Source organism: Neolamprologus brichardi, chromosome 22 (genome assembly GCF_056152115.1).
Source record: "Neolamprologus brichardi isolate AB-2024 chromosome 22, ASM5615211v1, whole genome shotgun sequence".
Lineage (NCBI taxonomy): Eukaryota > Metazoa > Chordata > Actinopteri > Cichliformes > Cichlidae > Neolamprologus > Neolamprologus brichardi.
The window spans coordinates 15,052,986-15,197,164 of record NC_142124.1 but is presented as its reverse complement, the minus strand read 5'-3'; the positions used below and the strand labels follow the sequence as shown (position 1 = coordinate 15,197,164).

Genomic DNA, 144,179 nt, shown 5'->3' with positions numbered 1-144,179 from the left:
AGTCTGTTTTTCACATGTTATCTGCTAATCCTCAGAAATCTGTTTTATCTGTCATGCTGATAGGGTCAGTTGCTTCTCTCTATCAAAGACCTGCAGTGTCAGAAAGCTGCAGCAGAGATTCCCATGACTTTTCTCACCTAGCCAAAGACCTGGTTGAGACAGCATCCCTCGGGCAGAAACTACATGTTCTTAACCACTACCACAAAAAATGTTACCTAAAGAAAAGTTATCTTCTCTTTAAAAGCTTCCTCCAGCTTCCTGCAGCCTATTTTCAGTTTTTATGTGGCAACCAATCACCAATATTTCTTCATTGTCCATTTTCCATGTGTCATCTTGTAGTCACAGTAATTAGACAAGAAATTTAAATGCTATTTTTTCTCTACTCTAGTTCCTTTCTCATCAACAGGGCATAAGGCACTTCTTTGAACATTAGAAACGCTCTGTAAATATCTTTACTTTTGGTCCATTTCCCACTGTAAATCATATCATGGACCACTTCACTGACTATTGATTCTCTTGTCTACAGTATCCATATAGCAAAGATAATACTACTGTGTTAACAGCGTCTCGATGATCTTAATCAAATGCACTTGATTAACTATTCAGCAGCAAGTGTATGCACCTCTATAAAAGCAGAGGTCTGTAAGCTGCTTTGGAGCATTCAGGTGTGTGTTAACACCATACCAAAAAGGAAAAGACATCAGCAGTGATCTTCTGGAAGCAATTGTTGCTGCCCACCAATCTTGGAAGGGTTATAAGGCCATTTTCAACCAATCTGAAGTCCATCATTCTACAGTGAGAAAGATAATTCAAAAGTAGAAAGCATTCAAGACAGCTCGCAGTCTTCCCAGGAATCAATACCCCAGCAAATTCACCCCAAGATCAGAAAAACTGCAAAAAGAGCTACATCTCAGATTCTACAAGTCTCACTTTAAGGTATTAAATATTAAAGTACATGACAGCACAATTAGAAAAACACTGAACAAGAATGGCAGTATGGCTTATTTGGAAGGGGTGCCAGGAGAAAGTCTCCTCTTTAAAATGAACATGGCAACACAGCTCGGGATTGCAAACAACAAGAATTTTGATGATTATGGCTTGTTTTGTAGCTATCTGGCACCTTGCAGTCACTAAGTTGGCCATGAACTCCTCTGTATACCAAAGCATTCTGGAGTCAAATGTGAGGCTGGGTCATGCAACGGGACATGATCCCAAACATCACAGCATCAAATTTTCACATTTTGACTGAAAAAGAATCAAGGTATTGTAATATCCCAGTCAAAGCCCAGAACTCAACCCAAATGAAATGCTGTAATGGGACCTTAAAGGCACCAGTATACCCTCTGCATTGGTCACTTCAGCTCTGCAGCAACAACAGACAATCACTTCTACTTATGCCCAAGAAGCAGCTGCAGCATTTTCCTGAATATAGGTGTTGCTACTCAGATGATACTGTCACATACGTGCTGATATAGTATGAAAATAAGTCCAAATCAGAACCAAAGACTTTGCCAAGTGTTTTTTTACGAAGTGTTTCTTCTACAAAGTATTCAAATAGTTTTCAACATCTTCCTCTAAATATCTGTATATCTCTGACCCTATGTACTGGAATGTCATTAAAATGGCAGTAAGAACCGACACGATCACACATTTGATTGTACATAGAATTCAATCAAATTAAAATTATTTCTGCTAAAGGTAGTTAAATGAGCAGTTGAGTCCACAACCAATAATGATTTTGTTATATGTCAGTACAGATGAACAATGCATCTCTTTTTCAATAGGGGACTCGACTCTAAAAGGTAGTCAAATTGTTATGTTCTGATTATATCTCTTTTTTTTTTCAGGAATTCCTGTTTCATTTCCATGAGGTTCTGCCTGGACTCTGAATGTAAGTTAATGTAAATTCTGTGTAGGTAGATGACAAGAAATTTGAGATTTTTAGCAGTTTATCAACTTAAATGTCATATTATCACAAACAGTTTTCATGTAATTGCCAACCTGACCCCATTCAATTGCAAACTGATAGCAGACTGACTCCATTTTATTGCCATTTTATCGCTGTCTGTCGTTGGTCTTGATGTACCAGACTCACTTTGAGGGTGCAAGCTGATTACAAGGTATAGTGTCCATCTTTGAAGCAACCATTTCAAAGGCAACGAGATTGCAAGTTTATTACACACGACTGCAATCACTTTGGTCATGCTGTGTTATCCCAACACTGTTTTCCCTAGTATGACTGTGGAATAAAGCAATGTTATGTCATACTCCCAGAATTATCACACCTGGATTGACCACCACAGAATTTGGATCTTAACCCCACTGAGAATCTCTGGAGATTTGCTGGAGATTATTTAGTGGTCCAGCTCTCCCATTACCAATCCAAAGCCTGCTGAGAAATACAGGCAGGTTTAGATAGCAATACATGTTATGCATAAGCTTATATGTCATCACATTAAAGTTGAATTGTGCTGCCTGGTATATGTATTCTCAGTGTGTTTTTGCTTTTGCGACCCTATGGAAAGCAAATCCATACAGTCCAGTTACAGGACCATTAAAGAACAGAAAGTCACTGATTTGTTACATAAATGTTACTCAAATAAATTAAAATCACATTTCAGTTACTGAAAATCAATTAAAAAATGATACAATAAAACATATTTTAGTCTTATTAAGCTTCATACCAAAACAAATTTTGCAGCACACCACATTCAGTTTTTACTAAAGATTCTTTACTTTTTTTGACAACATAAAGTCAACGCATTAGTGATTCATTCCTCCAGCATATGTCAAAAAACATGGGTGTCATTACAGTGCATTTCAGCATGTGTTTTGCTTTTGAAGCTGTGTAAGCCATAATCTATCTGTCTACACTTAGTAAAGCTGATACCTTCAGTCTTCTTATTTCACGCCCATTTGGATGAGAAGTGTCACAATTCACTTTAAACACTCGGGGGTAAAAGGAACCAGTAAGACATCAAGAGAGCTTAGAGCTGTTAAACAATTGTAAATAATAACTGATACAGAGCCCATGCAGACAGATGACATGATGAGCAACGACGTACACACAGGACAAACAACAGCAAAGTGAGCAGCATGTGTGCATGAGAGAACATGATAAATGCAGGAAAGGAGGAATAAGAGCCACCACAACTTCCTGAGCTATTTGAGCTATTTGCAATGAATAATGACAATATAAGTTATTCAGAGTAACCGACCAGCAAAGACTGCATCGTGTGTAGAGCCGAGGCAGGAATTAAACATCATACCAGGATCACAGAACATTGTAAAGAAGAAAAGAGAAAGGATGGCGGACCATAACAGAGGACTGAGGTGAACACAGAGGCGAGCTGAGGAGAAAGTGACTCATCCATCCATCTGTCTGTGTTTCTATTCCATATGTGTATCTTTTCTTCATTGTTCAGTCCAGTCTCTTTGTCTCCATCTTCCTCTTCTCACCTTCTGCCTTTCACCGGTTCACTAGTTGTCTCTTTATTTATGTCTGTGGAACTGCTTGGGTGATATTCAAATATGGAGTTCCTAAAACTGCCAAACACACACAAACACACACACTCACACATGCCAAACCCAGCACTGCAGACATTGAGGACAGCTACCATTCCTTGCAACTCCCACAGGCAAATGGGAACCACAATGAGGCCACTAGGAAAGCCGCAACCACCAAATACATGCAGAGATTAAGGCAAGTCCTCAGGAGTCCACTGAATGGAAACAAGAAGATTCAGGCAATTAACACCTACACCCTGCTGGTGATCAGATATCTTGCTGTAGCTGATGGCATCAAGACAAAGGAGCTCTTTACCATGCATGGAGGTTTTCACCCCAAATCCAGCACCTTGAGACTGCACGCTAAGCAGAATGATGGAGGTCAAGGACTTGTGAGTGTCAAAACCATTGTGCAGGATGACACAATGAACATCAGGAAGATGGCCCCAACCGACCGTGTGCTTAGTGAATACCTCAGGCACCAGAAACCCAAGAAAGAAGAGGAACCAAGAACCATCATGGATGTACCACCAGCAGATAGAGGAAGTGGCTGACATCCAGAAGTCCTACCAGTGGCTGGACAAAGCTGGACTGGATGACAGCACAGAAGCACTAAACATGGCAGCTCAGGAACAAGCTCTAAGCACAAGATCCATAGAGACTGGGGTCTACCACAGCAGGCTGTGTAAAGATGCCCCTGGATTGTCTCAGGGGCATCTTTACACAGATACCAGATACAGATGGACAAACTGGTGATGGCTAACCAACTGGACATAGTAGTGGTGTACAAGGAGAGAAAGACGGCTGTAGTGATAGATGTAGCGACACCGAATGACAGCAACATCAGGAAGAAGGAACATGAGAGGCTTGAGAAGTACCAACGGCTGAGAGACGAACTCGAGAAGATGTGCAGAGTTAAGGAAACAATGGTCGTAGTGGTAATTGGAGCATTCAGTGCAGTGACGCCCAAGGTAGGCGAGCAGCAGATCCCAGGAACAACATCCGCACACAGTTACCCATTTGTTCACCAAACACACATACCCTTGAGCACATGCACATACAGGTTTTCACAGTTTGAGTCACCTGCAGGAGGGACTAATTGTCTCATCATGGCCAAACTTCTCCTCTTTTTTCATCCTCTTTTTTTTTCTCCACTTCTGTACTATCAAATTTCCCCTCTTGTAGTCCTCTTTCACAATGTTCTTTTTGTTTTTCCTCCATCTTTCTTCTGGTCTTTCCTCTTCTCCTTCTATTTGTATTTTTCCTCACCTACGTCTGTATGACATTTTCCTGCATGTCCACATTCTCCTTTGCCTGGCATGGCTGGAGAAATTTTACACACACACAAACAAATACACATAGACACCTTAGGGATGAGAACAGTACGTGTTAGCCAGCAAACTCAGTGTAATAATTTTTTAATGAGAGATCACAGTTAAATTGGACACTGTTGAAACAGACTGCAAAGCAGCAGGAGCTGATATGGTCGGTTTTACTTTTCCAAGTTTCAGCCATGCTGTCAAAACCAGATGTAACAACAATGTGAAACTTATGATTTCAAGTTTTGGAAAAATTTCAAACAAATTTGACAGATTGTGTGCTCTGTGTTCTTTTCTCAGGTTTATCTAACACTGCAAAGGTTAAGAGCCAACAAAATGCTGCTCCTCACAGTGTGCTTGTTTCAGTGCTATCAACAACCCTATGAAACACTCAAATCTTTCAAACACAGCACTTCTGCAGAAAACCAGTTAGTGAGCTTGCCAGGTTTCCTGAACTACAAAAGAAAGAAATTATTTGAAATGTGGCTGTAATTATTGAGGACATTAAGGTTAACGTTACTTATTAATTTTTTTAATCATATCTCTTTTGAAGGTTGATGGAACAATGAAAATGCGGAGAGGGAGTTATTAACATACAGACCATACGGGGTCTTAATATGAGCGGGACGTCCATAATTAGTTGGGTAAGGAGAGGTGGTAGGCAAATTTACCTTCTTCAATTGTCAGAAGGTATCCAGAGTGATTGCATCAAACTGAGAGAGTATACTTGTGGACTGGAGGGCAACAGAGCTTCAGCAGGCAACAAAACAATAACCTCCTTTGTGATATGGTCACTAGTGATTAAAGACCTTTGACACCTTGCAGAGGCTTCAGCAGTGAATACAGATCAGCTGACAGAACCAGCAATAGCTTCTGAATCGGCTACTGCAAACATGATACATTATTAACATACAGACAAGCAAGTTACATTAGAAACAGAGCTCAGAGTCACACTGAGGGCACTGCTCGCTCTCTGTTGTGCACAAAAGTAGTATCTGGTGGTGTTGTAAGTTATGTGAAACTTCTACCAAAGTGCAGTGTAGTACAGTCACAAGAAAAAATATTTGGAAGGCGATCAGAGGATTGAAATAACCACATTATTCCTTGCCAAGAATATACAAGTTGTTTGACCAAGAATATTGTTCTTCAAAATCCTGGAACTAGAAATCCTGCACAGATTTCTGAACTACATTCACACTAATTGCTTGCAGCAGATGAAATGAAAATCTCTGAGTTAAGCTGGACAAAAAAAAATAGCTGGTTGACATCAAAGCATGCAGCAACATTTAGTACTACATTGATGTTGGTGTGCGTGTGTGTGTGTGTGTCTGGACCCCACATGTTGAAAGAACTTTTTCTGGCTCAAAACGAGGTTTTAGTGTCAGGTTTACAATTAGGTTATGATTATCGGTTTAGGCTAAGGGTTAGGATTAAGATATAAAAGGCAAGTGTGTGTGTGTATGTGTCAGCTCCTGATTTATTGAACTCCAACAAATCTTCCAGCAAACAGAAAAGGGGCTGCAAACATACCTTTTCAAATGATTTTTCATTGGTTTCTCTCAAATATTAAACAGCTCTTCTTGATTGGCAGCTTGTGATAAAATGTTCAAAATTGCCATCTCCTTCATAATAATTGGGGCGTCTTTTTGTGCCAGCTGCAGGAAAACTGCTACAAATCTGAGAAGACGTGTTGTATTTTCCTGTTATTTTTACCTGAAGCCATGATGCATTTCACATTACCTGATACAGTATGGGTCATATAGCCTATCGTTGTGCAATAATTTTAAAACAAGGTGATTACTCCTATTCGATTTGACTATTCCATTCATTCACACTGGAGGAAAGCCTCCCTGCTTGCCTTTTTGATAATCACACTAGAAGTTGATTGTGTTGTTAGCTAGTACTGTGATGGATGGTGTAGATGTCTAGTGTTCTGTTTTTGGTAGAAAGACAGGAAATGAAACAAAATAGAGAATAAAAACTAGGAAAACGACAATGTCATGTCAGGTAAACCTATTCAGAAAACTGTGGGAAGGCACCTCTGAGGCTTCCTGCTGAGGAGCTCAAGACAGGAAAGTGACATTTTAAAAGAAATTTGGTAATTAATTAATCACACATATGCACACATGCTCTCTTGCTGCCTAATTCTCATTTAGATAACACTGCACTGTACTTAATGCTTTGCTTAATACTACCGAGTACTAGCATCATAGTTATTACTACTATTTTCTTATATATTATATTGACCATTACTTGAGGTAGGACTATTGGTAAATATTCAACCAGCTATGATTAAACAGTTACTGATCTCTCAGTTCTGAATTTTATTTACAAAGTGCTAAAATCACAGCAACAGTTGCCTCGGGGTGCTTAATACTTTGAAGTTTATCAGAATCAGCACACTTTATTAATCCCTAAGGAAACTATGAGGGTTACAGTTGCTCCAGTACAGTAACAGTAACAGAAACAGACTAGACTGTTTAACGATACATTAAAATTGGAGGTCCAAAAGTGACTCACAAAAGATGCCACTTTGCACAGGTGGGTGTATCTCATGTCTTTATAAGAATGCTATAAATTTTAGTGTTAAAGTGTGTAATGAATTCTTTGTAAATGAAATACATTGTCTTGTCGTTGGCATCTTGAAACATGAAAGGTCAGATCTTCAGATTCCATTTATTGCAGTATGTTCAATGTAAAATCAATAAATGATATTAGACACAGTGCTCAGTTCTGGTCAGATGTGTAGGTTGCCGTTTGCAACAGTGCCATCTCGGGTCTTGGTTAACTTAATTTGTGTTTTATTTTCAACAGCAGGGATAAAGCACTGAGCAAAAAAAAAGGTTTGTAATGTTAATGAAGTAGTCATATTCTATATTTTATGTTGCCAATGCTTTGTTCAGTTTTAAACAAATGGACCCACATTGTTCGCTGCTATTATGCAACAAGAGCTCATTTAAACACTGAAAAAAATATTCTAAGTGTCTCATCTGTTGATCTGATATTCTTCTCTTCCTCGCCTCTCCAGGAACTGTTTTATGTACCATCTCTGTTTCTCACACTTGTTATTTCTTTTGCTCTGTCTTGTCTAGCTCACGGAAAGGAGGCAATTGGCAAATTTTTTGGATGTGATGATTAATTTATAAACCCAGTTTATTTATCCATTTAGTTTATAGATACAAAAACCTCTCCACTTACTGGTACACAACATATGTTCCTTTGAAATTACTAAATTATTATTGCTATTTATTTTTTGTTTATTCTGCTATAATTAACATATTCCTTGCAATTAGTTGTTTCCAGCAATGCTGTGCATCATGACAAAATATATTTGAAGACAACAAGTAAAGAGACTAGTGCTTGTAGATGAAGCAGTCAGCGGCTAATGTTGAGCGTTTTTGCATGCAGGAAAAATATTTTCTGTTTTCAAAAGTTTTTATGAAAAACTGGCAAAATGGGCCTTAAGCAGTGCACATGTTGTATTTGTGTTCACTTAATCTCAGTTACTAACAGCAGAGCAACTGCTATGTTAGCTACAGTTGTACAAATACAGTCCAAACATAGCTTCATACTATACATATGCAAACGTGTCATGTGTGTTGTGCTGCTTATGCCAACAAGGCTTGCAGAGCTAATATTCCATTGGCTAATGACTTTGTCACTCAGCCCAGGAACCAGTCGGTGATCACCTGCAAGCAACTTTGCAGCCATTCGATGAATGCTCATTGTCCACCAACCAGTCTCTAAGACTGTGTAACTGGACCCTAAAGAATAAACTTTATTCTTATATAGAACAAACTGGGTCAAAATTAAAGAACCTTCTAAATAGAAACATGGTAATGTATATAAAATAATATATTAATGAGTGTTTGTCTTTCCATAAGCTTATTAACCTGCTATGCACAACTTGTAAACATGTAATAGAGTAGAGTTGTGGTAGAGTAGGAATAGCTCCCATGATGAAAGAAGGACTAAAGACAACAAAAGGAAAGCAAGTGATAGACAGTGTAAGGCAGAAAAAGGGAAGCTCTTGAATGACATCATGACAGTGAGTGATAAAGTATGAGAAAATGAGAAAGGAAGTGGGACGAGGCAAGAAAGACCTCCACCTTTCTATCTCTGTTGCCATCTTGTACTCACCATTCATTTCCCTCTGTTTCCTCTTTCTCTGACACTCCCCTCATCCGTCACTCTCCCTATCTCCGCCAATTGCTCCTTCCTAATACTCTCCCCCTTAACTCCTCAAGGATCATTATCATTCCCTGCTTTCTCTTCCTGCTTCATTTATTCACTCTTTAACTCCCTCCGATGCATTTGTTTCCCATTTCTCTCGCCCTGACACCCTTCCCCTCCCTCTCACACCACCTCTCTTTGATTCATTTATTCATTCTCCCATCCTCTCCTTGTTCACCACTTGGCCTCTCTCTCTCTCTCTCTCCCTCTCTCCCACTCACTGAAGACATTGAGTAGTTTATTCATATCACTTGGTGGGAGCTTTCATTTTCTTTACAATTCATGTTCTTCCCTCTTTGTCATGCAAGATTTTCTTTTCATTTAATAATTTATGCTCCTCTTTCATTGTCAGCCTCATCTCACCTCTGGACTTTCTTTGCTTTCCACTTTTTGATGTTGAATCTCCTTTTCTTCTTGCTCTCTCTTGCTTTTTTTTTTTCATGTTAACTCCTCCTTAATTGGCCATTCACTCCATAACTGGAGTCCATTGAATGTTATCTCACCTTACACTACCTTTATAACACTCTAAGTGTTGTTATTCAAGGCCTTGAACTGTAACAGCATTCTGATTCTCCGTCCCAGAGAGATTATCTAATCATCCATCTGCTGAGTTGAGTTTTTTAAATTCTTTTTCTCCTGATGCCAATACTCTTTCAAGTGTGTTTAGAATTATTTATTGCATGATCTGAAAGTCTTTTCACAGAAGAAAAATATCAAATGGGAATTTATGATGTTGTTTCACGTTTTGCTATGTACTCTCTTTTTAAATTTTCCTTTTTATTTAGAGCCACTTTGTTGTATTCCAGTTGCTTTTATTGCCATTTGTTTTGTTTTACATCCGTTTTGAATACCCATTGTGTTCAATCATGCAGTCAGTTCAGGTAGTTTATTTGCCACACTGTTACTCTCTGGAGCCAAGCATTCAAGTCTGTTTGTTTGTGTTGTCAAGTTTCTCATTAGATTCCGTGTGTGTGATTTTTACTTTGACTTTTAGCTTGATCGTGTGATTTTGTGTTTTTGAACTATTTCTCTTTTGCTTTGTTTTGGTTTTGGTTTTTTTTTTTTTTTTTGTGGGGGGTTGCCTTTCAGCTTGCCTGACTGTCAACTTGTGTTTGGCCCTTACTGTTTCACCTTGGCTTTAATTGACCCTCATGTCCTGTATATCAGTACATCTCCTCTTTTAACCTCATGTATACTGAAAAAACCTCATGGTTACCTGAATGTAAAGTTTGGCACTGCAGTAACTGAAGTATTTACAATTACTTGCAAACTCTCATAGTGATTGACTCCAAGCTTCTTTTTTCATTTGCCAATGTCCACAGTTATGCAGTCCTGTGTCACTCACCTTTGACAGATATCTAAAATCCACTCATTCCTGTCTTGGCCCAATTTAGAAAAGGTCAGTCCTGCTTTTATTTCCTCCACACTTGACCACTACATCGCACTTTACTCCAGCATCAGTCATCATAACATGCACAGGCCACAATTAATTCTAAATGCTGCTGCCAGGCTTTTAACACATAGCAAAAGGAGCAGCCGCATTACACCGGTCCTTGCAGCTGTTCACTGGCTGGTTAGTTTTAGAATTGAATTTCAGATTTTATTCTTTCTTTTTAAAGCCCTGCACTGTCAGGCTCCTGCCTACAACTCCAAACTGTGAATTCTCTATACGCTTGGACATTATCTCAGACCATCTAACATAGCCTTTTTAGTGGTCCCAAAGACTTGTCTGGTCACTAAAAGTGTTTGAGCTTTTGTAGTTCGGGCCCCACAACTCTCAGCAAATCACAGTCAGGCTAACTCTGAATCTTATTTTAAATCTCTTTTTAAACCCTGTTTTTTTTATCATTTGGCTTTTTCAATTCATTAATGCTTACTTATGCTTTGTGTTTAATTATTTCCATTGCTTTAGGTGAATTTGGAACAGCTTTTAATTATTTTATTTTATTTATTTTTTTAAGTTAGCTAGGTTTTTTTTAAAGTTTTTATTCTTAAGTTTTTATTCTTTTGCACTTGAACAGAACAGGTTTTAGATAAATACAAAAATATAAATGGCCTGTATTTGTATAGCGCTTTACCCCAAAGGACCCCAAAGCGCTTTACACATCCAGTCATCCACCCATTCACACATTGTAGCCACAGCCACCCTGGGGCGCACTGACAGAGGCGAGGCTGTCGGACACTGGCGCCACCGGGCCCTCTGACCACCACCAGTAGGCAACAGGTGAAGTGTTTCGCCCAAGGACACAACGACCGAGACTGTCCAAGCCGGGGCTCGAACCGGCAACCTTCCGATTACAAGACGAACTCCCAACTCTTGAGCCACGAAATAAAAGTAAATATGGTATGCATATGTGTGACATCTGCAAATATCTAAAATCTTAGCAACACATTCATGTAGAACAGCAGAGAAAAATGGACCAAAACTTAGTTGGAGATAGAGCTTCACAGACCTGCAGTGCTGCATTCCTAGGCCTAAGTTACTTGATTAACAGTAGTACAGTTAGTCTGAACCCATCTGCTGATATAATTTATAAGGCCTCCCTATCAATATTGTTGTGCTCCCTTGAATGAATAAATTAGTTGAATAATCCTCAGAGGGAATAATAAATGAATGAATAAACAAATTGAAAAATTAAAACATGGAAATGGAAAGTAAATGAGGGGAAATAATACAATGATAAATCAATACAGAAGAAAATTGACATCAGATTTAACAAACCAATGTCATTTTTAAAAATATTTTTATGCAATTTATTTCATATCCAGTTGTTTACTTTCCATTTACTTTTGTTTGAGTTTGTTAGTTTGCATCACAGACCATGGATGGGGTCAAGGTGAGGTGAAATGCTGACATCACATATTCTCCATCACCTTGATTTCTTTAGGTACTGTAGACCGATTCAGCTCAATCTTGTATGGTAACTTTGCTTTAGTATGCAGAAGATAAAAGATGGAAGAAGGCTGCACAAATCTTTCAGAAAGGAAAATATAGGTACACACATACAGGCTGACTCCATACTTAAATAAAGAAAAATTAAAGTGGCCATTGTTGAATAAAATCTGACACTTTCTGTTCATATGTCTTTTTAAATTTCTTGCTGGTGCCAGCAAGTGATAAAGAACTTTTATTTGATGAAAAAGTAATTAATTGGTTAGTTTATTAAATTAAAAACCATTTAAAATGCTTACATCTGCGTGCATATGCCTATAATCAACCCTCCTCAATCAAAAAAAAAAAGGGGAAAAGAAGAAAAAAAGAATTCATAAAAGTTTGACATTTCACAGTAAGGTCTCTCATCCCAGAGGTCATTTCTGGTGAATATGAAAGGGTGACAGTCAGAGAGATGGAGAAAGGAAAGCTACAGAGCAGGGAGCTGGAGTGGAAGCTGCTGAATATGAGGAGGAGATGGGAAAGATGTCAAGAAGACACTGAGAGTTTGACCTGAAGGTATACTGAATAATGTATGGATGAGGTGTTGGGGAGAGGTAGGAGTTGGCATCACTTCATCCCCACTCTTGTGCTTTTCTTTGTCTCTGCTCATTTACTTTTTGTCCCCCTCTTATTTTTTTCTTTTCTCTTTTTCGCCTCATCAATACCACAAAGCACTATTATTAACAGTTTTTAAAGTATATTCTTATTAAAATTATCAATCTTCTGATACCTGCCATAACTAACATACATTTTTATGCATATAATATTGATGAGATTTTACCACAGGAAATAGTTCTTTTGAATGAAATAAACATTAACTGAACTAATCAAAACATTGCCTGCAGCTAATAACTTCACTGAAATATTGCTAAACATACACAGCACTGTGGTAAAGTCTTGCACCACCTCTCATTTCTTTATGTATCTCTAAGAAAAGTGGAGATAGATTCAGCGATTTATCGAAATGCACAAACAGACTTTGAAGTACAGCATATAAGGCAAAAACAGAGTTTCTATAAATCAATATTTCCATAATTCAATATTTGACCTTCTTTCTTCTTCGAAACAGCCTGGAATCTCTTCGGAAAACTTTCTTTAAATATTTTAAAGTAGTCTTTAGGAATAGTTCTCCAGGCGTCTTGAAGTCTCAAAGCTCTTCTTTGGGTGTTGCCTGCTTGTTGTTCTGTTCTCTGTTAAGATGATGCCGCACTGCTTCGATAATGTTGAGGTTTAGGCACCTTAGATATTGCTTTACAAAGAAAACTGGGTGCTGGTGGGAACAAGTTTTGTCTGTGTCCCACTGTTTAGTGTGTTTCTAAAAGCAGGAATTTTGGGTAAAGGACTGTTACTCAAAAGCATATTGAATAACATGCTACATAACCTTGATAAAACAATGTGTCTTTTAAGGTAAGTGAAAATGATGAAATGATTTATGGGGCAAGAAACCCACCACCAACCTTTTTTTTATTTTTCTTTCTTTTTTTTGGAAATCTTCTCTTATCGTTGTTGTCGGCCTGTAAATCATTAAATAATTATAGCTCATCAGGCCTGTCAAAAATACTTCATTACAACATTGTGTGAAGGGAAAATTAGGCTGATTTGGGCACAGCTTGTTAGCATGTAGATTCAACCTTTGATGAGAAGCCACAGGTAGAACTATCTTCATTTTAAGAGGTCAAATATAATCATTTATTCTGATTAAAATAACAGATTTTGAAGCCTCAAACAGGCTTAATCTCTGTTTTCTTGTCCAAATTCCGTTTTTATAACGTTTTTATTGGCAATTGATGTAAATCATTTACCAGCTAACTAACTGTAAAGAGTAATAATGCTGATTTTCAAGGTAACTTTGGTAGAACTTCTACCAATGTTACCTCAGTTGTGTTTTTACTCAAATTTCAGTACAGCTTTGGTGATGCATAGGGATGAACCTTTGCCTGGAGCAGGCTGCCCCATTCACATCATTACTTCCCTTTTGGTTTATGTTATGTTATCAGTAAGTAGATCTCCCTATTTTTCCTCTAACCTAACTTGAATACGTTTGAAATATTTGCTGTATTATTAGTTGTGGATGTGAAATGTCAATAGCACGAATCTAAGTTAAGATGAATTATCATAGAGGAAGTTAGTGAGTCATGAAGTGAAATTGCCCTCGGTTAAAATTTTTAAACCAGCAATTTTTTCTGTCAGTGCAGTTAGAAGTCTGATAAGCATGAATAGCAGATTAAATAACCCAATAAGTCACTCATTACAGTATTTTGTGGGCTATAGCGGTGCTGTGGAAGGTGCACAAGCTCCAATTGTGCTGTTAGAGGAAAGGTTTTACTTACCATATTAATGAACACCCAGGGAGAAACACAAACAAGAGAAAAAATTTAAGCTAATCTGACTGAATTTCTTCACTAAACTATCATAAGGTTATGTCTTAGACTTCATAATCATAAATAAATAACAGCAACCGACTGTTGAGCCATAAAAATGAGTACTTGGTGTGTAAAGATTTGTATTCGTGTTTTATATGTTATTTGTAATTGGCCCAGAAGACATTTTACGTGGCCTTACTTGAGTCTTAAAGCAGTTCTCTGTTAATGCTACAGTTAGGTCCATAATTTCTTAACTAAATAAAATTTTAGTAGTTTTGCTTCTGCACACCACCACAGTGGGTTTTAAATCAAACAATCAAAATGTGATTGAAGTGCAGACTTTCAGCTTTAATTCGAGGGGTTTAACAAAAGTTTTTTTGCCTTTAGCTGTTTAATGATTGAATTGTGGTGTTTTTATACACAGTCCCACATTGTCAGAAGCTCAAACTAATTGGACAATTATTTGAATTTTATCCAATTGAATTGTTTTTAGTGGATGAAAATATTTTGCAATCAATGACTGCCTGAAGTGTAGGATCCACAGACATCACCAGATGTAATGTTTCCTCCCTGCAGATGCTATGCCAGGCCTTTTCTGCAGCCACTTCAGTTCCCGTGTCCCTCTGCCTTCAGTTTTATCTTCAAAAACCGAAAGCATGCTGTCATGGATTAAGACGGACTGGGCCATTGAAGAATCTTTGCTTTGAGATATTCTTGGTTTGCTTTGGCAGAACTTTTGGGTCATTATCCATTTGGACTGTGAGGGACTGACAAATCAGGTTGGCTGTGTTTGACTAACACTGAGCAGAATGGTACTACTTCTATCAGTATTAACATCATCAATAAACGCTCGTGGCTTGGTTCCACTGGCAGTCAAACATAACCATATCGTAACATTGCCTCCAATTTCTTTGACAGACGATGTGATTATGGTTTAGATCATGCCCGGTTTCTCTCCTTGTCCACACATTTATCTTCCCATCATTCTGGTACCAGTCTCTTTGGCTCTTTTAGATATTTTCTGAGAAAGTCTAATCTGGCTTCTATTTTCTTGAGTTTAACCAGTAGTTTGCACCTCATCCTTGAGAGGTGATATCATTTGATTGGATGTTGTAAAGTTGACTTGGTTATGGTTGTGTAGTTGTTTTTCTTAACAATGGAAATAATTTTGTCATTGTGCTCTTCAGTGTCCTCCTGTGGTCTGGCAGGCCTTTAGGCACTGCTGAGCTTTGACCACTCCAAAAGTTTTTGCTATCTCTCTTGTGGTTTTATTTTAGACTAATGATGGCTTCCTTCACTTGAACCCTATAGGCCTGATATGTCAAATTTACATTGAAAGGCTATTAAAAAAATACAATTAATCACTTTAAGATGCTATGCCTATTTAATTTGGCATGAAATCACAGAGTTATGGGGCTTATCTGACCAGGAAACTGCCTAAATCCATCTTTATCGCTCTGAATTGGTTAGCTATAACCTTTAGTTATGGTAATACAAGATTTTACTTGTTACTTACTGTAAACACAGCCTGAATAGGCAGAGTAACATTTTTTATGCATTTTCTTTTAGAACATTTTGAATGTATCCTTCCACCTTGACTTTAGCTTCAACTTTCAAATTTCAAAAACAAGTTATTCCTTCTAAAAGTGCACTATGACTACTAATAAAAATCGACAATGCACAGTATTGAAAGGGCAAGAAGTGCATGAAGCATCCTGTTTGGAAATGTGTCTTAAGAATAGTTTAGGCAATTGCTTCTCTTTTAGGGTTGCTAGAAACCAGTGGTAAGATACATTCATCTCACAAATTGAATCAAGGTCCAATTATTTGGGAGACATTGCACAATGAGCACATGGATGATTGGAAAGAAAGAGATTGCAGGAGGCAATAAAGTAGAAGGGAGGAGAAGTGTACTCACTGTGTGAGTGTACATCAGAGGTTTCTGCACTGAGAACAAAGGATAATGTGCTAACTGTGACTTAAGAAGATGCAAGACAGGTCTAACTTTAAGTGTAATAACAATAATGATAATAGTAATTGTACCTATGGGTGCGCTACACTTAAAGGGTAGAAAACACCTGGTTCAGACTGTGAGTTTCCCTCCAGCTTAATTCTGTTTCTCTTGATAGATAAAGAGAAAGAAATATTATTAATGTTTAAACATCACACACAGACTGTGCACACACTGAGTTTTTCTTTGATAAAACGCATACACGCACAACACAGATAAACATTCCCATACACACCAAGAACCCCATTAAAGTTTAATATACAATGCAGAGTCATAAGAAGAAACTTTACAGGCTGAAAATATAATCAGAATAACTCAATGAAAAAAGAATAAAGATACCGATAAATACAGACAGAATTACAGCAAACGAAAATCTACCCGACAAAACAGAGAGAAGCTTTTCTTGTGAATTGTTCCGACTGCTTGTCCTGATGTCCTCTCATGTGCTCGGGAGAAAATTAAAATGCTTTCCATTAGAAAAGTGGGGGGGGGAAGGTTATACGGTGGGGGTGTTGTGGGCTGCAGGTAAGGCTACAGAGCAAAAATCTTATCTGACTTATTCACAGAAATAGAAATAGTCTTTTGAGGACACAAAAGCACACACTCACAGCTGCATACCATTATCATTGTTATTGTGCTGAGATATTATTAAGGGAATTATTATTAAAGAACTCCAGAGCCTTTATGTGAAGGACGGGGCAAGGAAAAGCTGTGTGTTTATGATGCAATGTGTGAATAATTGTGAGTGTGTGTGTGTGTGTGTGTAGATGCATAGTTCTATACATCTCCCCTAAAGATTACTTCTACAGAAAAACAGTGTATTTGCATCCTCTATATATACATGTATGTACAGCCAGGTTTTGGTGATAGGTGTAGGTGTTTTGTCCTCATGAAGTCTACTTTGTTCATGTGGGATATAAAAAAGAAGTGGAGGATACCTTTTAGTCTTTTCAGCTCTGACAGTAAGCTTTGAAGAGGAAAGGGCAAATGAAAGTCAAAACCAAGAGTTCTCTGTCAAACCTCACTCAGTATTTCAGTAAGGAAAGAGCCTTCTGGCCTAATCACTCACGGAACCTCCATAACCGCTACATCTGTCAAGTCCAGACCAGTCATCTGACCATCTATATATATATATATATTCTGGATGCCCCATATCAGGTATTCTCAGTGTCTTCTTGCATGAAGATCTCCTGAAATTCTCAGTTGCCCTAAAGCTAGCTTAGCCATTTAACTATATACTGACTGGGCCATGGAGATAATCACTGAACTTTGAATATCTCCTGTTAGGATTTGCTTTTGCTAATTCTAGCAGGATAAAAATCACTTATGTCATGTTGGGGCCATTCTTTCTATCAATTCTATCACCATCAAGCTAGAACATCAAAGCAACTGTAGTGTCAATATTAAAAGCCGCCCTTTATCTCTCTGACACATCGGCAAAGCTAGACTCAGGTAGCTCTTACTCACTGAATATGATGGAAAACCCACAGTTGCCATTTCAAGGAAACTTCTAGATACTGAGTGGGAGCTTGGAATCCAAACGATGCAAAGGGACTGTTCAATGGAAATCCCACTGTGCAACCCTCAGGACCCAAAGGATAAAGATATCCCTGCACCAGACTTTACAGAACATCCCCAGAGGTCTGTGCTGTACAGGTCAGAGCTATTTAGGTGGCACAAGGGTGTCCTTTACATTATTAATGTAGAGGGTGGGTATTTGCCATATTTTTGTGAGTATATCTACAAAGTAGGAGGGGTATACATAAACCAGCAGGTGGGTAAATTCTCTGTGACTTTACACATGCTGACCTATAGCCTTATTATGTGGAGCAGTAAGCGCCTGTCATTATACACAGTGCACCTAAGCTGAGGTGCATTTGTCTAAGGGGAAGCCACTGTTCAACGAGTAAAGATGTATCTCCAAAGTATTTCACCAGCTGTGGGAAAAGAAAGCCTCTACACATTTTGTTTATGATGGCTAGTGCTGTGTTTGAGAGATGTTATGCACACAGGAACACCATTTCTTTTAAGTGCTCTGTTCTGGTTCTTGCAGAATTTGCTAGAGAGTGGTAAGATATTTTCCACTATCAAGGCATGCATGGCTGTCATTTGGGCCTGTTGTGTATGCTTTGGTAATATGCCAATAGGTTAGGAATTCATAATAAAGAGGCTTATTAAGGGAGATCATCAGTTGCACCCCACATTTGAGCTTTCTTGGGGCTGTCTTTCAAGCCCTTAGAGTGAGCTTACTTCAAGTTATTCACTGAAAAATAAGTGAATAACATATTTAATCTGTGCGTGTGTCCTTTCTGCAGTTTTGCCCAGAATACAGGAATGTGAAGTTGCATCCTGATCCTAACACAGTGAGTCTTCTAACAGCTACTCTGTGCTGGAGTAGAGTGCACATTTATTTTGTTCGGTACAGGTTTCATCCATCTATTTTCACAGTACTATGACTTTTAGAAATGGTTACCAGTAGTTTTTCTATTAAACTCTTTCTCATAGTTGCTCCACCAGCATCTATAAAGGGTCTCTGTGTAGTTTATGAGCATATTTTCCCAATTTAATTAGGTTTGACGACTGGACATGACCTCTATCAAGAGCTAGAGGTTTAAAGAGAACATTTGGTTATAGGGATAACCCTGGTTCTCTGAAAATAGACAAACAAATAGGCAATAGAGTTAGGGAGAGAAAGAAGAAGAAAGATGAGAAATCCTTTTCTCAGATAGACTGCGCTGCTAGTGACATTTGCTAGACTAGAAAGTGCAATTAAATTAATTACATTTTATTTATATAGCACTAAATCACAACAGTCACCTCAACCCAGTTTATATTGTAAGGTATAGAGCGTACAACATTACAGAGAAAGAAAAAATCTAATGACCCCTTTTAATCAAGCACTTGGTGACAGTGGGAAGGAAAAACTTCCTTTTAGAAAAACAAAACCTTTGGCAGACGCAGGTTCAGGGAGCGGCCATCTGCTGCAAGCAGTTAGGAGTGATGGGAGTTTAAAGATTACAATTATAAAAAAGATGTTGGATATGTAGTGCATGAGGTGTTGCCCAAGTTATCTGTGTATTATATATACTGTAAACAAATTGAAGGATAATAATACCGTGTTAATCAAAGTTTATAGATGTTGAACTGGTCCAGGGCAGAAAGTGGTATCCTTGGCCATTACTAGGTCAGGTAGCAGCAGATAAACACTTTTCTGAATTGAAAACTATGAGAGAATTATGTAACAGTGAAGTGTAACTTCTATTATTTGTACGCAAAGTCAGCAAACCTTTAGACAAATTTGATTATATTTGACTTACTGTTGACTTAATATATGTCCTGATGACCACTAATATTGAAGTTAATTTAGACAATGTTTGACAATAACAAAAAGGTGCTTAGATATGTTTCAATATGGCTGCTGAGTAACAGGACTTGTTTCAGTAAGGTCTCATCAATCTGAATTTAAGGTCATGAAAGAACACTTATCAACTTGCGCCACTTTACTAACTTTATAATGGCTAAGGGATACCATGGGTTCATATTAGAGCTGCTAACGCGGAACGGGGCGATCCGCGCTAACTCGCCAACGGAGATTTGCCGCGTTAATGCGGTTATGGCATTAACGTCGTTTTAACGAGATTAACGCTGAGAGTACCAGTTCATAAGCAATATTATAAAATGAAGCTAAATGGCAAAATACACAAAGACCCTCAGAATCACCGGCAGGAAAACTCCGCATATCACAGCCTGGAAAAATCTACTGGAAATCACAACAAAATTTTATGGGACTTATTTCTAAGTAAGAAATTTTCCCCGACTGCCCCACCATACTGGTTCCCTCACCTGCCACATGACACTTTAACCTGCTTACAATGATCTTCTTACAACATACATTTGGGTATAGTGTCAGTTTTTCACCAGATATAGAAGAGAAGAGAAGAGAAGAGAAGAGAAGAGAAGAGAAGAGAAGAGAAGAGAAGGTGTGCAGATAGTGTAGCTTTTAGACTAGTTAAGAGAAGATTACACAGTAAAACCCTGTGAAGCTGATGATATACAGACGACATACTGAGATGATGCAAAGCAGTAATTATGACTTCACTGAGGACTGGTTAGTTTTTGCTCTTATTGGAGCTGCTCAGATGAGTGGTTTAAGGAATTTCTACCTCTTTTGTATCTGTCCATCCATCCCAGCATAAAATCTAATCTCTCATAAAATGTCAGGTATCAGGTAACATCTCAATCAATGCTTATGACAACATGACATGAATAACAAAAATGCAGGATGATACATAGGCACCTGTACATCAACACACACACACACACACACACACACACACACACATGCAATAGTCTGTTGCAGCCAAGGCTTCTCTCAGTGGTGTAGGTTACTCATACATAAACATGAATTACAATAAACAGAAATGATGTTTGCAAGATGTTTAAACAGGGAGACAGCAAGCTGACAGACAGACCTGCAGGGGCAGACGTTGCATACAGAGAAGATATGCAAGCATGGTGCTGAAAAATAGAAAATTTGAGTGGGTACAGGCATAAATCTTTCATTTGATGCATCTGTCCTCATACTACAGGCAGGTGACGAATGAAAGAAAAACCTCGAACCTGAAAAGAGAGGAATAATAAGAGGAAATAATGATGAGATCTCAGAATTTTACAGGCTTTTTTGTCTTGTTTACTGTGAGGGTGTGTTGTTAGAAGGGACGGTTTCTGCAAATCAGCGCAAAATTGTTCAACTTTTTTTTGTCTTTTGTTGAATCCTCTACTATGAAAATAACATGACTCATACTATGGTCTCTTATCAGATCTCAGCCCAGTTCAGACTAACATACTGTAGAGTAAGAGTGTAAAATAACACTGCTTTGTCAAAGCTGCCTCAGTTTGTGAAGATGGAGAAGTCATTCCCCACTCACTCCATGTATTTTAATTCAAACAGCAATGGTGATGGCCAGGCTGACAGTTGAGGGCCCGGAGGAGTCTCCATGGGACATGAAGTTTGCAGACAACATAATGATCTGGAGGTATGCTGTGGAGAGAAGAAGAAAGAAACACAGTAGAAGCAAGACGGAATACGGGTGTGTGAATGGGAGAGAGGAAAATAGTCAAGATGCAAGGACTAGAGGTAGTGAAGGTGGATTTAAATTCCTGGGGTCAACCATCCGAAGCAACAGACTGAACAAAAGAGGTAAAGAAGAGAGTCCAGGCAGGCTGGAGTGGATGGGGATGAGTGTCCGGGGTGATTTGTTACAGAAGGAAAGCAACAAGAGTGAAAAAGGTTTACAAGATTGTAGGTAAACCTGCTGTGATGTATGGTTTGGAAATGGCAGCAATGACAAAAATACAGGAGACCAAGCTGGATGTGACAGAATTGAAGATAATAAGATTTCCAATGGAAAACACAGTGGACCAGAAAACACAGAATAAGAAATGAGTACATCAGAGGGACAGCTCAGGCCTGTCCCCATAAGCAGATGAGGATGGATGGAGGAATGAGTGGATGGATGGATGAATGGAAGGGTGGATGGATGGAGAGGCAATGTTTAAGTGGTTCCAAAATTTGCAGTGGAAATACAGTGGATATATTGGGGAAAAGATTCTGAATATGGAGCTGTCGGCAGGAGGAAAAGAGGAAGTCCTCAGAGAAGATTCACGGATGTAGTGAGGGAGTGCATGCAGAGGGTTAGTGCGACAAAAAAAGGATGCTAGAGATAGGGTGTGATGAAGGTAGATCATCCACTGTGGCGACCTCAAAAGGGAGCAGCCAAAAGAAGAAGAGTGAGAAGAAATAAAATTACATGTAATTCCCGTAGTTTTAAGTGGCTAAACCAAACCAGTGAGTGAAAATGAAAGTAAAAAGCAAGCGAAAAAAACCCAACGTGCATAACACAAAGGGCCAAATGTAGCGCAAACTGAGGTCTCCTGGCTGGAAAAAAAGTGACTAATCCAGCTTCTTAATCTAGATTTGATAGCTTACCAAAAATAATCAGTTATCTCTCTTGCTCATGCGTCAAAGCAACGTCAACTGACACCTAGTGTGTAGGGTATGGGAAGATGTAGGCAGTATCTGACAAAGCTGCATTATGCGATGCCCCGGGATCAGAACACATTCGTTACACAGCGCTCTCCGCCGCCATCATCAAAGGACTGCATAGGGGAATATCTTTTGGAAGTAGAATGACTGGAGTTCAAGAGACACGGAGAACTGATGCCAAGGCACATCGAAGCCCGACATCTCGTAACACAATTCGTGTCAGTTTTTTCCTTTCATCGGTAGGTAAATATGTCTGTAAGTTGTTACATTTCTTCTGTTTTACTGTTTATGTGCTTATTGCATCTGTTTTTCCTTAAAAAGCTTTATAATTATTTCGTGTTGAGTGTGTCCGTGTCTTGACCTATTCGGTAAACATTGTGATGTTTAGCATTCTAGTCTGATACAGACTTTTTGTGGCCAATCAGCTCACACTTGTACACACACGCACACGCACACACACGCACACACACACACACACACACACACACACACACACACACACACACACACACATTTAAATGGTGCCCCACTGCTACATAATTTCACTGCAGGCTCAAAGGCAGAGTTAATCAGCTCTTATCAATGTTCTCATTATAAACAGAAAGATAAATTGATAATGCTGAACATTATAGACCAAAGATTAGAAGCCTTTGTCTTCTGACAGATTGCACTACTACACTGATTAAAGCTGTCAAACTTTGTGACCCAAGGGAGGGTTGTGAAAAGATTAAAAAAAGGTTCTAAAATAATATTAGTGTGGCGCATGTAGGTGAGAAATAAGCCTCTGGCTTTGTTGCGAATCAGTCTCTTTGATCTTTACAGTGAAATAACAGTAAATTAATTGTTAGTGTCACAAGAACAAAAGATGCAGTGTTCATTATACAAATAATTTTCCTCTAAAATCAGTTAAATCTTTACAGTAGTACATGCCATGCCCACGGGGGACATGTTTGTTTGAAAAAGAGACGATACGAGACACGAGACCATATGTTCCTTATTAGTGTCTTTACCATCACTTATTGGGCCTATTGAAGTGGTAATGAAAATGTAAGAGAAGTTGGTTGCAGTTAAAAGAAGTTGACCAAATCACAACAACAGTTGCCTCAAGGCACTTTATATTGTAAGGTAAAGACCCTACAATAATACATAAAAAACAGAGAAAACCCCAACAATCAGATGTCCCCCTACAAGCATGCGCTTTGGCGACAGTGGGAAGGAAAAACTCCCTTGTAATAGGACGAAACCTCCAGCAGAACCAGGCTCAGGGGTAAGCAGTCATGGTCGGTCAGGGAGGGAAGATAGGACACAGACACAATGTGGAAGAGCACCAGAGACTAATAGTAAGTCATGATTAGAGGTGTATAGACACATCGTGAGTGAGAAAGGTCCCTGAAGAAGAAACACTCATACACTGCACACTGCATCATGGGAATCCACCAGCAGCCAAGACCTATTGTAGTGTAACTCAGGGAGGATTCAGGGTCACCTGATCCAGCCCTAACTATATGCTTTATTAAAAAGGAAAGTTTTAAGCTTAATCTTAAAAGGAGAGAGAATGTCTGTGTCCCGAATCCAAAGCTGGTTCCACTGAAGAGGGGCCTCTTCCAACCCAAGCTATGCTGACTAATAAACTGAACCCATCCATTAACCTACTGTCCCCTCTGCTGATCCAATCTAGCAACGACCACTTATGTAGATTTTTCTGTTTTTAACTTGCACACTGACACTATAGGGCTCCCCAGTGTGTTAAAATGTGATGGCTCAGGATCAATATAGCCATTAATATTACAATTTTATATTTCAGATCTGGTAATAAAATCTTCACTTTTATGAGGAGCTTGTCAGTGGGCTTCAAACCAGTAAAAAATGTATCCTTTTAGGATCATTCACAGCAAATTTTATTAAAGACTTCAGCCATTAGGCTTCAGCATGCTGACCTGTTCAATGTCCAAATCATTAATCCAGCAGAAATCTTGTCATTTGTGTAGCAGAAAATTAAATTATTGGGAATCGACCTTTGGAGAACAGAGTCTTGCGCTGTGATGAAATCTTCACTAGCGTATGTTGTGGAAAAGAAAACAGTAAAGTAAGTCTGACACTTAACGGAAAATGGAAAACAAGTTTGGAAAACAGAGGAAGACTGCATGAAGAGCAGATCAGGAGAGAAATATGGATGATACGAGGCTCCTGGCCACAGTCTTGAGTGCGCAGCAGGAGGTAGGTTTGCAGGTTTTATTTTTACCTTCCCCGAAACAAATTCGCCTGACTGGGTATGAAAGCTTTATGTTTAAAAAAAAATCATATCTCAATATCTGTACCCTCCACAGCTGCTCCTTAAGTCCCCAGCTTGTGTAGGATAAGAACGCATTCATCTAAAACATAATGACAGGCATTTACAACCTGCAGGAAGGCCACAGATAGGCTGTTTTCTCGAGGGAGGATTTATACACAATATAGGTTTCCTCTTCTTCACTGTTTATTAAATAAAAACCCAAATGTCCATTTTGAGTACTGTTTGTTATTACTTTTATTAATTATTATCATCATTATCAACATTATTCTTCAAGTTTAGCTGTGTAACAAACTTTTCTTGGCTGTCAAAATATGTTGTTGAAATATGATTTTGCATGAAATAAAACCTAAAAACAATAACGTACAGAAAGGTAGCAGAATAAAATACAACATGAGAGAGAACATAACCTAAAAAAAAAAAAAATCCCATTTCTTTTCTATAAAAAGCCATTCAACTGAACAGAGACAAAAATCTACTAAAATATACTGATTAAATGTACATACTTGCTGTGTGTATGCATGCATGTGTGTGTGTGTGTGTGTCTGTGTGTGTGGCCAAAAATAAACTGGCCTATGTTAACACTGTACACCCCAAAATGTACACTCGATCCGTACCGCTGTTTGTGTGTTTCTTATGTGTGTGTGTGTGTTGTCCCTTCCTTGGCAATAAGAACATAATAAATGGAGTGCAAGCAACAGCGTCATTTGTTTCTATAACAAATTCTGACAAAGGCAAAAACATGAAAGCACTTGTTAAGGCCTCCCATTGTAAACGCTGATTTGAAATGCCATCAAACCTAAAACATAAAGTCATTGCTGAAGTAACCCAAGGCCATGTCATGTGTGTCCCGCTTCGATTGATCGGGTTAAAAGTTCCCCCGAGATTCCTCTCACCCCAACATGAACATCTATTTATAATTTAGTTATAAATGTTAAACTCTCAAATGAACAACAGAACAGATATCTGCGGCATACTTAGAGTACGGACAGTGTGAATGAACAAATTTCATTAAAGGTTTCTTTATTTCAACTTAAAAAGAACCAAAGGATTTCACTTCAAAGGAATTAGTGAAACATTATGGCATCTGAAAATACATTTGTCTCCAGTCTACTGAGAAATCCTTTTGAGTCAGATGATGTGTAAAGAGAGGTAAGTGAGGAATCCCATGACAATGTTGAGAACCTTTACCAAAGATTTTCTGATTTTCTCAAAAAGTATTTAAACATTTTCTTTTAACCAACCAGAGGCTGATTTAATTTAAAGAAGCTTAACCTAAATAAAGTCAAAATAAACATGTAGATCAGCCTTTCAATGTGTGGGGTAACTGAGTTTAGCTCAGCTTTTGGGGTGTAACATTACGTAATACAAACGCCTGTTTAAAACCTCCGTATTCTGTTTGTCTACTGAGAACATCTTTGTACATTCATCAAATGATGGGATGCAGGAAAAAATGGAGGAGATGCTAGAGTTGTAGCAGGTGAACAAAGTAAAACAAAGGTGGGATGGAGAGTTACAGTGAATAATACATTAAAAAATAATAGATGAGAAGGAAAGAAATAAAGTTGAAGGGAGGTAAAGAGACAATACAGAGGGGATGAATCATCCACTTTAGCCTCATTTGAACTCATCCTCCCTTTATTCATCCACTTCTCTCCACATATTCTTCAAAGGCACCCATCCATCCCTCCCAGCAGGCATCCATCCCTCCTTTTCTTGTGTCTTTTAAGAATGGTGAAGCGTCCTTTCTATTTTTTTCTCTCTTTTTTTGCTACATTTATTAATGTAAACTTTTTTTCATTATTTTTTTTATCAGCAGCCGATAAAAAAAGTAACCAAAGAATTCATTCTAAAAAGTATTAAAAAGCACAAAAATAGTTCTGAAAATAAAAACAATTAGAACAATCTTTCTGAAAACAAAACAAAACAAAAATAAAACAAAAACAATAAACCCCCAGATTTTTCAACCATTACCTTTTTGAACTGACCCAACTGGCACGTACAGTAATATGTTAAGACCTGGTCACCTAATGAAAGGCAAGAGACGAGAGAGCCATTAGACTTTGTAACTCAGGGAGTTAAGATGTTTTCACTTGACACGTGTGATTGGAGAAGTTAAGCAAACCCTTCTTATGCATTATCGTACAGATGATCCACTGACAGTTTGACTGTGTAAAATGCAGCATACAGTGCATAACAAATTTAGAGAAAAAAAGACCTTACACTACCTAATGTAAAGTTAATGCCACAGCTGTCCTATATTAACAGTGCTGATAATTACCAATGGTTAACCACCGGTACGTGAAAGCTCTTTAATAAAAATATTTTAATGCTAAAATATAATTATTGTTTTTAATCTATAATTTTCAAATGTCCTGCTTTAAAAAAAGCAGAAAAAATAATAAAACACATTATTGTTGCAATGCAAAATTACAGTTATTTACCTGCTTTCTTAAAAAGAAAAAAGGTTTTGTGGTTGAATGATTTGCTTAATTAATTTCTGATCACTAAGAAGAAGTCTATTATTCCTGCTTAATAAAAACACAAATTCCTTTTATTTACCAGAAAATTTATATCATTCTTAACTTTAAACAAGTTTTTGAAAGATTTCCAAAATATTTCCGTTTCTTGTTTGAAAGGTGGTCTGATAAATTTGTTAAGTGCTGTACGCAATTTTTTAAATGTACGTGCAAGTTAAAATACTGCTTCAAAATAAATTACTGAAGTATTAAAATTAGCCAAAAGTTCAGCTATTTCTTTTTGAGTTTTAAATAGAGAAGAGAATGAATTTTACTTTATAATTCTAAGCCTTACTTTTGGTTTAATTGGATGAGCAATGCTTAGGCTGTTAGCATCCTAGAAACCTATTAGCAGTATACTATCTCTGAAAACTTCAAAATAAAAATAAGCGAACAATTGGCCGCTGACTTGTAATTCCAAATCAGTGATGGGAATTTTCTGAGGCAATCGACTTGGTAAAAAGAGCTACAACAAGCTACTGACAATGGTTGCAAATGCTCCGATATTCACATCCAAATAAAATCCAACCTTAATAGCAATCCAATGTAATTTTACAGGGCGAACTATACGTGGTTCTTATCTAGTTTTACTTGGCAATGGACTGTTACCAATGCAGTAGAATAAAAAAAGCTAATTTAAACTGTTTATCTGGCATAAATGCAAAGTTAGCTGTAATGCTAACCGTCTTAGAATAATGTGTGAATAATCAACATTGCATCCACCATGATATGGGACCTGGTGACATGGCCGTGTCTCTGTTTCAATCTCCAAATTAGGTCCTTTTCTTGGCATTGTGTCTCTCATACAAGTAACTGAGGCATATGGCTCAACATTCTACAAAGTAGTGTAAATATATGCACAAAAATGAAAGTTTAGCACAGCAAGCAAACATGAAAAGTTTGAACAAACACCCGACCAATCTGTCAAGCAGAAATCGTAATCGATGACTCAGATGACTTGGTGGTGTGAGTGCATGGAAAGGAATATAGCAGTTTGCTTTCCCACCTTCTGTTCTACCCGACTCATTGCTTACATAACATTTTTAATGCAGACAACAAAACATATCGATTTGAAAAGTGGTACAAGTTACCAGGCACTAGGTGGAATATTCGTCATTCATGTCTTTTTGGATAAGCATAGAAAAATAGCTTTTTTCCCCCCCTCACATTCTTTAGCTCGTTCCTTCCTGTCTTTTATTTTTATATTGACATATTATGTCCTTCAACAGAGTCCATTGGTGTTTTCTTCTTTTGTCGCTGTTGTTTTCTAGCAACTAAGGCAACACGGCTAGAGAAGTCATCCCATCTTTATCAAAAATAAACAAGATGGCCACCACTTTGATATAACAGCGGGACTTTCAAGGACGTGACTGTTAGAAGTTTCTCACTGATGAAATTTGGTTTAAACTAAGACTCAGTTATGGAAACTGTTTCAAAAAAACAGCAACAAAATCACTGATGATGGCGAAATGTGCGATGGGTCAAATGGAGTTGCAAGCCACGTGAAACTTTTACTTCATTGAATTATTAAAACATAACTTTGCAATGTCATCTCATGTTCTTTCAGTATTATTTAGGTCTTTTATGTAACACCTCACACCTTTAGAAAAAAAAAAGCAACTTATTTTGTAGATTTCGCAGGTGCTAACATGCTACATAGAGGTAACCTAAGTTGTACCAAACTCTCAGTAATATGACATCAAACACTGTAGGCAAAAACATCTGCAGACTCAGTACAGAACAAAGGTTTATACAGTTAACTCAAAACAGTTGTTCCTTTTGATAAGATTTGGGGTTTTACTCCCTAAGTTCCTAAGTCTTTCTGTAAAACTGTGCGACCTAACAATTCGTAGACATAGAAAAAAAAAGTTACATACTGAGACCATGTTGACCTATTAACACATAAAAACACAACAAGAACATATATAAGAGAACATAAGAGAACAATATGTGACATGCTAACACAATTAGGCCATGTACTGTAAAACTGATGTGTCACATGCTATGAAACAGGTGGGTTGGTGTGCAACATGTGTGACCCCTGAGGACTGAAAAACCAACTGCAAGCCTTCATTATGTTTACATCATCATTTGGGGACGGACACATCCTTTGATCCTTACGCGTAGAAATGCAATTACACAAATGCACACATGCACACACACCCCTCCCCCTCCCTCCCTTCTTGTACCATTTCTACTAGGCGGCTGTTATAAATGTAACAAGTCTCATTAAGAAGCTCAAAAACAAGAGAAAAAAACTCACATAGGCTAATTTTTATAGTACCATTTCCTGCAAAAAGCATTTTCCTTTACAAAATACCATATTATATATGAAAGTGTAGCAAATTGCATTTTTTTTTTGTACGATAGCATCATCATCATCATTATTATTACCGTTATTATTATTATTAATATAAATGTTAAGCGGGTACTAGATGGTTGTTGGGCAGGCAGCCAGGCACATAGCTAGTATCATGGCACAGAGGAAGGTAGAAAATAATGTCACTTGGTTTAATCCAAACGGATAGAGAAAACACTTCGGTCCGGAGTTTAACCGGTTTTATCAAGTCAAACTGGCTCAGCAGTTCAAAAAAGTCCCAGCTGACTCAAAACCCGAGAACCAAGAACTTGATCAGTTTCAGAAAAAACAGGCTAAGTGAAAGAAATCAACTGATCACTTTTTACCGAGGTAACACCAACTCAACTGCAGCCCAGCATGAACTGGTTTCAAACTAACCAGCTTTAATTAGTCAAAAAAAAAAAAGAATTTTGGTTTTAGATCCATTTGCACAGAGAGAAAAAAACAGTCAAAAACATGCTCTGGACAAGAACAAAGCAATCCTAACCAGATCACATCTGGCTGTACCAAAATAAAACCGTCTTAATGATACATTAGACTAGTTTGGACCAGCTTTTTTTTAGTATGGTGCATAAGTAATCAGCCCAGCTCACTTCAGTTCAGGTTAATTATTTTGCTTCTAGTTTCTTTTCTTTTTTTTTTTTGCTCTCCTTTATGGTGGCCATGCAAGTGCTGAGCTCCCAAAAGTTATCCAAAATATAACCAGTTCAACTTTTAGCCCAGCTTCCAATCCCCTTATGTGGAAATCGCATGAAGTGGCTGCTTATTAAAGGTGATTTCAACTCCATGCCTGTTGTTGAATGCCTGCCACAGAGCTGTCAAGTGGCAGTCACTCAGCAGAGGATTCGGGCAATTTCTTCAACTGCCCCTGCTATAGTTCAGCTGGATCCTACAATGATTTCTGACCATTTGACAGCCGGGTGCTTCCAGCATAAGGATGTGTTCCTTTTAGTGCCCAGGATAGGCCCATTTTGACATGAGCTAGCCTCCAGAAACATGAAGGCATACAGCTTATTCATCCAAGAACAACGCTCTTAAAGGTTTGCATGAGTCAAAGAGATCAATTAATTCCCATCTGTGTTCTCATCTAATATTTTAGAGCCAGCAACAGTTGTGACCTCTGAGCTTCTCGTGACGTCATCGTTTTTGCCTCCCAAGTCCTGGTTTGTCGTGGCATTGTCCTCTCCTTTTGCTTCCTTTTCAGCCTCCGTTTCATTGTCAGTGCCATCGCTGCCTGTGTGTTGTTTTGCTTGGTTGTCATGACACGATTCTACTACATCACCTTCGCCGGTGGTCTCATAATGACCGTCTTCATCTCGTTCCTCCTCCGTTGCATTTTGACACTCGTGCTCCGACATTCCCGCAGCGTTCTGAATGTTGCCGTCTTGCATTTGACATCTCTGTTGTGTCGTTTTGTCTGTGTACCTGTGTAAGCCTCTCTGTATGTGCGTGGTGAAATCGTATCGATCCGCGCACACGTGGAGGCAAAAACTGCACTGGTATGGTCCTTTGTCACCGTGGCAACTCATGTGCAGGGCATACATCACCTCATCTATGAAGTAGATCCCACAGTGCACGCAGCGATTGGTCAGGTCATCCTGTGTGGCCACCTCCACCATTTTGCGATTAGACGGGACACTTGACTGGCATGTTGACAAACATTCTTTTTCTTCCTTCCCTATCTCCTCACCTGGATTCCCTCCTTCGTCTGTCCTCTCCTCCTCCTCTTTCTCTCCTTTCCAGTTACCTCTTAGCCTGTCAGTTAGCGGCGACTCCTGCTTTCGCCTTTCGGCACCATTTGTGGACACATGCGCGTTTACAGCACTTGTATCTCTTTGTCTTATTGCGAGATCCAAAGGAGCATCGTTTTCTAATGATGATGAAGTAGGTGTTTGGACGTGAAGAGGAGGAGGAGGATAGTGAGTAGGAGCTGGAGGTGGAGGAAGAGGAGAGTAGGGAGAGGCGCAGTAAGGCACCGTGTAGCTTTGCTGATGATGCTGTACTGGAGTCACCATCGCGCTAAGATAATGAGCGTTATTTCCAAGGCTCCCGGGGCTGCTTAGATTACTGATGCTACCAGGAACCCCAGAGGCGGCTGCCATCTTATACTTGGTCCAGAACCTGAGCCAATCTGACTCCGGGGTCAACTCAGGTGAAATGGTTAATGGAAGGGGTAAGGAGAAAAGAGGGTACTGATATTTTTCAATGGGTGAACCTGGAGGTGAATAACTAGACGGTTTGGACGGACGCATGTACTTTTCAATTGGACTGCCTCTTTCCGATCCCCCTCCTCCTTTACCCCCCTCCGCTTTCAATGTTATACCTCCCTCTGTGATACCGCCATTGCCCTCCGCTCCCACTGAGGAGGGGGCATGTGAGGGGAGGAGAAGAGGAGGCATACGCCTGTGGATCTCCAATGTTTGATTGGCCAAGAAGGCTTGCGTGGACCGCGGTGAGCGTGAGCGAGGGGAAGGCTGCTGGTTTTTGACTGACACACAGCTCCTGTCTGTTTCCTCCCCGTTCATGCGCTCTTCGCTGGTGATGCGTTGTTGCTTGGGGGCAGGGTTTTCAGACGAAAGCGAATCGGGGTTGAGGCGTTTTCGGGTTCGACGGCGGATGATTTGCTCACCGTTGTTCTGCTTGATGATGTTTAGAGGTCTAGGTGTCTGCAAGGCAAAGGAAACACAGAAGAATGAGCAAGAGGGAAGGGAGTTAGACAGTTAGCAATATATGAGGAGGTAATTCAACTTCATCATGCTGATAACTTTGCTGAACTAATTAATAAATGTCAAGCACACATGCCCCGGCATTACTTGACTATGATAAAAGTCCTCCTTAATGCATAGGTGGTCTCAGAGATTAAATAACCATTGTGTATGCCTTTGGTGCAATCGACTGTGGATAAAAAATAAGGCTCTCTCTACTTTGACTAATCAGCCGAGTATAGCAATTATTTAATCATAAAGCTATCATAAGCATACTTGGTGAACGATGGAAAGCAATACGCACCACAGTCAAGTCAAGATCTAAAACAGTAGCTACTGGTTTTAGGTTCCCCAAAGTTCCCTAAAAAGCCCTTTGTGGCAGATTACAGTCTGACAGTCTTTCTTCTTTTATATAGATTTGAAGTATAACTAAATGCATCGCGATGAAAGAAAGACTGATGAGGTAACATATCCTCCAGATGACTGTGGTTTTTGCCCTCGCCACAAGGGGGTGCGGGTGGACTTACATCTGTTGAAAGTGCAACCCTCTCGCACTTACAATGCACTCATCTATTTAATCGAGTCCTATAATATGCTTTGTTTCAGCGTGAAACACTTACTGACAAATGTTTTTTTGAATAAAACAGGAACGCTAGAAACACTACAACCAATTATTAATGTAGGTTGTGAGCTTCAAAGAAGGCTGTGTTCTGGTTACAAGTGTTTTGGTTAAAAAAAAAGGCAAAAGTCATGCATAATTCCAAAGAATAAAAACTGCTCATTTGCATCTAAAACACCAGATTTCTAAAACACTCCCCACTTATTTAATTCCCCACTGGGTTTAATAGTGTGAGTATAAAAAAAAATCCGAATGATGATGAAACTTTTTTTTTGATGGTGATGCTAAACACATGCCAAAAAGACACACACGCACACACGCACACAGCTTGTCTAATACATTTCCAAACAAATCACTGAAAGGCTGTCTTTGCTCCTAGTAAAATAAACTGTTCAATTTAAACTGTCTTATAAGGTGCCCAATCAAAATAAATGTGTCGCTAACCCGCCATTATTCAAGAAAGACATTCACATTATGAGCAGTGACCTCTGCACAGCAATGTCAAATTCAGTTAGCATACAGGACATGGCTTTTCAAAGCTTTAAAAACAGCTTTGCAGAAATTTGTCTTTGTACTGTGTAACTGTGTTCATATCTCCAGGTATACCTTTACATATTTAGAAAGAAACTTGTGTATACCAATGATGTAGGACTTTGAAATACAAAGTACATATTTGCGGATGCAAGCCATCCACAGAAGACCAAGCAAGATATTGAGATGGATAGACACTTGGGTACAGGAAAAAAAAACTCCAGTGCCTTCAAAATGTGTCCTGTGCCTATGCTGGGAAACTCTTGGGTGATTTCCAGTATCCTTTTGTGTATGGAAATGTATTCTTATGTTCGTGTTGATAGCCTGTGACCGAATGTGTGTCTGTCAGAGTATGTGCATTAAGTATGCTTGTGTGGGTGTGCATGTGTGCACGCCAGTGTGTGGGTGAAAAGGGCAAAGACAATGTAATTTTCAGCGTGGAGTTTATCAGTCACTGTAGAGCAGCTACCGAAAATATTTAAGAGCAGAAGAGTCACTTCTATTACAATTTTAATATTATTAATATGTGCTGTGCTGTGCTTATGTAAACATTTAATTAGCGCATTAATGTTAACAAGCAAAAACAATCGAATACGCTTATATAAGCAAACTCAGAAGGGCAAAACTCAGATTCAGGGACCTATTAATGCACATGCATTTCAGCCAAGTGTTTTCAGTCCTTCGTTTGGCAAGCTGGTAAAAGTTAATGAGAGAGTTGTCTCGCTGAAACTTCTTGACACATGGATCAATATCAAAAACAAGATTCCATCACTTGGCAGAGTGGCACTCGCATAATATAGCAGCAAAATCCACAAACATTTCTCTTTTTCTGGCCTTAGAATTTGTGTTTCTAAAGACCGACTGGTGCACAGAAGGCCGGATAAAGGGAAGGGGGCGTGAAATAAAGAGGGAATGGAAGACGGAAGCACGAGACACAGTGATTCAGAGCATGATTTAAATCCGTTCACACTGAGAGAACCACTGAATAAACCATAAAGGAAAGGCCTTAATTTCGGAGTGGGATACTCATAAACACATTTATCTCACAATGCAAGACACAAAGCAAAAAAAAAAAAAAACAACGGCATGGAGGTGAAACACCTAGGAAAACATAAATTAGTTTCTTTATTAGAGTTGCAGTTTGACTGACATCCAGCGGCATCCAGTAGTGCATATTCTATGAAGCTCATATGTGGTATGGAATAGGGAAGCAGCACAAGTTTTTGCTACTTCTTCTCACTCAGTCACTTTTTTTGCTTCTGTTTTAGCAAGAATTTGACTTGATCTTCCTCCCTGTCCATTCCCTAATTATCCTTTCCTCCTCTTTACTTTGTTTACTTTGTATTGCCAGTGTCTTCTCACAGCAGGTCTGACCACATGGTGTTTTGCATGTTTTAGATTGGAAAAATGATTGGAAATCATATGCTTTCCTTTTAAAACTTCCTAGAAAAGCTTTTTATATATCTGTGTTGTATCTTTTCAATTACATGAGCTGTCACCTAAGGAACTGCAGAAAGTGATGCTTATTTATAGGGTTTTAATGTGTCTACAATCCTGTGGGTGCAAGTAACTCAAACAAACAGTGAGACACACACATGGCTGCTGTAATTTTGTGCACTTTTATGGTTATAGGGGTGGCTTGGTAGAATACCTGGGCTGTGGTTGCTGCTAGCACACATCACATAAATCTGCCTTTCTGTCTGTTCCCTTCTTCTTCCTAAATGTTGCTTCTGCATTCTCTTCTAATCCCTCCCGTCTTCCTCCATCTCTCACTCTTCATTCACACCCTGACCCTTCATTATCCCCGTCCTCCTTCTCACCTTAATCTTTTTCCCTTTCTTTGTCTCCCCCCCTTCCTTTTTTTTCCCTCCACTTTTTTTTCCTGCCCCTTTATTCATAACTCTCCCTTCCCCTCTCTCACTCTCAAGTGTTTTACTAGCTGCTATCCTCTCTAATAATGTGTGTAGAGCATATAAAACTTTTATTATGGGATATAAAATATGGCCGTCGTGAAGATTGCCAAGAGTAGAGGGAGCTGGGACGTGATTGGAGCAGCAGATGAGATGAACGGGTTGAACCAAGGACATCTGCAGGGGCAGGAAGCAGTAAACTTCAATAGCTTGTCATCCTCCGAAAGGTCTTTAAAGCGCCATTGGATAATGGCAGCATATAGCTCAGGGTTGCAACACGATCAGTCTACTAACGCATTTATTATCACTGTGATCGATCACACAGAAACGTCCGCACTGAACTTTCGCACAATGAAAGCAGGGTTCGGCATATACAGCGACGCTCTGAAGTTGCTTTATGTTGTTAGTATTTGCAAACCGCTGCGATTAATGAGTATGCTGAAGTGTGTAATTGGCTTAAACACCTTAAGAACATATCTGAGGTGAATAATCTTGATATTCTGAAGTCAACTAAATTCCAGGAAAGTTTTTATCTCATCTGTAATTCATGCAGTCTAATTAAATTTGGGATTTCCATAGACTTTCCCTAGGCTTAGATGGTAAAGTTGATTCATTCCATCATATTTCTCACTCCATGGATCTGGCTCCCTGTGACTGCTGAAACGGTCTGTAACTCCCACCAAATCAAATATGCTTTCTCCAAAATATTACACTTTCACAGCAGGACCCACAGAATATATACAAGAATCTACCCGCGGTGTGCAGCATTTTATTTGCTCCGTATGCTAATTGGCCAGACAGGAGGAATGATAATTTGTGGTCAGAACCACCCCCGTGAATGTAGTATAAAAAGACACCAGCAGGACCTTTATGAGGAAACGTGTATATATAGGAAGTGGATATGAGTTTGGCCATTAAGAGCATATTAACATCTGTATAACAGGACATTTGTAGGCATTTGCCTCCATTTTATTTCCTCTGCTTGCATTGTTTTTTAAAATGTAAGAGTGCAGCTGGTGAAGACAGAAACACCTGTGTGCGACTTACTGAATGTAGTTTTTGGTATAAACCACATGCGTTGCAGACGTAGCCTCCATTAGCATTTTTCCTCCACAGCGATGTCTTGGTGGTCAGACAGTTAGCGCAGAAAACTCCGCTACCTCTGCGCCGCTATAGAGGAAGAAGGAGAGGGACATGTTAGAGAGTGAAAATAAAAACATGGTGTAATGAAGAAATTTGGTGAGGATAAGAAAGATGTCAAATCGCTGGAGGGAAAAAAGTGGGGGGGGGGGGGACAAAAATGAACTTTTTGATTCCTTTGTAATTTTCATGCCACTCAAGTACAATAAGCTGGTAGATGGGGTAGGAGACAGAGGGAGAGAGCGAGAGAACAGATTGGCTTGGTGGCAGAGAGATGATGGACTCTCATTTATCACACCTAATGGGAAATCCTATTGAGAACATTATTCTTCCCTACAGTGTTTTCTCTGCATAGAACAAGGTTAATAAAAAAAAAAAAACTACCTCAGAGAAAAGAAAATGATGTAGTCGAGATGACTAAGTTGTTTTCGAATATTCGATAAGATCGAACATGGACTTATCTGAGAAAGACATGAGGCACTGCGGTAATTTTGTCACCTGAAAGACGTGGGAAGAGATGAGTTATGCTTTCACCTTGTAGCATAAAGCGTTTTAGTGTTTATCTGAACTGCAGCAGGTACTTTACAGGCAGGCGTTTGACTTTTACTGTATTAGTGTGCAAGTTCTCATATACACACCTCTGCAGTTCACAGCGCAGTGGCGCATAGAAAAGTAGTGTGTGCAAGGAGGGGTGGGGGGGGGGGTGAAAAGGCCAATTGTCGTGGCAACGTGCTCCATCACAGTAATGAGCCAATCACAACGTTTCTCCATCCCATTAAGCCTCTGGCCCCATTCACCACCTTTATGACCCTGAGAGGACAGCATACCTCATCTTTCTCCAGCGGAACTCCTCTGTCAGTTTCTCCCTCTGTGTGCCTATCTATCCTTTCCTGAAACATCCCATAATTGTTCCGCTCCGATCTCCGCTCTGATCTCTTTAGCTTTTAAAGTGCTCACTATTCCAGGGTGCTACTTTTCAGCTTCTTTTTAACTGATAGTTTTTAGTTATGGAATTCTTAACTACTTGGAGTTTTTATCGCCTGCAGTACCATAAAAACTGGATATGATTCTGTAGAAGAAATCACAACAGGGCCTCAGGAACACTTCTGAAAACACATGGAGCATCCGGACGACAACACCAACCAACACTGTGTTCTAAATGAATGTCTCTGTGGTAAAAGAGTCCTTATACTGAATGGGCCCGCCTCATGTCCAGACATGTCACCTGTGAAAAATGTCAGAGGCCTGACGATGCAACAAAGGATGTTCCCAAAATGCCATCAAGAAAGATGAAGAAATAATTTGGCTTTCAAAACTAGAGCAGCTGCTCTCCTCTGTTTTAAAATGGTTGCAAAGTGTTGTTATATGGAAAGGTGATGTAACACATTGGTAAGCATGGCCCGCTTACAACTTTGTTTGAAATGTGTTTCTGGCATCAAATACAAAAGTAGCATTTAGCACAATAACATTTCACAGTTTCAGAGTCTGACATGTTCACTCTGTGAAATTAAATATAGGCTTTTAAGGTTTTACAAGTCATACAGGCGTTATGAATGTTGGTAAAATCTGTATATGCAGTTTGTGTATCTGGTCTTCCATCTTTCTCTCTCTGTTATGTTACTCCGTGTTCCCTCCAACATCATGGGGCTTTGGTCCACTGGGACCTTCTCTCTGCTGTTTTGTTTTATGTTTATGACAGTGCTGAGAGCTTAGCATTTTTTATTTTTAGTTTTTGGGCTCAGAGCATCCACTGTTTGAAGTTAAAGACATTTCAAGTTCTCACAAAAGAGTGCCACACTTCAATCAGGCTTTCTGTAGTCTCAGAGCTGCAGATGGAGCCACTACCGGCACTTCCACTGAGCATCTGTTTTTGAGCTACGAGCTAAAAGCAGAAGAGCCCAGTGGGCACAGCACTGTTCAGTTTATTTTGCAATCTAATGCACCGGAAAGATCACAGCACAATTAACCACTTAACATAACTTTGGGAACAGACGTTACACACTGAATGTGCATGGAGCATTCAGTCTGAGCAATCCAGTGCAAATACTGCACATTTGAATAGAATCATTTGACATGTTAGTGTAGGTGTGTTAAGAGCTATTGTCATAAGGAATATTCCCATTGTTATTCCCAGCAAGAACATGAGATATTCTCTGAAATCCAAGGAAAATATTTAAATCTATTTGCTTTGTTGCAAATTTAAATGCAAAAAAATCAGATTTTTGCCAATTTGTTTTAGAAGTTTGCAGTTTTAGCTGATAAACACAAATTTATGATGATGTTCTTCATAGTATCTGGATCACACTGGAGAAACATTGTCTCTCAGTTTCAATATGTGTACAAGAATCTTGCTTCCAATGTTTCTGCATGTATTAAACACCTGAGCTAAAACTACCAGTCTTTAGGATACACGTGTTTTCATCCATCTGACATTAGACAGCACAACACTTACATTAGCAAATCCTCTCAGCGGCACACTGAGCTTGAGTGTGTATGCCCATTTGAGTGTGGTGCACACACCATACGGTCACCACATGTAGAGAGACTGAGCCAGGTGATTGATTGATGTATGCTTCCTCTGTGGATGTGTGTGTGTGTGCGTACGCATGTGTGTGTATAGTGTTGCAAGCCAAACAGTGCGTCTGTCATCAGAATTCAGTTTCCCTCTGAGCGCTCAAATCACTCACATATGGCCCCACAGCTGCCCCTGAGAGCAGCACACACACCTGAAAATATTGGCTTCCATTGACTAATGAAGCTAGATTTGGATGAGAAGCGGCAAGAAGTGTATGTGTGTGTGTTGGGGATATTTTGGCTACACCAATAGTAGACTACAATAATACTGCATGGTGTGTGTCTGTGTGTTTGTGTGTGTGTGTGTGTGTGTGTGTGTTTGTGAATGAGAGGTTCAAGTGTCAATTACACAGGAAACTACAGAAATAGCCCGCACCACCGTCCAAAATGTGCACGTGCATGCGCGAATGCTCTCTCAAAATGTGTCTCCTGATATCCAACTTCCTTTTCAATCATCAGCTAGTTGGCTTGACATTTGTGGAAATGTGCAAGCTCACATGCATCATCAACACACCAAACGTACATACACACATTTCTATAAACATACTGTACTGTATATATATATCACATACTGCGAATACTTTGTCTGAATTTGTGAATTTGTCTTGTTTTTCTCGGACAACTAGTTTTGTGAGCAGGGTAAATTAGTGTGTACCCACAGTGTGGGTGTGCACTTTTTCTGATTCATTACGGCTACCTGGCCTCTTCCGCTCACCTCACCCTGCAGAGAAGGGCCGGCTGTAATTAGGGATCGGGGTCTTAATGACATCTATTTATCTGCGGCCTATAGCAGCGTTCAATCAGCACCGCAAACAACGCCCTCTGACGCGCACACAGGCAAAGACAGAGGATCAGCGGGCCAGGAAATTAAACTCTTTATCGAGTTCTTCCTAATCAAGCCAAATTCAAACCAACAAATGCATTTCAAATTTATTTATTAACCTTTAAGGATATGTTATGGGAGAGTGCCCCGGGCCCAGATAGGATATGAAATGTTGCTATTCTTATGAACCTATAAAGACAGTTGGGACAAATACCTCTCATTAATTAATCGCCCGAGGATAAGGTCATTATAAACAGCGAGTATGCATTATAATCTAGCAATGAGAAGTTGGCAATATGTTCAGATTTTATCAGTCTCCTGATGCTTGTAAAAAAAAAGAAAAAACAGAAGAAATTAAGAGTACAATCTACTCAGGGAAGGCTGCATATAAAACAACATTTATTGGTTTAATAACTTCCACAATCAGTTTGGTCAGTCTGCGCTCGGATGCACAAGCAGCTCTAGCGGAAAGCTTTTCTCTGGCATTAGATTTAATGCAAGAATGCATAAACGAGGCTACGCGATCCGACTGCTGTTTGTTTGGGGAAACATGCAACATCTCACCGTAACATGTATATCATGACTTTAATATGTTTGCGATGCCACACCAGCTTCTCATTCAAGAGTTTGAAGTGGCTGCTTTTCTTTAAACTCAAATAGAAGTTGGCCGTTTTCATTGCCCTTTTTGGTGACTTTACTCATAAAACGCCCTAGTGAATTATAACTTAATTTTCGAGAATCTGATGTTGTACTCAACATCAAACATATGGCGTAACCACGCTGTGGCTGAGTGCTTCAGCTTTGGCTTCGAGTCCACTCTGATTTTCTCCTGAAGCCATAAATTGACAGATGTTATACCAACTGTTTACATTGCACAGTCTTTTAAATCTTTATGGAAGAAGTAGCCTGAATAGATAAGCATCCAAAGGTTTGGGTCTCATCGCAATACTGAGGCCCTCAGAGTTAGTTTAGCATCTGCAACCAATGTGCACCAGCATTTTAAAACTCTGGTGGTGTAGCTTCAGTTGAAGTAATTTGACGAGGCCAACTGGTGGCCTTCACATGGGCTGCTGTTTAAAAATTCAACGTTTGTCATCTCTCAGCATTTTTCTGTAATTTCTTCATTTTAAACATTGAGCACGGTGAAGTAAAGGTAAACACGCAAAACATTTTAAATGGTCCTTGACGAAATGTGGCGAAACAGAGAGGAGACTGGGGAGAGAGAGAAGAAAGGCATCCATTTAGGCGCCCTGTGGTCTAAAATATATTTAAAAAGAGGGCTTTCCAAACAAAGTCTTTCAAAATGACATTACATTTAATTCACTTAAGTAGTAAGTCGGCCCTGCTTTTAACACACAGATGCACACACAAAAGGAGGCGCGTGCACGCACGCACACTTACACTGACTTGCATTAAATCAGCCATTATTTAATCAAGCCAGAAGACCAGCTGGAGGAATTAACTAAATTCCATACTGCCAAGACCAATATCCTATACACTGAATCAGAGAGATACGCATGCACTTGAACACACACGCAAGTTCTTACGTAAAAAGGGGAAGAAATAGTCCTTTGGATGAGGATGCAACGATAGTCTCAGATAAAGAGCTAAAATTAATCCTCCAGGCACACACAAACTCACTGAAAAGCATCTGGGTCCAATCTAAGAGAATCCCGTGCAGGTTCTACCCACCATTATCCGTTTGTGTGTGCAGGTCTCAGTACGTCGTTTGCATATGGCTGCAAAAGTCCATCTGTGTGGTTTTGTCTGAAACTACTGTGTGCCGTAAATGGATTCTTCAAATAGAATAACTGAATTTAAGTCAAATAAATTTAACTTGAATTTAATGACTTAAATTTTGTCAGTTTATTCTTACTGAACAATGAGAAACAATAAAACGAACAAAGCACATATTTGTGCACATGCACGCTTTCTTAAATATTTATTAAAATAATTCTTTTGCCCCTCAGCAAATATTTTATCAGTTAAGACAGATGAATAACTGAGCAATGTAATTAACTGCCTCTTCACTGAGTCTCATTCTTTGCACGGGTTCCAGTTACACAGTTTCAGACTGCCGCTTGCAATCGCAGCCCTTGTTCTGCTCCACAGCCTCTGTGATCTTGGTGTGGCAGCGCATGAAGCAGTTCTCCTCCAGCTGCAGGTTCAAGGCAGTGGAGTTGGAGTATGTTAAACCAACAGCCGAGAATCTATGAAGAAGCAGCTCAATGATATTATAGATCCCCACAATAGCAATATACTGATATCTTTCATGTTTACTTCTTTTTCTTTCAGCTGCTCATCCTCCTCCGTCTCAGCCTAGCTCTAACATCCTGTTCTGTCTCACAAACCCTCTACATGTTCTCCTTCAATACATCCTGAGGTTTTCATCTTTTTCTCCTGCCTGGCAGCGTCATCTTCAACATCCTTTGTCCAGTATATCCAATCTGCACATGTGCCCTCTCAGCCTTGCCTCTCTAACTTGGTTTTTCAAACTGATCAACACGAGCTGTCCCTCTGATGTACTAACTTCTAATCTTGTCCATTCTGCTCTCTCCCAATGAAAATCATCATCTTCATCTTCAACTCTGCCACCTCCAGCTCCACCTTCTGTCTTTTTGTCAGTGCCACTGTTTCCAAACCATACATCATAGCAGGTCTTACTACAATCTTGTGAACCTTCCTTTTCACTCTCGCTGCTTTCCTTCTGTCACAAATCACTCCTGACACTCATCACCACCCACTCCACTCTGCCTGCACTCTCTTCTTCACCTCTCTTGTGCCCTGTCCATTGCTTTGAATGGCTGAACCCAGGTATTTAAACTCATCTACCCTCAGTGCCTATCCTTCTTGCATGTTCACCTGTCCACCTGTCTCCCTCTCATTCACACATGTATTCTGACTTGCTATATCTTCAGTGTTTTACCAAGCTCTAACTACATTTTAAGGTAATCAACATGTCAACCTGTGGCCACCAAGAGACAGAAAAACAACTACATCAAAGGGAGTAAATTTACTAACCGAGTCAGACTCCAATGAGCAAAAGCACTTTTAAAAGGACAGCTGTCCAGTAGGAGTCTCAGAGGACAAGGAGTAGTCTCTAAGCCACTTCTGAGGTTAGGGGAAAAAGGTCAAAAAATTTGAGGTAAGCTAAGACATGCTAGGATTTCAAAGAGGATGAAGTCCTATGATAGTGACAGTGCATCAAACCCCCAGTGAAATATGCTGGTGGGAAAATTCAAATCTGGTTGAACACACGTACAGACTTGACTTCTCTCTGACCAAAAAGAAGAAGCAGGTTCAAAGACAACCTCCACCCTCTGGTTTGCATCTATGTGGAGAAGGATTCGTTCAGCATGGGGATAATATCCCCAAACACACCTCAAAGTGATGCAAGAACTACTTTAAGATCAAAGAAGACCAAGGAGTGATGACGTTCATGGACTTGGGTCCACCTGACCTCAACCCCAACAAACACCTGCAGTGCCACTGAAAAAAGCCACAGATTCCTGACATCACAAGAAGCACTTTGGATCATTGTCAAATAATGTCAAAATAATGTGGGTTGTAAGTTTTACACAAAGTTGTGAGGCATTAAGGTAGAGGGAGATGCAAATAGGGACATTCAATAGCTTACAAACACATTAGAATATGAATAACATTTTAAGCGTATGTGTTCATTCTTAAGTCGATTAAACTGTTTAAAAATCAGTTAATCTTAATCAAGTCAGATGAAATGAGAGAGATTCACACTACCAGCAATCTGGGATTTATTGCTTAAATAAACTAATTACAAGCCAAAGCCTGAGAATGTATTTTTAAGCAGGGAACACGTTTCTTTCTTAACTTCTTAAGTGAAACCTACATTTTCTGCTGATTATCTGCTCACATGATATTAGCAAGGAGGAAGAAATAGTACAGCATTAAACTTCCAAAAATGCCCTACCCCAGTAGCTCTGTGAAAGGCTACAACCGAAGGACTAATTACCCCTTGAGGAATCAAGAGACCTTTTAAAAAAAAAGAATAATGATGACACACTGTAGAAAAACATTATAGTCTGTGGAGTACTTTGCCTTGACTCAGTACCTATAAGCCTGAGAGCCTGAAAGCAACAGGTTTTGCAAGTACACAGTTATGGAGCATTTGAGCAGTTTGCAATTCTAAAAGTACTTATTAAATGAGTTGTACATGTCACTAAAGTAGCGCAAACTAATGAGCGAAGTTGAGAGGAGAAAGGAATTTGAAAGAAACTGTTGCTAGAATCAAAATTGTCTGTTCTTTATCACAATACCTACTGTTCTGTCACAGTGAGTGTGACCTTGAGCTTCCAAGCACAGCCTGTACCAATAATACAACCATCTGCTTCAGCAGCCCTCAGACACCCACCCATTCTCCATTATCTCCCCTCTTTAAAAGCAGCACCAACAGAACTTAAAGAAAATCAAATTTCAGAGCAAAAGCGCTCAGCAGTGAGCCTACTGTGGCACTGTTTATGAGCAGAGGCTGGCAGTTAGGATGACTCGCAAGTGAAATTTCCAAATAAAACACATCCTCAGACATTAGCTATGTAGGGAGAGCGGGACCAGAATATTAACATCCTGTTTTTGTAAATATCTAGTGAGATAATGCTGGAGAGGGCATCCCTTGCTGTGAATAAATACATACGGCATGATAACAGCGTTAGAGGCAAAGCCCAGAACTGGCTGACACTAAAGCATTTTCTTTAAAAGGAATGCAAGTGACTGCTTACAATATAGCTATGTGTGGAGATCAAAATCTAAACAGCTGTCATATATCAGACCACACAAGTCACATTCTCACTCCTGCCAAGAAGATTAGGCATAACAAGCCCTTTATCCCCGCTGCCTTAGGCCTCTACGTGACGGTATAAGCAGAATGAAGGCGATGATTGCTTGTCATTGATTGGTGTTGATGGCTTTGCAAATTGTGATAATGATGACAATGGTGATTCGTCTCATGGTTGTCGCCTGAAAGTCTGTATCAGCACCTTACACTGGTGACTTTCAGTTTCATGCAAGAAACTATCAATACCCGCTCAAGTGGCAATGACCCACCAGCACAAAAATAAGCTTGAAACATATTCTTAGTAACTTTGTTACATGACAGGTTGCGATAGTGGTGAAACTGTAAATACGCATGCGGATGCAACCGCAGAATAAATATTTAAAAAACAGTCTGGACAGCTGAGGTGCTGAATAAGAGTGAAGAAATGACAACCAAGATCCTTTGTTAGTAAGAAATGTCAATACACATACAGTACAAGTTCGACTTTGTGTGACAGTGAAATAAAAGGTGTCAGCTTACACAGCAGGTCTTTTATTCTAGGCCCGCATATCTGTGTGTGTGTGTGTGTGTGTGTGTGTGTGTGTTTATGTCTATGTGTTTGTGCTGAAGCCAGACGTAAGTGTCTAAAGCAGGGGAGAAGAAAACACCGGAACACGATGACATCACCATTACACGCACACCTACGCAAACACATCTCCAACCGTCAGACGAGAAGAGTGAGGTCAATGCATCTCTCTCTCTTTTCTCTTCTCTCTCTCTCTCACAGACACACACAAACACACACACGCCAGATATGGGTCACACACTGTGGCCCACTTCCCTCATTTCATTCATTCAGCCTTTGCGATCACTCCTTTCCGGATCTTTTTCTCCTTCCCGGCTCTGGTCTATTCATCCTCCCTCCTTTCAGTTAATACGGCACGTTGTTACCTTTGTTACGCTGCAGCGAGACTCTCGATTCCTGTGAAATGTGCAAAAACTGGCCTGTGCACAAACACAGGGCAGGCCACATTTTGGCGAAATCCTACTTCCATTGATCTAATTTTGATAAACGATCTCAGTTGCACTGACTTCACAGTTATGTGTTTCGGGTAAAAGTGTGATAACCGGCGGAGTGTATGAGAGGGACAGAGAGAAAGATGGAGCGCAAGAGACGCAAAGGGAAGAAAGGGAAATCATTCTGCGTTGATCTAATTTTGATAAACAGCCTGAATGTATGCAGGCCTGGAGTCCGTAGACCCGGAGATCGGGGCTGTGTGTTTGTGTATCTGTATGAGGTGAGTTTCCATCTGGACTACTGATGAATATCAAGTTCTTTGTACTTCTGTTTATCAAGCAACTCGTTTTATAAAGCTAAAACTCACCGTTTTGATAAGATAGCGTGAGATAGACTGTGTGTATTTTCTTGTATTCCTGATTTAACCTTGGACTTTCTCTGTATGGTGATAGAAGAAGAAAAAAACAAAAAAACAAAAAAAAAACCAATTCTCTATTTTGTGCTTTTTATCTTGGGAAATACTTCACACTGCCACCTCCTTAAGTATTCCAATTTATTCATTTTAAACAATCTAAGAGTAGAAATAAACATTAAAAAAACGACATTTTGTTCAACTCAAATTAAACCAAGGGGTTTGCATTTTTTGCCATAATTGACCACTTGCATGTTTTTAATCTGGCAATGTGCAAGACGCTCTCGATGATGAAGCCACACGTGCATTTCCTTATCTAAAATTACGTTTTAATTTCCTCCTTTTAAAGCGGAGCACTTCATGACCCACTTCACACTGACCGGTATTCGACGTGTGTGTGAGCAGGATGTATACAAATGAAAGTCTGTGCCTGTGTGTGAATGACTGCGGAGGAAAAGAAAGAGAAAGAGAAAGAAGTGCGTGTGTGTGTGTGTGTGTGTGTGGCGTCATGGGAAGGCCCTGTAGGTTGACATAAATACACATGCACGTGTACACGCACACAACACACACACACGGGCAATGTGCACATAATCTGGTGTGGAAACCAGGGCACTGAAACCTTAACTCACCCCAAAACGGAAAGAGAGAGGCCTAGAGAAAAAGAGAGAGCGAGAGCGAGATGGAAATATACAAAAGAGCCTCATTATAATGGTCATCCATAATACTTGTTGTTTTATCCACTGGTATTAAGTGTCTTATTAACTGTCTTTAGACTGTTTTTACTGTTTACCTGAGAATAGTTCAGGGGGCTGATTCCCACACAACAAAAAGACCCACATTATCCACTCAGGTGGTGGACTTTTGCTTTGTAAATTAAAAAAGTGTCTGTTTGAGGTGCTGAAAAGCTACACAGCCTGATCAGTGCTGTATGTTTGGCTGATCTGCTAGCCTCAGTTTTGTCCGCAATGGACGATCCTGTTATCCAGTAGAGTCATGCAATTGTACAATTGTAAATATGAATGAGGAGCAAAAAACAAAGTAATTTATGTGTGAATAGGTTCAACTCCCATGCATAAAGCAATTTACTTGTCATGCATCACTTAGCTGGTTGCTATAATGGCTATTCTATGATCCGGGCAGTCAACTGTAAGCTGCGGTTGGTTGCCGCTTCAACCGGTTGCCTCAAATTAGAAATGAGTTTAACTCAGTAATTGCACACAGTGACTCTTCCTGTCATTGCTACAAGACCCTGAATATCACTGGCAATTCAACATAGCTCCTATTCTTCCTATGAGTACGGCCATGGCTACTCTCACTAGTTGTTCTTTCAAACTTGTGACCAAGGCTTCAATCTTTAAGCACACGCATATTGTAACCAGATTTGTACACCCAAAGCTCTGATGTTGTATAGCCGGAAAACTGAGTACATATTCCCATCAGTCACAACATTAAAAGTACCTGCCTAATACTGTCACTAAAAACAGCTCTGACTCCAGTGGGAGTGGACACGTGACCTCAGAGATGGTCCTATGGGGTCCATAGCCAGGTAAACCTCTGCACTCAGGTTGTAAAACCACAGTGCCTTGTGGGAAGTCATGCATGGATTAAACTTCTCTGGAAAGCACATTTCTCTCTATTAACAGATACAGGAAAAGTTTTCTCAGTCCCTAAATGTTCATTTTGAACTGATGAGAACAGCTGTGATGCTAATTGTTTAATACTGTTTTAATTTAAACAAGTTAAAGATGGGCACTAGTGCGAACATGCACACAGACACACACACAGGCGTTACACGTTACAACTTAATTGCTAAACAAGCCTGGACAGGCAAGATTTCCCTAAATGACAAGAGCAGAAAGATTAAAAAAAAAAAAAGACTGAAGAACAAAATATGACTGAGAAGAAAAGGAAAAAGAAGCGAGAGAAGACTCAACCATGCTGCACAGAGCAGCGTATTACACCTCTAAACGACCTCACACAATGCCCTGCACACACACATATTCTTGGCAGAATGACTTTATCTTCCCAATTAGCTGTAGAGGGGAAGTGTAAAAAAAGGGGAGAAGAAGTGGAGGTGGAGGATGAGGAGGCCGTGGTTGAAAAGAGAGAATAGTGAATTGACTAGAAAAGAGGGAAATTTTCACATCATTGTCATTTCTAGTATTGTTAACTCCACAGCGCTAAGTTCTCTTCTTGACAGGTTTTAATTTATGTTCTAACATGGATAAATGAACTATTGTGGTGTACCGCTACATTTACCAATCACTTTCTCTACCAGTCATCCAGTTTAGCCATATGTGTCAACTCCTCGCCCACCTGGCCACACGCCTGTCTCTTTCTCTACGCCCTGTCAATCTACCAAGCAAATGCTGCAATTATGAGCACAGAAAAAGAGCAGACGGGAGGAAGAGATAGAGGTTGAGCAGGGTTCAAGACTTTGCTGAAGCTGAAGATTTTCAGATTCTCCTCAAGCTTCAACCTGATTGTAAATAGTGTGTTTTTTTCTGCTGTGTGTGAGCATCTGCACATGTATCTTAGTGGCAGAGGCCACGGCAGTGGGAAATGAGCAACACAGAGTGGGCACAGAGGTCAAGGTGATGCCTGGGAAGCACAGGTAGTACACAAAAAACACACATACACACACAGGATTCAGTAACACAAGCTTTAGACACAGTGCACAGATACAAACCTACAACAACAGAGTAATAGAGGTAGTGAAATATAGGCAAGCAAAAGAATGGCTTTTCTCTGTAAAGTGTTAATCGGCTAAAGTTGTGATAACTTTTACAAAGCATTAATAGTTTCAATCCCTGTGTTTACTGCGGTGGTACTCTAATACATTTTAAGCATAATGTATAAAAGTATTAAAAGGTCAAGTTAAAAAAAAAAGTCAACACTTTATAACCAAATCTGTTAAAAAAAAACATAAAAACAATGCTGGAAAAAGTGCAAAAAAAAATAATTTGTAACACTATATGCTCTGAAGCCCAGTTTGCAGTTGATCAACTTTACCCATCAAACTGAAGCCAAAAGGACAAATAATGAGCTCAGTTAGCTCATTAAGGTCCACTCATAAAAATTCAAAAGCCATACTGGAGTCAAAGCAAACAAATGAACACCACTTCACCAACCTAATGAGAGCTGAGCCAGGTTTTAAATGTGCATATAAAAAAACGAGTTTTAAAGAAGATGATGAAATTGAATCTCAATACATCTGCCTGTCTCTATCTATCCAACCAGTTTTTGCTCTGCATTCAGTCACTTGTGGAAGCAATTCACACCAAGAGCTCTACTGCCTGCAATAAGGAGTGCCTGAAATTAATGACATTGGTTTCTTTGAACCATCATTACTGTGGAACTGACGGCACTTTATAATTTCTTTATGCTCGTCTCAGTATGAGGTAACTGTTAGCTACTCTTAAACACGCTGCAGTGTTGACGACTCTATGCCGACATTAATGATGGAGAAGACAGTAGGCTGATAAGGTACTGCTGTGTCTGGTCCGTTTAAGACAATGTCTGCCATGCCAAAGCTAAGGATTTATTATTATTTATGCGGAGATGGCGAAGTATCTATGCTTGTTACTGCGAAAGAGACGGCTCGGAAAAATGTCCACAGTTTTGGTGCCTGTATACACAGACGCACAGAGAAAGCAGAGAGCATATCTAAGTAGTTTACTATGCTCCCGTATGAAAGACACTCATTTAAATGTGGCTTTTTATTCTGAATTTAAATAGAATTTGCATTCAGATTGATTGTAGACTTGAATTTCTATGAAGCATCTCTCCAAAAACCGAAGAATACGCAGGAGTAATGTTCGGTGGCTCAACAAGGTTGTGTGTAGCAAGGGTAAGACTCTTGTGAGATGAGGGGCCGAGCCACATTTCAGGTCTTTTGAGGTGAATGTTCTCCCTCAGATTCTTCCGGACATTACACTAAAACTTGACATTGACAGTCTGACCCAAGGGGGATGAAATCATGGTGTGCAACCCCGTGGAGACAGCTGGGCTCTTACACTCAAGAATGCTATTAGGTCTGGGTTGTAGCTGGGGACCCAGCTCTCATCGACGGTGATGATCCTTGACATGAAAGTTGGGTCAGTTTGACATGGTGGACATGATGTTTGTCTTCAGTGGAAGTTTAAGGTCAATACGCTTGTTAAGCAGTGACATATCTGGATCCAAGCTCCTATTGTGTTCAATGAGGTTGATGTCTGTTTTAACATGCTGTAATGATCGGAATTGAATCTTGTTTTATTTAATATAAACAAGCCCCTAAGATTAATCAGTATATATTTCTGCCCTCGCTGACTTTTTATTAGCACTATTCATGTGCAGCATGTCTTTAAGCTCTGTTTTTACTGTCACTATAGCACACGGGCTGTATTTTGAACACAGAAAATAATTACTCTCGTGCTTTTTAATGGGGACATGAAACTTAGGATCAAGAATTTTTCATAGGGTGTCATCCAGCAACATATTAATCACTAACCATGTGTTGCAGATGAATCATCTCACATGTTCTCTCGACTGAAATTTAGCCCGTTTTCAGCATGTTCTTCCCGTCATTTGTCTCTGCCCTCACATTAACTTTTATTGAGGGGGAATAAAGCTAACCCTTCTCCTCCATCTTTACTGTGCTGAACCTAAGTCGGTAGCCACCAGGTAGCCCAACTTCAATAACCATACAAACATTGTTGCTGTTTAGTTTTCTGTCTTGATTTATGTCCAAAGTGATAGCAGGGCTTTATTTTATTGTGACACTGGAAACAATTGTACATCCACAGTGTTTGTTTGACTTTGTGACCCAAAGCAGAGTTTGTACCTGAGAATGGCTAATGACGTCAGACTCAGGAAGTGGGTGGGCAAACTGCAATCGGGAAATAAGAGGCAGCCTAACTGGACCTAATGCTACTCAGCATTTTAACACAGGGCAGCTGAGTATGGGTGGAAAATAACTGTGCAGGTATAAAGCACAACTGTAGACCACTAAAGCCTCCATGTCTTTTTTCCCTGCCAGTTCACTCAAGAGTCATTAAGAAAATTTTCAAGGAAAAAAACCATCAGGGGGTTATCAAACCCATAAGAATGAATCCTCTGGGCATCATGAATACTCGCCTTGAAATTTATGTTAATACTACATACAGTTACAATCAACATAGTTCAATTCAGATCATCTGCCCCACAGAGTCATTTCTATACCTATTATGCTAGTGTGGCGCAGTCTAGTGAAAACCGCATATCACTCAGCAATCTGCATGCTTTAGGGTGCACCATTTGCATGCTACAGCATCCCTGTGTTTAGTATGCAAATGAGTATGAGATGCAAATGCTCTCTTGTGTATGTGTTGATGCATCTGCACGTTCACGTGGAAGCGATTGTGCCAAGTTATTCTAAATATCTCCGTATTTTAATGTATTCATTTGTTCTATGTCACCACTGAGGCTCCAGCGGTGCTAAATGGTGTGACCATCTCGGGGCCCATTTGACATTTTCCACCAAGACAGGCCCTCAGGGTTGAGTTAGAGACTAAAACATCAATATCTGAATTACTCTAACCCCTTCACCAGCCCTTCCTCCCTTCACTCCTCTCTGTTTCCCAAAGTCCTTTTGCTGCATTGGGGCCACACACAAACACTTGTTTAAAGAAAAAGACACACGCACACACACTCGGGGTGTTGATGGCCATGCTCTAGCTGTCAAGAGGAACGGAAGAGATCAGCTATCCTCCAAGTAGTGTGCGTGTGTGTGTGTAATCGATGTCTCATCTTTGTTCCATTTGCTCCAGACAGAGCCATGTATGATAACCCTTGTTATCGGAGAGCAAGAGAAAGACAGGGCTGCTCGGGGACTATCACCTGACACCCTATTTGTTGAGAGATTTTCATACTGTTTTCACACAGTCCTCCATCTGTCGAGAAAACAGCGTTAACGTGCAGAGGTGTCCCAGCTGACTTAAAGAATTTGATGTCACCTATGGGGCTTTAATTGGACTTGGTGTCTTTTCACACATTGCTCGCAGCTGCTGCCAAAAGTCGGATCTATCAACAGGTTTGAAACCTGGCTTCAAATCCAACTTGGCTCTGACACCTTCATAGGCAGTGACTACAGCTACATCAAGAGCAGAACTGAAGATATAGATAAGCTTAATTTAGAAGAACTTCACTATTTACGCTCAGTGTATTTCTGCAATCTGTACGTTTCTGCTGACGGAATAAACTCATGTAATTCTGCAGTTAGAATCTCTTTTCAAGTCCTTGTTTATTTTTGTATCATTTCGCATCCCTTTAAATTCCTATTCTTATTTGTTTTTTTTGTGGGAGGGGTACTAGCTAGGCAGCCTGGTGGTGCAGTGGTTAGCACTCATGGCTCACAGCAAGAAGTTCCTGGGTTTGAATTCAGTGGCTGGCTGGGGTTTTTCTGTGTGGAGTTTACATGCTCTCCCCATGCTTGTGTGGGTTTTTTCTGGGTACTCCGGCTTCCTTCCACAGCCCAAAAGACATGAATGGGTTATGTTAACTGGCAATTCTAAATTGGCCATAGGGGTGAATAGTTTCTCTCTCTCCGTGTAAGCTCTGTGATTGGCTGGCGACCTGTCCAGGGTGTACCCTGCCTTTTGCCCTATAATAGTTGAGACAGGCTCCAGTTTCTCAGATGCCTGAATTCAATAAGTGAAAGAAAATGGATAGAAGGTATTTTATCCTATTTTTGACAGGACAGTGCAGAGAGTAGGCAGGAAAAGGGGAGGGAAACGAGGTCTCTGCAGCGAGAGCTCTAGCCTTCAGTACATCAGGTCATCAAATTAACCAGGTGATCAGTAGTGGTGCCATATTTTTGCATATTTAAAGTGTTTGAAGTCAGTTCAATGAACTAGCTATAGATGCTACAATAAGTAGGGTTTTATGTGGGAATGTTTTTTAGGCTACTAAATGTGCTGACTGGAAATTGGTAAAAGAACACAAGGTGCTAATTTAGAAATTTAGCATCTAATAAACAATACCTATTTGCAGTAATCAATATCCTGGAAAAGGTACAGAGAAGCAGGATAAAATTGAGCAAAAATTGACCACATTACAAAAAAACTCCCAACAAAAATCCCTGAAATCAAACAAGTGGTTAGAAAGAACAGTGAAGAAGATTCTTCGTTTACAGCGAGAAATGCAACTGGGTCAGTCAAGGACAAGGAATCTCAATTTTTCTCTCTGTCTCAGCTTCTATACCACCCCTGCAGAAAACAATCTGTTTGAGAAAGAAGCAAAAGAGAGAGAGGGATACAGTGTGGGAGAATAAGAAGGAAACAGAGAGAGAAAAAGAAGGAAAGGGAGTGAGCAAATTACTACTTGTGAATAAAATTTTGTACTAACAGCTTGATATCATCCAACATAGCCACATACACACAGTCACACACACTATCATTCACCCGGATACAGCCTGAAGGCTGACTTATTCTCCTCAGAGTGCTTCATGCACTCTCATAATGAAACACACACACACTCTTGTAGACTCACTAAAGACACCTACAGCTAGCAAATACCAAGACCTTCAAAGCGATAGTTAGCACTTAGTCATTACTGAGCGATAGAAAGAAACAGGGAAAGAGGAATGGGATGAGATAAACTGAGGGAGGTGAGCCTGTGTGTTTTTGAGAGAGAAGTGGAGAGAACAAAAAATATCGAGAAACATTCACAAAAAGAAAGAAAGACACAAAGGAGGGAAAAATCCAAAAACCTGATTTCTCTTCTTTTTTATTTTATCTTCTGGTACATCTTTTGTCTCATCTCATCACAGCGAGAGAACAAATAACAAAAAAAAGACACCCCACAGGTTGGAGAGGAGTAAACAGGAGGGGAGGACAAAAAAACCACTTCCAACAGTAGCTATAACAACACCAGGAAAATGTGCTTTTACTGTAACTGGTACAGAGAGCAGTCGGTCGAGCTCTTGCCCTGCATGTCCGTTGTTTATTAGAGTAAACGCAGAGCCGAATGGACAGGCGATGTCAGTAAAAAGCCTATCATCTTGCATCACTCATTACTCTCTCTTTTTCTGAATACACACAGAATACCGAATAATCCTTTAGTTTTACTGTGCAGAGAGCCAAAATTCAATGCTCCCTCTAGTGGTTCAAAACTTTACTTGCAGATTCATTTTTATGCGTTAAGTGCCAATTTCTCAGTGGGGCTAAACCTGCAAGTGTGTGACAAGCCTACACTGAGATTATTGTCATCAACAAATAAACAGATCTACGATGAAATTTAGGCAAACTCGTTTTGGAAGGATTATTTCCTGGCAAAGACTTATTTCCTCCTGTGGGCGTCATGTGTCGGGTCACTGACAGTAAGCAGAGTTGTGGAAGTTATTTTTTTTTCCTTTCACATCTCAGCAGAAACTGAAACAATACCACATTAAGGCTTCGTGTGATGGATTATTTGCCATAACAAGTTGTTTATCATAATGTTCATGAGCGTAAAAAGCAAACAGCTTCATCTGCGAGCAAGCAAATGAATCGCTGTAGCGCCTAATTTGCTGACAGCAGGTATAGATATATTGATTCAAACCAGCAATATAATGAAATCTTGAAAGAAGACAGCAATTACACCCTTCAGTGTGGCTTTTTGTGCTGTGGATTGTGTAGTTTGTACAGCAAAAGAGCTGTACATTTTCAGAAGAACACATAAATTTAATTGAAGTCAAGTTGCAATTTTCAAAGCATTAAAAATAATCAAACTATAATAATTATCAGTTAAAATATGAGTGTTTGTTATTAAAAGCCCGCTTTAGCTCATTTTTTAAGCTGTAAGGAAAAAAAATACATCAATAAACAACATTTATAGTTCAACAGTATTTAGCTGCAATCGTGATAATCAGGAGTTATGATAACTGTCAACAGCTAATAACAACTGATTATCAACCGCACACAGTTTAAACCTTAAAGGGCTGACATCATCTTCACAAACTGACAGGACCAAACGTAGCACAGTCTCACTCAGAGCTTTTAAGGTGATAGGCATAACAGTGATCATTTGCTCAAAAGTTTAAGTAAAATCGTAACGTTTCTGCGCAAGGGGGATTCGGCTTTTTGAGACTTTAACTACTCAAACCATCATCTGTCATTTATCGCCCACAACTGCCAACTTACTCAAACTGCTTCTACCTGCCTGAGAGGAATTTAAGGGGATTTCACAGATTATGTGCAAAAGAACCCGACACGATGTGTTTATGTACAGCAAAAAGACTCATACAAAACATATCGTTCTCTAAATGTCAAAAAAATTATAGTACTGGCAGAGTATCGCTTCTCTTTAGACACTCTTTATCAAAATGCCACATCAAATTTACGAGTTTCACCAGCTAACGGAATGTATGAATTACAGAGAGGTTCAATGTTTTTATCTAAAGGCTGCCATCGCAGCAGGCAGACCGACATGTTCTCGTCCTAGGGCATCGAATACTGCCTATTTCTCAGACGTGGCAGGCATCAAGCAAATCCCTGATGCATTGACTGCAGCAACACTGGATGCAGTGGGCTAACTGCCTGCTTTTGAGAAGCAACAGCAATCTCATCATGAGTCAGGAGGGGTAGCCGTGACTTTAAGAGAACTGCATGACCGTATGCCTATCCTACGCAGAGCTTAGCAACTTCTAAGGCAAAAAAGAAACACCTTTGTAGTGAAGTCAAAGTGAGAAAAACAAAATTACCGCCATTGTGAGCACTGTGTTCTCCACTTCTGTTGTCATTTACTGACAGCTTTTGTGCTTACTTGCGTTTTACTGTTGCCCTCACCTGCTGCTTTGTTAGGTGTAGGAAACGAAAGTACTCAGTCATATTAACGAGTTATGATGTTAAATTTTTTGGTTTTGTTTTTTTCCACACTAACCCCACATATTGGAAAACAATCATGATGCTCAAGGCTACCCAGTGGGTGTTCCAAATTATAATCAAAATCACACTGAACATTGCGCTCTTACAAACCGCTATAGTACACTCTCTATTTTGACTCTGTGACAGGGCAATCAGACAAAAGACTGTTTGCTATTGATTCCAAATTACTGCCAGCAAGCTAAAAGATACCACCCCAGATGAACAAATAACAGGAGGTGCACATCCTGGACACAGATGGGAGTAAAGAGCGTGTAAATACATGGTGGAGCCAATTACACTGCAGACAATTGACTCTCATGGTTGCTCTTACAGTGTTTGCCCGTGTGAAGTGTGTGCCTGCATGTGAGAGGGTGTCCTTGTGTTGGCTCTCCATCAGCTTGTAAATAAAGTGTTAGGACAAAGACAGGAAGCAGCGCACAGTAACACCAACCAAGCCGTCTCACACATACACACACACACACACACACACGCACGCACACACGGTAAGCAACAATGTTATGACAATAACTCTGAGTTTTACGGCCCACTGTAGCTGCACATCTGGATAGCATCAGGACACACAGGCGCAGATAAAGACGCACACACACATACGGACACACAAGCAGAGTAAGCGAGAAGCACAGAGATGATGTCGTAGAAGAGAGATGGCCAAAAAAAGACGCACACACTGCCAAGAAAAAGGCAGAAACTGTGTTGCTGCTCTCTCCTGCTCTCGCCGTCTCCCTTCCTTCAACTCATTTTATCCCTCTTTCTATCTGCTTCCCCCCCCCTTCGTTCTCTCTCTCTCTCTCCTTCCGTCTGTTCTCGTCTCTCCTCTAATCCTATACGACAGAGACACAGAACACAAATCTCCCTGTTGGCAGTGGAAGAACAGCATGTTTCAACTGAGAGAGTCAGAGAGAGAGGGAGCGAGAGAGAATGGAAAAGAGAGAATGGGAGAGAGAGAGGCAGAGATTGACTGTTGAACACCAGTTGAGGTGATTTATGAGGCTGGAATCTGTGCTGGAACATATGTAGACACTCCTTGTCTTTTCCTTCGTTCTTTCTAGCTCTCTCACACACACACACACACACACACACACACACACACACACACACACACACACACACACACACACACACACACACACACACACACACACACACACAGCTAAAACTCTTTAGCCAAACTGAGAGTGTCTGGCAAGTAGGAGGTTGTTAGCTGGTGTACAGTAGACAGATACATTGTGCAGTCACACACTACATCTTCTGTAAGTTAACTTGGAGCCTCTGCGTATGAACCTCACACAAACCCATACACACATGTGCGGAAGCATTCGAAGGCAGTTACATTGGGAATCTCACGGGAGCCACATGTCTTAATCATTTGAGGTGCGATCCAAAAACCTTAGCTAGAAAAGCATCCAACCTTTCAGCATCCAAATTATCGTAATGAGAAAAATCAATCAAGACCGTGTTTTTGTTCCAAACGCACCTCGACTCCCTTGCAAAGCTGTTGGTAATTTATGACGGCGCTAATATTTTTTTAATAATAAATGAACAAAAAATATTAGATAAGCAGAACTGTTGCTTCTGCTGTAGCTAATGAAATATCAGCAGAGGAGACATAGAAATATAGATTTTTTTTATGTATTTATATGATTTTATCTTACATGAACCATGTAAAGGAAAAAAAATTATAACAAGAGGTACACTGATCAGATGATATTGGTAGAGTATAGATATGTTGGCATCAATGTTCGCATTATTAGATGTGAAAATATATGAGAAAAATACATTTTAAGGTAATTAAATATTGGATTATGCACTATGATCATAAAGCTGCTTGAATGTACATGTTGTAACATAGCCTGTAAGTATAAACTGTCAATTTGATGGTTAAAATTGGAAGATAATGGGAGAAAGTTGAACTTTGCGAGTCATCAAATCTTATCAAGTTAGCAGGTATGTCAGTGTTGTTAGCCCAAGTTCACAAAAGGACTGCTCAGGGGTGACTGACAGTGATGAAGCAGAAATGCTGGCAAACTGGACGAGGTACAGAGGAAAGTTGGCTGTGCTGTTTGAGTTCTCTTTTACAGTAAAAAGGTAAAGGATTGTGGACTGGATTCAACTTTTCCCTGTTGCGTAGGAAGACTGGCCTTTTCCCAAATGATCAGGATGTTAGGTATTAACTCAGGGTAACACAGTGACACCCGATCAGCCTGTCATTTATGACCAATAAATCAGAATCAGAACCGTCTGGGAGTTGGACTTTAACAACTCGTTCACTGACTTCATTTCCAGGAACACCAGAAGAAAGTTGGTGCTGTGAGTAGAACATTTTTCACCACAGCTCTGTTTAGATTATAGTGTGTGTTTGACTACTTTAGATGTATATATTGCGCTGTACAAGGCAGGTATTGAGCGGATGTGCCTCAGGAGGTAAAGTGACTCCTCCACTAATCAGAAGGTCAGCAGTCATTGCCAGGTTTGACTGTGAAGTGATAGGTGCAACGCATTTAAAGTTTCAGAATAAAATGTGCTGTGTGAATGTGTGTTTGAATGAGTGACTGTGGACTGTGGTGTAAGAGCATTTTGAGCGCTCAGTAAGAGCAGAAAAATACTATATAATTTCCAGTCCATTTGCCAGTCCAAGGTAACAGAATAGTCATAATTTAATATGGGTGTAATGCACGCTTATATTATTAAGTTGCCTAGTTTTATAGAGTGACCAAACTAAATAAGTGGTAGCATGAGCATGAGCAACAAGTAATGGTAATGATCCTCATAAGTACTAGCCCCCAAAGTATAATTTAGACATTACTTCCTATTGTGAAGTACTTGCAGAGAACTTGCTAGATAAACCTGCTGATGTTTTCATCATGTACGGCATCATTTCAGTCGGGATTTATGTCTCTCCTTGGAATGAATGAACACCAGATCTTCATGAACTAGTAAGAATGCATGGTAACATCTGGAGGCAAAACAACATCCACAACAGCTGCATTAGCAAGACAAACAAACATCTTTCATATAACATATGAAGAAACTGCCCACAGGTGAGGCCGCAGGATAAATCTACATACGATGCTGACGACAAGAGCTGACACAGCGATTCAGTTAATCAGTTATTTAACAGAAATGAATATTCTACAATTTGACTGAGCAAATATTTATGGTGTCATTTATCAAACTAAAAGGCCAAATTCCACCATTTATCTTTGTCATATCGCTGAAAAAAAAAATGCTTAGATTTGGAGTTTTTGATTGTAAAGTTGAGTGTTACAATGAGCCTTTTGACCGATTGGTGGATCATCGGCTGCTCACCCTCTAAACTGAATGCTTCCATTTTATTATACTAAAGCAAAAAAGCAAAACAGTTCTGATATATCTAACTTTTATACTTCATCAGATACAGAACACTATCAACCAATTTGGTGGTAAAAAATGATAAAAGACACATATTTGAAGATTCTACAATAGACTTTAAGAAATGGTGACAGACAACTATATATCAGTCTTCTTACTGTGACCTTAGATTGTAGGGAACTATAGGAAACTATAGGGAACTGGAGTGGGTATTTCTTTTATGATGCTCAAAACAAGAACCCCACCTATTTAGTAGCAAGCCAAAATAATCAGCCAATATGAGCTTTTTGCTAATCTATCAGTATTAGCCTTTATAAGAGCTGGGAGAAACACCCTTCAACCATGTTATGAGTGTTGGTGCCGCAAATTTTGTCCACCAGAGGGCAACGCCTGTTTGAAACGGAGCAAAATGTAGCAGCGTTGTGCAAAGCCTAAAGAAGTAAATCAATGACCAAAAAACAAATACAGTGCAAATAAACACCAGAAAATGTAACCAGGGGCAATATTGCAAAGGAGTTGGTGGGGGAGCAGTAATGATCCCATAACAGAAATAGTGACGACACTGATAGGAAAATGAAGAAAAGAGTAGGCACATATAGAAGAACATGGCCAGAAAAAGAAGAAAAACATGAGCAATGACTGGCATTCATCTCACAAACTAAGGAGAGACTGAAAAAACAGATAAAAGAAAATGAAAGCGACAGAAATCCCAAACAAACACATACTTTCAGTATTTGTAAGAATGATTCTGTAATATGACTTTGTCTGTTTTACTTCCCTTTTATTTCCTCCCTATCAGTCGCCCTCCCAGGTTCCCATAGTAATCATTCAAACCTGATTGCTCTGATCCCTCCATTCTATTTGTCATTAAATACGACACACACACGCCAGACACACATTACCACACATGGGCACCCATACACACCAAGAGACTGAAACAACTGCCATTTAATCAAATTGTATAAATAAATAAAAGGTTTTTATTTCCCATAAGTCCATCTGGTCCCCTGCTTCTCATCACACACAGCCTTCATCTGCTGGTCAATAAAGCTCACACATATACACAAAAATACACACTCTCTAAATCAAAGGCACGGATGACCACACACATTGGCCGGTGAATCTAAATGTAGATGAGTTCAGTCTGCCAGAACGACTGGTGGCAAGAAGAAACCTTTATCAAGCAAATCTATTTGTTTTCTGTTATTTCGCTCACTGCAGTTGACCATCCTGTCAATCGGTTTAACAAAATGTTATCGACACGTGTTTCTTCACTTTCATTTCACAGCAATCTGTGATTTGGTTCAAATGTGACTACAGTTGTGATCCAGAGCTTCCACATGACTAACACACGACTGTCAAATGGCAGCGAATGAAAATAAAGCCAAACTGAGGGCGCCTCGTAAATTCAGGCCAGGAAGAAAAGATGTTCACACATTCATTTAGTCATTTATATGTGATGAATTATACCTTTCAAGCCTCTATTAACTTCTGGGGTTTTTCTTTGGCAACACAGAGAAGAGTGCGAAATTATGCTGAGGTCACCTGTATTTTCACTTCGCTACCAGACTAAACCCATGCATGGTTAACCAAAGCCAGACACTGTGTTTGAGCTGCTGTTTCTTTTTGTTCTTTTTCTTTTTCAACTCTGTTCCACAGTTAGGGTTAGGCGTTAGGGTTAGTACGTACGGACTATTTTACTGTCTATTTCCAGGTATCAAGCAGGAAAACTCGGGAACTTTTTATCAAATTGTCTCCCAAAACAGCAAATATCAGTAGAAGTGCTGAAATACTGGGTTAAAAGGATCTGCATCACTGAAGAACTTATACATTTAAAAATACAGCCTTGAAGGTCAATGACAGAATAACTCACCTGTCTACTGATCCCAAATAATTCACAAGTTAGTGTAATGTATTAAGTACAGAAAGACAGTTAGAAAACTAGAAACAAGAGGCAACTGGACTTCTTTAACTCTGAAGACAATACACCTCTCATTCAAGAGGCTTCTTCAGCCTCCTCAGACAACTGAAGAAGCCTCTTGAATGTGAGACATAATGTTTTCAAAGACTTAAAGAAGTTCAGCTGCCTCTTGTTTCAAGATCTCTAGACTACCATGACTTGGATGACGGAGAACCTCTACTTCCATTGTGAAGCCATGGAGGCTCACAAACATTCATATCATGAGGGAAAAATTACATCTGACCAATACTCAAGTGTTTCTTGTGAAAATGGAAAAATGCAAAAAAGGCAAATGTGTATGGAAGCTTGTTGACGCCAATGGAAAAAAAAAAAAGAAAAATTCCAAGAATAGCTAAGTCAAACGTTCAAGTTACCGTATTTTTCAGACCATAAGGCACACCGGATTATAAGGTGCATCAAGGGAAACAAAACTTTACTCAACTCCAACTTCAGTAACCCTACACAAGTCACTGCTGTTTAGTTTTCTGTCTTCATTGTTGCAAGTGATAACAGAGCTGTACGTTTGAATTTTTTCACAAATCTCTCAGTAAGAACATGCTATATCATGTTTAGGTGGAAACCAGCGAGCTAACTTCCAGGTAACTTCTAACTCCATTAAATTTAATAAATTCTGTTGTCATGGATGCCTGGATGTTAAACTTACTTGTTACACCTGGTAAAGATGAAAGAATTTAGACAGTGTTTAACTCTCGGTGATGCCGCAGTGTTCGTTTGACTTTGGGACATGAAGCAGTCGGAGTTTTGGATCCAGATTACTCTGTGTCCGCGAGGCTCCTGACTATAGTAGCCGTAATGCTCCGACAATTTATCAAATGATGTGGCTTTGCAGCTTACCAAAGTTATACTGAAACATTTTTTGACAGATTTTTGAGTGCCGTATACCACATAAAATTGGTTTGAGGTCAGTAAGAATAACCAGAATCCATACATAAGGCGCACTGTCGATTTTTGACAAAATTACAGGATTTTAAGTGTACCTTATAGTGCGGAAAATACAGTATTATTTAAAAAATTTCAAGTTATATAGCTCAAAATTTCGAGTTATTTCTGTTATTTCAGTTGAAATTTCAAGATACTAACCCAAAATTTCAATTTATTTCGAACAAACATTTGTCAGTGGCGGAAACAAACTTCCATAAATATGACCCTGCCTTTAATGAAGACCCTTTCATTGATCACTGTGTGAAGGTTCCATAAAAGTCTGACCAATGATTGGGAAAGGCGGGCAACGTCTCATTGGTTCATCAGTCAGATGAGCTAAAAACTAGAGTTCTGATGTTAATAATGTGTGACTCTACATACAGAATACAGAAAATGTGATTAATCATACGCTCTCTATCCCACCATTGTTTTCCTAAAAAGAAAGTTTGAGCATTTTGATAAATTAGAAAACGAGGACCCATTAAACAAGCTGCATTTTTTTAACAGTACTCCAGCTACACTTTGCGGAGCCTTTATGTCTCACTTGTTATTAACACTGAGCAGCCCTGATAAGAACCTGTCACATCCTAAGGTTTGGAGATCCTTTTAAGGCCACCGTTCATCCCGATATCCCTACTGATGGTTTTTGTTCACTAGTACAAAGTTCAGCATCGCAAAGTTCACGGCTCTAGTTCCTAAATTATCTGTAAGTACTATTCAGTGCATCCAGAGAAGATGAAACAGTGGTAGGGGAATGAAATTTCCTCAAAAAGTTCCCCGAGATAGTTAATACTGTAAAAACAGCTTTTAATATCTGGTTTTATTACAAACTTTTATGGGGCTAGCCTAGAGAAATACAAGCTATGCCTAATACTGATCTCCAAATCAAAAATGAAAATAATGGCTCATTAAAGCAGAGCATTAATGAGTCTTCATAGTCTGTAACCTTTTACTACACATAAGAACCAATGTGATCTGAAGCGAATATTAAAAGGATAGAAAAAACTTTAGCCAGTTAGCACAGCACTGGGTTTTGTCTTTTAATTTTTTATGCTTTTGTTGTCGGAGAGAAGGAGGGGTGGGTGAGCTTAGCTTGAATGGTTTGATTAATTCTGATGGGAGATATTGAAAGGTTCTCTCAACCTGCATTTACTAAACACATATCAAGGCGAGCACGCAAACACACATACAGGCATACGCTCACACACTACGCCCGCTACACACACCAACTCCACCCCCTGCTCTTGTCTCTGAATGAATCGTTCCTTGTCTCTGAACTGATGGAGCGATAAAGTTGGTTTAAACAGCCGTAGACACACCGGCACACACTGTCGAGGCAGGAACATGTGTTTTACATCAAGAGCTCCCAGCTATACAAGAGCTAATGTTACCGTCTGTATGCGTGCGCGCTTGTGTGTCAGAACAAGAGTGCAACATGTCTTTGCAATCTCCTATCAGCTTTTAATCTCCGTTCAGCAGAGAAGGGGCGACTGAGTGAAGGAGAGAGAGAGGACTACAGTGAGAGAGAGAGAAGGCACTCAGTGAGAGAAAGTGATAACCACTCAGTGAATGGCGCGGGGGAGGGGCCTGAAGTTATCCCCTATCTCTCCTTCCTCCCATTACTCACTTTGTTTCGCACGGCTTCTTTACTTTTCCCTGCCTCTGGGGGAGAGGGAGCGTGCGAGCATAAGTTGCCCGCTCTGGTTTAGATGCGTGTGTGTGTGTGTGTGGGTGGGTGTGTACGCGTGATTTAATTTCTATTGTCTGAATACTGTGAAAGATGATGATATTCATTTTATCTTGTCGGGTTATTTAGGGGGCCTGCGGTGCAGGCAGCAATGTCAACGTTCATTCCTCACTTTGAGCTGACGAGGGCCTCAACAGTTATTATTTAGCTTGGAATGGTTGACTTGTTGAGTTTGTTCAGGCCATCCACAGTATTGCTGCTGTCCAATTTGCAAAGCGGTAGACTTTGTGAAGTTTGTGTTTGTTTAATACTTGTCTTGACGAGTCGTCTACTCGAGGAGACAGCGAGTGGATGAAAACATGGAAGTCAGGCGTGTAATTCCCTGGCCCATGGACTCACCGTACTAGTTTAGCTAAATATAAAGACTGGATCTTTACCAAAACCCGATCGTTCTTTGTCCAGCACAATTTTTAAACAGCTGTACTAAAAACACAACTACAGAGTGAGCGAAAAAGTAACCTGCAGCTTGCATGTTATAACATTAACACTTTAAAAAGAGATTAGGAACACTCCAATAAGACTGACTCACTAAGAAATGAAGCTCCAAACTAGATCACAACTTATTGCCAAGGTGAGAGACTGTGATTTGCACCCAATTATGGGGCAGATACAGCATGGTTTTCAGTGCGCTAATGTTTAAATAGATTGGAGATGCTTTACAGGGGCTTGTCCTCTAGCTGTTTCAGGAGATAACTAAAGTTTCAGGAGATAACTAATGAATACCCTAGCAGTTTCTTCTTTAATTGCATTCAGAAAGTACACTATATTACTCAAGTATGTGCACTTGAGTGAGGTCCCATTCTTAATTCATAGAGTTTAATATGATGTCAGGTGTCCGCTCATGGTCTCTGCTCTAATTTGTCCCAAAGGTCAGGACACTGTGCAGGTCAGTCAAGTTCTTCTACACCAAACTTGCTCATGTCTTTATGGCCCTTGCTTTGTGCACTGGAGCCTAGTCATGTTGGAACAGGAAGCGACCATCACCAAACTGTTCCCACAAAGTTGAAATTGTCCAAAATGTCGTGGTTCTCTGACACATTAAGAATTCTTTTTACAGGAACTAAGAAGCCGAATCCAACTCCTGAAAACAACCCCACACCTTAATCTCCCCTAGACCAAACTTCACACGTGGCACAATGCAATCAGACGCATACTATTCTCCCGGCAACCAACAAACCTAGTCTCATCCATTGGACTGCCAGACAGAGAAACGTGGGTTACTTCGACAGAAAGGTTGGAGGACCCAGGAATCCAACCATTGCCTTCTGCTCTATCTCCTGAGCCACAGCCTCTCCAGTAAAAAATATTTTAAAAAAATTAAATAATAATACTGGCTATTACCTTTTAATTGAGTGAATTTATGTGAAATTGGCATTACAACCATGAGAAATTTGTTTTGTTTCAACTGATTAGCTCAACTAATGCCTAAACAACATAAAGGGAACATTTAATCTCAAACCCTTGCGTTTAATGACAGCCATGAGTCATTGCTTTTATTCCTGGAAAAGTTCACATTATATGATGCATTGCAGACGGAAGCTCTCGCGTTGCAAGTTTTCAGGTTGAAGAGTTTTATAAGAGCCATATAAGACACCAAATTACAGCACAACTAGTCTAACGCGGCACAAAATATAGACAACAGGCCACACACGCTGCTGGCAGGGAAGGAAAGCGATTGCAATCTCGAGCTCAAGTGTGGCTTGATAGATAGCAGGTGAACGCGGCGAAATCAGCAGACAGGATACCTGCTCGTGTTGCAACACATCCTGTGGCCATCAATGTGTGAATAAACTCATAACAATTTTCACTCTTATTATTGCCTCCGCAGGTCTCCTATTATAGAAAAGCAAAGTGCTTTCGTAGTCTTACATTTCCACAAATTCCCCTAAAAGACCCCCATGAATATTAAATCCTATGTGTTTTTTTTTTGTTTGCTTTTTTTTCGTTCGAAAAGACACATGACAACCCGTGTAAATCTACTAGACTTGTAAATGAGCCTACCACAAAAATAGCTTCAAAAATCATGTAGTATAAGGTCAGCAGAAGAAAACTCCTCCGCAAGATTTCAACATTATGCATCACAACAGCATTCAGCGTTGGAGGCTCTGGGGGCAGATGTGATTTACTGCTTGCTGTTGCTTACTGCAGAAACACAGATTTTGAACACAGGCCAAGTCTGTGTGTATGTGTGTGTCTGCGTGCACACTTTCAGACCTTATTAGGTTGTTCTTGTGGTGATGCTTAACCCCACTCAGAGTTTGGCAGCTGCTCCCCTTTCTCTCTCTGTCTGCCTTTATTTTTTTCCCTCATTCTCCCCGCGTCTTCTGTCTCCTCCTCATAGTTTTTTTTTAATTATTTTTGCCTCTCACTGCTCTTCCTCTCTCTCGCTCTCTGACTCTTACTCTGGTGTCCCTTGGTGCTCAATTTCTTTTTCTGCTGTTCACTCAGTGGTCCTGATGTAATGAAACGCTTCTTTCCTGGTTAATCTGAAAATAGCGGGCTTTACATAATACTAATCATTTACAAATGTTTGCAAGGTGTGTGGGAGCGTGCATGCTTCTGTGACATGTTTGTACGCTTCATTCATATTTATATATAAGGTTCAGCGTTTTTGCAGCATAAAGCATGACAACAGAAATTCCATTCCTATTTTGGTTGTAAAATGGACATAAAATAACACAATGACACTAAGTGGAAGGACTAACGTTTCAATAAATAAGAAAAATTTAGACAAGATCACACTGAGAAAAAAATATATTGACAATTTAGACAGTATATCTAACCAGCCAACTTTGACGCAATAAAAATGCGCAGATTTTTTTTTCTACAACTGCTGATTGCACAGGGACTGTCTGCTGCAAAACTCTGCCTGTAGACTGTGATAGAAAACACATGCAAACCTGCAGCTACAGTTTTACCAAGCATCTGTGCCTTTTTCTCTTCAAAGGTGTGACTTTTTTTTAAAATGCATCACTTTAGTCTGACTGCTCATATTTCTTGAACTGTCTGACTTTTCAGCAATTAACACGGTGGGAAAATGCTGCGCTATTATTACTACATTAATATGGAATAAAATGGAATAAAAAAAAGTTTTGAAGACTAAAAAAAATACATAAATTGCAGTTGTTTTTATGCGATTTCTTTTGGCGCATTAAAGCTCTGACTACCAGGCTCGTGGCTATGAGAGAGAGAGCTGTGTTAGATCAAAGCAGTAACAAGGATCCGCTTTCAGAAAGGACTTTCCCTCAAAAATGGGTTTATCCAAGTGACCTGAACCCAAAATACACAAATAAATGCTGGTCTGGAAGTGAATCCTATCAGACTTGGCTTAAATATAAGAAAAAAAAACATTCTGTTACAGTTGGAAAGATGAATTATAGTTCCAAGATTTCTGGGAGATGGGGAGATAACAGTGTTGTAATTGTGTTGATCTAGTGGGAAAAGACATATGAGACGAGTCTCTAAGTTTTCCTCTAATGGGTAACATAAACACAGACTGCAGATACAACCAGATGCTATCTGAGTCAAAGTGTGTCTGCTTCGGGACATCTGATTTTAGTGAAGCGATATATCCTCCTTAGATGTTCATAAAGTCTACTTATAAAGACAACTTTGAAAAATAAAAACATTCAAGGACATGTGTGCACATTGGTAACGTACAGTGACACAAAGACGCGCACACACACAAACAGGGCATGCGTCCACACACCCATTGTTTGGCTGCACCTGGTCTATTAAGGAACAGGATAGATGGGACTAGGGGACTGTGTGAATGTTTGTGTCAGCATGCACGTGTGTGTGTGTGTGTGTGTGTGTGTGTGTGTGTGCGTATTCATTTGTGACTGTGCACAAGCTCAGAAGCCAAACATCTGCAACAATGATGCATCTTTGAATAAGAGTATACACACGCACACACACAGCATGCATATTATTAAAATGATGTTTAACAGCACATCCGCTGTAAAGTCTCACATTGCGTCTACTTCTTGATTCCTTCACTTTGTCTTTATATGTGCCTTTTAAAGAAAATTACAATTAATTAATTCTTAATGGCATTACCTGACAAATAATATGGGGGCTAATTAATGCAATTCAATTTCATTTATTTTATTTATACAGCACCAAATCACAACAACAGTCACCTTGAGGCGCATTATATTGAAAGGTAGACCCTACAATAATACATAGAGAGAAAAACCCAACAACTCATATGATCTAATATGAGCAAGCACTTTGGCAACAGTGGGAAGGAAAAACTCCCTTTTAACAGGAAGAAACCACCGGCAGAACCAGGCTCAGCGAGGGGCGGCCAAGTGGTTTAAATCACAGACACTGTGGTGTCAGACTGTTTTATTTAAAACGTTAATAATGTCTATTACTGACAGGACACAGAGCGAAATGTTAAGTTTTTTTTCTGTGTCGCCCGCTTATGTTACTACAAGGTAATTAGCAGGCTAAGAATTATATGTTACCCACTCCATGCATTTGATTTCACAATGGCAATGGTAGCTGCCTCGCAAAAAACAATGCTAACATGTATTTCAGGATAACAACAAGAATATATACACCCAACTCTTTGGGTTTGTATTGAAAAGTTCAATGTTCTTAACATTGCAAAAAAACTACTAAGAATGCAAACACAGTTAAATCAAGCAGAAAGAAAAAAACCCCCACACAAAACCAAACAAAAAAACCCATTCATGAATTAATTACCACAAAACCTCAGTGACAAGAGGTTTCAAATTCTTGATTAGAAGACTTGAAAATTTCCTGAGGTTCTATAAATTGATACATTCTAAGCATTTTTTGTTCCCTCTGTGTCTGCATTTTTCATCCACTGGAACAGTTCTATACATCCGTCATACAGAGGTGTGAATACCATGCTGATGATGTTCACACTATCATTTCAGTGGCCATTTAGCGCACAGAGAATGACTGAAAATGAAGCCCCAAACATCTGTTCATGCTGGACAGGAAGTGTCTCATCTGTTTCATATGGAAAAAAAATCCAGTAAAGGTCTGCACCCACAGATGCACCGAGGACCAAACTCGGTCAGCTCTCACTAAAACTTCTTAGCAATACAGACAACACAACAGTGTCTTTAGCTTCGGCTCTATCCACTGAGCTACACAGGACAACAAGAACACAATACGAGTCAATATATATATATATATATATATATATATACTATAGGAGCAAACAAGTCTGGAACAGTTGAAGCTGTGCTGAGTTGTGTCAGGCCCTGTTGTCTTGTACAGCCAGATAGTGATACAGGGAGAGAGAGTGAGAAGGAGAACAAAAGAGAAACGTTCTTAAGGGAAATTGAGTGTACAAGATGCATCATGCCAGTGGAGCAGAATTCATAAACGAACTAGCACACAGACAGACACACACACACACACAAACATGCACACACTAGTGGAGAATTCCTAATGAGTGAAGACCTCACATGGGACACAATGGGGGAGGCAGAAAGAAGAGGGAGGAGCAAAGGCTGAAAGAGAGAGGGAAAGAGACAGTGAGCGGGGAAGGAGAAGAAGTGATGTATCTTTCTCTAGCTTTTACTCCTTATCAAGTATGCATGCCACTGAGCGAGCGTGTATTATAACTTCAGGGGCGGATGTGAGTTTCCACCGAGACGAGTTAAAAGTGAAAATCTCTGCATTCTGCTCGCACACGCACACACTCGCACCTTTTTTTTTTTGGTGGGGGGGGGAATTGGCGGCCGCACGCACACATGCCCTGGGCGATCTTGCTACCTCGCCAAGAGGTCCTTGGGCCGCCAAGGTTGCCATGGCATTACTTGCCCACAAACACACACATACACACACACACATCCACTTCCGCGCTCTCTCCCTCTCACTTTCCCTCTCACGCACACCAGAGGAGGGTGTGACTCGATGTCCTTAAGTGAAGTGGATTAAAGTGTCAAGATGACTGGTCGAGCCAGAGTGTGATCGTGCGTACTGTATATTTTTGATTGTGTGTGGGCCTGTGTGGTGTGAATATGAATATGGGTGCTGCACTTTTAAATTCTTCTCTAAATCTACTTTTTCCACTTGCTTTCTCGCAGTGAATTAGGTGCGGCACTGTGATGACGATTTCCCTGTTTAAACACGAGATGCACTTAAAGAGTTTGGGCGCGTCACAGCGAAGTGGTAATTGGCGCACGTCAGCAAAGATGTAGGTGGGAATGAACTCTTATCTTATTTTTTTTTATTACCTTTTGGGTTTGGCAGGATATCTGTACTGCACTTCTTTTCAAATTTTAAAGTGTTCTCTTCTTCTTTTTAACATAGGCGGTTATTTCGTAATGTTCCCTCACCCTGTCTGAACGCTAGAAGAGACACATCCTTTTGTTAAAATGCATGGGCGAAGTGTTTCTGGGCAACTCACATGTTAGGCAGAGATCAGAATAAACCTTGTAAAACACTGAAGAACTGAAGAACTAAAGTAAAAAAAAAAAAACGAATACAACTAATACTACATGTTAATTTATTGCTCCTTACCGTGCTCCGTGTTTGTGGAAAGACATGTTTTCATTAATGAGCTCAGATACTTGGGTGGATAAAAAGAGAAAAAGGCATTAGTGGTCATTTGTCAATCAACTTTAAGTCATTTACTGGAAGCACTTTTGGTCAAACTATTTACCGTAATTTTCTCTAGCTTCTTTTTCTCCTATTTGTCAAATTGCATCACTCACTATTATCCAGACAAGGGCCGATTGTGTGGAAGAACTTGTGATTTAAAGAAGAGATGGGGAAAGGAAAGCAGAGGCAAGGCAAGAGAGCCAAGGGACAGAGGAGAAGGGGAAGGCAGGCAGGGTTTTCAAATTAACTATTGGTCAGGGGTCAGATGGACATTTAATCTAACCAATCAGCTTCCTAATTACAGAAGTGCTGCCAGATTGGTGTATCCTATGCATTTGTGCGTATGTGTGTGTGTGTGTATGTAGCTGGCTAGAGTTGCGTGTAGAGGTCTTGTTGTAGCAAAATGAACATCTGGCCTTAATATTGGTTCCATGTGTGAACACACACACGTGTGTGTGTCTATGTCCATGCACATATGTGCACACACACTTAGCCTGCGGTGAATTGCTCCTGCCTTACACCAAAAATGAGAGAGCGAGTGCGGAAGGAAAAGAAGAGAGAGAGAGAGAGAAAGAGAGCCCGACAAAGAGAAACACACAAGGACCAATGGGCTAGATGTGCAAGCCATGGCAGAAAAACACAGAAATAGAAAAGGACACACATAGCCACACATGCATGCGCACATACACACACTTCCAGTAGTGTGTATGTAAGTTGATTGTAACAGTAATTGATGTAAACGTCTAAATTACAGCTAGGAGCTAAAATAACCACTGTGTTTTACCGTTGCCATGTCGACATGATGAAAAACACCTGGTTGGTTCTCTGCTGGGGTGGGTGGAACACATGTTTCACTGGCGCCCAGCTAAACCAATGAAAACGCTCAATGTGTAAGTGACATGCGCCTGAACGAATAATATGCTCCCAAAAGCGAGAGGCCATCTGAACAGACGGCATGAATATATTATACACATATAAGATATTATAAGATATTTTTATAGTTCTGCTTTATCAGCAAAAAATATATAAATAAAGAAACAAATCAATCGAAATCTACAGTAAAATTATCCAAATTGTTTTAATGGCTTTCCTAAAGCTGTGCCAGAGGGGTGTGGTTTGTAATAAATAGGACAATTCACTGAGTGCCAGTAAAGTTCATACAATCACAGGAAAGTGTTTCTTAATACCCCAGCAGGATCAGTGCCTTATCTCGCTGCTTCCCCTTAACAGGAAGTTCAGCTACATATGGCAGCCCTGGAGCAAATAATAATTCAATGTCAAGGACACTTCAGCAAATGAGACATGTCAGGCACATGGGATGGAGGCTGAATGTCATATTTGAGGAAGCTCTGACTAATCTAAAGTCTAAACCACGCTGCCAAATCCTGTGATTATAAAGTCAATTATGCGTCCTTTTCTAGGGCTGCTGACTGATTTTACGCTTTTGGAAATGGTGTGATGTGGCAAGCAGGTTGAGAAGAAACATTTCAGATTTTTTTTTTTCCCTTCTAACCCAAGTCAGACTTAGTCAATCAGACAATTCAAAGCAGTCCTAAACAGAGGATTACCATTCGAACATGAGCCAAGACCGAGTCAAGGCAAATTCTTGATTTATGCGAGCCAAAAATGCCAAGCTGTCACCTTCGAACTGCGCATGTTGTCAGCTGTAATGTGCGTGTGCGAGCGTGACATGTGTGGAAAACCCAAAATGGGTCTAAATGTGGTTAAAATGGTGTAATTTGTTTTTCAAGCTAAATGTAATATTCCTAGCAGACAATGAGACCGCTGTGAACTGTCACACAGCATAAAGCCGCACACTGGTTTTAACTGTGACGCGCACGAACATTCCCATCAGCGGACGGGCGCGCAGCTCACACATGAGGGACGCGCACGTGCTCACACATGAGCGTAAAGGCCACTGTTTCCACAGACAGACACATAAACACACGCAGGTAAAAATTATAGCAAACAGGTTGTCCGATTATGTTTCTGTTACGCCAAACACAGCCTGGGTTTTATACACTAGGCACATTACCACACACACACACACACACACACACAAAGACGGACACTCAGACACTTGCGTTTTTTTTCTTTCCAACATGGCCTGTGTTTATTTGAGTCTGTGTCCTGATGGGAAATGTGACTGCTACACAAACAAACCGAGCAGCCCAGAACAGACAACTTGGTGTGAGGGTGTATAAGAGCGAGAGGGAGAGAGAGGGCAAGAGAGAGAATGGATGAATATTAGTATGTCTTCCTTTTTCCGACACGCACACACATCTGCACACAACGCACACAAACTGCAGCGAGACACGGCGAACGCAGCTCTTTTAACCCTTCCCATAAGAGACAATATATAGGATGCTAAAAGCGTGCACCAGAGCAGCCTCGTCTATGAGGTGAATTTTGTTAGGATGTCTGTAGGAAAAAAAATGTGCCTTTGAGCTTAGACTCCTCTCAACTGCTGTATTGATGTTTAATGGCTGTTGGACCTGTCGACAGTCAGCCAGTACTGAAGCAGTGGGTCGGATATGCAGTTTGCTGCCTCAGCAATGGCCGAATGCGTCGATAAATGAAGAAATCAAGTAACCAACATCAAAAGGGTTCTTTCTGTACACTAAATATTGCCTACTGTACACTGCCAGGATTATGAAATAATTTGAAAAGATCAGAGCAGGAATCTGAACCATACTGACCTATATACAGTACTGTGCTGTGTGTCTTGAGTAGCGATTCATTGAAATATGTGCAAACATCTATGAAAATATAGTACTGTCTGAACTCTCTGAACTCTCTTAAGCAGCTTTCTTGTCATTTCTCTAAGTATTACAAGAAAGTATAGTTCTTGAGGCTTCTTGAAGGACATTCATAGCTTTTCTTTGAATGTTAGTCCTTTTTATTCTGTTCTCTGTCAAGATGATCCCACACTGCTTTAATAACACCGAGGTTTGGGCTCTGGGGATGGTTTTATTGCATTTATTGCCAATCAGACACTTTCCAGATGGTGTTGCATGGTGGATCGAAATCTGATGATACTTTTCTGCAATCATAACAAGATCCCCAACACGACTGATTGAAATGCAGCCCCAAGCCACCACAGAACCTCCACTGTGCTTTACAGGTGGCTGTAGACACTTTTGGTTATGACGGCTTCTGTACATATTTATGACGATCCAAAAATTTCAACCTTGGATTCATCACACAAGACCTGTTGCCACTGGCATTTCTCAGCTTTTCCGTAAAAATGGCTTCTTGACAGCCACCCTTCGACTGGGACTTTACGGCTTTTGGTAACAGCTGAGGGATCACCTGAAGGGCCAGATGCATCGCTCAAAACAACATTCTTCAAAAAACGGTCAGGTGCAAGGACTAGAAAAGCAGCTAATGTGCTGCTTTCAAAGAAAATCTTTGAAAGATTCTCAGAAATGTTGGAAAACTACTGTTCAAGGCTTTAAAAAAAATGAAAAGAGAAGATGACTCCTTGGAAACGAAATATAAAAAAAGAGTGGGCGTCTCAAGACTTTTTGCAGAATTCTGTACTTTACATAAACATGTGATAGAAACCGAGATATGTAAAAGAAGAAACTTGTCAGTGGCTGTTAGCCTCAAACACGTTCCTTTTTCTAACCTGTGGTGAAATTTGTTGATAATTAGATGGCGTAAACACAGGAAGAGCGGAGGAGCGATGTGCGTGCAAAAACCATCGTCTGTCGGTGAAATTCAGGAACTTGTGGTGCGGCACAAGTGAAGGGGTACCATGTTAACTACTGTGAGCTTTGAGGTGAGCAATTGCAGCAACAACCACTGGCCACAAGATACACTGTTTATTGACATATAACAGGGAGGGAAATATACAAAGGGGTTATGCACACAACCAGAATGTCCACTAGCATCCAGCTGGAAAACAATGGGCAATGACTGGATAGGTTTATAACTAAACAGGGTTGTTCAGGTGTTTCTCACCTCCAAGACAAGTTTTCCAGCTTTAAAATGAAACCACAAGTACTTTTCTTGACTCTCAAGGGATGTTCCATGAGGTAAACAAAGGTACAGAAGTTCTCGAGAAGGAACGGTAAAGTATATCTTTATATCAAAGGCAATTTGAAGTTCACTCTGAGGGGTATTTGTAGAGAGCGAAAAGCACAGTGGCAAAAAAAAAGCTCTAAAACAAAGATAATATTCAGATAACACAGATAAGTCAAAGAACACAATTTTTACTCCGTTTTTGATTTTAAAAAGCATTAAGAATACAAATGCACAGGCTCAGACAAACACACAGTCTCTCTCTCACACACACACACTGACTCGAACATAAGCTCTATAATTTCCTGTAGCGGATATAAAGGGATGCTAAATTATCAGCACAGAAAATAAGTTAAATTCACGCTTTAATTTCCTCGCAAAACACACACGCGTGCACACACATGCTCGGAATGCAAATGGAGACACAATGCACGTAATTAAGTACACAAGCAAGGGTAAGCACGCAGACACACGTGTACACCGAAATGTACGCGAAAGGAAAGAAACAGAAAGAAAGGATAAAAGAAAATTGAAAGCCAAGTAATGAGAACTTTATGGAATTACAGCTCTGTGTCTGTGTGTGTGTGCGCGAGCGCGTGTGAGCGTGTGCGTCCTTTAAACATAATTAGCTCCATCGGGCAGAAATGTAAACGAGAGAAACTTTAATGAAACTCTTCTCTGATCTGCTGAAAGCACACATTCCCGTTTATCTCTCTCAGTTCGGTCTCTCTATTTTCTCTCTCTGTCTCTCACATGGAATTGAATGTCACGCATGGGACTTTTAAAACCTCAAATGCCCGTGTTTCAATACTGCAATATGACCGCGAGATTCACTGTGTTTGTAAGGCCAAATCCACACTTTCTTTTGCTCATGTGCATTTATGCAGTCCGTGTCGTCCTTGAGGTGGAATTCCCCTCGGAAACACAAGCTGGAATTTATTAGATGATGTACGTTTTGGACAGAGTCACACATGTTCGGGTATATGTACATATGTTCACATATGTTTGGCTCGGAGGCAAACCTTTCTCAGCCCTGCTTAACTGGAAAAACCGCCATTACTCAAAGTCTGCTTCGTTCCATTTATAAACTCAAACATCAACCGAGCTTTTAGCTTAATTTCATCTCTAAACCTCATTCGCTTTCTATCCTTGTCTCATACAGTCAGTAAAACAGCTAGAAAATAACATTTCAGACTGAGAAAATGTCTTCAATGTAATAAATCACTATGAAAACAAAGCCAATAGTGGGCCAATGTCTCAACAAGGCAATGCTGTGCGGCAATTATAGATCAGGGCTTTCAAAAGAAAATATTCTCTCCCCTCCACTGAGCGAAAAGCCTCACAAAACCAGAATACTAAGAACTGTGGGTTCTTTATGTGTATGTGTGAGTGCACACCTGCGTGGGAGCGTTTGTGCACGTCTGATGGCTTTTGTGTGCGTGAGGTGTGTATCGATCCCCGCGTATTGGGCGAGTTGTCCTTTGAGGAAAAGAAGGGAAATGAAAGAAAAAGAACGAGAGGAAAAAGGAGGAGGAAGACGGATCGATGCAGCGGACAGTAGAAAGAACAAGTAAGGATGAGGGAAACATACAAAAACCACAGAACCACATGCACACACTCTCACAAACGCACACAGGTTGGGATGAAATATGACTGGCCATTTGTTTCCATATTTGCCGGGTTTTAATCATATACTTCCTCCCTACTGCATCCCTCCATCACTGCCTTCCGCCTCCTCTTGAACTATTTGGATTTTGGATGGATTTTTAACAGACTCTGCCCTCTTGAGTCCACATGCCACATTTAAATTAGACCAAAAGTTTGTTTTTGTGTGTGTGTGTTCAAAGCTATTTCAGATTTTTTTTTTTTTTTTTGTGCATTAGTGCCCCTCCCTCACCCCGCCCAGTGATGAGTCAACTCCAGCCCATGTGTCTATGTGTGCCGGGCATATTTATGTTTGTGTGTGTCAGTGCAAGCCATGGAAACTGAGAATAAATATTGTGTAGTGAGAAGAAGAAGAAAAGGCCATATCTTATGAAGCTACTTAAGCAACAAGTCGTGTTCAGCTTCGTCTCTAATAAACTGCTTGTTTCTCATCTCCTTTTATTCTTTTTTTAGTTGTTTTCATCTTCAAAGATTCACTCTGGGTCTTTGTCTATTTATGTAAACATCTGCTCTTTTCTTTAGGCTCTCATAGGCAGCACAGATGCAAATGGAACAGTCAGAGATGGCTTATACGAAACTTGGTCTTCACAAAACATAGAAGATATTTAAAATGTGCTTCTACCCTTACTGGCCTGCTGATGGGTCGGGCATTGCAAACCTGCAGCAGTGAAATCGTTTTTTAAGTCAGCGGTTCGCAGACGTTTTCAGGCCTGGAAATGGACTGACATTTATACAGCTCTTTTCTGGTCTTACTGACCACTTAAAGCACTTTAAGCCACAGGCCACATTTGCCCATACAGAGCTTTAAGCACTTTATCTGCTTCACATCTACAGCAGCGACTCTATTCGCCACAAGCGACATCACCCCCACAGTTTGAGAACTACTGGTTTACATCTAGAGACAGACAACAATTCACACTCACATTCACACCTCTGAGTAATTTAGAATCACCAGTTAACATAGTCCCACTAACTGCACGTCTCTAAAGCCAGAGTACTTGAAGAGAACCGATGCAGACGCGGGGAGAACATGGAAACTCTCGACAGAAAGGCCCTAGCGAGATGGTGGATTCAAACCCAAGATCTTCTTGCTGTGGGGTAACAGTGCTAACCACTGTTCCACCACAATGCCCTCCTCTGAATGTGAATGTGAATGGTTGTGTGTCTCTCAGTGATAGCCCTATGATAGAGCGGTCACAGGGTCCAGGGTGGACCCCCCTCTAAATGAATGGATGAATGGTTTATATCCATAGCTTTGGAGGAAATGTGTATACAATAATGGAAAAAAGAGATAATATTCATCCTGATGGAATGATGATGGTTTAAAAAGCCTCAAATGTGAATATTTGACTCTACAAAAACATTTCATAATATTAGTGAATATCTAAAATAAGCATACATGTCAAACTGTCAGACTGTTAAGAATAACACTGAGTGAGAGTGAAAGTGAAAAGCATGCTTGCCAAATTTACAAATCTATATTAATCAGTCTCGTTTTGTTCTGTACATTTATAATTTTGAAAACATTTTCTTGACTAGCTGCTCTTTCCTTAAAGAGCAAGCGAGAAAGGGGTGAGTGATTGGTTATAATCTTATCTCCGTCTGACTTTCCCCGTCTACGTCTTTTTATCTTAATCTTCCACTGTTCTCTCTCACGCATGCACGCATGTTCTCTCTATCTGTGCCTCCCTCTTTCAGTCTTAGCCTCCCACTCTCTCACAGAGACACACTGCCCCACCCACGATAATGAGTAAACCTCTTGCTGCCCCACCCTGCCCAGCCTGCCAAGTTACTGCCAACACCTCACACAGACAAACACACATTCACACACATCCAAAAGGCCAAACCCCAAGTCCTACAAAGGGCCCATGGACTCGAATCACACAGCAGCATATCCGTACACACACTAAGAACACAACTATAACACTCAATACTACTATTTACGCAGCCCCATGTCAAACCCTGACACCACACACACTCTCACACACACACTAACTCATACTTATATATATACAGAGAGAGAGAGAGAAAGTTCAGTCTATTCTGATCTAATGTGATCATAGCCAATAAGCTCTGTGGTGCAGGCAAACCACAGTTTGTTACTGCCAGTCAATGACATCACTGTGAAGTCAAAAGCATTGTGGTCCACAAAGTAGGGTGAGGGAGCTGACTGACACGTGGTAGCCATGGGAACTGTCAGTTTTCCTCCCCGTTTCCATAGCAGCGGGTGGTTTTCTCACTGTTGTGAGTTCAATTTTTTTTAAAGAAGATGAATGCCGCCTATGGGAAAGGAAATGATGTCATGGAATCATGTGCACAGGGACAGATATGAACACACGCAAGCATTTGGGTACACACTCTGCTAGCCAATCCAAATCTGCTTAAGCCCTCAAAATATGATGGAAGAATAAAAGATTACAGTGTATGGGCTCAATGCATGAGATTTAATCCTCACATCTGAGTGAAAGGAAAGATGAGTTTAAGATGAAAGTGTATTAATAGAAGGTCCCTGATAACTAAGGCTTCTCAGCAGGCAGGATCTGGCTACAGAGGCCTAGCTACAAAGGCTCCCATTCAGCGAGCTAAACGCAAAAGTCAGGGTGTAAATGAGACAAAGAAGAAGGATTTTCCTCTCATTAGAATGAGATGAAAAGCAGGGGGTTTTGCATGTTCCACCTTACCCTTAGCAAGGACTGGGATTCCTCTTTATTGGCTCCTCCTTTCCCTTCCTGTCCTCCGCCACCTCCGCCACCACCACCAGCACTTCCTCCTCCTGTGTACTGCTGGGGGGTCATCTGGCTCTGCTTCTCGCCAGCTCCTGTCCCACCTGAAGCGGTTGATCCTGATCTCCCTCCTCCATACTTGGCATCTGCCAAAAAGGACTTTGTATCTCCCAAAAATGACTTGGTGTCTCCCAGGTAGACCATGCTAGGTGAGGCCACGCCTCTTTTCTGCTGTGAGGCTTCGTGATTGGCTGAGACAAAAGATAGCGACAGTGGGGAAGTGAAAAGAGATGGGCTCCCACTTCCTGCACCTCTTTCAGGTCCCATTCGCTCCTTAGGCACCCAAAGTAAGCCGTGGGCCTGCTCACCCCCTCTTTCCCCCAGTCCTCTTGTCTCACCAAGAACCCAGCCCTTTTCCCGTTCTCTTTCTTTCTCCTCACCACCCTCACTTTTTACCAGCCCGCCTGCCTCTTCTCTGCCACCTTCGGCCAACCGTCCCTCAGGCGGCGCCAGGGAGTAGAGGAGGCGGATATCCCCTTTGCTCTCTTCTTTAATGGCTAAAGTAGAAGGCGCTGAGCAGCCATTGGCCAAGAGTGTTAGGGAAGGAGTCAGTGAGGTGGGCAAGGAGGTCGTCGTGAATGAGCCTAACGAGGGAGAGGAGTCGTGACAGTGAGCTGAGTTGAAATGGTCGAGGAGGGCTGATGAATCTGGAGCCGTGAAGTCGCAACGTCGACAGCGACAACACGCGTGGACACGCCTGCCAAGAGAAAAGAGCAGTGCGTAAATTACTCATGAATACAAAACGGACCTTCAGAAGGAACAAAATATTCAGCATTAAAATACACACTAGTACATATTGTTTGCTTTTATGTTAATCATAAAGCAATACTGCTAATTGCAAAAATAAGCAGTTTATTCTTGAGTTGCTCAAACCTTCTCTGAACAAATGCATTTCAAGTCACATCGGAGACGTGACTTTTTGAAAAGGAGATCCTGTCATCAGTGGTTATCTTCACCGTGCATGAGTCACAGTGAAGTCAAAGTAACACTAATAAGGCTGAACGTAAGAGGAAAGACTTAAGTAACTAGTTTTGTTACTGGCGACAAGAGAGTCAGTTCATGTTTGAATCTATTGCTCTAAAATGTAAATACAATTAATTCCAATAGGATTTTCATCACTCACAGTTTGAAGAAAATCCACCCCCTGTACTGACTAAATCTAAAGTGCATTTGCCCCTGCCTAAATTCCCCCAAACACTCAGGTAGAGTTTCACAGAGCTCGAGGCCAACAAAGTGACTCAGTGCCCCACTAAATCACAGTGAATTACTTCAAAATCGTGAGGACCATAAATGAATCTGAATGACAAGTACTGGATCGCCCATCAATAAACCACCTTCATTTCCTGCTGGCGAGGGCCCCTGAGTGACCAATGATATATCTGATACACAGCGTCAAGATTTTTTCCTGGCACACACAACAGCCGTGATGCTTCTTGTGCAAGCCAACAAGCAAAGCATTAAACCATCTAGAACAAGAACTTGTGTGTTGTTTACACTGGACCTCGGCAGGCTCGGTTTGCCCCGCAGCTGTCACAGACAGATATACCAATACATGAATAAATGTTTCACAGAATAATGAAGCTGTTCATTTTGTCTGCACTTGGATTATGTAATTGTTTTGCTGGTATATTTATTAATGATGGTAGGCCACAGTTTAACAATTGGTATCTTGTAGTTATTCATATTCCTTTGTCAATATCGTCATTTACCACATAATTCACTTAAATCCAAAATTACACTTGCTTAATTGCTTCACTCAAATGTCATAAGAAAACACCGCTTTTCTCAACACTGCCTGTTTTATTCTTTTAGGCTTTTCCCACCAGTAGGTTATTATCGCTGCATATTACAGCAGAGTGAGGGTTTTACAATAGCAGACAATAAACACGGACCAAAAGTCACTGAAAACAGGGGAAAAAAGCATATCCAGAGTCATTTTTCTCCATTTTGTGACTCTCATCCTCTGGTTTCTGCTTTGAACCCTACCATAATAATTCCTCATCCAGGAAAAAACAAAAACAAAACATTTAAGGCGTGAATTTGAAAACAATGAGAAGATATTGCAGATCCAGACCCACACAAACATTTACAATACGTCGAGATATATAACCTCTCAGAATCCTCTATGTATTCCTCTTTGCTGTCTTGTACGTCTGATGCATGATTTCTATACGACAGCAAGTGAAAATACATAAATAAATATATACTTCTGACATAAACTTATCTTATTCATCATCCTGCCTCATATTCTCCCTTTATTAGCTGTTGAAGAATATATAAAAGGCCTGCACCTCTAGCAGATCACAGAAGCTGAAATATTTGCAGAAATCTATGAGAACGTGTGAATGAAAAAGCATATAGTGTGTCCATTAGACTTATGTCTCCAGATGCTGAACGACACAGCAGCATTTATCATCAGCATCTACACGTGGACTGGCGTACCTACTGATTTCATCATTTACTGGGTCTGTCACTGTTAACACTACACATGTAGTGATTGCTGATCTATCTCAGTAACATTAATTCAACTTTTTTTCTACGGGAAATATTGAAGCAGACATAAAAAATATGCTTCTTCTATCTGTATTTTAATAATAATTTATCCATTTGTAATAAACACTTTCTAGTTTGCACTAGAATTATGTCCTAAAGCTTGTTTCGATAAATCTGGCACTGTGAATCCGTGGACTGAGTCTGATTAGTGCTGTGCATGTGGCTAATTTGGGGAGTTATAGTGAGTTAATACACAACAGAGCCAGCACAGATTCAAAGTCTTATAGTTTTGCTAGTGTTTACGCTCAATGCCGCCATCTTGGATTGTTAACTCTGGGTTACTGGGGCCCCCAGAATTTGAATTCCTCCAGATTCAAATTCTGACTTGGAACTCGGAAATTCCAATTTCTGACTCCTTTAGGATTGCAGCATTGTTCCATCAGTAGGGTAAGAAACAGCGAGACAGTGGGAAAAAAGTTTGTCTCTTTTTTCTCCAAATATCTTATTATAGCAATGCACTCTGCAGCATCCGGAAGCATAATTTGTGTTTTGTAGACTCACTAGCCACTTCATTAGGTTCAGCTGTTCAACTGCTTGTTTATGCAAATGTCTAATCAGCCAATGATCAAGTTCAAAACGAGCCAAAAATGGGGAAGGAAGGTGATTTAAGAGTGTCTAAATGTGGCACGGTTGTTGAGACACATAGGCTAGTCTGAGTATTTCAGAAACTGCTGATCTGCAGGGACTTTCCCACACAACCATCTCTAGGGTTTACAGAGAGTGGTCTGAAAAAATTTAAAATATCCCATCAGTGGCAGTGCTGTAAGTGAAAATGACTTGATGAGAGTTTAGAGAATGGCCAGACTGCTTCAAAATGATAGGAAGGCAAAAGTAACTCAAATAACCCCTTGTTACAACCAAGGTATACAGAAGAGCATCTCTGAATGCACTCCTACCAGCTAAGAGCAGGTGCTGACCTTGTCCATCACGTTATAACCACAGTGTACCCGTCTTCTGATGGCTCCTTTGAGCAGGATAACCCATCGTATCACAGCTCAAATCCTCTCAAACTTGAACATTACAATAAATCTTCTCTACTCAAATGGCTTCTTTGGGATGTGTTGAAAGAGGAGATTCACATCACAGGATGTGCAGTCGACTGGGGAATGTTTCCACACCGGAATTTAGGCTGTTTTAAAGGCAAAAGGAGGTCCAAAGTGGTACTAGCAAGGTGTAACTAATAAAAATGACCGGTGAGTGTAGTCCACTGTGGCTTTACCATTGGTTGGCTCCCCATTTGTGGACAAAATCCTTTTTACTGTGACTGGCTCTACCCAGACCAATACATATATATCTGATATGTGAGTAAAGAACCTGTGTGACTGGCTGCTATGGGTGTAATTTTAACATGACCACTGTCAGCCATCAGATTGTACTTAAGGTGTATATTAGCAGCTAGGTGAGAGTTTATCTATAAAACTTATGGATTGATTGGCTTCCCTCAGCTGACAATCTTTTTCGCATTACACAGCACCATCCTTTGATCTGAACACCCTATAATTACATGTTGCTTTTTGTTTTCTAAGACTTGGCCTTCAGATTAAAAAAAAATAATAAAAAATGGTTGTTTTTAGATGTAGCATGAAACTTTCTGGCTTTATTTCACTTTTATTTGATTTGAGCTCCAAGATTCAGGGCTTAGATTTTGTTAAGGATGTGAGTGAACTGTTAAATCTCCTGCAAACTCTGCTTTGTCACCCTCTCTCGCTCTCTGCTCAGCACCCTTCTCTCTGAATTTCTCTCTCTGTATTTCATTCACCTTCCCTCTTACATTCCTTCTTTTAACCTTCTTTCTTCCCTTCCCGTCTTTCGGTCCTTGCCATCTGCTGTTCTCATCAGGCTGTCAAAAGAGAAAAGTTCTCGAGCCGCAAACTGCGACAGCATTGTTTTTCGACTCAGGAAAGGCTCATCTCTGAATGTGCTCCCGATGTGCGTCCTCTAAAACCCTAACTGAGAACCGTTCAGATACTCCTGTGAACATTTTCGCTTGAATTTATGAATCCATCCGTAGCTTAACACACAAGCTGCGCTATATCATCAATCCAATTTCGTGTAATTAAGTTATCTCAGTGTGTGGGCTCTAATCTCACACACTGAGTATCCATAACATACCTGGGGCAACGACAGAAAAACTAACAGCTAGGCAGACGAAAACTGTGAATTCCTCTGCATTTAATATCTTCACATATTGCTTGTGTTTCTGCCCTCGCATGGAAAGAAATTGTCTTTGGCATCACTTCTCGTGAGGAGTAACCACATTTAAAAACTTTAACACTGGCAGAGAGTTTGAGGCCCTGTGCCTGTGTGTGCTGCATGGTGCTGCAGTTTAAGGGAGTGACAGCTGCCTCTGCCCCAGGCACACAGGCTCAGAGAGGAGGATCTCCATTCTTCATGGGAATAAAGAAAGTGCAGCATATTGTTTTAAAACCCTGACAGCAGAAACGATCACAGCTCATCGATACTTTGTTCTTTGATCATTTAGCCTGATTTAGATACCAATGCCAAGTGACAACATATAATAAAACATTCCGATCAGTAGTGTAGATTAGTCACTGCAAATCTCCACACAACTATCTCCACTTTTTTGTGTCTTTGGGCCCAACTTTCCCACGCCACTCCCCTTTTTCCCACCCCAACTCATCCTTTCATTTACTTTTTCTATCACAAAATCTGAATCTAAAGAACAGGATTGGCTGTAGTGAGTTTTTGTTTTTGGTATTTTTTTAGAAAATATACTTATAAATTTAGTGTATACATTTACATGTCCAAATAAAAAAAACTAATTCCCACCTTCAGGGAAACTTAAATCCTTCTTGCACTTGTCAGTGCGAGACAAATGTAATATTTTTGAAACCCAGATTTCATTTTGCGGTTAAGACCTTGGTACTTTATTTTTTTCACGTAGTGCAAGACAAATTCAATAGGACCTTTCTGACCATTCACTTTCAGACAGTGAGCAGACGTGGGTGAAATGTCAAAGACTGTAAAGCTTGTTGCAATATTGGGGTTTTGGCTTCACAGGCATCCAAGGTGCAGTTAAGTTAAGTCGTCTAATCTCCAGCAATGTACGACATGGAGTATCTTTAATGTGAACGTAAGGCCAAAGCCTTTTGCCCCTCAAGAAAACAGCCCATAAGCCACAGCATGGTGCTTTCATAGATATTCGAATCATGGACTTCATCACAGACGGGTGTGTGTAATATCAGTTTGGAAATCTGTAACACGGGCTATAAATATGTGATCATATCTGTGCAGCTTCCAGGTGAGAATGTCAAAATGGTGTCTGTGAGTAGCTTAAGCGTACAATTTTCTTTCTTTTTTTCCTCTCACTGAACATTTACTTGATAAGTGAGTGTAAGAAGGAAGAATCACAGGGGTCTGAAACAAAGCACAGGAATTAGCAACTAACTTGAACAAAATTTTTCAGATTCTTGCCTTTTTTTTCCCCGTGATAAATTCAATCAAAGTGAATACTCAGTCTGTATGAGATTCTATGTCTTAAAAAGTTAACTGACTGCATGCACGGCAAAAAAAGCACAGATTTTTGAAGATGGTAAACTAAATGGCTCAACCCTTGCAGAAAAAAACACTACATAATGTAAAAAAACATCATCAAGAAGCTACTTTTGGCTGCTCCCTTATTTACAAGGGCCACAGGGGATAGCTCTGCATGTTTGATTGATTTGGCAGATTTCTTTTAAGTCAGATGACCCTCCTACCATGACCCCAAAGGGATTTGTGTCTCCTCCCGGGATCAACTGGGGCACTGTTAGCTTATTAGCTTATTAGGCAGGTGGAAGAAAATACATCCTATCAAATAACACAATTATAATGACCATGCAATCTCACCTGTAGTGTCTAAAAATCTCTTCTTCCACTTCTGTAATGAAGTGACACTTTGTACATGAGTACTCCCTCTCTCCTGCGCCTCCTCGCCCTCCTTCCTTGTCTCCCGCAGCTTCTTCCTCAGCTTTGACATGTGGGGGAGCCCCCTTTAGGTTGATCAGGTTGTGGCAGCTTTCATAGTGTTGCAGCAACACGTCAATGTCAGTGGTAGCAAATGCACACTGGTCGCACAGGTGGGTGACGCCTACGACAGGAAAGCGGGACCAATCAAAAGCAAGAAGCGAAGAATTTAGGATCGTGCTGGAAAAGCTCCAGAATCAGGCTTCTGATAAATGTTATATATATATATAAATAACATATGCCTCCAAATACCTTGTGTGACAACAGGATGGGCGGGGTTAGAGGGGTGAAAAGTAGAACCAGAAATCCCACTGTGGTCGCCTCTAGGATTAGGAGGAGTCACGCTGGGTGAGGTGGTGACAGCGGGTTTTGAACCAATGGCGTCCTGCTGTTTGGCGAGTTGAGGGAACTTTGAACAGCATTTGGGGCAGGTGGGCTTCCGACAAGCGAATGGGTGGGATACCTGTTGAAACAAATTAGAAAAAAAGGTAAGAGCAAAAGTGGTTTGAACCTTCAAATTCTTTACTGATTACTGCCGATATAAGAAGAATCTCGTTTTGATGCTGTGGCGTAGCCGTGTATTTTCTATGAATCTAATAAAGAAGTGGAAGCCAGCAGTACCAGTATGAATGTGCATTATTAAGTAAATGATGCCACCCTCAATTTTGGATGTTAACCATCCTTTTTGCATTTTTAACAGCTGCAACAGAACTGTTGGCAGCTGGCACAAAAGGAGGGAGGGGAGAATGCGTGGGTAGACTGGGGAAAGCAAGGGAATTTTAACTAGGCAGGAAATTGGAACAATTAACTTTACACTTGTTCCTATATTACATTTTATTTTTCCTTTGCTTGCAAAACAGCTCTTTTTTTCCTTCTAATTAACAAGCAGGCAGCAAAACAAGCAAATAAACATTTCAATATTTTATTTATCTCACCTCCCCGAGGTGTTTTTGTGGCTGACAGAGACCCTGTGGACAATACATGCAGTGTTGAATGCTGCAGCGGTGGATGGAGTGGTTATGCTGGTAGTGCAGTAGTAATGGTGCTACTACGATCACATCCGCACTGTGGGCCATGGAGTACCGGAAATCACACAACTGACAGTTATAACTGGTCACAACTGCTTCTGAATCACTGCTGTTTGGGTCTCCTAGGAGCAAAAAGCAGAACAAAAGTAAATAAAACCTGGGCAGAATTTCAAATATTATCACGTATAATTTCTATTATGATAATCAAGGCAAACAAACACGAGGTGACAAGCACCACAAACAATAATAGAAGACTCATTTATTGAGGGCGATCATTTATCTTCGCTTTAAGCAGATACAATCTACCAGCAGTACCGAACATCATCTTACTGCCACGTTCCAATACATCTTCATTACCTTGGCTGGTGCTGGAGAGGTTGGATGGCTGATCTTTGCGGCCTTTTGATACCATTTGGTCTCTCTCTCCTCCATCTCTCCTTCCCCCTCTTTCTCGCTCTCTGTCCATCCCACCAGGATTAGAGTTGTTGGGGCTCGTAGTACCACCGGTGTTCATTTTGTGTCTTTGCTCATAGTGCTCTAAAAGCTTTGCAGAACCCCCCGACCACTCGCAACTCCAGCTGCACGATTTACACCAATAATACGTCTGCACGGCGCCTCGACCAGCCTCCCCCACCCAGCCCGATGAATCCGAACAAGACCTGACTGGGATGAAGTACCCGACCAAAGAGTCGTCCTCTGCGCGCACCGCAACTCGCTCGGCCCCGTCTAAGGCTTGACTCCGTCCCTTCAGCTGGTTGTCGTGCGTTGCCAGGTTATTTGTGGTCAGCAGGGGTGTGGTCGGCGGTGTTTTGACTTTGTTTGGGTGCGAGGAAAGGAAATGTTGTTCAAGTTCCAAGGAATTACTGCCCATGTACGTGAAGTTGCAGAATTTGCAGCGAAAGTACTTTGTGTTTCCTTGGCAATCCGAGGTCTTCCGACCGATTCCAATGAGCGTGCCACCCAACGTCACCTGTTGATAGGCAGAAAAGAAAAAGACAATAAAGAAGGGATAAAAATATATATTTAATGCATAAACAGTTTGATTAAGAGGCAGTCTGCATGTCTACATTTCCTAAAATTGCTGCTGCAAATGAATAACTACATATCAGACTTTTAATCTTGTGAAATAAAGAGCAATGCGGGAATTTATTTATAATTATTTAAATAGTGAAAGCTAACGCTAACTTTACATTTATTAAAGTACTTTACAGGATTCAGAGAAGGAAAAAAAAGACAATGACTGGTTATACTGCCTTTTCCTTTAAACAGACAAACATGAAAGAAATTAGATACAAGGCAGTTATTTTTGTGTTCCTAAGCAGCAGATATTTAAAGGACACATGGCACAAGCCACCGATCGTAGAGCTGTGCAGGATAATTATGCCTTAGCTACTCAAACCCACAATGAACATAATCCATCATTTTCCGTATGTAACTGTAGACAATTAAAAGGCAACTCTAAGTCTAACTAACCAACCAATAACAAAACTACTAGGCTCTACTGTAGTGTTTAGGGTCGAGGCCAAGGTTTTATATAACTGAGTCAGCATCCTGGCACTGTTTTTTTTTTTTATTAAGTTAGCCTCTAGACAGTAGGTGATTACACTGTGCTCATCGTTATGATAGTAATGAGGCAATCTGGCACGCCATACAGTGGCAATGGACTCACTACTGTACAATATAGATATGTCTCTAAATCTGAGGTTTTAAGATAACTATGGGCAGTGTGGTAACAGAGCTGCATGCTGCATGTGACATGAGCAAAGATGCAAAGCTCCACAGATAACAGAACGCCAAACAGACGCAATGCTCTTGTTTTTCGTTTCAATACTAGGAATTAGATCTCAGAATCAGCGAATGTGCAGCATGGCAGTTACGTCAATTGGTGTCAAGAACAGATTAGCGGGGAATGCTCTGTTCAGCTTTTATGTCATGTTTCCTAGTATAATGGATCGCTAGCATGCGTTTTTTTTGTGTGTGTGAGTTTGACAGGTTGTATATGTTTATATATTTTTCATACTTGGATTTTTTTAAAATAACAAGAGATACAAGTTTGTGTCTACTACTATTTTTTGTTCATGTTATACAAATACCGTCTGTTGTTTGGGATTTTTTTCCCAAAATCTAGCACAGAAATTAGTTTTTAAGACACGCAAAACTATTTAAACTATTTAAACTATGTATTTGTCTAGTTTTATGCTTATGGTTCAAATATATTGGGATTAAAAGTGGGAGTGAAGGTAAGATAAAGGGAAATTTGTAGTTTTTTTATGATGGTACAAGGACATTTTTGAAGATGAAAGATGTAAAAGATTTTTTTCTCTCTGTGTGTTTGTCTCTTTTTTTTTTAAAGAAATTACAATCAGTTCATAGGACAGCTGAAAATCTGAACTTTCATAGACAACAAGAGTGACAGTAAGGCAATCATTTTGCCAAAAAGGGTGGAAAAAGTAATATTTGTACAAAGAATTAACCGTGAGATGGTATACGTCAACTCAGCTAAAGAAAATAAATGTTAAAGTCTAAATGAGAGTCATTACTGTACGTGATCTCACAACAGAAATTCAACAATTATCTCATCCAACAGACCCTGCCCAGACAATTAGCAAAGAGCAAAGCATCAAGTAATTTCACCAGGCAGAATGTGCAGGAAGACATGACCGAGAATATGAGACAGAGACAGAGTGAAAGAAAAGAGGCAAAGGGCGAATCGGACAAGATGAAAGAAAAAATTGTAGGTTGAAGAACAGAGCTGCAGAAAAAGAAAGAGGCCAAAGAGAGCCGGGAAGCAAATTGAGAAGTTGGAAAAATGGATTAGATAAAGTAATAGAGACTAAGAAAGACAAATCAAAGAAAGAGGGCAGAGCAGAGGAGAAGGTGAAGGAGAGACAAAGACATGATAAGAGAGACAAATGGAGAACCAGGAGAGAAGAAGACAGTTAAATATGTCTGACAGCTGTTTCATTACACTCCCTAACAGCCGATTATAACTACTGGTTCTCCGTCTGCCTCTGTCACTACCTTCTCTCCTTTCCTCCTCCATCTCGAGCACTCTCACTCATTCCTTCTCCCTTTTCTCCACTACGACTTTTTTGGGGGGGTCTGGAATCTCATTGGTTGACATTGAATCTTGTCTTAGCAAATGACAACATGGAATTTTCCAAACGTGGGCGGGAGAGAGAGAAAAAGTGAGTGAGGGATGGAGAGAATAGAGACCCCTTTCATTCGTTTTTTTTTTTTTTAAGTATATATATACTTTCACTTTTTCTTCATAATGACGACTTAAGCCCACTGGATTTTCTATTTCTGATTTGGTGTGCGTATGTGTGTGTGTGTCTGCGCGCGTATGTGTATTACTGTGTCCATTACGTGACTTTAGATCATTACAGGCTGCTGGTTTAAATGAAACTAAACTCCTTCACTATTCTTCACACACACACACACACACACACACGTTTGTTGAATCATCCCACTAAATCTTTCACACAAAAACATCACAGTTCATGAATACTCGAAATCCTAATCCTTGACTCAGTTATTGCCAAAAATGAGCTTATATTTACAGCATATTGTAAACATTTGACGATTAAAATTTTTTTTCGAAGCGAACTAGTAGGTTATTACTGAAAATACTGCTAAACTGATAGGTGATTAGATATCACTGATCTGATTTAAGATCTCATTTAAACTTCGTGGCTCCTGAGGTAAAAATAGCAGACACATGAGCAGTTAGTCTGAGGCTTTAATGTTCAGTACTAACATGCACGGCAAATCAATACTGGCGCTGCTGATTTCACTGATTATGGACGCCTGGTAACACAAAGAAGAAAATTATTGAAAACTACTTTTATCCACAGATTGATTCGGTAATCTGTTGATGTCAGGTACAAAACGCATCTCTTTTTTTAAAAATGTTTTTTGATTATTTATGATTAGAAGTTTGAGTACAGCGTCCTAGTATATCTACGACATTCACCTTGTAGAAGGAATTTTTAGTTGCACCTGAAAGTTTGCAGCATCCCCTTCATTCACCTAGTTTTATAAAATAAGCCCTCAATATGGGGATGAGCATGGATTTTATTGAATTATTTAACAGCTAGAATCATGCATTTGTCTACGCACGCATTCCCTGCAAAAGATTTGGGAAGTCGACACTATGGCTTTTGTGTGCGCGCGCACGTACGCTTGACTATGCATACCCCCATATGCGCGACTTGTCTGCCAGGTGCCCCGGTTGTCTCCCTTTCTGTGCCTATCCATCTGTCAGTCTATAAAATTTTATAACTTGCAGCACAATGCCTCCCTGTCCAAATAAGGCACACCCTATGTTACAAATCAGTTGCAGATTGCTCTACCCAATAAATTATTCCATTCAGTTATGAGTCTAACTTTGCAGATTTATTACAACTGTGATTACAGCAAACTGTTAACTAAATCAGTGTTACTTGTACTGGATCAAAGTTTATAACTATGATTACATAAAATGTTTCATATACAGTATGTCGCACTTCTTCGAGTTATTATGACATGCAAATTTAATAACTGTAACTTTGATGTAAATGAAATTACTGCAACATTTTTGAGTTTTCTTTTAGAACTTTACGCCAGTTTTACTAGTGCATGTTGGTGCACACAATGATGCGCATTAAACATATGCAAACAAGACTGAGACTGCATTGCATCCATTGCATGCATATTTCTGAAGTTACTGTTTTACCACAAAATAAAAGAAAATTGTTGTATAATTAATTATAAGATTATATAAAATGTGCTGGAGCCCTGCTATAATCTCTAACACCAGTTCTAGTCAACTTGTGTTTGTTATCTTAAAAAAAAATCTGTTTCCAAGGTAACCCACGTGGAAAAGAAATACAACAACAACTTAAAAAAGTTTCACTTTTGCTTCCAACTGTAAACTTTTATGTTTTATACGCCGATGACTCAGATGATGTCAGCGTGGCCACTTTCACTTTTTTCTCACACTACATAAAGTTTACTTGATTTATACCTGATCCATATAAATACGTGGCATGTGCAAAATAAAGGTATATTTAAATAACATCATTTGTACATGTGTAATAACAGCATCATTATAAGCCTAACAGGAAATACACATCAGAAATACATGTTTCTTTACTATTTCTTTGTAAAGGTTTTAGTTTTCTATTAGTTGAATGCACACTCGCAACATACGGCCTACCCACAGTTCTCACAGTAAACCATTATATATTGTTGGAGCTCACACCCTGATCCTTGTCATTGTTTCTCTGCATTTCCACTGCGGTAAAGAAAAGACTAGGCCCATCACTTTAGTTGCTTTAACATGTGGGACGTCTGAAAAAGTTTAGATGACGTTCCATCATGCCTCTTTTCCGCGCACATACACACACAGACAGAGCATCCGCGGCGGACAGGCTGAAGCCTCCCCTTTGGTTATAAAAAAAAAATCTAACCACGCACCTTCCCGTAGGGTTGTGAAACAATATGAGCCTGTTTATCACTACTTCAGAACGCAACCACTGAGAAACAACCAGAAAATAAAGTTTGGTTTGTCTGATTCACGGGTTTGTTCACATTCACTTTCTAGCATGCTTGACCACAACTGCTCAGTCTCTCTCATTCCCTCTCTCGTTCTTGCGCTCTGAATCAGACATGAAGGCCCGAGTTACAATGTGGTATTTACAAGCAATACTCAACAAATTCTGCGGAATACCTTGAAGTAAAAAAAACCATCTCAAATGACTGTAAGATGAGAGAAAACGCTGCAGTTAGGCTACTTGACAAATGGAAATATATTGAGTCCCTCCAAAAGTTTCTAGACCCTGGGAAAAGTTCCTGTGGTGGAAAAACGGCTTATGAGAGGTTCCACGCTGCAGGAACTAACTCCAGGGGCTATTAACAGTTAACAATTTCTACTGCGGGGAAATTATTCTACCCCTGAACAAAAGAAAAGAAAAAAACTCCCCGGGAGATTAATACTTTTCAATAGGTACAGAAATTTCTGGGTGAGGCTTGCAGCACTTAACATTTTTGATCGCACACACACGACATTTCAAGGGTTGGAAATATAGACAGTCAACCGTCTGAAGCATGTCTGGATGGCTTAGGATCCGTGAGAGAAAAATCCTTGGGAGTTAAATTTCCTGGTACTTTGAACGGAAGCTCTAAATTAATGGGAAAAGAAATGCTTTTTGCAGTCTGGCATGCTGGCAGGATGAGAGTCACCAAATCTGAGAGCATACTGTGGAAAATGGGCCACAGATACCAAAATTAGCAAACTTCAAGAACAATAGTGCTTTGGAATACCACACTGACTTTTATGAAAGCCAATCAGTTTTAAAAATTAAGGCTTTCTGTGGGACTGAGGAGGTTTTTATTTTATTTTATTTTTAACCCCTTTTAAAATTCCTTAAAAGGGCTACTACAGCACATAGTTTTTTTTTTAAATATATTCAGTTATTAAAGTATGGAGTATCTTAAACACTTTTATGAGTATTTCACACCCAGTACTTACCTGTACGTCATATGTGCCATTCATCATAACTGTCCTATGCTGCTGACTCTGTATCTCTGGTCTTGTCTTCCCCAAGTCTTTGGCTTGGCTCCTCTGCCCTTGTCCCGTCTGTATGTCTGACATGAGAAATGCAAGAAGGGGTCAGACTGGTAGAAACAGATAAACAAAGAGGGCTCAAGCTGCTTGAGGCAAAAAAAATGTGAGAACTAGCCTGACATCTGGGAAGAAGGAAAACTAGACTCAGAATCAACAAGCTGTTTTTCTAAGTAACTGCTATGTCCTTACTGGAAGACAAGTTCAAAGTATATATATGTATATATATATAAAATAGATGAACTCATATGTATTTTTGGCAGTTTTCTCCTGTACTGGTTCATATTTGCTATGACTGTCCAGGTCTTTAGGGTCATACATTTCATTCTCCATTTAAAACTCATTTCTATAATAAGTGCTGGAAAGAGAAAGCTGAAGTTACCAATAGGTGTGTGTTGGGGAGCCATGTTGTGGAGTGCCAGGATGTGTGTGTCCAGAGCAGCATCCTGCCGTGTGCGGTTGTGCAGGCCCAGGTGATACTTCCGAAAGTGCTTCACCAGGTCAGCCGGGTCGTTTCCATAGTAACCGTAGCCACACACATTGCACTTGAAGTCCTGGAGTTTAGGAGAGGGGCTGGAGGAAAGCGGAGGGGTATCGGTCGTGGTCTCCTCCCCTCCTTCCTGTCTTGGGAGGAGGTGCTGGGCAGAGAGGAGAGGAGGGGTGAGATGATCTGCCTCCCCCCTTTCTCTGTCGCTTCTCTCCCCTTCTTCTACCGCTCTGTCCCCGTCCTCAGGCTCCGACTGGCTCTCCGGCCTGTCCGTCAGCGCTGCTCCTCCTTGCTTTGCCCTTCCCCTGCCTCCTCCTCTCCTCCCCCCTCGCTCCTCATTACCGTAGCGATCGCCGACAGACGAGGGAGAGACAGACGAGGAAATGCACTCGCTCTCTCCCCCCTCCTCCTCCTCCTGCTGCTCCTCATCTCCTCTGACCCGCTCGGAGGATTCCGGCTCGGAGGGTCGGTTTATTCGTTCGGCCTCTGCTCCCACTCTCCCTTCCTCCTCGCCTTCTTCTTCCTCTTCTCCCGCTGGCCTCTTCCCTTCTTCTTCCTCTTCCTCCTCGCCTCCCACACTCCGGATAGGGGGATTCTTCTTCCTCACCATTTCTACAAACATGAAAAATAGAAGAAGAAATAATTATGATTTGTTACCATGTATTAAGGGAGGAGGAAGAAGGAGCTTGGGGATAAAAAACAGCAAGCTGACTTCCCTCGAGACACGAAAAGATACAGAGCCTTTCAAACTCCAGTAATATTCTGCATATAACGCCACACATGCACACAAATACAATTATCTGACAATGATGTACAGTATGTGCGCAAAATAGCTTTGATTTAATTTACAGACTTCTTTGAACACCAAAATCTGCGACAATCCTCGACCACAAACCTCGTCAAAGAAAAACAGGCGCAACAAATCAGAAACATCTCAGCTGCGAGAGATTTTTTTTTTTCTTTTTCAGGATTTTTTTTTTTTTTTTTGGAGGGCGGGTGCTTGCTGAAATGTGACGGCCACCCCCCCACCAAAAAAAGCACCCATCGTACAACTTTTTTTTTTTCCTTTTTCAACCCAACTGGGGAGTGAATCTTTTTATCGTTATGGAAACCATCCGTGAGAATCTTCCAACACGTGACCACATCAAGAACCCAAACCATATCAGAGAGACGGGAGAGACAGCAAGGGGGGAGGAGGGTGAGGCGCGGAGAGAAATGGGGGAGACAGATGAAGGAGAGGAGACGGGGAGAATGGCCAATGCACAACCACATCAAACCGAACGCCCCATATCAGAAAGATGGATGAGGGAGGCGGCAGACTGCAATTCATTCCCTCAAGCGCTCCAAATTTCTCCTTCCCATTTTGCTCCTCTCGTTTTTTGCTTTTTTGGGTGTTTTTTTTTTAACCTTTCATTCATTTCTGGCTTGCAAATTCTCATTTTCTCATTTCTCACTGTCTCTCACACTTTTATCTGCATCACCTCCTTTGGTTTCCTCTTTTGATTGCCTACCATGTCACATTTTACTTTTGTCCCGCCCCATTCATCTTCTTTCTCTCTCTCGACCTTTCACCTTTTTCCTGCTTGTGCATCCTTGTGTAAAACACCAATGTCAAAGAAATGAAGTGCCAAGTCATTTTTTTTATTTTGTGTTGCCCTCTTTCACATGCAAGAATAATTGCAACAATAACTTAAGTAATTCCATCATTAAATGTTTTCTTTGTGTTCCTGCCCTCCCCCCCCCTCCCCTCCTTCCCTTATAATCACTGTACAAAGCCATCAAATAACCAAACATGTGTTTTATGTTAAACCATAATCTTTCTTTTGTTCAAAAGGGGAACAATTGTGGTTGTAGCGTTCACAACAGTCGTGACAGGGAGATGCTGCATACGTTTTGTTTTTTTGCTTTTTTTTTTGTCTTCCTTGCACAAGTGTGTGCGTGCGTGCGCATATGCGCGCATCTGTGTTTATTTGTGGTCATTCAGTTCATTTTCGGGGGTGCACAGTCAACCCGGAGAACCCATACACCCATTTCTTTTGGTCATAAACAAAGTCAAACCCAACCGACGCCTGATCGACGCCAAAACTGATCACTTTTAGATCAATGCAATATGAGGGGTGAAGACACTGGATGTCTTTGAGGGTTTTATGTGTGAGTAATGCATTATTTGATGATAAACCCAGAAAGCATGTGCACCATCCTGTGAGCATCTGTGAGAGACAAAAGCTTGTTGTTATTTACTGATAGCAACCTGCAAACAGTTAAAGCGTGAGAGAACTGACACACACACACACAGACATACACTGCTAAAGAAAATATGAGAAAATAAGTTTGAAAATCCATAATCGGGTGATGATGCACAGTGAAAATACCCATATTTGGGCAGCGTTCTGTTGTTATCTAGAGGATTAGAAAATACTTAATAAACACAGATAGAGAGAAGAGCAAAACAGAAAATGAGAGAGGGGTGCTGTTTTTGTTGAATCCAATTTTCTCTCTGTGGCCTTTGTAGTATTTGCCTTTTTCTCCCACTCTCTCTCTCTGCCATACAACTATTAAAATAAAGCATTTATGTCTGCAAGGGCCCACGCCTAGACCAGCCCTGGCACTCGCCCTGTGCGTGTGTGTGTCTGTGTGTGTGTGTCTGTGTGTGTGTGTGTGTGTGTGTGTGTGGGGAAAGAGAGGGAGCGGGAGAGTGTGAGTGAGTGCAGGGAGCAGGGGAAAATCTCATCTGATGTCGACCACACCCAGTCAGAATTCATCATTTACACACACAAACACACACACACACACACACACACACACACACACACACACACACACACACACACACACACACACAGTGGAAAACTACAGATCGTTGTGGTAAAGCAGTGAAGCTGAAACCCCGACCTAAGAAGCACTGACTGACCTAAACTATGTTTCCGTATGCCCTGTATGATCCATCCGACTGGTGACTTAGTAAGTTCACCGGTGATGACAATTATTGCATTAACACAGCAGCAAGTAGAAGGAATGATTCTGTAGCCCGTATTTATTTACGCTGGAATCATTTGGTCTTATGCATACTTCAGTGCCACTTTTATTGGATGCGGGCAGGAAGCAGAGGTGTGTGTTTTTTGGGTGTAAGCATCTGTATATATGTGTGTGTGTGTGTGTGTGTGTGTGTCTCTCAATGTCGCAGCAGAGCTTTTGTCTGCTCCAGGCTGTATACACAGACTGGAACCATTACTATCAACTACAATTAGGTACAACCCACCACAACATACCGCATAACAACTACTGCTACTAGCTACAATTAGCCCTTATACACCACACTGGCCTCAATACCTCAGCAAAGATAAATGTGACAGCTAATCATTTCCATCAACTACAATTAGTCCCAACGCCAGTGAGGCTTTTATCTAAAATTGCCAATAATGATCCGACGTCAACTGCTGAAAGACGCAGCAACAGGAGTATGGTAAGTTTCAGAAGCACGTGGCAGACGGAGGACCATGTTGGGGAACTATGTTGTGAAACGCACTCTTTCGCTACATCTCAGTGTTTCTTAGTGTGGCTCGCTCGTGTTTTCCAGAGAAGCGCTATAAATTCAACTTCAAAAATGTCATCGTATTCGAGCAGTTCAAACTCAAACCAGCAGGTATTTTCAACCAAGCGCTTGCGTGCACGCTAAACAGCATTTGCTTTTACGTCAGTTATTTACAAGAAGACTTTTCCAGAATCAGAGCTGACGTGTTCAAATTTCTTGTTTTGCCTTGTCATCAGTCAAAAATCCAAAGATATCTGCAACAAACCCTCATATTTGAGGGGCTGTAATCAACGAAGGTTTGTCAATTCTGCTTGTTCACTTACTCCAGTGATTAATTGTCGGCAATTAATTTGGCCATTCATACAATCTTTGTCACAAAAAGAACAAATTAATCAGCTTGTTTCAACACCACGAACAACAACGGAGGTCAATCCTGTCGTTTGTCATGCGTTTTGTAGGGGTCTAACACATGTTGCTTTAATTATGTTATATAAACAATATCTTACTCCATTTCAACCACATCGTGTTTACGGCATCTTAGTGCACCGCCAGCCTGGCAATGAATTTTCATGCGACTCATAAGAAATCAAAAGAGGCCTTTGTCATTCAGAGAACAAAGTTAGATCTCTCTAATGGAGGAAAACAGATTACGAGTACATCTCAACCATTTTACACAGTGACTCCAAGCTAATTCTCTAAATGCATATTATTGAGTCACGGTAATGGATGGGTTTGATACCGAATCTCAACACATCCACATATCCCTGCTGCCTCCAGATATCTGTGCTCTCTCCCTCCCCGTGGGACAGCTGTAGCTGGCATCTCCATCTTTCATAAACAAAGGATTAATGTGCAACATATGAAGAAATAAAGCTAAAGGCAAGGTCTTATTACAAAGACAGACTTCTCTCTGGCTTTTCTTTCTCTTTCTGTCTCTTCGTGTCATCCTCTCCCCCTCTTTGTCCCTATCTCTCCTGCTCCTCATTATCTGTCCTCGCTTTCTTCTCGCGGTGCCATCTCTGTTCCTCTCTTCTGATTTACTGGAACTTTGTGAGATTTGGAAAAGAGAGAACAACTTACGGGTAAGTAAGGTGCACATGAAGGAGAGGTACGAGTCAGGGAGAAAGAAACGGACGAGAGAGACGGTGGGTAAGGACTTTTAATTAGAATAAGAATCCTGGCACTGTGAAAGGGAGGTAAAAGGAAGGAGCGTAGACGTTTGGAGGGGATGAGAGGTTTTAGACGGGAACACAAATGTGTTTTCTTGTTTTAAGAAGGAAAAAAGGCTGATTGTCTTGGGAAATGGATAGACAGGAGCAAAGAAAGGGAGAATAGGAGGAGAGAAAAAGGCAAGAGGCAAGGAGAAGATAAGCTCCACATACTAACAAGACACCCCCCCCCCAACACACACACACACACACACATAAAAAAAAACAGTAGATGATTTGAATATAAAGCTTCCTGTGATGTCCAAAACAAGTTCACATTCTGCATGTGGAAAATCAGTGTTTATCATCACTTCATAGGTATATTTCATAAACCACCTTTTATCATCCTTCAAAGTCACTGCATACCCACAAAAGCAAACTCATTACCGAATGCTTTAAAGAGATTCTCACCACATTTTGGGCCTATTTTGAACACTGAAGATCGAGTCACGCTACAGGTCAGGCTTCCTGCTGGGCACCCCTCGTACAGCCTGCAATATAATGACTATGGGGTTTAAAACTATTCTGCATTTGAACTCAGGTTTATTTTGACTAATTTAGCAAAACAATCGTTTCCCAAATATCTTGCTCTGGGTCTGAGTCTGTGTGTGGAAGTTTAGCTGAGAAAACCACAGACAATGACTGACTTTGCAGAAATGTGAGAGCAGGTTCCTCTGAGCCTCCTCATTAGAGCTGCTGGAATATTCATACATCTTGTGGCTATCAGACACTTGCATTTCCAGCTTCATATCTGAGACTGGATCCGGTATGGCTCATGTATGCATCACACATGGGTGGTTTTAAAGACGTGCTCACTTTCGGGTCCATTACGCAGTCAACATTTCAGAAATGTCCTTTTTAAAACTGCAACTTTGTGTCAGTGTAGAAATGTTTTTTTATTTCAGTAAAAAATCGAAAATAACACGATCACCTTATCACGATGCGCTACTGCCCAAAAGAGCAACTCTAGCTTCTCAAATAAAAGAAGACAAGAAAAAGTTTTTTTGTTAATCGCTTCAATTTTATGTTCAAAAAATGTTGCTGCATTTGTTAAGGCTCTCACGAATGTCTTGTATCACTCAGCAGTCATTTATTTAGACAATTATTTCTTCTAGGAAGTCCACCGATGCACAAAATGGCAGTCACGCTGCAGTGCCTTGTAGCTTTAGGTCATGAGCCAGTGAATGAAAGCAGCTGAAGACAATATTAATGAAAGCGTGCAAGTAAACGGTTTAGTACCCACTGAGACGAAACAGATCAGTCCCCGTGAAACCGAGCCTATTTAGAGCGGCGGAGCAATAATAGGAAATGGTCGCGAGCGAGCACGATGCTGCGCTGCGCTCCGTTCGCGTCCTGGATGGGAGGGCGGGCGTGTCTGGCCTCTTCGAGAAACACGGGGATAAGGGAGAGAAAGTTGGCCAAGGGGAGGATTTTTTTTTTTTTTTTCGGGAGAACCAGTAACAGCTGGGAATTGATTTTGCAGAGGCAGGAGTCTAATTGAAAGTAGGGAGGGGGGTTCGAGAGCCAAACAGAAATAGGGAGAAAGAGGAGGACAACGTAAAACCACCGCGAGACAGAGTCCACCTGCCATTTTAAGACTAAAAGCTTTCAGCTGACTACCAGGTCCCTAATCAATGCCAGAATTTTTACTTACACACACATTCTCTCTTCGTCTGCTGTGTAGCAGGGGCCCAATTCTTTCCTGCCAAGCAAATCACACACACGTAGACTCAGTTGCAGACCCACTCTACCACAGTGTAGGACTCATTTGTAATGGGGTAACAGCATGCAAAATATGTCATCTTAAATGTCAAACTTAATCAGAGGTTCACATTTCAATACCTTTCTCTCATTATGAGCCTCCCGTTCTCTGTTTCTACCTCTTCTTCACTCTCTCGACATGGCTCCCCTCTTACTCCTAGCTATATGGGTCCAATTCTCACTCACTCACACACAAACACACCTCACTTCTCCTCCTCCTCTCCCTATCTATCCATCTTTCATTCACCATTCTCTCAATTAATCTCTTATCCATTTCCCACCCCCTGCCTGTCGTTCCCTCAATCTCTTTTTCGCTCCTCCCCTCGCTCCTGGCCTATCCTTACGTGAACCTTGATGTGTTGATGTGTTTGTACATGTGCGTTCGTGTAAAGGTGTAATTCTCTAGAGCACAGCAATCCCTTTACGTGACTGACAGGCAGATAGCTATCATTAAATGTAGGAAGATTTTTTTTTTTGTTTTTTTAAATAAAAGAAGTATGCACTGTATCCCTCGCTGTTCTTTCTGCGCTTGCTATGCACATCTAACTAATCCTTCAAAGATACTTGCTCACTTCACCTTGATTTTGTCTCAAAAACTTTAGATGCAAAACACTTCCAAAAACGGTCCACTGATACGTTTATTGATTAATCCACCCATCATTAATTAGTTTTCTGCCACTTATTCAGCAGTCTCAGGAGCCCAGATTCCAGATTAAAGCAGAGCAAGATGTTTAAATCCAGGCAAAGGTGAGACTGGGGAGGTAAATTGTCAGTAAATTGTCACTCAAGTTTGTCAATCTCCCTCATTACCTTTCCTCTACTTGTCAACAAAATCCCAACTTCCTTTGCCTTGGATCCAGCAAAGCAACCCAGGCTTCTTTCATTGAAACCAAAAGCCTCTGGATTGGAGGTGCCAACTGTCATTTATGCCACTTTGAACCAGCCCAGTGCAAGCTGGAGGTTATCAGTCAGTGAAGCAAACTAGACCACACGGTCGGCAAAATGCAGAGACTTCTAATACCTCTAAAACCAGCTCCCTCTATCTTGGCTGTGCCAAGAAATTGTCTCCATAACTAATTTACTGACAGGCTGCTGTTTACACCTTTGGAGCATTCCTGCCTGGCTACCTGATTGCGCTTCTAAACATTATTAGCACGAGCTCTACCAAAGGGCACCCCTGGTAAAGTCCAATGCCTACCGGGTACAAGTCCAAGCTCTCGCTACAGTTGCACAGGGGCCATTACAATGAGCCCCTTAGAACAGCCTCGGGGTGCGGTTGCTTTGGAAACGGATTAATTATTGATTGATTATGTATTATGCCATTAACATTAGTCACATGTCTAGGTTGGGTTGACCCATTAAGATCCAGGATACTCATAATACCAATAGTGCCTTCTTATCAGAACTATCACTGACACTTTTATAGTTTTCTGACAAGTATTCAAATGATATATGATATGTCGAGACATCCCAGTTACTGCTATTATAAGATTAATTGTAAAATAAATCTTCTATTATCAAATAAACCAATGCTGTTAGGCTGAATTTACCCTGTTATATATTGTGCTAAAACTATCCGCCAGACACAGATTCCAGACGCTCAAATACGACTGTGTCTATCCTGTACACACAAACAACACCCCCCCTCCCCTCAACACCCCCCTCCTCCCCAACACAAACTTTATTAAAAGTCTATTAGAGAAGTCTGACCTTGAATAACTACATGGGATTACTGCACCACACAGGGTCTGGGAAACACTGTACTGTGTGTGCTATGTGTATGTGCGTCTGTGTCTAATACTCGGTAGGAGGGCTACCTAACCCTTTGGGGAGGAAAGGCAGAACACTGCTTAACACCACATGCAGACATACAAAAATAACTGGCAGCTGTCCAGTGCAAGCACTATCCTTTGGCTACAAAGCTTTTTGGGATTCAAACCACTGTTCTAGCAGAGAAAATTCAACAAACAAGATTCTTTTAAGTGATCTGTTAATTGAAAAGAGTTAAATTTCTGTCTTCATGCACAGCACGCACAAATATTACAAGTCACAGAAATTCTCAATTATGACTCATGACAGTAAGTCACAGGTGACACACTAGCTCTTTTGGTCCATAAAAACATTATTTTGAAGTGAACACCAGAAGCCACAGGTGGGTGAAAAAACAGGTTACTCACTTCTTCTAAAGAATGTAAACTGTTTCCTACCGAGATTACTGGAGATTAGGCCTGTGTGCCTCAGTCACACAGACCCAGTCCAGCAACCCCCAAGAGCTTGGTTAGGAGGGGAAAAGCTGTAATCCTCAACTTCTTGCTGAGTGGGGCTTGCTTTAGGTTGCTGTCTGTCACTGGGTGAAATTGGTCGCTAAGAGGGTGCTGCACAAAAAACCTAGGAATAGTTTGCTACTAACTAACCACCCAGCGGTACTGAAACTCGAAACAGAGACTATTTGTTTTCAAAGTGAAACCAGCACCTTTTGGAAGATGCTTCTCTGTTTGAGTCACACTTTTCAAAGCTTCTGAACTAATTATTGAGTAGTTGGCAAGTGTTCGGAGACAAGTCATCATCTGCCATGCGAACTACTAGTTCAACACGTTCTCACTCCCAAAACGTAATATTTTACGCTAGGTGACAAATCGTCAACATATTACGCTTCCGGGCACCCGACACGTCCCTAAATGACGAGATCGGAAAAAATGAGGAAAGATGAGAACCGTTTGGAATCAATATACACATGTTCATTCATTTTACTTAAATCGCTTTGGAAAACACTATTTAACGTCATTAAAGTGCTGGTTAAGGTTAGGAATAAGGTTATGGTTAGGGTTATTCTACTGTATTTCACCCATAACGCTAGCACGTAGCATAAGAACGCGGAAGGTCAACTTTTGTGTTCCTCAGGAACGCCGCGGGACGTGACAAATCGTCAGGATGTTACGCCTCGGGAGTGAGAACAGGCTGACTATTTGCCTAAGGTGGTTTTCAGTACAACACCGGATACCTTTTTGCCACCAATTTCGCCTCACAACAGAACCTAGCTAAACAACTTACCAACTGGTCAGGGAACACCAGTGGTTACCAGGTGGTCACTGACCAGTCTCTAGGACTGTGTAACTGAAGCTTAGCAATCGATATCACAGCAAATGACAGCATCCACTACAACTGGTTTGGAAATACGTGTTTTTCCCTAGCAACCAGTGGTTGCATGTGGTGCCTAACGCTGTCTGCCTGGGGCCTTAGTAAATCAAAGTATATTTTTTTAGACTTCCCAACACAAAAAGACATCAAGTGTTATACTACTATAAAAGGTTACCTCCCAGGGCATTGCTGTGAAGTTTTCAGTGCAAGTTTAAATAACACTGAAATAAATCAGTATGACAGCACGGACACACACAAAGATAGATGGCGCATAAACACATACATATCTGCATCCAAATCTTTCTTACACATCTGCATTATTTCATTATGTCACAGCCATTACCATTCACTTTCACATGTGTTTGGATTTCTGGTTCTTATAAAACAATTTGTGCAGTTTTAGTAAAATAGTGAAACAGAAGACACACACACAGGCACAGACTATATATCTCTTCTGCTATTTCAATAATCTGTGACCTGAGAGTTTATAAGACTCAATAGTCTGGCCGTTGGAATGGCTGTCTGGATTTTAACTTTATATACACACACATACACACTCATATACAGACACGGCTCCCCTGCTATGGTCCTCGGAGCATACTCTGTCTGCGAGCGAATGTGTGTGGGGAGCATACCATGTGTGTGTGGTCACGTCTAAGAAAGCCGCTTTAAAAACGGATCTCTCTCCGTCTCTTTCCCATTACCACTGACGATGTCACCTTTGCCATTTTTTTGTGATGTGCAAATGATGGACTAAAGCTATTTGCTGTGTGTTTCTCTCATTTGTGACTATAAGAATAAGTCATACACCTGTCATGAGAGGGAGAGAGAGAGCGCATGGTTTCAAACATGCAGCAGCATGGAAACCGCCAGCTCACAAGGAGTGCGCGTAATTAATTATTGCTAACTGGCTGGCAGGAGAAACAGGCTGGCAATGAGACAGACAAAAACGCAAACGCGCAGAAAGGGAAAACACATGTCAACATAGTTAATCACACTTTTGAATTCATCTTCAAAAGGAAAATGTCTCGCAGAGTTTGAAAACGTCACTAAAAGATATAAAAGGAAAAGAAGAAACACAATAAATGCACGTTCACACAGCCCTACAACAGAATGATCAAATGAACAATTACATCTCGCTGAATAAGGGATGGCTGTAAATAATCATAAAAAACGATTTTTTTATATCTGCTTTAAAAAGATAAGTTCCATCATTTGGATCTAACATTTACATCATTTAAAAATAATCCCACTTCATTAAAAACTCATTCATATTCTCCCAACGCATCAACTGAATACCACACACTCCATCCTCCAGTTTAAAATCTAAAGTTAGTGGATACCGAAAGATTAATATTCTGGAGCGAAATGCATTTAAAAGGAATTTTTGAACGCCAATGAAAGGTATGTTACACTGGGATAAAAACATAAATACCTAAGCCTCAATGCCTAATGAAGCAGTGTCTGAAAACTAATTAAAGGGCACCCTCGATAGAAAACTCAACTGAAGGGCATCCTCCACATCCTGCAAAACAAAACCAAAAAAAGTTTTCTGCACTGAAAAGACCTTTTAAAGGAAATGTGAAAAAAAAAAACATGCCCTATGAAAAGAGGAGTGAGAAAAAAAGAAATAGTCAATGAGGATGCCTCATGTCAAAACCACAACCCTGTGAAATGTGAATACTAATCAAAGACCAAACCACAATATCACGCTACACCAGTGCCAAGAATTGCCTCAATAATACATATTTTATGCCCAAATATCTATTTCACTTGCGCTCACAAATGTGCATATTTGAAAGGCTCACAATTTAGGCTGCATCTCTTGAAATGTTTCAAAAGTTTCAAAGCAGGAACTCTAGCTTTCTACGCTTGCTTGAAAGACAGAAAAAATGAGTTATATTGATATTGATTTACTGTGAAACTATCAGAAACAGTTTAACTTCACACAGTGAAGGCACACTCATCTAACAAACACCAAATGTAGCAGTCGAAAAGCCAAAAAAACACAGTTTGGCTTCCCACGCCGAGGGGACCCACTGCACTGTTCCAAAGCTACACTAAAAGGCAGCATTCGATGCCTGTGGTGTGGGTTCTCCTGCCATCAGCTGCTAGATTTTTAGTTTTTAAATTTCAAATAACCTGAAGTTGTGCTTTAAACTTTATGCGTCTTAATGATTTTGATTGTGGGGATGAGTTCTTTGACACAGGACTGTCACGTTTTCCTGTCGTGGTCTTTGTCATGTGATACCCATAAACACCAATAGAAATGTGAAGTACGTGGCCACACATTTCTGTAAGCTTCTCTACTTCTCCGGGGTCCTTAAAGAGGCTTCTAAGAGCAGCCGATGAATGAAATGCATTTTTTTTGTTTGCTAAGGAGTGCTGCTCTTCACCCTTTCATTCACTCCCCACTACCATTTCTTGTAGAAGTGTGAAAGCGTGGGAGGAGGCAGAGGTATGTATGCGCGCGTGTGTGTAGCGGAGAACCGACAACTTCCTCTAATCTTCCTGCGATCATAGCTCAGAGGTTGTTGGGGGACAAACCAGGAAATTACACGCATTCTCACACATACACACAGGATATGGGTCAGTTTAAATGGACACCAAATAAACGTGTAAAAAGTGAATACAGGTAAGTCACACAAAGCAAATATAGCGCTCATGTTATCCCCTGTAGAGTATATATAAGAGAGCCCAACATTGCATCCACTGTATGTACAAACAGAAAGATACATACATGGAGACTTTGGGTAAGTATTACAAAGGGCACCATTATTAAAGTCAACACCTCTGATAAGCTCTGACTTGTGATGAGTTATTGCTATTCCCAACCCAGACGAGAGGTCTCTTTCTGTGAAAGCGTGAGGGGTGGGGGCAGCTTATCTCTCATATGCTGTACTGGCACACACAAACAAAGAGGCATGCAGCACTTAAGCTGACAAACCTAAAAGCAGAAAAGTGTGGTTACATTTCACTGAAATGGGCGCTGACACTGCCTGTTGTCTCAAGTCTTTTGCAAGTTAGGATGGCCTGCACGAGCAGCCTGTCAAAACATCGAGCGAAAGCGCACCACATAAAGTCAGAGCAATGCATAGACTCGTTGTAAGCCTTTTTGCACCAGTTGTCTTTATCTGCGCCGTCAGCTTAGAGCCCAAACATATCATATAGTTGACAAAATTACAGCTCATTGTAATAAATATCATGCATTTATTATATATATATATATATATATATATATATATATATATATATATATATAGATAGATATATAATTTATATAAAAATTAACATGTTTAGATTACAATTGAAATCATGATTTTATATATATACAGTAACATTGTGAATAATTCAATTACTTTACACTACCTTACTCTTAAAATATACAAAACTTTAATTTAAACGTGTTTTAGCTTTCATTTTTATATTCAGGCCAGTTAACATGCTTGATATAGACACACTAATTACCAAATTGTCACTGTGATTTCTATTCAGTAACTGACTAAACTGTAATGTAATCTGACTCAACTCTATGTAATGGTGCATTTATAAATTCTATCCGAAATGGTCTGAGGTGCCATCATCTTAACTGTCACCCAGGAAGTCACAGTTTCAGTTTCAGGCCCCCCGGAGCAGAACGGCTTTAGTTGAAGGCTTAAAAAAAATGCTGTTGCACTTTGTTGCTTTATATGTAAACCTGTGTTCTTTCTGTCACGTTCCTGTCATTTACAACAACGAGGATCGATGCGCGGTATTAGTAAAAGTAGAAGTGCAGTTCAAATGTTAATGACACCCATGCAAAGAGCAAAAAAAGGAAGGAGGTAGCAGCTATGGCCGCTATTTCACAATTATAACTGAGATTCATTCACTTCCTTACACTATGTGTGCATCTCTGCATATTTGATTGCATGTAGGGACATGTAACTGTGTGTGTGTGTGATGTCAGTATTTGAGTCTAACAAAAAGAGACAAAGAGACAACATGAGTGTATTCTTTTTTTTTTTTCTTTTTTTTTTTTTAAGGACACTAACACAGAGACACACAATCACAGACAAAAACCCAAAGCAAAAGACACTGGGGCAGTTTGAAAAGGCTTGGGGCTAAGTCTGAGCTTTCATTTCCTCTATCCTGCATCACAACTGACAGATACACACACATGCACGTAAGCGCACGGATATATAGAGACAGAAGGAGAGTGCATCATTACGAGACTTTTGGCCTGCCCAGAGCAATCGCAGAGGTAGACAGCTCTAAAAGAAATGACTACACAAACCTGCTCTATACTTAAACATTCAGCTTTTTTCAACATGTAGAGTCGTTTGGTCCGGAATGAAAAATTACTTAAAAAAAATCAGTGAAAACAAAATTCCAACTTTTTTTTACAATAAAAACAAATCTGCACATTTACTGCTACAGTGATTATATGAGAAAATGCGACGTAATCTTAAAGCGGATGCCGCAAAAAGGCAGACGATAAGTTAATGTAAAGATAAATGCAAGTTTAAGATATTTCTTTTGTAAGCCACGAAGTTCTTGCTTGCTACACTCCATCACACATGCACACGATTACACACACTCACGAACACAACTGATGTTATGTAAAGTTTTCCAGAAATTAAGTTGATATAGTATTCCCGGCAGTAATATAAATAAACATGACTAACTTGCTTAACCTTAACACTAACCTTTACACTACTCTTATCTCAATTCTATTTGTAACCTAAAGATAGAACCACGTCTACTTTTTTAAAATATTATGTTTTACATCACGGGGACTTGCTTGCTGTCCCCACAAGTGAGGTGGTCCCCTCAATCTCACTGTGTGAAGAGATTTGTGTCCCCACAAGATCAGTAAAACGAGTACAGACACACACAGACAAATGTGCAGACTGTTAGCCTTCCTGTGCTAGGGGAAGTTGCAGGTTGTTGCGACATCAGCGCTTGAGATAAAAGCTCTATCACTCTCTCATACACACACACACACATAAAAACACACAACATGGACTCAGTGTGAAATTTGCTTAGTTTTATCATAAATTTGGCTTTTAGGAGAAAAAAAATCAGTGTTTAGCCATCGCCCTGTCACAGTGCAAAAGAACTTTATTTTCATTTTAAAAGAGCCATTACCAGCAGAGCACATTATGAAGTGAACCGTTTTTTATGACTGTGATGCTGCGACGTCACTCGCATGTCAATAGATTGCAATGCAGTCATGCGGTTGCCTGCATAAACTGTGAGAGATGTGGAGTAAACCCATCACAATCATGAATTTAAATAATGACTTCTCTCAAACCACTGATATGCACTGAGTTTCAACCATCATTACACATCACCACAGGGAAAAGAGCACTGTCTTCCTCGGTATTAAATTAAATGTTCGGACAAGATTTCATTTCATTGAAAATTGTGGAACAAAAAAATAAGACTTGAAATAATGAATTCTCAGTATTTTGAGGGTAACTAAGTTTTAAAATTTTGAAATGATTCAATGCTGTTAGAGAATTGTTTAAATATATCTTGTCATTTAAAACTGCTATTCAATTTAATTCGGTTTTATTAAGGTACTTTATGTTGGTAAGGTAAAGACCCTACAGTAATAATGAGAAAACCCCAACAATCGAACAGCCCCCCCTTTGACCAAGCACTTGGCAACAGTGGGAAGGAAAAACTCCCTTTTAACAGAAAGAAACTGTCAACAGAATCAGGCTCAGGGAGGGGCAGCCATCTGCCGCGACTAGCTGGGGGTGAGGGGAGGAAGACAGGACAAAAGACATGATGTGGAAGAGAGCATAGATCAATAAAAACCTACACATTGTGAGTGAAGAGGAAACACTAAGTGCATTAAACGTCCAACATCCTACATCTACTGCAGCATATTCCAACCTGTCTAGCATCTGCTAAGCATACCAGCTTAAACTAGAATAACTTTATTGCTCCAGCTTTCACATCAAACTGCACAGCTCATAAATACCGAGGATGTCACCCTAATGTACGCTGACCCGATTTGATCTAATTCTGCATTCTCAACATGATAAACTGAAATCGATCAACTGTGATTATCTGTCTCAGCGTGCTCTGGATGATTTTATGGAGGAGGGTGAAGCAGAGGCTTTGTGAGCGGGATGAAGGTGGCGATTATTCCAGGAGGGTCGCCTTGACTCAAGTCCTCTGGCTGCAATATCGACAGAATGGTATCGACCATTAATCGTGTATTGTGGAGCTGGCGCCAGCATCCCACCTGCAATGCACTTTGGATAATAAGTTATGTAGAAAAAAAGAGAGAGAGAAAGAAGTGAATGTAAACAGAGCCTCCTGTAAACACCTGCTAAGGAAATTCACTGACCTTAGGCGGGTTTTCATCATATTCTGGACCTGAGGGTAAATACAGCATTACGCTCGGTCGTGTCTAAAATATGTTTGCCATTTAGAAACTGGCACTGAACGGATACAGGGCTCTGATCACTCTGACATCTGGCATCAAAAAGGAGAGGCTACGAGGTAAACTTTCAATATTCCTGTGCATTTATTTTGCATGTCAATTAAAGTGTCTACAAAAGACAGCAGTATGCAATGGCTGTCAGCTACAATACCCAAACTCCAAGAAGGCATATTTTGTCACCTACAGCATTGAGCAAACTCTACCTGTGATTACAAAACACTGTCTGAATTCAACAAGGGAGGCCTGTTTTCTGAGGGCGTGATTCCAACACGGTTTAGCTATCAGCTCGCCAGGCCTCAAACTAATGACATGATCACATTTGAAAAAGAAGAGCTTAACACGCCCTATCCTACCTGTTCTGCCAGAACTTATCAGCCTCTTTTGCGTGTGTGTTGAGGTCGTGTGTTCTCAACTAGATTAGGACACCTTAAATAGGTCAGAGATTTACAAGAGATTCGGGTGGATCAGTAATAAGAGCACAGGTATGTAATGTTTAGTTCTCACACCCATCTAACTGCTGGTACACCCCTAAAAAAATTCCACATGCATACGAACAAATACAAGCATGGACGCGCACCAAGCGAAGAGTTCAGCGCTTAAACCTATCTAGCTGATACTACACCCTAAATCCTTTCATCTCTTATTTTATACCCAGCCCCTCCCTCTGTCTTCCCTTCTGTTCGTCTCTTTTTGTTCTCCTCTTTAATCTCTCTGATCTATGATGAATAGCATTAAAAAAATGGCGTACCCTTGGTGTGCTGCTGAAAATCTCTTCCTTTTATTTTTTAATATGTTCAATTTTTACTACAATTGGCAGCCTAAGCTGTTCTCCCGATGTTAAAGACTGTCCCATAGACCTGGAGCAACACAACAGGTATAAAATTATCAAATACACATTGGTAGTATTTGGGAAATTGGCAAGCCGAACAGCTATCGGTTACCCTCTATCTGCACCTTTTAGCTAACTTGCTCTCAATATTACCTGTTGTCAGCATTTAATATTTGTACTCGCGCCTTGTCGTCCCAGTTATGCATGAGTCAAACATAACAAACCACAAGTCTGGCAAGGACTTAAAAAAGTGAAGGCATGCAAAACTGAAATCGCTGAAAATGCTTTGCCATTCACAATTGTTTATCCTCTGGGGTTGATTAACCCAAAAAATAAATTACAAGGCTGTTTGGCAGCTGATCTGAAGGTCTCTGACATCAGATCCTTGCACCTCCTAAGACTAATCAACTTGTATTTTGTAAGATGACCTTCTGATGAGAAGACCTACTGACGTTAGAAAAAAAAAAGGTAGGGAGACTGAGAAAGAGAGCTTTAGAAAGACAGCCTGAAAAGGAAGAGACAGGGAACCAGAAAGAGGATGAAATGTGAATTCATTGCCTTAAAAGCAGCTCTGAGTAAAACAGTTTGATAAGAATCAGACTGCACACGCACATGTGCAAACACACACACACACACAACCATTTACTCTGAACCTCTTTGGACAGATACGCAGATAAGATGTGTTCAATTAGTGTTCAATTATGGCGTGTGTGTGTGTGTGTGTGTGTGTGTGTGTGTGTGTGTGTGTGTGTGTGTGTGTGTGTGTGTGTGTGTGTGTATGTGCAAGAAAAGAAAGCCAGCATGAGACAGAAGCAGGGATAAGATTCTTTCCACCTATGTGTCATTTCCTCTCTCCCTCTCTTTCTCCCTCTCTCACCCCCTCTATGTGTGCATTACATTATTCCTATGTAACGAGGCTTTCGATCACTCCCTCTCCTTCTCCGCAAGCCTTTCCTTATCATCCCGCGATTCATGGCACATCTCCCTGAAGCAATAAATTCAACTATCCTCCAAAAAAAAAAGACTTAAAAAAACACACCAAAAAAACTACGCTGTCAATTTCTAGCCATGTGACAGTGTGTCACTAGATGATCACATGAAAAGGAGTCTTGTGTGATGTGATACTCAACTGATCCCTGTAATAAAATTGTCTTTTCTCTTGTCTGAGTTTAACGGGAGGGGTTGGGGGATCAGGATCAGCTGTGAGCTATGCTTCAGAAACTGGCATGTACTCTTTGACCTACTTCAAGTTATGTTAGAAACTGAAAACTTTAAAACAATGGTTCCCAATGTAGGAATTCCAACAAAGAACAGCAGAATACATCTGGTCCTTGCAAACTTGTGTGTAATGTTCTGTCTTCTAAATGTCAAATAACTCTGACTTGGAATATTATCAATCAAAACTGTTTAAAGTGCTTACACTGTGCTCATTTCCTTTTGTTTTAAGAGTAGCTTTGTATGATTGTCAGATCAAAATAATCCTGAAAAGCAAAGCTGTTTTAGGCCTCAGGAAAACAGACCTATAGACTATATGACTAGATTGTACTATATAAACTGGCAAAAAACTAGTTGCTAAGAAAAAAAATTACTATTTCCCTGAGTAGTTGTGTGTGGTTTTAAGAGGATTCTTACTGTTGGCAAAATTTGTTGCAAAGAAGTAAACAATGCTGCACTGAAAGTAGGGTGCTGCTGTTGCTAGACGTTTGTAAGGAAGATGCCAACTTGTCTGCAAACACCCATTAACTGCTCGCTAACAGTATTGAAAGCTTAAAAGGTGTGACACAAACTGGAAGCGAAATGGCACAACTTACACACTTTTTCATGTTTCACTACCTTTCAGTGGTTAGTTAAGAACTGTTTGCAGACAAGTGAGTATCTTCCACGCCAATGGCAATTTGCTAAACAGCAAAAACTTGCCAACTGGTCGGGGAATACACAATTTTTCCTAGTGACAGGGTCATTGACCAGCGTGTGTGACTGAGGTCTTAGCTCTGTTTCTATTCGTTATTCTACCATCATAGACAGAAGCAGGCATGTCAAGCTTCTGTGCTAGTAGGCAGAGATGTGTGCTGAATTGACCATATCAGGGATATCCACTGTCTTTGACTTCATACAGAGGCAAGAGTAGAAAAAAAACTGTCTGCATCCTTTCATTTAGAGCAGTGTGAAACCCGAGGGGCTCCTTGCACATATGCTAAACTCATTATTTGAAACCTTGGCTACCTTTAATATAAGCTTCCACTGTTAAGCCGGGAATTAGAGAAAAGCATTATAGTTAAATGTTTTAAAAACTTTTTATCATATCTATTCATTTGGTTTTCTGAAAATTTGAGAATTCCTGCTTTAAAATTCTAAGCTGTGCAGTAACAGCGTGCAGTCCTTTTCAATCCGTCCCTGCTGAGTGCAGCACAGGGTGGAGCCACTGGTCCCAAAGGTGTTTTTTTCCATGCTGGAAATTTGTCAAGAGTTTATCAAGATAGGGCAGCGTTCAAGCATACAAGCCAAGGGTAGCGGGGAAGGGTGGCAGAGTGACTCAAGAGTAAAGCATCCTTCAACCAGAAGGCTAAGTTATCTCCCTCGTGACTGTGAAAATCCAACCTGCTAAAGTGTCCTTGAGCAAGACACCAAATGCCTACCAGTCCCAGGGGTGCTGTTCTGTAGCGGAGGTTGCAATCTACAGGGGGAGATGAAAAGAGGCGATTTCACAACTGGGGATCACTGGAGTATCACAAAAAAGCCTGTGAGCTAAAGTCACCAGTTCCACGCCTCACCTCACCACAAAACACTCTGGTGGCAAATTATCTGCCTCCCCCTCTTTCTGTCTATGTGGCACTCTTTTCTCTTACTGCCTTCCTCTTTCTCTCTCCTCCTGTCCTATTATGGACATAGCAACAGTGTTGCTGTCAGGACGACTAAAGATTTGATTCAGTGTCTGTCCCTGTCTGAATGTGTGTCTGTGTGTGTGTTGTGTGCATGATAGCAGATAAGAGCCATATATAAACAGCACTTAAAAGCAGAAATGTAAATGTTTAGAAGTCACTGCAGAACACAGACCATATCAAGATACCAGAGAGAGCAAGAAAGAGAGAGAAAGGAAGATTAAAGCAGAGTTCACACCAGGAGAACTAGCAGACTGCAGTTGAGACTCAAGTTGGATTCCAGTCATCAAGAAGACTTGGTGGAATTTCACATCTCAAAGCATCCAAACTGTTTAATCTGCTGCTGAAAGTGAAGGAAGTTTTGAAAAACTGACCAGGATGCATTAGCACCTGTGTAGCCTGTTCAATTCAAGGCTTCATATTCATAGGTAAAATAGTACAGAAGCGACGCTGGAGTGTCCGGGCAAACAGGAGTATAGGCACGTATCTTTTACAGAGGAGGTTTCTGTATAGGCATAATGCATCAAACGCTTAAAAAATATCCAAAACGTCATTTAAGACAACTCTTCGATTATTTTATAGACATTTTTAGAAACTACTGCAATGACATAATGACTGAAAAGCCACATAAACAGCAATTAACCTCAGCAGTTTCACTCATCAGAGAGGGGAAACTATCGTTTTATGCCGTCAATCAAAATTTTAAGCTATGAGACTTAATGGTGAGTCACACAGGTCTCGAGACGGGTCGCTGGCTCTCTAGCAACCATCGTCAACAGGGAAAATTTTCGTTTCCGCAGCTGGTTGGTGAGTGGTCAGTAGAGGTTGCTGGCGATTGCTAGATAAAATTAGTATACAGAAATGAAGAGGTATATGGTTTGCTTTGGTTGCTAGTAGATTGCTGTGGTTGCCCATAGTTACATTTCAACAGCCTTTGTAGTCTACATCTTGGGCAAGATGGTGAACCCCAAGTTTCTCTCTGATGTGTTCCTCGGACTATGAATGTTGAATAGAGAGCACTTCAGCATAGGGAAAAGTGCTTATACACTGAATGAGGCATGTTCTATAAAGTGCTTTGTGTGCCCAAATAAAGCGATTAGATGAGAACCAGTCCACTACCACTTGGTGAATAGTTGGCGAGTGTTTGCAGGCATGTCGGCATCTTTCATGTGAGTGAGAAAAGCAATAACAACAGACACCTTCAGATAGCGAACAAATTCTACAAACAGCTTCACATCAGAAACGTTGGGAGTTCCTCTTTAATTTCCCAACTTTTCTACTTAGAGACAGTGATATATGAGCATTTCTCAACACATCTGACAAAAACCCAACACAAATTATTTATTGAAACATTGCCCTTTAGACTAATTGGCCTTTTTGCTTACAAATTCACTGTAACTTTGGATCCAACACTCGAACCGAAGCTGTAAAGAACTTCATGAATCAAACATGACATGTTTCTTTACCATAATATCAAAGCCTGCACATTTTGTGAAAGGCTGCTGCAGATGAGGGTTAGAGCGGGCGCGCTTCGGTGTGCGAATCCTCGAAGGAACAAGCAGGAACAAGTCCATTTTCACATATATATGTGATCTAAACGTACTTATTGTGCTCGCTTGAGAGTTTGTGTTTGGTTACACAAGTGTGTGGCTGCGCAAGCGAGTGAGTGATTGTTAGCAGAAGCTCGTTAACCTCAGAAGTCATTACCACAGCCTCGAGGTTTACGGCAATTAGACAAAATAAACGGCAAACGAAAAAACAAAAAAAAGGATAAATGAAAAACAAGAGGAGAGAAGAAAGTGATTACTGGAGAAAAAATTAAAGTGATTATTTTCACCAATTTGAGAAAACAATAACCCTCCCCCCTCAGCTCTATCCCCCATGAGAGCGGCAACACACAATTGCTGGAAAGAAAGTAATAATTGGAGAAAAATAGAAAGCGATCATTACAGTTAAGAAGAAAAAAACACATTCGTTTTGACAATTTCTAATATAGCTAATGCGAAAGAGGAAAAAAAGGCAAATGTTGTAATTTATGAGAGATGAAAAAGGAAGTGCAGTGAATACGCATGTATGTGTGCGTGAGTCGGAGGAAAAGGGGTAGTAGTTGACATCACTGCTCCTATGTAGACTTTTTTTTTCTCTCTTTTCTCAAGACGTTTTTGTTTTTACAGCTTCACTCTGGGCAGACCAGACCGTTGTACACACGTTCATGCGCACAAACACACATACCCTCGCTCGCTCTCCCTCTATCTCTCTCTCACTCACACACACACATGCACACTCCCATACATATTCCCATACGCACAGACCCCTAAAGGGGCCTTTTTTCCACATTGGACCATATGGTGCAGACAGGCGCACGGAAACAATTCTCTAAAAACAACACACATTCTACACTTAGAAACCTACCACACACACACACACACACACACATACACACACACACAGGCTCATAGATTTTCCCTCTCGCTCGCTCTCTTTCAAACACACACACATACACATGCACACACCAGACAGTTAAATCTGCTGAATGAATTGCTGCCTTGTTCAGCAGTGCACTAATGGCAAGAACCTGCTATGGCGATTACCACACACACACACACTCACACACTTACACACACACACACACACACACCGGGGCTTAGCATTAGGCATTCTAGGGCACTTATCCATTAGAGAGGTTAGTTATTTTCCTCACTCCAAACGTAGGTATTCAGCTTAATATTCCAACAGTGGTGGTTGTAAATCTACTCGGTTAAGGAGCCGGGGCAGATCTCTCCGAAAAGCTGGATCTCCTTAGTACACCAGGATGGAGCTCGACCAATTATACAAGCTAATAAAAAGGCTGATATTTTACTTGTTTTTATTTTTATTTTACTATAAAAACCTGACGGTGAAGCCTTGAAATCTTTATTTTTAAAAAAGTTGTAATTATGATGTATTCGGTTGCGTATCCTCGTAGCTTTCTTTCTGTTTCAGTAAGTCTTGCTTACCGTTTCCATTAGCTTACTCTACTTAAAAAATCTTCCCACATATCCTCTAAGTCACAGTTTTGTTTTCTCTCACAGTCGTTAAATCCACTTTTCTGCCAGTCTCTCTGGTTCCCTTTTTCTCTCGTGTAATCAAAGACGCAGCAGGTTCTCCATTATTCTTTAAATTTGGCACTTTTCATCTTTCATTTCAGACAATTGGCACTGTAAGGATTGAAGAGTCAAATTTAACAGTGTTTGTTATTGCAGTCAAATGTATCCGATGGACTCAAAGCAGCTGGAGACAAGAATGCCCAATTTTTCAGCTCCACTTACTCAGCATTGATTTGTTAAGACTGAAAAAGTGACTTCTGTAATGCGCGATGCCGAGAAAGAGAGCACTGAGTCATCTCACTCAGAGGGAAACTTCCTTTCATACTAATGGGGAAGAAACTGCACAGAATAAAGAAACGTTTCCATAATGTAAAAGTTAGGGTTACAAACATTACTGTCACAATTATTTTCATTCTTAGTCATTTGCTATTTTATCCTGTGATTGTTTATTGCTAAGTAGTACCATTAACTGCTATTAACAGCTTTGTGTTTTCAGCTGAACAGAAGTAATGTCAAACCTACTTTGTCAAAAAAAAAACAAGAGATTTTGCATGAAAATACTTAAACATCCACCCCCAACGACACCAAAACTAAAGCAATGCAGAGGCTGTTTAAGCATAAGGCAGGTATGTCTTGCATAAGTAATAATCAACAGCGCACTGCTCGACATAAACTAGCAAATCTAGGATACCCCACGTTGTAATGTTTTTAGAAATGCCATGTTAGACCCATGAAAGTTCCTGAAACGTTCCTGCAGCTGATTTAAACCACACCTTTACACGTTTAGTTCTCTCTAGAATTGTCACTATGAGCAAGGACTATGTGTGTGCATCAGTCTGTGTGCTCTGCAGTGATTGACAGCTGCCATTGCCGATGCTATACAGGCTTCATGAGAGCACTCTGTCTTCTGGATTAAGGAAACGAGATAATGCATCATGGACAAATGTCTTAATCTCACTTAATCTTACTTGACATTGTCCACTTTTTTTGGGGGGGGGGGGCAACACAAGTGAGAGCCACTGCACAGTTGTAATTTTGTCACACAGACTTGTGTTGTAAATGACACATAAATGTTATCAGAACATAAAAAGGTGTCTGTGGTGCCTTTTTAGTCACAAAGCATCATGTTCAGATGCCATCAAGCTAGTATTTAAAAAAAGGATTTGAGGTTGAAAGTGGCTTTAGTCGGTTTATCTTTAATGACAATTTTGCTCCTGCATTGTTCCACACAAAAGCAAGCAGTCCCTCACCACTTGCACTGGCATTCCAGTCAAACAAACACAGCCGTGTGCCGTGAAACTCATTGCATCGTGGTGACTGTCTGGGTTGCATTTGGCTTCAGTGAGCACCTGAAAAAACTACCGTTTGGAACTATCTGTCAGCCCCCAGCTACTCTGTTTTTATTGTTCTGGCAACTTGTTCTGCTGCTGCCAGGCACCCTGGCTCCTTTGGATGGCTGTGCTGGCTGCTAGTTTTAGCATCACCACCAGCAACTGGCCTGTCAGCTCCCAGCAACTCTGTCTTTATCGTCCTGGGTAAGGGTTCTGGTGCTGCCGGCCTGGCAGGAGTACTATCAGCAGCAGCCTGAGCTTCTGTCTTCCCCTTTGTTGTTCCTCATCAGTGGACTCTCTACAGAGTCTGTCAACAGTTGAAAATTTGATGCAATTCACAAAATCAACTCCGTATTAAAAAAACGAGTGTGGTCGTTAATTTTGTCCAAACTTCCAATACGATGTCATGTTATATAAATGAATGGGTCAAAGCTGCTACAGTGCACTGCGGTGATAAAACATTTACAAGCGATGCCAGTAAAGACACAGCATTCCTACGACTAATACACGGGTGGAAAAAACTGAATATCAGCAACATTTGATTACAGAAAAAAATGACAGTATGCAGTATTTTGGGGGAGAAACTTCATTCAAGCTGACTTCAAACTTTCTGCAACTCCGTCAAGGCTGCAACTGCAAAGAGATTTTTCCTTCCAGACATACTGGGGCAGCACGCAGCTGTATAGTTCACCAGCATATGGATTAAATAAATACAGTCTGCACAGAGCTTGTTAACACTTGTTCACTTGGATCCAGCACAAGTTTTAGGCAAACCCAACAAAAAACATGCACTCACATCTGTGCACACCCAGACCAAAGCGTACATGTAACTTATATGCACACAAAGAAGTATGACACACACATGCAAACATCCTTAAAGGAGTAAATGTGTAGGTAAGTATTGTGAATCCAGATAGAGTTTTGCACAGACAAACTTGCACACACATAAATATATAGAGAAACTGGAGGGAACCTTTTGATAAATTTACCACACTAAGGCAAGTCTGTTTGTATGTCCAATTGTAAGTCCAATTTAACCAGTTTTCGAATCAGCATAAATTAACTGTATGGGAGTCTCATCTAACCACACACTTGGTTGGATATAAAAAGAATAAATTGTATATTTTAGCTGAATCTTTTATCTTTTACATGCGCACTAACATCTTACGTGTATGCAACAGTTACTTGTTGAGGTAGCACACCTCTCTCTCACACACACACACACGCAAAACTGTTGGTTGGGGTCTGATCTACTTCTGGCTATGTGGTCAGTTGCTAACAAAATCTGATTAATGGATTTCAACTCAGTCTCTCCAACAAACACAGAAGCAGACTGAGAGGAAGATGAATTGGTACAAGCTTTGAAAACTAGGTTGGGTCTACTGCCCCAGCTTTGCCTAGTTACCGTTCTTAATCTGATTAATCAAATTTTTTTCCTCCTAGAAAGGCTTTGGAAAATGAGCGCACCAAGCACCGAATGCTAGTCAGGTTTTGCTGTGTGAATCTGACCCTCCAAACAATTTGGATACGAGGAGAAACAAACATGAACTGTGCCGTGCGTGCCTGCATTAATGATAACATTTCTTCAAGCCATCAAATTGTTCCAGCATCAGTTTATGTCGTAAGATATACGATATGCCATCTCGATCCAAATGTTAACCAGGCTTATAGGCCTACCCCAAATCTAGGCATGATATGCTCAGATTTGGGGGTTGCAAGCCTGCTGGCATCTGGGCTGCAATGCGGTAGTATGGACAGCTCAGGGCACAGTTACATAAGCTAATGAACCATCTTAAGAGCCATTGGAGAATTTTTTGTAAACCAAATGCTACATTTATAAACTAACAGCCAATATACAGTACACTGTTGGTCGAGTTTTATCAATATATTACAGACAATGCAATCAATTCCTAAACAGCAACTATTATTGGCCAGCAAACTCAGAATAAACAGGTCAAAACAGCTGCACCGTAAAAAGATAATTATTCAGTGTGACAATGCAATCAGGTCTGCTTTCTCAATGTAGTTACAAACAGAGTTATTGCAAGCATGCAAACAGACCATAATTGAGATAAAACAGACTTATGCAAAGAATTAACACACATCTGTCACCCTGATCTTTGATTGATTCGGTGTCCTTTAAAGTACTCGATCATTAACAAACTGACAAATTAAGCCATTAATAGCAATGACACCTGGTGACACCTCCTTTATTAATCTTTGCCTGGCTAAATAATAAGTCTTAATTGGAATCTATTAGAATGAATTGTTAGTTGGGATGTCAGGGACAAAGAAAGAGACTTGTGTGCATGAGTTTGTCCATGTACGTCTTTGCGAGAAGATAAAGGTTTAATGCCCTCTCTACTTATTGATGAATGGGTATGTCTCGACGTCCTACACACACATACGCACACGGAAACACTAAAAGGAAAAAAAAAAAACGCGCATATGTGTGTGGAAAACTAACAGCGGTAGAGCGCGCTGTAAAGCTGCGAGAAGATGAGATCATCACACACACTGAGCTACCTTCTGACCCATTTTGGCAACAGTCAACAGGTAGTTTACACGCGGATGTTCAAACGTTTTCTAAACCAGGCTCTGCTCTGACTTTTGCTGTTTGAGGCCGACGCACACAGACAGTAAGAGGGTGACGCAAAAAGAGAGAGAAAGATCTGCTGACAGACAATGGGGAAGGAACACATCAGGAATCACCACCTCAGAGGAGCGAAACTGTTTTGTGGGCTACTATGTCACAGAAACAAAAACAAAAAAAGTCTTTATATGTGCACGCTGTGCTGCGTGTTGCGTGCAGGATCAAATTCAAATGGCTCTAACTCTACTCAACATTGCTCAGTTTTTTTAAAGCCTCAAAAAAACCCAAAAAAAAACTGGCACATGTGACTAACATATCAAAGCCTAGGAGATAACCCAACATGCACGCACACCACTGCATCTATGAGAACATTTGTATACACACACTTAAAGGCATGCAATCATGCACATGCATACACACAACTGAATAGACACACACACACACGACCACAGCTAAAAGCATCAAGCAGCTCAAAGTAATCCGCCCTGCTGAATAACATCACCAAGCAAAGCCACCGCACCGCATAATGAAAAACATGCTAACACACACACAGATGCTCGCACACTGTGCAAAAGGACATACGCAAATTTGCATATCCATTATCATTCACTATGGTGCATGCAAAATAGCTACGTAGAAAGATATTCATAAAGACGCACCAAAAGTACAGAGACAGTCTCAAAGACACTCTGCAATGATCGTGCAATCTCTGAGTCACTTACCCTCCATGCATTTACAGTTAAAGGGTCATTTCACCAAAAAAGACCTGCGTTTCTTTAGCCTTCCAGGCCGCTTGGAGTTCACTTTAAAGAGATTTCAAGAAAGCTGCTAGTACTCATATATTGAGCTATACAAATAAAGAGGATTCATACACTTCCTAAAAAAATCAACTTATCTTACATAACTCAATGTATAAGTCATGCAGATCATTCAGAAACCTTGTTCTGGAGAGTTTTGAACGGTTGAAACAGTTCCCAATAAAAACTGTTGAGACAGCAGAAAGAGCACGAGAGTGTGTGAGAGAAAGAGAAAGGAAGCAGACGTCGAGAGCTTCAGCGTGCGTTGTGACACAGGTAAAGGAGGATACGCAGCAGCTGTTTGTGCACCTTTGTTTCTGTGTTTTTGTGTGTGCTCAGCACAGCTGATGGCTGGTGAAAAATGGAAATAAATAAATTCAGAAATAGAGTCAGAAGCAGCTTGTTAGTAACACAAAAGCCCTGATAAGGCAAAATACAGTGCGGTTAAATTACCGTATGTTAGCGTCATAATGCATACAAATGTACACGCCCACATATATACATATATCTATATACACACGTCTAGACGAGAATAATTCTCTATTTACATGGCATAATTCAACAATATGGTTGTATGTACTGTATGTGAAAAATATTTCTTGATTTGCGAGCGTTTGGATAAAGGCAGACAGTTCGGCACATACGGTATTTAAACCGAAATAAAATAATACGGCACTGCTATAATTATAATGTATGCTACACCACAAACCACTGCAGCTTTTTGCACATGCTTACATAATAACCTCAGCTGTAAATATACGTACTTCCTGCAGTACAATAACCTGTGCAGTGCCATTACGTTCTAGGATCCATGAATGCACATAGCAAAAGGAAAAAGTAACCTTTTCAGTTCAAACACTCTGACATCTGAACAAACAGATCCTGTTTTGGTGTTGTACAAAACTCAGCATTTAATTGAACAGGCACTCTTATTCATATGTTACCATCCCCTAATTGCAGGCTCACCATTAACGGTCTCTATGTAGCATGTGGGCTTCTGTAAAGTCTTGGAGATCACTGGTTCTAATCGACATTACTAGTAGTTTGCTGCGGTGGTGCTGGAGTCGACGCTTGAAAGCGTATTTATGGGATCTGAAGAGCGAAATTAAAGCAGTTGTGTCAGAAACCTCTTGTTAACAGACATCCCTGGTAACAATTGCATATTTTGGAAGCAAACCAATCAAACAGTAGATCAAGTTGCTCCCTCTAAACTTTACAAAGTGCGAGGAACTAATGAGCTCTGCTAATGAGGTCTACTGAACCAGAATGCAGCAGATGCTTACTGGAAGAGCAGGTAATGTTTCGCTATGAGTAAACTGCTCCACTGCTTGATGTCAAAAACAATCTTTTAACTTTTATTTCTGCATAGGAATCATTTGAAACAGCGCAGTATTCGAGCGATATTTAAACAGTTTTCCACCCTCACTGGGTGCCACCAGGCAAACATTAAATACCACAGCGTATGGAGGAGCGATTCAAGGCAACGTGCACGGTCACTTCCTCCACAAGTGATGACTAAGAGCAGTTTTTCATAATACTTCGTTGTTCTGCGTGTACGCCATTTTATCTGCAGTCGCTTAGTAAACTACCCCCCTGTACCCGCTTTGGCTGGAGGTGGTTACATCAGACCCACAAACTGGCCGAGCTCTGAGAACGACGGATGCCTCTTAAAGCTTTTATTTTTTTTATTTCTTGTGAAATTGTTTGCTTTCATAGTTTAAAGCAAGACTTGCTGTGCACACACACACCACAAAAACACGCTGAATTACTGCAGAAAAAGTATATAAATTTTTTTTTCAAGGAATGAACGCTGATGTTGCAGAAAAAAAGTGCATTATTGTTTTATTCCTAATGAAAAATAATTCATAAACAATTATTAGCACTTTAATTTAATGTAAAAGAAAATACCATTAACATTTGTATTAATATTGTATTGAAGATTAGTGTCTAATTAAAAAGTGTATTATATACATTTAATTACTAAATGTTACACTTGATAAACTGACTTTGCAAATATTCACGGTAGTTTTGTCAGAACATGTAGGTCAGAAAGCAGCAGAATCCTGAATATCAGCAGTAAAAACATTAAGTTTAAAGTTGTTAACTTTCCTATTGAGGGATTGAAAGTGAAAACATATATGTCCTACCTCTGCTGATCATCGGGTTATATAAACATCATGGCTGGCTCCTGGCTTTGGCATCGGTTCTGATGAAATGGCTCGGTTTAACCCTACGCCGCAGCGGTCCGTCCAGCAGCGCAGTTCGGCTACTGGCCTTCTGTACTCCACAGCGTAATGGAAAGCAGAAACCAGGTGTCAGACCAGAGCTAGTATCCTTCCATTGCTTAATCAGGTCCACACAACTCCTCGCAGGTCCGTGAGCATCCACGCTGAAATTCTTCGGCTTCTTTGACTTTTGCTTGTGAAGGTCTTCAACTGTAAGTCGCATCAGCTACTTTTAGTCCACGGCTGCTGCCCCCCCTCGTACGCTTAACAGCTGGCCATTACAGCTTTGAGTTTGATCGAGTGTGTGTTCTGCGTAAGAGCTGTTATGCAAGCTGTCACGTTTGCTGTCCGGTCCTTTATTTTTTGTTTTGTTTTTTCGTAATTCAATTCTGGCTAAGGTCCTCAGTCATGGTTGTCAGACTCCACTATCATCTTAACAACCTGCAAAAAGACAGAAAGACAAATATTGTTAGAAATGGGCACATGCTGCAGAAGTTAATGAAACCTATTGGAGCCAGATTTCAGACATTTTTTCCATACTTTACGTTTACGGGAAACAATTTTGCCTGGACTTTAGACGTCTACATTAAAATGGTTGATCAAAGGTGCACAATAGCCAAGAAAACATTCAGTGCCCTGCTCAGACCCCGGCCGGTTTGAGTGTTTTTTTCTTTTCTTTTCCCATATGTGACAGCTGACAATGCCTTTCACATGTGAAGTCAGTTTTGAGGTCTTTTTAAAGTCGGGGCCACGGGTAATTTACAGTACAATTTAAAAAAAAAATAAAAATAATAATAATAATAAATGTGATTCTTTCACAGTGAAAGCATCGTCAGCTTTCCATGAACTAAGGAAAAAAAGTTCAATTTTCAACCAAAATCTACAAATAACAAACATGTCTGTGTTTGACAACTGTAAACTCGTTGCTTTTTTGCACATGTCAAATTATATTTTCTTTGTACCACAGAAGGACGTGAAGCACAACAATCAGCCAGGACATTAACAGTCAGGTAAATAATGAGAAAAAACTGTGCAGGCGCAAAACTACTGGGGAAAAAAAGGGTCACTAATAATATCCCAAGGATATAATTAACAGCAGAACCCATGTATGATTTGCTCACTTTCAATTGTGATTGCTTAATGAATCACAACAAGGCCGTCATTGATGAATAACTTCCAGGAATCAATAAAATAAATGATCACTTATTGGATTTCCAGCAGCTGTGCCCGCTGATGAGTCTATTTTTCTTCATTCTGTAATTCTAACTGTTACAAGTTACACTCTAGTTCTCAGTTCCCCCTTTTGTTGCCCCAACCGCAAAAATAACCCCACCCTCTGTGTCAGTAACACTCCTCTCCCGCTCTCTTTTTTTTTTTCATTCTCACTCTGCCACCCTGTCTCCTTCTTTCCATCCATCTCGGCTCTCTCTACCTCGTAAGGCAAATCAAAATGTTAGTCTGTATTTATAATAAACCGTTTTCCTCCGGTCAGTCTGGCCGGTGTGTGCGTGTATCTGTAGGTGCCTACATCAACGGTGGATAAAGATTCAATACCTGTTCAGCGGTCTTGACCACTTCCACAGACAGTTCTAACTTTGTTTGGGCTATAGATAGAAAGTTAGCACACCAGAACTGGAGGCTATCATTATCTGAAAATGGATATCTGCTGTTTCGCAAGAAAAAAAAATTGCTGGCAATAAAAGCCAAGAACATTATGAGTCATTACTGAAATTATGAGTCATTTTAAAGACCCTCCCATCTTAAAACAGTGCTGTTTTTCAGGATTAAAAGCAAACTTCTCAGAAAAAAACACAGTTGATGATTTCCAGGTAGGCACTTGGAAAAAAGTTGTCCATAGGTAACCTTATGAAAGTGTCCACACCACAAAAAAAAAAAAAAAAAAAAAAACAAAGAACACAACAAACAAACAAAAAAAAGAAGGTGAGAACTCCAGTATCACATCAAGCAGACATGCTTCCGGTTACTACATGATCGACCACATCATGTAATAACAGCGTTATAACAGAGAGGACAAATGTTCTTTTCAAAGCAGAAAAAGAGAAATCTAAGAATCAACTTATTCATTAGCAGTTCTCACAAAAGGAAAAGAAAAGGGGAAAGAAAAGCTTTCTTTATCTTAAGAGTGAGTGTAGCTTTAAATATTTTTTTTCCTGTGGAATTCTGACTCAGTCAGCCCCTGCTTACTCATTTTCTCAATCACTGTTTTTTGCTTCTTTGGTGTTTTTCTCTGTATTCTCTAGGTTTTTTTTCCTTTCTTTTTTTTTAACTTCCACTATGACTTTTCTTGTTTTCTTGCATTCATTCATCTCTTTTTCTAGTATAACTTCCATTTCCCAAGCTCACGTCCATCAACTTCACGTTTTTCTCCCTCTCTCCGTTCCATGTCTCTCTCCCATCAATTCATCACTGAGCTCGCTGTCACATTAATGTGTTTCTTCTGACTGTTTTTCCAACTGTCATTGTGGCTGAGATACCCCCCACCTCCCAACCACCGCCACAGCCCCCCCATCCCTTCTGCACTCACCCCCGCAGCCCCCCACCCCCCCATACACACACACTTTGTGAATGCGTGTGGTCCAGTCCGGCCATAGACTGTTACATTGTCCCAGACAGGTTGGACTGCGCCACTAGCCAGCAGACGAGGGGGGGATGGGGGGAGGCGGAAAGCGGGGGTTCCTAGGCAATGTTTGTTTTTCTGTTTCCAATTTGGTCCAGCCTGAGGAACTCCACACTCCGCTCTGTCTCAAACACACCATTCATGACGGCCTGACGTACATGATTACACACACATGTCCACTCGCCAGCTCTCCGCTCGCTCCGAAGTACGCACACACACATGCAAACAGACGCACACACGCGTTACATGCTCTCACTGCCTCCAACAGACGCACAGACTTAGTGTAAATCCACGACGACAAACATAGCACTCAAGTTCATTTGCAATCATTTTTGTCACGAAACGCAAGACCCTCAATTTATCTTTGTCCTCATCTTTTATTGTTTTCTGATTTGTTATTGCTAATGCCGACTCAAATGACATGGTGGTCAAACTAATTACACTCGTTTCTTCCTCATCTTTCGGCGATTTTTTTCCCTCTGCTGTCCCAAGGAAAATAATTGTCTTTGAAGGGCCGTTTTGATGTGTCTTGTTGCCTTTTCAGATCTTATGTAGACAGAGTTATGCTCCATGTTTCACCAATTAGAGCACAGAGAGTACATTGTTTGATATTCAGCTCAACTCAACCGTTCCAGCTGAAATGGATTATTGTGGTCATTTTTGCTGTTAGGATTTTAAATACACTAACTAAAGATCTTTCTATGTACTAGTAAAATCGTTATCTTGGATCAATACAGACAAACTGTGCTGACAGGTTCTTATCAGTCTTTTCAGATGTCATGGAATTATCGTCCCCCTGTTTGGTTTAAGCATCAACGATGTACAAGCAGGCACTGTATGCAAATGAGGTTTACTATGATTCAGTGCTTTCCGGCTGGTTCCCTGCAGATCATACCAAAAAAGCAGTGCAAAAGCAGCAAGAGCTGCACGCAGAGCTTTGCCGTTCTATCCGTGGCATAAAGCGTACTGAGTAGCAGGTGCAAAACCGTAAAGCTGGCTGTGGAGCTTTCCAATTTTACTGTCAGGTAAACAAAGGAAATTATTAAACTACTCTTGAGATTCTCATAATGATTTGTTTAGTGATTGCAAACAGCTTGTCAATCAAAGAAAGTTGGCTTCTTCCAAAATCGTTAAATTAAATGAATATTAGGAGAAGAGACGAAGCAAGTGTTAATCAAAGCAGTCAATGCCCCAACACAGCAGACAATCTCTTACAGTGACGAGACAATAGTTGGCCTATGGAGAACATCACATAACCTTAACCTTAAGGTCCTGATGGAACACAAAATGAACTCCATTAACATCAGGTAAAATACAGCCACACACTTCGGAAGTGTTGGCATGCATGACAAAACAATGTTCTGATGACGACATCTAAGGTAACAAAAAGAATATTTCCATGTTCCTAACAGATCACTAAAATTCACACTGTTAAATAAAAGCAGAGCTGAAAAAGTCAATTATCTGATAAGCTGATCATCGGAGTGTGTGACCATTCAAACGTTCCAATTCATTGGTTCCCCCTTCCCTAATCTGAGAATTGATTTTTTTTTCCACAGTGAATTGAATATTTAGCTGGATTGACTAACAAATCAAGAAAAGTGACGGCAGATTAACTAAAATAATAGTTAAAAATAGATAGACAGTTAATAGCTAGTTAATAGACAGATAGATAGGAACGTCATCCTATCAAGTATGCACATGTTCAACCACACCAAAGAACACAATTAAAACTTCTGCTCTACATTTTGCATTGATCTGACTGTCTGCACGGCAAGCGAACAAACACACTGTGCCAGTGCTTCTGCTCTCTTGTGAATCACACCACTAAGTGACCTTGATCAACCAGATCTTTCAGCTGCTGAGGTTAAAGCTGAGGGAGTGGCTTACCTATTCATTACTGTATGCAACACCCACAGCTTTTAGACTTTTCTCTGACACATACGCACGTGCAAGTTGCTGACATAGCACAGCTTTCCTGTGATACATAGGTTCCCCCTGAGTGGATAAATAAACAGTTGTGGGACTGATATTAGTCCACTCCTTCCTGTGGGGTTTGGAAATTAGTCTAAAACAGCATCACTGTTGCCACCAGTAACACTAATAATATAAAGAAAACTATACTTTACTAAAACGTGTTACAAGTGGTTTTGAAACTGCTGAGCAAATTAATCTGCTACATCTTAGAAAACAAGAAAAGAGAAAGCCCAACTAATTACTAGTTAACTGCAGTTGTGGCTGGTAGAGGAGACAAACTTACCAACCACAGTCAAATGAGTATCCACATTTGCCTCGTGGACGGTGCTAATGTCCCGCCTTGATGTACGATAGTAGCAGGAAACCGGGAGATGCATAAATCAACAGGGGACTGTTGATTCTGACCTTGCTCTCCACAGCTAAGACTCTCATACATCAAAAATAATGGAGAACAAACTCTGCTTCAGTGGTAGTTGTAGGCGTAATGGAAGGAACTAGTAGCTGCATAAATCAACAAGTTGATTGTTGACTCTTGCCTAGCTGTCTTTTCCCCCAAAATACGGAAAACAAACTACAGCTCTGCCAGAAACACACACGCATTACACACATGCATTCCACGAGCCTGCCGAAGTCTGCCAGACATATCTGATGATTTTAAGTACACACACACACCCATGCATGCTTGTGTTTGTGTGTATGCGCCTTGGTTTGGTTTGTCTGTCTGGGTAGGCTCAAACATTACATCAGTCATACACACTCACATCCACAAACTGAAACAGACAAATACACTAGATCATGCACGCACTGCGCCACATTCGCTATTCAACACTCTGTCTCTCAGGAATACACACACATGCACACAAAGACAACCACACACACACACAATTTCCACTGCTGGAGAATCGGACGTTTCCTGCAAGCGGCCGGGAAAAATGTCTGGACAAACTTAAGACGCACACGCGTACACACAACGGAACATTTTCAACCCACAATGTTGACATTATATTCCTTTCCAGAGCCCTTCTATCTACAAGCTGGCCAAGTGAAGCAGCGTTTCTCCATTGAGCAGTATCGGGAAGCAAGACTGGAAGACTGTCAGTGATGTCAATCCAGGGCTGGGCTCAATTAAAAGAAAAAAAGGGCTTTAATCAAATCTCAAAAACAAGTATAATCAACTTCTCATAACGGCTTGCTGTAATTTTTATACGGGATAATTTTCACTGCAGTAAAAACATCTTTAATGAATCTTTTTTTCAGTGTCTCAATCAAAGATATTACTAGTGCCTAAGAGATGCTGTATTAACTTACCTTTGATATCATGCGTGTATGAGGGTGCAAAACTGATCTCCACTGAAGGCCAAAGCATCTTTCATTTTCTTAGACTGCAGCAAGGCTACATTTTCAGTGATGCAGTGTTCATTTGCAAAGAGATAGAAAAAGTGACGTACTGCCTTAGAGTCATATCACCGCCTTACATAGCTGAGGTTAACAATTCAAATTCAGCAAACCACATTTAAAAAGCACTTGGTAAAAACTTTAAACATACTAATAAGAGTGCCCCTCTTTTTACCATCTTTTCCTCACAACGCATTAATCAACTCAGCTGGTTTTTATCAATTTAGTCACATGAAAGTTATCTGCATAAACTCTAGTAAACTGTTGTTATCACTGAAAAACTGCAGTTGTCCCTGGTCGTGCAATGTGTTAGAGGTGGAATCGGTCTAAAGGACAATGATAAATACAAACCTATAAGCCAAATGAGCAATCAGACCAGTTCTGTTAATGTGCATGACTGCTCAAATATATTAAAAGCAAGCTAGCATTAGCTGACACAAGCTATAGATTCTGTATTGATCCCTAAAGCAAAGGTTTCTAGTTTTCCCCAAATTTTGGTAAAATTCCAGTTTGAACAAACAGACTTCACTGTTTAAAAGTGACTTTATTTTGAGTGTTCTCTAAGGCATAAATTGCTAACTGGCTAAGCCCCATCCCTTCCTTGCCAATGCTCTCAATCACAAAGTACTATTTTAAAAAAATTATAATTTTCTTTTACCTTATGTGGAGTTTGTTTTGAAGCCTGTATTACTTGTTTATGCTGACAGCAAGATTAATAGGCTTTCCAAGAAAATATTAGCTAGTGCCTCTTACTGGTGGCGCTATGGTGGAGCAGAAGATTGGCACTGACGTAGACACTCAGGACATAGCACAAATATATCATTGCTATAATTGTCACAGAAAATTCCACCCTTGACAAAGAAAATCACACAGGCCTACAGGACGGTTGGCAGCCCTCTGGCAACAATGTGTTGCAAGGGGAAAAGATGTATATCTCAAAGGTTAGCAAGCGGTTGTTGACAGTCGCTACTTGAAACAGGTCACAGAGTGGTGCGCAGTGCTACACAAAAACCTGCTTGGGATTGTTTTAGCCACTCACATATTGCCACAGTGGCGGTAGTTTGTGTGAAAAATCCTGACATGTCTGCAAACAGTCACTAACTAGTCTAGGAACAATGGTGCCACTGTGAAAAGTGCAACACCAAATGGAAATGGAGACCGTTTGCCTTCAAAGTAAAATCTGTGCCTTTTGAAACTCACCCGCAAATGGCAAGGCACTTTCAAAGGCAAACATTTTCCTTTAGCGTCACACTTTTTCAAGTTTCACCAATCTTTGGCAGGTCATTGGATGAAAATTTGCAAATGACAGCTATCTGCTAGCGACCAAAGCAATCCCAAGGAGGTTTTTGGCATTGCACCCCCAACTTCCAGGAGCCAGCACCGGGAGTATAGAATTTTCCCTGTCAACCGTGGGTTGCTGACTGTTTTCTAGGCCTGTATGACTGAGCTCTAACAGACTATAAAAGACAACATTTACGATGACATTATTAAGTTATGTTACCATCTGTTTTAAAGCATGAAAAATGCTACAGACAGATTCTTTTAACCACAACAGGTGTGACACCAAACAGGTAACCCAAACCAGCACTAACTAGTACAGCAGGGAGGTTCATGTGCAACGGGCAAACACTTTTCTCATCATTTAACAGAATCTATTCAAAAGGATTTTCTCAGTGCACAAATGGCTGTACTTTCCTGTGGTGCCGATATTCGACACATCTTCAAAGATGATCTCTAATGAGTTCATCATTGCAATGCTCCGAACTTCTCTCTGCTGTTCTATCACCTCCTAGTCCTCATGCTGGTTTTCTCAATTCTCTTTGCTTTCTCTATCTCCTCCATAATAATCTGTAAATCAGACACTGTCACAGTTGCCTCCTTCCTAAGTGTTATTCAGATGGGACATTTTAAATCTCTGTAACTCCTTGCTTTATCATCTTATACGTATATTTTAAGTGAAGTTGTCAGTCCACGGTGTAAATCCACTCGACTGCAACAAGAATATATTTAGGAAACAAATCAAGAGAACTTTGTTTTATGTTAACCTTTATAGCATGGCTTAAGCTGATTTACGTACCTCTAAAGATAAGGTACATTTTTATTATTTAAAAAATAAAAATCTTTATCATAATGTAGAACAGACAAAAAAACTGGGGTGTTGGGTAATCTGACACATCAAATGGATATCAAGTATCAGAAATGGCAAGTTTTACACAGGTGTTAACTGAAAGAACACATAGCAGCGAAGGGAGTTGCCACTTGAAGAGATTACAAATCTCTCATCGCGCAACATTCATCCTGATTTTGTAAACCTCCTCCCAAAGAAGGTAGTTCACACATTAAACTGACATTTTTTTTATGTGGCACATGGGAATCTGATCATTTCACTGACTCACTGACTTTTCTAAAAGAGCAAAAGGGAGGGGCGAAAAAGAGCGAGAGAGTGGAGGCGAGAGAGAGATTCTCACAGCTAGATGAAATCAGCCTGTAAAGAAAAGGGAGAGGACAACTTGTGTGTGAAGCACTAAAAAGCCCAAAAGCCATGTTTCAGAACAAACGCCATGCCCCCCACTGTGCTTTTCCAACCACCGCAACTCACACACTCACATCCACGCACTCACACACACTGGCCTGAAGAAAATTTAACTGTCAGCCGTAAAGTTTTCAACCACAGTAAGTGATCTTTTGCCCCCTTTCTCGCCCCACTTTTCCCCCTTCCTCCTCCTGCCTATGCAAAACAGTCCCCCATCTATCTTTCTGTTGTTCATCCTTCTTTCCTCCTTTCCATTTCTCTTCTTATTCTATCTCTGTTCTATTGTTGCTGTACATATTGAGCTTCATCTCCTTCTCTATTAATGTCCATCGCAGCCTCCTTTTATTTCCTTTCCTTTCGCCATCAGTGTGTCCATTCATCCATCCATCATTCTATGAGGACCAAACCACTGTCCAACACAGACAGGCAGACACCCCCGCTATCCTATTTTCCTTATAAACTCTTTCCTACCACAAAAAATGAGAAACTATCCCTCTCTCTGTCCATTCTTTATCACACCAACCCCCCACTTACTGCATCCACACATATATCCACACACTTCTGACTGTGGGCCTCTGACACCCACCTCTTCGTCTCCCTTCACAAAAGTCTCAAAGACCCCCAGATGTGTGCCCCCTTAATTTCCATTTCAAAAAAGAACCACCTCCCTCCCTCCATCATCCATCTATCCGTGCATCCACTTCTTCAAACACACTGCAGATAAAAACACACTATTACACACAGCTTATCAATGACAAGCCTTTTTTTAAAGACAAAGAAAAAGAAAAAGCTGCCAATGAAAAATATCAGATCTTTGAAAGCGGAGTACAGGAATGTTGCAGATACAGACATATATGTTTATGCTGACCATCACAAATACCATTTATCCATAAGGAGAAACATGCTGATGGTAACAAATTTTCTTTGCATTTCAAATACTTGTTTGGGACCCAAAGGTGAGCCCTGAGAAAACAATCCATTTAGGTTACTTCCACAGTAGTTCAAACGCAATAATCTTGCATTTGAGCACAGGTTCATTGTTAGTTGACGTTAATTAAACTGATAACCTTTTTCTTCTTTAACAATACGACTTGCTATTTGCATTCACAATACCTTTTACTGAATTTTTTCTGCACTCAAGGTAACAGTATAATTTAATAGTGAAACTGCAGGCACTAAGGTTATTTCATTTTGCTGAGGGGGGTTTCATTTTTTTAGTTGTTGTTTGTTCCACGGAAACGATGAAAACTGTGTTATAGAAAGTGACTGAACTGTTTCAAGTTCGTTATATTCACAGCCAATTTGTGAATATAGGTATACATTTAAAAAAAATAAAATTGAAAACAATACTTGTGCAATACTGCAAATTTATTCATCTAATTCCCTGTTTATTTTCTACACTTCTAGTGACTTGGCACCATATTTCTGTTGCTAACTTACCAAATACAATTGGTAAGTTCAGCTACCGCGTTCCTGTTTAGCTGCTGGTAGACTTTTCTCATCTTCGGCCTACTGAACTATGAATAGTTGCATTATCCTGTTAAATGAATACTGTCTGTCCACATTACAGACAGGCAGAAGTGATAACACTTGTTACCTAGCTCAGAATTTCATCATTTTAATAATTAGCCACTGCCTCCAGATGCTACATTAATGATAAATTAGCAGACGGCTAATGTTGTTATCAGGCAATTGCTAATAGCTAATTAGCTAAATTCAGTATTCATTAGTATTTTTATACATTTTTTCAAAATTCTATTCAGTACTTACATTGACTATGGTACTTACAGTCAAAAAAAAAAATACTGTTACATTTTTAGAAATTTAAAATTTTGGTATCAATAAAGAGTGCTAACTATCCATTCCATTACTATCCAAAATAGTAATAGCTTGTAGCAATCCCTATTGCATGATACACAATACCTAATTTTACATCAGCCCGAAATGCAAAATCCCTTTAAAACAATATTATTCTTAGATCACATCATTTAAAGCCATTAACCACAAAGCATGTTCAATGGCTATATCTAACCATTAACCATTCAACATTGTCAAACAGCCACAAGACAACCCTGTTACCCCACAGATATACAATTCCAAATGGAGGGAGGGAGTACCTCAGCCAAAAGGTTGTGGCTTGGTGCCCAAAGTCAAGTGTTTCATTTTAACTCAAACAATTTACTGCATTAGATTTCATACATTTAAAAAGTCCTTGTACCAGAACAAGCTACAACACCTTCAAATGTGCTGATTAAGCACTCTTCACTGCTGGGAGAGAAGATTAGTCCCTGCCTTTTCAACGTTTATGTGGCTTGAAGAGAAGCCCTCAGGGCATCTGCTCTAACTGTCTGCAGGGGTGTACCCTCTAAAGCCCAAAGCTGCTATCGCACAATTACTTTACAATATCAAAAACCAAGCCCAGCACCATCCTGCAGAGAACAGGTGAGGCAGTTAGCTATGTCTAACTTCATTTTTCTGCTTCTTTCAGAAATGTCAAGCCAGACCAGAAGCAAGTTGAAAGGGTGTCATATCTCCCTGTGCTTCTTGCTGCCTTCTGTTATAAGGCAACCAGCCAGGGATACATGAATAAAATAACACATCAGGCCAGGCTAGACTGGCCCTTCATGAAATACAGTTACAGCAGAATTACACTCCTAATCCGTATTCCCCCATCTTTATTTTCTACAGACTAAATAGTCCACACGGCCACAGGCAGAAGAAAAGAACGAGAAAAAATAAATCAGGAGAAGCAAAGTGTGGCTATGTGCTTTAATGAAAAAAACAATGTTAGTCGCTTAAATCATAGTTTTAATTTGACGGGACGCCATAAAAAGTCTGCCCCTTCTAACACACAACCACACAGAGAAAAGCGCACAGTGAGAGACACACGCATACATGCACCAGAGTGAGGACAAAGACCACTTTGAAAAGTTACTCAGCCACCAGATGTTTTAGTCTGATCCCAGACTACAATACTAATGGGGCTGTACACACATGTGTGTGTGTGTGTGTGTGTGTGCGCACATGCAAAGAGGAGAGAGGAGAGAGACAAGCCGATAGTTTTAAGACAGTAAAAGTAAAGTTTGTTCCTCAGCAGGTATATAGTAGTAACAAGGACATGCAAACACTTTCAAGGTAAACAAACTGCTTGGCTGCAGATAATCACAGAAGAGAAACTACAGATTCACGTATAACAAAATGGCAATTTTTATATTGGACAGACTTGAAATTGTAAGCATATGTCAATGCAATAAGAGCTTAAGAGTATATCACACATACAATTACACCCATCCATAAAATAAACAGGCATTAGGCAGCAGTACTGTTGTATGACTGCAAGACAAGCACTGGATCGAGCGTCAAACGCTGCCACAGAAAAGTGTGCCTCATCAAACCTCAAAAGAATCACGATTGCGAATGAGAGAGCGCACAAGAGCAAACAAATGTCAGCTGCAGTGAAAGTTAAACGCAATCTTCAAGCAAGTAAATTAGGTGTTTTGACAGTGATTACAGGATGATTGGGCACACATGACACTAACAGTCCTTCTTGTCTTGCATTACAGTAAAAATAGGAGGCAGAGATTTGGAGATAATGAAACAGAAAGAGGCACTTCAAGAGCTAAGAAATCTAAGCTGTGCGTACGTGTTGTGCAGGTTCTTGATTTGACTGTTGACAGAGCAGACAGTTAACCTTCAGTGTAGAAATAAACAATCAGTGAGTCAATTCAATCATAGCCATGCAGCGAACGAGATAGATCTGACCTCAAGAGGAGAAGATAAGCGCCAGTGGGCTCCTACAATAACTGATAGCTATCTATCAACAACGCTGAACTGTCTGGAGATGAATGTTTATTGATACTGCAGGCCAAGCATGCGAAGATGTGCAAAGATATGCTGCAGGAACGGATGCCATATTAAAAATATATAGTGAACAGTCAACAACCACCTCAAAAATACTGTAGTTATCACGCAGAAAATTATCTGTCGAATTAGCCCAGATTGTACTAAACTAAAAACTGATGAGACATGAAATACAGTTACTGTAACACAAATGTGCCGCTCACTTTAGAACTTGTTAACAGAAAGCAAATCTCCAACCCTGAACACTGGAAAAAGCTTGATCTTACAATTTCTTACTACAAAACAGGTGGATTTTGTTCTTATTTACAGCCATGAAAAAATATATAGAATGACTTTCTCATTCACAATCAATCTTTCCTCCCTTCGGAGCAAGATAACTCGTTTCCAAGCAGCTTCCTTGATTTAAAAAAAAAAAAGACACTTCTTCTACTTGAGAAAAGTCTCACTGAATTACGCATACAGTACTTGAGAAAAATGGTGCAGCACCCTCCATCTGCGTGTTGCACAGCCGCTTCAGCTTCAACACAAAGAAGCTTACAACATAAATCACATTCAGATTCCTGCCACTTATGCCACTGTCACAATTTCCATAGTTAATTTTCGCTGTCTGCCTGCTGGGTGCTGTGTGAAAACGGCAAGAAGTTACAGACGGGGCCATGCTCATTACTTAAGACGGTTAAGAAGAACAGTAAAGAAACGCACTCGTAATGTTGTATTTCTGATGTTTGCAATGATCAAAATCATCCAGCAAAGAAAGTCTAAATGCAGACAACATGTACTTACTTTTTGAAATTAAATTGATGCTTACATTTAAATCAGTGTAACTTTACATTTTTATACAGAAATTAAGGATTTTATAGAAATGCACTACTTTACGTGAAGCGTGTGAGTTTCCACATTTTAAGTGATTAGACCGTATCCCCTCTTCCTGATCTCTCTGTTAGTGTCAAGATACAGACTAGCAGCAAAGCTTTACATAATGTGTCCTCTAATATGTGCATACAATGAGATAAACCTAAAAACACCTACAAACGCCTCAACCTGCATGTTTCCTGTGATGGATCGTCTCGCTCTTGACCCTATGTCAAATCGGCCCGGGTTGCTTTTTCACATTGCGCACTAATAAATCAAGTCAGCAAAAGGAAATGACGAATGTAAATGAAATGAAATGACAGCAGCAAGTATCGTAGAGCCAAGGAGAAACTGGTTTTGCAAGGGACATCTCACTGATGATTCACTGCAATTACAACTTTTATTCCTTCTTGATTGCAACAGGTAATTGTCACCTTTCACCCTTTCTGCACTTTTATGCAGCTTTCACATGTGAAACTATTTGGTTGCTTTCTCAAGGAAACTACAAAAATCTAGCATATTAACTTTTAACACAAGAGTGTACATAGCTTGATGGAATATGCAAGTCCCAATAAAAGACATTTTGCTCCCATCTTGACCAAGATTTAAAACACATTAAGGTCTCTTTCATTCAAGTAAACCTGATCAGACTTCCAGGCTCTTTACTTATTCTCCAGAGCATCACTGACAGCTGTTTATAGGCTACAATTCTCTCTTAATGACATATAGCTGTCAACTTTTTTTTCTTCGAACCAATGGGAGCGCCTGCTGTAAACCTCGAGAAAAGGTAGAAGTCGAGGCAGCATTTTCAAACCACACAATGACTGTCTGTATGAGTAAAGCATAAGGTCAAATCTCTCCAACATCTGAAATGTTCAACAACTTTTGTGGAATAAATGTAACAATGTTCCATATTTGATGTACATATTTTATAGAGCAGCATGTGAGATCTTTGTTTTTTAACTTGGAACTTGTTTAAAACTTCATTTATCAAACGATTGGATCAAATGTTCCACAGCGTTTTGCACAACTTCGACGCTCGAATGAAATGTGATTGATATCTGAACGCACGGGTGTATGGGAGGCATCAGTGTGATACTGCTGAGTCAAAGCAGGCAGGGCTCGCCACTCACTCAACCTGTAGGTTTCATTTACCAACTGCCCTGACACAACTAACAAGCCAAAGATGGGTTTCGTACTTAAATTCTGATCATGGGAAAGACAGATTTAGAACAACTGCTGTCTACGGCACAGTTGAGACATTTAAGTGATGCACGGGAATTCGCATGGTGTCGGTGAGTTTAAAAGTTACGCGTCTTTTGGTAACAGGAAAGCCTTTATAACCACAGGGCTGTACTGCTGCTTTGTCACTACTTTCGGCGGGTACACGTCTTAATCCTCTGCCCCACCACTTCATCGGTCTTTACAGTAACGTGGCAGAAGGATTTTTATTATCTTAGATCAAAGGAGGGCAAAAATGCCCCATATTTAGGATTTGTGTCCCCCCTCCACCCCACCCCCAAATAAATCTAAATACTAAGAGAGAAAAAAGAATCATTTCACCCTAAACCAAGACCATGTGCTCGTTATCTGAAGCAGGCGGTCTAAAAAGACAGACTTAAAAGTCTAAAATAGACCAAAGACATTAGAGACAAAGTCAAGCCTAAACAAGACTGCAGTAACCACAGACAGAGTGGGGATGACATTTTGGGCATTTAGCAGACACTCTTTTCCAGACTGACTTCCAGTAAATGCAACGAGAGAATAAGCTCAAATCCCTGTATAACCAATGCTGCAAGCACGGAATATAAGCAATAATAGACCCAAAATATGCACACACAGTAAAATAATTTAAAAACAATTGTGTCCTGGGGATATGAGCAAAACAGAAGACTTGTTAATAAAAAAACAAAACAAAACAAAAATGTGCTAGCTAGAGAACTCTGAGCCAAAGAGCCAGAAGCCTTACAGAAAGCCTTGTTTTTCTTTAAGTAAACTATCAGTGACAAATGGATGTTTCCTTTAAATGAACTGCAGGCAGGCTCGAGATGAATAACGACTAAATCTCTAATAGATGCTATCTTTTCGTGCTATTGGAAACAGTGAGTGTTGGGAGTAGTTCAACATTTGCCATAAAGTATTTAAGAAAGAGTTTCCTTATAATTTGCAAAAAGTGAAAGAAAAAGTGTTCTCGCAGACTGATTCGTAGTGGTCAACAGGTTTGCGATCACATATATTTTTTAAACTATTCAATATTAAAACAAAACAAATTACTACAATCAACTCTTTGTTAGTTATGATGTACAGCTTAACAAAATGCCGCAAAGCTCGGAGAAAGCACGCACATCAGTCCGGACCAGAAGGAGATAGACAGCAACAACGGATTAGAGGCCAAATTATTACACTGCATTCCCTTTACTAGTGTTAGACCTCAGCGTTAGGCAAACATACTTTACTTCCCCCCGAAAAGCTTTTACTGTAGCACGAAGAGGAGAAACAGCGGGGGCTTTGCTGAAAGTTTTACAAACTTGCATCAATCCTGTTAACGTTTTTTAGGGTAGGCAAGATTGTCGATTTTACTTTGGAAAATTCACAGCCGCATCAGGTTTGTACAGCTTCCCTGGATCAACAAAATCAATCACACGTCTACCAGTTTAATCACTACTATCCCCCCACCCCACTTCAAAAAAACCCACTTGCTCTAAGTTAAAGTCTCCCTTTACACTCCATTTCGCACTGGCCTTTTTTCCCCCCATGTAATGCGGCACCGCTTTGAAACGACCAAAGACAAATGCATGGCAGCCCACAAAATCACTACAGTTGTTCCTCATGTCTTACAGAACATCAAACCATCAATAAAACACAGGAGATACATTCCAGCTAGTTGAACAGGACATTTCTGACTTCCCTCACTCCATGTGTGCTCTCTCTCTCTCTCCCTCTCTCTCGCCGTCTCTACAAACTTTCTCTGTTGCGAGTTCCACCACAGAGAGACTTCACATATTGCAGCCATATGAGCGAAGCCACGGCTGTCTCCACAGCACATACAGACGCACAGGAAAAAGTGCTGCGCTGTCTCCCGCTCTGTCTCACACACACACGGGAATGAGTTTTACAAGCAGGGGGGGGGTTCTCTTTAGGAAGTTCTCAACTGTTTTGACATTTAATAGCGGCTATGAACAAAGCTGTACGATACAATAATATCCAGTGTCTGGAGAGCGGAAAATGTTTTAACGTTACGTAGCTGGATTGACACATCGGTGGATAAAGTGTTTTAACTAATTTTATAGAACATTGGTTGAAGTTATAAAAAGTTTGACAGGGACTCATTACATGCACGATGTCTTCGGTTATAGGAACAAGTTTTTTGTTTTTCTTTTTTGGTGAGGGGGGGGGTTTGGACTGTCTGCAGCGACTATACCCAAAGCTGAACTGTAGCAGATCTAAAGCAAAAAAGATATAGTGACACAATATGGCATAAAAATGTTACCTTAATCTTTAAAAAAAGTTTAAAGTAGGATTTCTTTTCTGATAAAAATCACTTCATCCAAGTTTATTTATGTGCTGTGATAAAACTAACTGAATCGTCCCATTCAGACTTTTTAACAATAATAAAGAGCAGAAGACAAACTTGATTGCGCATACTGGAATTTGTGGAACTGTTAAAAATAAAAAAAAACACCAATGTTATGCATGCATGCATTGGAAAGCAGATGTGAAAGCACTGCTCGAAAACGTTACCCACGAAGCTGATTAAATCACGTTAATGTACTTTTTTTTCCCCCAAAGTAAAAATAATCTGTCATAATCCCATAATTTACCGAATACGTGTGACTTACGATGCTGCCAATCGCTCGTGCATGAAGGAACGGCTTTTCTGCTGAAGAAGTCCAAACAAATGCTCAATATTTGAAGTTTCAAGAATCAGACGTGTGTCAGACTGCTGCGGCAAATGCAAACTAAAACTTAAAAGTTACTCAAGTTGTATTATTTTACTTTTTTTTCCCCCTCAAACGGTCCACACAGTTTTGAGTTGAAGGGAAGCGACTGTGAAACTTTTCCACCGTGTCGTGGCCAAGAAGTTGGGCATTTAAGATACAAATAAAAACTCAAGATATCAACTTGAAATTGCTTTTTAAAGTCTTTGCAGTGGCTTTTAAGCATTTTCTGCTTAACGCTGAAATGCCATGGAGCTACATTTAAAGGGCTGTGGGACAATTTTGAAAGGGCCCAATGAATAAATTAATTGCTTCATAAAAAAACAAAGTGTAACCTCAGACAGCTGTGAACAAGTGTCACAGTTAAGTCTCAGGGTCTTGCTTTTCTGTAAGGAAAAAGAAGTGGGGGGTGTAGAAAAAAAAAAGCCCACTGAGGTTATCTGCTGAATAAAAGTTGCTCCACGCATAAGGGGTTCTTTGGGGGCCAGAACTGGAGAACTCTGCTGAAGGACTATGTAAAAAGCTTCCTTGCAGTGTGTGCCTCATTGTGCTGGCTTCACATACTCTGCTCTCCCCACAGAGTTGTCATGCCTACCCAGCTCCCCTTATCTCAAAGGAACATCACAGTTTCTTACGACCGAAGAGCGAGAGAGAGAAAGAGAGGGGGGGGAAAACTTTTTCAAAGTTAAGTGGAAATGCAACTCATGCCTTCCCGGCATCACTCGTGAAACGTCCAACAGCGAGGAAACCAATAAATTCGCAAAGATTTGAGCTAAGAGGCACTTGTTTTCTTAAAAAGTTGATAAGAGAGAGGATGATCGGGGAGGGGGGGTTAGAGGAGGAGGAGGAGGAGTGGGTTTGGGGGGGGGTATCCTTTACGACAATTCACATCCACCATGCGCTCGCGAGTTTCCTAACAATGAAAGAGGTGCAAAACAAACAACATAAGAACAAACAAACAAACAAACAGCGCCACATCAGCTTTGAACCGGTTGATAAACGCAATCTCTGTGATGTGGACTCGCGCTTCTTTCCGCTTTAAGTCCAGAAAACAACAAGCAAGTTAACTGCGTTCATCTTTCGGCTTCAAAACCCCCTTTTCCCCCCTCTCTCTGTCCGTCTCTGTGTCTCTGCGACGTGCGTCATTCAGAGAAGCAAGAAATCTGAACTTGAGTATCAAGTTTGCAGTCAGAATAGCAATGAAAAAAAAAGTTATCAATGAAAATAACCAAGAGGTAAGCGTGCAGTTTATGTAGTTACACAAGAGTTACCCTGTGCTGACACAAAAATAAATAAATCACTCCAAGTCACTGGCTTCTAGGAAATCGGTGTCATTTAACGTGACTTGACGCGACACACGTAAATAAATAAAATCAAGAAACAAAACTTTGAAAAAGGAGAATACACAAACCTACTTGAGGCGACTAAGTCACTCCACGTCCCCTTGTTGCTGGCTTCAAACTCAGTCTTAAAATCAGAGCGGTTCCCCCAGTAGCCCCCCAATTTGTATTTGTGTGGCGTTTGGGTGTCCTAACCTAAATGTAAATTGCCATGTGAATTCAAAGCGGTGCTGCTTTTTTCCCTCTCTCTCATTCAGCAGATCCCTCTTTCCTTACCGACGCCGCTCAGGCCGTTAGTTACATAAGACGCAAACCGACTGCTGCCCGTCGTAAAACTACCAACAGCTAACAGAGCGATATTTCGCCTCCTAATCGCACACGGCTTCCCTTTTAAGACGAACACATTACATCTTCCCACTTGTCCGAGAGCATGCATTTCGCCGTGTACAACTCCAAAGCGTTCATCGCCGATGCATTTTTTTTTCTTTCCCTCACTCTCTCTCTCTTCTTCTTTTGCCGTTTACAATGCCTCTGCACCAACAGAGAGGGCTGTATGCATGGTGTGCATTTGTGCTGGAAGTGTTTCTTTTGGTGCTGCTTACCTGTTGATCAAAAATAAGCATTAGCCTCTGTTCTCTCTGTGTGTGTCTCTTTCAGCAGCCTGTTAAGATGGTGGCTGGCTGGCTGGCTGGCTGCTTGGCTGGCTGCTTCGTCTCTTTGTGGGGTTTTTGTTTGTTGATGATGTCGGACGGGGTGACTGTGTCTTGGCTGTCTCTCTCTTTCTTTTCTTTTTTTTCCTCTTTGGTCTGAGAGGGAAAGAGAGATAGTTAAGGCTTCGCGGTAGCACATGAAACTAGGCTAATACCGACTCATTACTGAGTGAGTTTGGCTCAGGTATTGCAATATTCCGACGGTATAGTTATGTTATTCAGCCGTGGATGGGTTTGCTGGGCACAGCAAACAAAAGTAGATCAGCTGAAAAATCTGTAATTTTTTTTTTCAGACTAGTGTTATCGCTTTGCTGTGACAGGACCTCTCTGCCTGTCTCTGTAGGCTGTGGGCATTACGTCAGAGGAGGAAGACACAGCAGCTCTATTAATATCAAGAAGCCATCCGAAGACTGACTCTTAAAGTGACACACACTGTAATCACACTTATTTACACAGTTAGTACCAAACTGAATGTACTACTCGAGCGAAATCAAAAACACAGATTCTTAAAGCGAAAGTTTGCTGTAATCTCAGGATTGCATTTACACAGTAAACCCAAGTAACCGCTCGGTCGACATCAAGAAACCCGTCGTAAAACGACATACTGTAATGTCACTTGTTTGGTTATTGGGAAACTGACATAAGATCACATGAAAATGGAACGAAGTGACTTTAACAGTTAATCTGTTCAAGCATAAATCATAAAACTGCTAAAGGAAAATCCAAATACTAAAGTCGAGGTGAATGGCACAAACTCCAGTGTGTGTAGTAAAAATGTATTCTGGTATTTTTCATATTATTTCTGGCATTTAATTCAGTTGAGTTTTGACCAAAACTCAATGTTTCTTTTTTTAAAAATTATGTTTAATGCACTTCAATGTTTTAATATCTACATTGTAATCTATATTTATTATTATTTTTGTATGAATTTCTGTCTTTATATGGTTTATAAATTTACATGACTATACTCTCTGTATTAACCATAGAAACTATTTATGTAACAACAACCAGTTTTTAAATGCATTGTTCTACAGCGCCTCTAGTGGTGAAATCTCCACAAGGAAGCTTTAAGTCTCCATTAGAAAAGTAATTAAACTGACCCTATTAAGGCAATACAGATTTGCATTCATTGCCTAGGAAGAAGTACAAAAATACAATATTAAAATATCCCATGATACTTATAATAATTATCATTATTACATTATATCCCAAGATAATTATAATAATTATCATGGGATATAATGTAATAATGATAATTAAGTAATCCAATAATCACTGCAGTTATTACAGATGGCCAAAGCAGGTGTGACCAGTTTTAAAGAGAGTGTTCTACAGCGCCTCTAGTGGTTAAATCTCCACAAGTTAGCGTGAAGTCTTCATTGCAAAAGTAATTCGATTGAAGCTATTAAGACTGATGAAGATTTGCATTC

General features: G+C 40.3%; 1 protein-coding gene across 3 annotated transcripts; it reads right to left on the bottom strand.

Annotated features, from left to right (window-relative positions):
* Positions 1–24,945: 24,945 nt before the first annotated feature.
* Positions 24,946–143,093, bottom strand: trps1 (trichorhinophalangeal syndrome I). Of its 3 annotated transcripts, none has more exons than XM_006787922.3 (11): positions 142,642–143,093; positions 123,428–123,946; positions 93,583–94,299; positions 93,108–93,223; positions 86,951–87,563; positions 86,501–86,715; positions 85,818–86,028; positions 85,449–85,689; positions 78,945–79,743; positions 36,395–36,517; positions 24,946–32,248 (listed from the first exon to the last, which is right to left on the bottom strand). In XM_006787922.3, the coding sequence occupies exons 2-11, from the start codon at positions 123,438–123,440 to the stop codon at positions 30,647–30,649; spliced, it is 4,650 nt and encodes a 1,549-aa protein (XP_006787985.2). In that variant the 5' UTR covers positions 123,441–123,946; positions 142,642–143,093; the 3' UTR covers positions 24,946–30,646. The 3 variants fall into 3 exon arrangements, with proteins under 3 accessions (XP_006787985.2, XP_035762338.2, XP_006787986.2); XM_035906445.2 differs by lacking the exon at positions 142,642–143,093 and adding an exon at positions 142,111–142,351; XM_006787923.3 differs by lacking the exon at positions 142,642–143,093 and adding an exon at positions 142,115–142,351.
* Between the last annotated feature and the right edge of the window lie 1,086 nt (positions 143,094–144,179).

Coding starts and splice junctions, on each gene's coding strand:
- trps1 (XM_006787922.3), bottom strand. Junction 87,564..93,107: donor ATGGCACATATGACGTACAG/GTAAGTACTGGG, acceptor GCCTATCAACAG/GTGACGTTGGGTGGCACGCT. Junction 86,716..86,950: donor CCTCTCCAGCACCAGCCAAG/GTAATGAAGATG, acceptor TTTTGCTCCTAG/GAGACCCAAACAGCAGTGAT.